Below are 125,364 nucleotides of genomic sequence, written 5' to 3'. Positions count from 1 at the left end.
ATTGCTTAAGATGTTGTACTTTGTTATTATGCTATCGCTGGATGACGGCAGCTGTTTGGTGCTGTATGTAAGGTTTGGTTCCTGCAATGGATGATGCAGCTTTTTCGGGCGATGTTGCTGTATTTTGTTCGAATCAATATTCTGCTTCGTTTTCAGAAAATTTATTTTGAAAGATAGAAATGATTTCAGCGTCCGATTTCACAACAAACTGTTTTGCTAGTTGTGCCAGATTAGGTCGTATGTTAAGGGCTGATCCGTTGTTATACAAATGGTATCGATTTTATTGGCTACATCCGATACGAATGTATGCCACTTTTAAGCTATCGGTCGTAGCGTTCTCTCTACCTCTAATCTCACGGAATTATGTCATCATCAGTATTGGCATCATGATAAAATCAAACGCAATTATTGCACCGACAAAACGACATAACCAGTCAAGCTTGTGTCTATATTTTCATAATTTACTATTTTTGTTTTGTCTTCTGGTATTCAATAACGCAAGGACGTGTTCGCTATTATTAATGTTTGTTTATTTATTGCAACTGTGTACGCGCAAAAATAAATTCCCGAAGGAAAATACCGAGAAGAAACTGTTCCGTACAAATCTGTGTTTGTATTAATACAATAAATTAATATCTATAGATTCAATACTTAATTAACATTGAATTTGAGAGCAAAAAAACGCATACGTGTTTGGAACGCATTCTAATGGATAAGTATCGATTTTACCTATGTGTACTTACTTGAAATGTGTCGTTTTCACAGGATGTTTATATTGCTTGTATACTTGGGAATTGGATTATTCTTTGTCTTTCAAATTAAGAAACCATTAGAAATACAGTCCACTCTCGTTATCTCGACATCGGATATCTCGATATTCTCGATATGTCGAAGTAAACTCAATGTCCCAAATTTTTTCCTTCTTTATCTATATAAATAAATATCGCATATCTCGATTTTCGTTATGTCGAATAATTCGATATCTCGATATAAAATTTTGTCCCTAGTCCCGATTTTACATGTATTTACTGTGGTTTATCTCGAAGTGCGAATAACTGTTCCAGTGTCGGCAAAAGGTGATACATTTTTCTTTGATACTTCACCGTCCCGCTTCGCCCGGCTGCTCCCGATACTGTGCGGTAGGAAATTGATCCGTTAATTGCATCAATGCTCACACGTGTGTTATGTCGTTAGCCATTTACAATTGAGTAAGGCCTGTCTCTTTAACTGTCACTTTGATAACATCAAATAACTGCAATTAATACACAGCCTGCCGAAAGGCCGAACTGCTAATAATCGATTGAACTTTGCATTTCAAACTACAAAATGTACATGTACTTTTCAGTATTCCGGAACGTGATTTACGCATGTTCAGATGGAAAACCCGCGTCTTGATTGGACGTCAATTGCATCATAACTTTAACTAGTAACATTACCGGATGTTTACTCGACAGTTTAGAAAAATTATAACCGCATGTGTTCATGCAATTCTGTAATGCTTAAAACGTCATTTTAAGCATTTAAATGGCAAAATTAATCGTGCCTCGTAAAAACGCGTATATATCAGGTAGAGATATTATGCCACACGGTGACGGCTTTAGTTAGACCGCTTAGCAGGTATTTAGATGTTAAAAACAAGGTAAATTTTCGTCTCATCTTTTCTTTGAAAACGCCTTATCGGATATCTCGAACTCTCGTTATCTCGATTTTTTTCTTGTTCCCGCCGACTTCGAGATAACGAGAGTGGACTGTATTATCAAAATGAGCTATCGCGATGATTATCTTTTGTTTCAGTTTGTAAATGCGTTTTTGTTGTGGTATTGAGAAGAAAAAGAGGAGGGAGATTTTCTGATAGCGATGATGTTGATAAGGACGAAGATGATAATAATTTTGATGGCGACGATTATGGCTATTGCTGCTGATCATGGAGATAGTTTTGTAATGATGTTAATAGTTATGATGGTAGCGGTGGCTGTGGTGATGCTATGTGTGGATGAGGAGGAGAGAGCATATGCTTTCGATGCAATTGCTGGTGGTGATGATAATGGTGATGATGTTGATGGTGGTGGTGGTGGTGATAATGATGATTATGATTATGATGAGATAATGATGATGATGATGCTAATGATGATGATGATAATAATAATTATAATGACGATGATGATGTTGGTGATGGTGATGAGAGTAAACATGGCTTCACGTTTTGAAATTACTAAATGTTTTCAGAGGATTTCATTTACCCGTTAGCGACCACGTGCTTTTATCTGCGTCTGGCCGCTGTAGTTCATAGTTATGAACGATGCCGTGTATGCAAGAAGTATATTGTGGTATTCCTTAACGCCAGAAATTATTTATTATGTTACCGAAGTTTCGTTATCGACCTCAATCATGGTTTGTATACATAGTATACAGTTGCGGCTCGATTCCTTATGTTTGTGTATTTGTTTTTTTTTTATTTTAAAACATTTGTTTCCATATTGTTTCTTAGGTCGTGACGTATTCGAGCTGTAGTTGAAATATACATTCACCATGCAATAAACCAGATCCTAAAACAATGTTATGTTTTGTTTCTCTTATTTTATTAAGCATATATTTCATTTTTGTGTACCTTACCTGGCGACAAATCCAGTCATTACGATAATATCTAAACGTACGCGAATCTATCTAAACAAGTATGCGGCATGCAAATCTTTTGTTCTGGTTCACATCACATCAAAGCACATAAATCATTTCAAATATGCGAACTTCCTTGCTTTGGTTTAATTACTTACATGCATTCTGATGAATATACTATTGTCTTTATCATTTTGTTTTGTAAATAAAATCAGTTTATTTTAATGTATGTTGGTAAGAATTCTTCGATTCTAACAAATGAATGTTCTTTCGTAATTCCTTAAGATGTTTCGAATGTCCGCTATGCCATCACAAGAAAATCCTGCCGGATATCGAATTAATCTTTTTTTAATTAAAGTATTATATTATAAAAAAGTATAATTGTATTTTATATTTTGAAAATAGTATATAAGTTCAGGTTCACAATATATAAAAATACCTAAATTAGAAAAAAGTAAATAAACAACGGAAAAATAGTGTACCATATGGCGCGGCTATCATCATGTAGTTGTATATGGACTTTGCTCGGTGCGAAATGTCTAATGACTTTTTTAATATTGCCGCTTCCATGGGCATGGATATTATAATAAAAAATATCAGGGATAAAATTTTCAAATTATTAAGAAGCTGGTGAATTTTACTGGAAAAATATAAGTATTACGCAAAGTTGAGAACTTTACTTATGTGTGGCACCGTTTGATAGTGGAACAGTTTCATTTCCAACATTGTTTGGAGTCATGGAACAGGAAGTGGATTTGTTGGTGGAAATGGAATTATGAAATATCTTATCATTCATTATTATCAGCATCATTTCTGCCGAACGCTTCAATATGCATAATACCAGTGTTTTTAGAGCTATTGTGCTTTTGAAATAGTTCACTAACTGATGAATCACCACCAAGATTGACATAGTATAGGCATAAAAGTAATTAAAACTAATTTTGCATATTTTTTATATTTAAATGACATGTTAAACATCGAATATTAGAAATATGTTTAATCTAAATCTATTTATTTTAGCTAAATTGCACACAAAGTCTAAAGCTTAATGAGTGTAATCAGTTCGGAAACCACATTTAATACGTGTAAAAACTAGGATCACAGCTCAGAGGTAAATCTTCAATATTGCCTTAAGTCGTATACAGATTGGTTATAATTACCGCTAAGTCACATATAAACACATCTGGGTGTTGACCAGAAAGATAGCAAGTTGGAATTAAAAAGGAGCAGGATGCAGCAACTTTCTATTCTCCTCTTGATCTTTCATTTAAATTGTACCGAAAATTTATTGTCACAAAACAGAAGAGCTTTTTTCTAAGCAGAACACCTGATTCATACAAATCATGTAGCGTAATGAAATGAGCAAAGGAGCACCAAGTATATCTCATATTGGCGGTGCTAATGTTAAGTAAGTGGCATAATGCAAGAGAAAATTATTTAAAATGATATTGTCAAAACAAGTTATTACAAGATAACTTTCTGCACCAGTAAAGTATTTAAATACACAACCTGTATATATTTAAATGCACTTCTGCAAAAAGGGTATTCAATTCACATTAAATGTAGCAGTATTGACCTTAATTTTTCTGTGTTTAATGCACATTTAAAACACGTAAACATGCAGACAAAAACCACTTTAACCCAATTTTTTAATTACCACTTAGATACGTTTCTTGACGCTTTTTAGTTCCTTTGAAAGTTTAAAAAAAAATAAAGACCTCTTTTACTAGCTTTAAGTTTTAAAGGCTTCATTTCCAACCCTTAGATACTGATGAGAAGCAAACAGAATAAAACCTGAACAGACAGTGAGTTTCTCGCAGGCTGTTCTGGGTTTATTCTGTTTGCTTGTTAGTGGGAAAGGGTTAAACAGAACAAGAATGGCCAACACTGAATGGTCGCCTGCATATGTATTTATGTCAATGTTTTGTACTTAGGACGTGGTCATTTCATTTTACTTAATAATACATCGCTAAATATATTTAATATTCGTAAACTGGCTTAATGAGGAAATATGTTGACGTGTTTGTAAACACACTGCAATAGGAATACGTATAATAAATAGTTCGTTCTGTAAACTCAATGTTAATAATACATGCGAGCACATATGTTTGTTATGCACTTAAATGCTTAACACTTTATAATGTGAAATCATACCTCCATTTGTTTTGAAGATATGCAAATGGCCACAATAAACAACAACCTCAACAACACTTAGTTGTTATAGATCACTAATAGCAGAGTTTGCATTGGAATAAAAATTAACTCCATCAAATATTGTCACTTTTATTCCATAACATACTTTCAAGCATCGTAAACTCACATTCTTTTATCGTGCAAATCTTGCAGTAAACTATTGAACTATTGAACACCATATAAGTTTTAAATCAGACGTTTGCGATTTTACACAAATATTACGGCAATACAGCTGATTGACGGCTGTATCTCGCCATTCACACCACAGTATACTCACCGCTTATATAAAACGCAAAACAATGTCATGACAACAAGAACACGCGTAAATATAATATGTTGTTCACCATAGCACATAATCCTAATAGAACAACACGTGCACGGGTTATTTTTCCCGACTCATGGCATTCTCATCAAAACTAGCTTTTGCTGATTATTAAAGTAATGTTTTGCTGCTCGCCCTTCATGGCCCTAATCAATAAAATAAATCTACACATTTAGACTCGAGTGAAACAGAAATCAGCAAATGATTAAAGTCATTTTGCATTTACATTTTCAAAATTAGGGATTGCCAAGACCGTAAAACGATTTGCACTCGTATGGAACATAAATATGCATAACGCAATACTTAAATAATTTGTCGTAATCGTCAAATTGCTAAGAATTACGATTACATATCCATTTTAAACTGAAGATTCAAATTGAAAAAAATAGCCATAAACAATGATACACTTCATCTATTTGAACAAAAATGGAAACACATTAAACTTTCCTAATAAGTCCAGTATGCTTTCTACCCACTTTATGCAACTCATCCTTATTCATAATTATTCTGTTGTTTTTCTTTCTTAAAAATCACAAACGACCAACGAAAACAATACATATAAACCTTTTTCTGTTTAATCAAAAGGAAACCATAAGGACAAAAAATTATTAGCATATCTTGTATAACATGTTTGAACATTATTGCTGCTACATGGTATCGCTCTGTTTTATGATCATATACATGTATACATTGTATGTCTTATATTGAATATAAAAAGAACTATTACATATCCGGCAATATGTTCAGACAATTATTACAACTTTTAAAAATATAAACAACATATAGTACGTTTATAAAATAATATTTGGAAGAAATATACGCATCATACATCGAGCATTAATCAAATCAACTAAAATACATATAAATACATGTTGGAACTGAACAAAATAATTTAAGGTGTCAAACTAGTACTACAATACACATTAATTCAATGAACTGACCATATTTGTGCACACGTACACAAATAAATTATGGCCTACTTCGACAACGGAAACATTGCAATAATGTTTATGGATACTTAAGCAAAAAAGGAAGAAACAATAGATAGAAAAAACAACGAAACGTATAAAACCGAAATCACCCCTGTATATTACTACAATACTGTTACATGAATAAAAATTGTATCATTTTTAGAACAACATATACTCATGCAAATTAAGCGTTAACGTGTATATCGTAAAGACATATTAAATTTTTTTACATGACAATAGCAAACACACACAAATACACACACACACACAGTTATAGCTCACATAAATTACTATACAAGACCGTTTATTCATGAACACACTTTAATAAACTCGTTAAATATGTTTCATACGGGACTTTTACTTACCACCTTAAGCACAATGACAACATGAAACAATATATAAGTGTAAAACGTTTTCATGCGAAAACCTGTTACATAGTCTACGATCAACGGATGTCAGTTAATTCTTTTACATTACAAATAATGGGGGAATACACACACATACACAAAGCAAACAGAACAATAACAATACATAGTAATAACAAATAGCAGCAAGACAGTATATATGGTCAGTTTGTTAAAATATTTTTAAAAGCCGACAGTAAAGATTACACGTTATATGTAAACTAACACATACCGTGCTATGAACATACTAAACTAATAGAGACTAGGAGTGGTAAAATTATTCATCAAATACTTTGTAATGACTTTAACTTATGTGTGTGTTTTCTTAGTTTCTGCTTTAACATCAAGGTTAAATCAATAGCAGCTATCATAATACTTAATTTATTAAAATAATGCAAAACACAATATAAACAAGAAAACAAATCACATTCAATACATTTATATATTATATATATATAAATGAATTATTGTGAAAGCAGTTATTGATTTAACCTTAATTTTAATATATAGGTATATACGCATGCATCATATAATATATATTTATTTTGATTTTGCACGTGTTAAAATTGCTCTCGATTTTATATTATGTTTTATAACTCATTAACAAAACATAAAAAACTGCGAGGTTGTAACTATACATAACCATAATAAATATGCTTATAAAACGGAATTACATTTAAAATATCGCACCTTTATGCATGATGCAACGTTGAAAGCAATACTGTACATATTACCGTTATCTGGTTTAATTGTAAAAAATACCAGGTCGACATTACAAAAAAACTATTATTAATCAAATATATATCATCACTTTAAATCGAAAATGATGTGTGTCATTATGCCATAATGATCTACTGTGTTCCTATAAAATATTATATAAAGGTTGTTTGCAAGGCGTATCATTTTTTTAGTCTTAACAACCTGTCAGTATTACCCCTGTTAGACGAAACATATAACGTGGTTGCAAACGTAGACGGGGTTTTTCATTAAAACGTCTGAAAAGTTCTCCTTTGATAAAAGTCAGAAAATACAACATTAATTGACGGCTGGGCCTATGTCAATATGCCTTTTACCAGTGAATATCAGATAATATGCAGTTGCCATGTGGCCAATAATTGTACTAAAATGAAGTAGTTTAATGAATAAAACATATACCATCAAAGTACTGATGATCATTATCACCACTTAATACACATATAAACTTTACAATTACACGTAAAAGTGGTATTTACAACTTGTTTGGTGAATTTCGTCGTTTAATATACACACGCTGTTTGTTCTATTACATCGAACAAGTGATGTTGTATAAAGGTCTCCGTTTGGCTATGGCTAGTGAAACAAATATATTGTTCTAATATTTCTTAATTCTGATTAAATTTCTTCAGCATCTCGAAGCTCTTATGAAACCAATGCATCATCAATAACATATGTATATACCAGATGTTATTCAATGTACAGTAGCTCTAAGGACTCCTTAATTGCTAATGGAATGAAAATACGTTTCACACAGAGTTGGAACAATATCAAACCCTCGAAATGGATCATTGAATAGAATAAAGAATCTAAATATGACGATAGCGACAAGTACATAAAAGTACCACCTCATAAGCCAAACACGATTTCACCGATTTTCTTATATCTCAATGCACACATATGACACAAACCTGTTTTAAACGCAAGAACCATTTGTATAAATTACATTCATATTCATACAAGTCAAGAAATTGTGCGAAAACCCAACATGCCCAAAAAGGCATATAAAAACTAATAAGCATATGACTGTTTAATGTAAAAAGGTCCTTATGGTTCAGTTAAATAAGCGTTAATTTTCTATTGCCCCGTATTTCACACATGGTGCAGGAACTACAGCGCAAATGTTTAGTTTTAGTGCCGACGTTTATTTTCTATTTTCTTTTTCAGCATTTCGTAGGCCAATACCCAGGCGTTTGCACCATGTTTGTAAAGTACTTTTGGGGGAAAGCCATCCAAAGTCGCATCATCTATCACCAGTTGCGGTTCACTCGCAGCAATATATTCCCGCAGGCCATCAAGGAAACTGAAGATAAAACGTTAAGAGATAAAGGAAACATATATACAATCGCGAACACGCTTTACTATAATGTAACTGACTGAAACATAACCAAGACATTTTCCAGGCCCAGGATTTCTATGCCCGCACACAGTGAAAGGCATATCATATTATTTATATTTTACGTATATATCTTTTTGATCTGTGTAAAATTGTAAGACATACTGTTATTTAATATCATTAATTTGTACTAATGAGATTTGTTTTTATGTATCTCATTGAACAACCCTTTTAACTGTTAGGAGATAGAAATAGTTTCTTTCTAAAATAGACGTTTTACTCGTTAAATTATTGTCTGTTCTCTTTATATTTGGTGTGTAGTCATTACTTGTTTGCGTTTGGGCTTTATATGCAATTGGATATTTACATTAGATAAGCTTGATACTTAAAAATATCAAATATACTCCAATCATTTTCTTAGCACATTCCATCCTTTACTTAAAATACGAACTAATAAATTGTTAAAGATAAGTAGAACATTAACTTCCATACATTAAATGTTAAGATGACACACGTATTTAGCGATAAGCAAACAACATAACTATAAACCTGTAAGAGCTTGTGTCAATGTAGTCCTCGTCGTAAATGTTTTGGCGAATGGACACATTGAGTAACAGGAACTCGTGCATCACATCAAGAATGATTGACAGTTTGTCAACACTGAGGGTGGTTAGGTAATCATTGAAACATTTTTTTACATCGCCATCTAAATTCGCAACCATATTATGTTGTAATGTCTCAAAAACTCCCTAAAATAAGACAGACATAAAATGTCGATTATTTTTACTGAAAATAAATATATCAGTGCATTTTTTACAATCTAAACATTACATGTACAGAATAGAAATACAAAACCATAATCCATTGTGGTTACTAGAAATTTGTAAGATTTTCACACATAGAAACTATTTCACCTCTGTTGTTTGTCTTTGTTCTATTTGCAGCTTTGATTTTTGCAGCAACAACAACAACCACAATGACCTGGTATGCTGCAGCTCACACGACTGGCGAGCCTGTATAAAAGTATAAACCATAGCAGTCACCGATAAGAAACGTCCCTGAAACAACACTCCGGCGTATTTATTGTGAAAAAGATAAGTCTAGTTTGAAAAGCAAACATTTCATTGCATTGTTCATGATGGTTGATTATTTTTCTAAACTGAAATGAGATATTTTAAGACGTGGATACACGCACCTACATCAATCTTATAATCCATTTATTTAATGCATATAATGCACACTCAAGCCAAAGCATCTTTCATTTTAAAAACTGTAAAATGACAACAACTGTGTCAATAAATAATCGGAACCAAACGCGATTTATATTTCAGGATTGAAAACTAATCGATGTATAAAAAAAATCCTTCTCACAAAATATACGAAAATGACATGTACTGTGTATGAAGATATATACGGTAGTTAAAATGTGCAAGTATTTTACTTTGTGTTCTTAAACGTAGACACAAACGATAACAACATTAATACGGGGCTTCATATAAATGTACCTTTTGACTTAGCATTGCATTTTCGAGCTTCAATTTATTTGTCATAAATGTGTCCAGTCTTTCTGTGGGATTTCCTCCACTTGTTTTTAGAAAGCTGATTGCAATGTCAAGATTATCCAATGATCTGCAGACATCAGGTTGCCTTCTTAGTTCTTCGCAAATTTGAGTTCGCACCGATCCAAGCAAGTGTACCTACAACATATATTTTCATTAAATTTCAATTTACGGCATTAAAAGAATCTTTTAAAAAAACTACAACTTTCCATCACAACAAATTGTACAATGAACGAATCCTGCAGGTCGCTTATTGGCATGGTTGCACAGTACTAGAGAATCATTTTATTAAGATTTATAAATGATAGTCATCAGTAATTAAAAACATGATACTGATAGGCTAATACTATCTATGAACAAAAAATTATAAAAATTAATATGTCATAAAAGTGTGTTTACCTGCGGTATTTTTTCTGAAAGTTCCTTTAAAACGCTATGAGTTGTCACCTCAGATCTATAGACCATTTGGTCGATCTGTAGCAAAGATGTTTTAAATGATCATCAGTATTTCGTAATTGAATGTACAATGTATCTATTCAAGTTCAATGACGAGTGTAGTTTAAGGGAAACGGTAATTCAAAATAATGCTCAATTGTGTCCAAAACAATAACTTAGCGTAGGGAACTTTAAGCATCTTTTAATGAAAATAATAGTTTTTGTACTTAAACTATGCAAAGTCCATTAATGTTAAAATGTTTAAATACTTGTTTTCATGAACATGCATGACCCGCTGTGACATGCATTTCATGAGAAAGGTAATTCATATCAAGAGATGTAGCAGAGCGTTTATTATAATCTATCTTTTTAAACAGTATCAATACAAACAAGAATTATAGAAAATAATTAAAAGCATTTCATTAACAAAAACGATAGTGATCCGATGTGCCTCTAGAGCTCTCAGATATCAGCTTATATTCGTCGTAGTTTTGATCATTAAAAATTACAAACATGTTTACAGATAGTCAAAGAAATGTAAATCTATTTACCTCTAGAAAACAGGTCAACTCAATTCTTGATTTCGAGCAGATAAACCTGTCTATGAGCTGTCTCTCAATGCCAGCAAAGTCATACTCAATCTTGGTCCCGACGCCCATCTCGACGGAGTACTGACAGTTGGCCAACACCAGGGGCATAAGGTCTTGTTCATGGTCGTAGCTGATCAGATGTGCGGAGGTGACAGACATTGGTTTGACGATAGATTGATCTATGTCCTGTCTTTTTTTTAAGATAAAAACAATTCGGAAGTCATGTTATTTATTTTAACACAAATTAATATGCCTAGTGGCTTATGTAACTGTCTTTGCAAAGCCAACTGGTACAACATTTTAATAACAGAAAGAATTTTGCACAACAAAAAGAAAAGGTTAAAGGCATACTTTCCGGATTTCAGGGCGAAGTTGTGTAGAAAATCGTTTTGTTTTCTAAAAAGACAATCCAGCATAGCATACGAACATAGCCCAGCACCACTAGTTGACGGAAGGAACAGTGCTAGTGGCGTTTCATCATGTATAGTTTGGTTGCAAAACACTTTCGGTACAAACATTAATCCAAATTGTGTAGGGCAACCTACAATAACAATAGATAAGTATAAATCAATTGCGTTAATAGCATGTTAAAAATAAGCACTGATCTATGCACCTGTAATATGTGATTTTCATCGACATTTTATAACAACAAGTGCCATGTTTTCTGTGATAGAATTACCCTTTACGTATTACCATATACATACTTAATTGAGATACAATACACTTTGAAGTAAGCTTACTGTAAACGTTAATAAAAAAGATAATTAAAAACATGAGCAGTTAACGTACAAAGCACCATAATTTAAATAACAAACAAATAAAAGAACATCAAACCGTATTGTTCCAATGATTTTCGTGTGATCTCCCATGCACATGCGAAATCGTGTATCCATCGATCAGTGTCATGCCCTGCTACGCGCTCTGTAAGATGGAACTTGTTTTTGTGCATTATTATTTACATAAATTCACAAAAATGCTTTTATACTTAAACATCAAGGATTGGCAAGATTTACTGAATACTCTATTTTATTTAATAATTATATTGCTTATTACCTTTCTTCAAATCTTTTACTTTGATCGCGTTTGCTTCAGTTTTGTCGAGTTTCTTCTGGTATTTCTGGAGTAGAGCTCGTTGAAGACGGAGAATATTTGGTATATATCTGAGGGCCTGCAGCAAGCAGTCCTGAAAGTATATTGTGACTTAACATAAACAAATGTTAACGGACACATTCGTGGATGTGTATGTGGCTGGTGCTACATGCTGTTAGTTACATGCTCTCATCATTACATGTATGACAGTACGAATACGGGAAAGTCGAGCCCAACCTTTCCCTATCCAGAGTAAGTCTATTGCAGTTAAAAAGTCATTGACGGTGAGACTTTTATACAGATTAAGGTTTTGAATAACAGAAAATACTGTGGTCGTAATTAGCTTAAGATGATGTTATTTATGTGCAGTACAAAACTGGATGTAATATAATTGTTAACATGTATTTCTTTGCTTTTCTTTTCTTCTGTTCTAGTTTAAATATATTGAATATTGTAAAACAGAAAACAATGTCACGATGTTTGTTAACTACTACCTATTGACTTGGTTATGGTACTTACTTGTAACACGTAAATGTCAAATGTAAAAAAATGCTTTGCGTTCTGGTGTACATGTACATTCGTTCTGATGTACATGTATATTCTATAAACAGCCGCTAATTGGAATCTTTCCCAAAACGTTATGGGCTATAAGTCAGATAAGACTCAAATATTTCATTATTATTTAACTTTGACCAACATTAATTAACCATAAAGAAAACAAAGCGTGAATTATTTGAATCATTTTCCTAAGTTCAAGGGAAAGTTAATGGGCAACAAATAGTGCGACACGCGCAAAACTTACTTCTTGCATCTTTACAAATAATAAACAATACTCTTGTTAAATTTCTTATTGATGCACATTAATGTGTTCGCGACACATATGTACAAGTAGGTTAGTATCCAAAATTTTCATAACTTACCGTGCACATAATTCTGAAACACTAAAACGGCATACACGAAAATAACGTTTTGCACTTCTACATAGTATAAACTTTGATTAAGCTCAAGGGCACGTGCATCTACAAAGGATATTACACTGAGAAGAACAATTGCGCGATGCATTTCCACATTGTATAAACAACGTATCTTTAAAGTTGTATGTTGCTAGACAACTTCAGAAATCAAAGTACTGACAGTATTGGTGTGACGATGCTTTTGAAAAGGATTGATATAAAAGCATCTATTTAAGTTTATCTACATCACCACACTTGTGTATGTGGGTACGAAAATTTTGGGTAGGAAAAAATGGGTACGAAAATTTTGGGTACAACAATTATGCAAAAAAAAAAGAACGTAAAAAGATTTGGTTACGAAAAAAATTTGGGTAGGAAAAAATGGGTACGAAAAAAAAATTGGTTACGAGCAAAAATTTGGGTACGAAAAAAAAATTGGGTACGAAAAATGTAGGGTACGAAAAAAAAAATGGGGGTATGGGGTAGTAGAACCCGTGGGGAACTTGATCCTTTCAGCGAAACTGGGAGGCGGGTTACATTCTCGATCAAATATAACAAGAAATATCATTAAAAAGGTACTCGACGTGTATTTTCTGTACCACTTATCTTAAAAAACTGTCGGTTACAGTAAAACGTTTGTGGGTTATAACATAACGTTTCAGCATATAAATTCAAAACTTGACATGCTCTTTAATTACACCATGCTCTTTAATTTCACATGTATATCATACCAAACTTTATATTTCGTTGTTTCCTTTCCTAAGTTAATGATGCTTTGTGTACGGACGTGTTTTCACAATCCCATGTGCGTGAACATATACCTTTTCTCTTTTGATTATTGTTCTTTTTCTCTAATTAAATAAGCTTAGGCATGTTTGTTCGTAATAATTTCATGACGATTCCAGATCGAAAGAGGGTATGAGCACAAAGTCGTAAGAGCACTTGGACACGTGAGTTCGCCCCTGAACACATGGTAAGGTCAACTAAATCTCCGCGATATGACCTAATATGTGTTTAAAACAGCAAACAATATCCAACAAACGAATGAATTGTCAAACATAGTATGTGCACTGATGTGGCTCTGTAATTTATGTTTGAAAAGTTTATTAAATATGCAAAATGGGAAAGCACACAGAAGAGCGAGTATCACAAAATTGATATGGCTATTATGCTGTTTATATACTATAGTCGCTACAATGTTTACAAATGGCAGGTTCGAAATAACTCGTTTTCTTTACACTCATGATCGCGTTGAAAGTTAATTTCACTAATTTAAAGTCACGTTTTAATTTGCAATTTATTTACTGAATAACGACAAATGTCAAATACAATACAGAAAATGCATAGTTGTTTCATTGATCTATAAACATATAATGGATTGAATATAACTGATTTAAAATTAACGTTTTCAAACTATTATTAAATCTTTTCCCTGAATAAGCTGTCCTATTTATAGCTGAGCTTCCTATACCTTTATCAATGATAATCAGCGTTGTATGCCGATTAGAAAAATCGAGCTATCTCAATCGGACTAGCTCGGTCTTTTACATAGGTTGCCATTGTGAAGAATTTTTTCATGATATGATAACTTAGACGATGCTTCGGAGCATCGTCAAAAAATACTTATGTGCTGTGGGACAAACCAACCGACCGACATGATTTCCAGTATATTCTATGTTAGACCATCTGTGCCTTACATAAACACTGCTAGCATTTCTATCCCAAATACAAATGCGTTCGTGATTGATTCGAAACAAAACAACACATGCGTGAACATTAAATAAAATACATTACGTCATTTGGGTCGAACGTTTCTTGTAAAGCACAACTCACTTATACATATGAAAACTCGACAATACGGGAAAAAACTAGGCAAATACGGTCAATTAAGAGATTCGACTAATCACATTTCACGATCAACGCGAATATTACATTTTCGGACCCAACTTTGAAAAAGCCATATAGCGTTAGATTTCGTATTTTAAGTAAAACGCTTTGTTTTGACAAAAACACAAAATACGGTTTGATTATTTGCGTGGTAGTCTACCATTACGCCTCGTAAAATCATGACGACAACCCGGTAAAGAGATCGGCAATTAAACATTGTTTCCCTGATATTTTCTTCCAGTCTGTTTATATTTTTGCTAACAGGATCTATTTGAAATTAGTCTTGAGCGTGTGATTAAAATTAGATTGGATTCACACTAGACAGGAAAGAAAACAAAAATGTTTAGTAAAATTGAAATAATACCGCAGTATCTCCCCGGAGAAAAACATGTTATGATTGTAAATCATCGTCTTATTGCAAAATATCTTGTCTGAATCATATACACATTTCAAAGCAATTGTAAAGTTGTTTTAAATTTAACCATAACACTTTTGACATCTGGAGATTTTGAGCTTTAGTAAGTCCACACTTCTCCTTATGTTTATGATTTTAAAATGAGTGTATAAATTCGACATACATGAACGATATAATTCGCATTGATTTATTAGAATATGAAATTATATAAAATCCACGGAGCGATTAATGATTTGCAAAATGAAAATTGAAGTCTTGTTGTTAATGCAAACTCTTCTTAAACAAACATTTATCATGCGTTGAGAATTGCCTCAGAAAGACCATTGTAACTCAGTTTATACCATATATACTATCAAGGTAAAGGCAAGTTTTAAAATATGCATCCACAATTGACACATTCGGATATATCAGTATTATTGTTCCTCACGTAATAAATGCGTTCTTTTTCTAGAAATTACCTCGTGCAAGAAGTTCTGAAGGATAAAATATGAATTATTGCCGTCTTGACATTTTGATTCAAGTTCTCGCGCCATGTGCTCAATGGTGATTGGTGTTCGGAACCGCCACATCCTTGGGATATCCAGCAGCTGATTGGTGTCCTCCACGTCTTGACTACGGTCAGTTTCGTATATGAGGCACATCAGTCGATCTGCGCCTACATACGCATGAAATGTACATTTAGCCAGATTCTTGCTTTACGAAACACACGTAGTATGGCCTCACGTTATTCTAAAGCTGGATATATTACAAGCAATATATTTTCATAATTTGTTACCTGAACAATGACAATTGAACAAGCGATTGGGCCATTAAAAAGAAAGTGTGCACTGACTTCTGTGACTTGCAGCTTTAATATACTAAACCCAAAAAATGTAAGAGTTTTTATTTCATAAAGACCCATCACACTTAAATAAAGAAAGCTTTGTTATAAAAAAAGCGTGACGACGGACCAGCTTACATTTGTACGGATGGATATGGCAAAACAGATAAGAAGAGAAACATTAATCGAACAAAAGCTTTTTGTTGAAAGATGTCTAGGTTACCAGAAATCATTATGCAAATTTTGAACTTAAGTGAATACTGGATAACAACTTTTTAATTAAGTAAGCGGTAACAGTTTAACATAACAATTTAGTATTGATCAAGATATATATTTCTAAGACATAAGGGGCGATTAAGCATTTACTTTTATTTGGCGAAGATTATATTATTTAAAACGAAGTTTGGATGAAAATTATTGGACTAAGAGAATGAAACGGGTTTTAAAGATTTAATTGAGTAATTCAATTTCCTCAACGAATAAACCCGTTCGGCTCAACTATACCGACCATCTTGAACCATAATATAGGACGCTTTTACACGTATCCTTAAAGCGGTATGTGTACTTAAAAATAATATTACGACTTTACCGATTGTTCGCGGTCATTCGGTATACATTGCTAAATGTATTGACTGACCTCGGAATTGAAAAGTAACACCATACACACAATTTGTGTATTACATGCATATGTCCAGCGCGTCTTTAACATCATCGAATCAAAATCATAATATATCTTACCAACAAATACCCTTTGGATCAGGTGTTGTGCGAACAATTTCCACCGTTTGTGTAACAGGGTGGTCATAATCATGCGGGTTGTTGATAACTTAGAGAATGCAGTTTCACAAACGCCATACTTTCGCGTACCAAAATCGATCCTCTACATGCATGTCATCTTTGTTACTTAATCGCTCGAACAGGTTCGTTATGCTACATTCGTACTATAATTAATTGCGCCTCCGTGGTCTTAATTGTATACTTTTTGATGTTATCTTGTCAATCGTGTAAATCGTGAAAAATGTTTGAGTGATACAGAAAAAACACGATTCACACAATTAATTACAAACACTTTTTAATCGAGGCTGCGTATTGAGTTATTTAAAGTAAGTTTGGAAATATATGAATTAAAAGTAACCGATTAGATGAAATATTGATTTTATATGATACTTTTCTATACGTCCTTTATGTCTTGTTGAGATAATAAAACAGTTCAACTTAAAAAAAATACTGATAAAAAATACCCTAAAATAGTACATGGTCAAAATCAAATTTCGTGTGATTTGTTAACATTAATCTAACAAACATTCTCATTAAATGTGATGGATATTACATTAACGCTTTGTGGACTACATTCAAATAATAATACATACAAATGTAAAATTGAGATAATTCAGTGATGTTTTGTGTAGATTCAACCAATAATCAATTTTGTCTTATACTTGACGTGCTATTTTATGACATACCTAGCAAATGTTTGCATGAAAAACAAAATTCCGTTTAGTGATTATAGCAGTTGTATGATCTAAGACGATCACTCACCAAGTCTTTTGTCAGTAGCTAACCGGGGATACCATTCCTCGAGGCATCGAGCTACATTCTGAAAGACAGCAAAGTGATATTGATAGGATTACATGTATGAGTCGTTTATATATATATATTTGAAATGTTTTTTACAAATATTTTAATATTACCCCGAGAATTGGATTCAAAATTTCCGCAAAAACGGTCTGCTCCCACGTAAATCTATCTGCTTGTGTTGACAGACGTGCTACCGAGGTTGGTACTATTGTTTCTGCAATGACATTGACTTGAATTAATCAACTCTTGACTTGAATTAAAGTTTGACATTTCAAAACTTCAATCTTGTAAACACTAGAAATGTTTAAAACTGAAATACCGTTCCGCATATTGTTTATAACCATGTGCATGAGTAGAATGACATCATCTGCACTGCGGTTCAGAGATTTCTGTAGGTCAGCTATGTTTACTTTGATGTGATCTAACAAGAAATCTGATACAGACGTGTCTTTCAGTTCAGGTTTTATAATAGCGTTGATCTGCAGAAAATACATGCATGATTCTGATTTATTTCATCAGCAACAGTTTTGTATGGTAAGTTATGTACGGAATAATAATTAAAAGCCTGTGCTGTGTACACGTGTATGTGACCAGCTTAAAAGAATCACAAACGAAAACAACATCAGAATAATCTGTATAAATATGGTTCACACAAATGAATGCATTTAACTATAACGACAAGGCCAGGTTAAGATAAAATCATTTTTATTTAAATGTTTTAAAATGTTTTTTTCCAATAAACGTTTATTTAATATTTTATTTTTATTATGTTTTTATTTTGGAGAAGACACATTTTGCACGTGTCGATTTACTGAGAAGCTTCTTTAGAATTTAAGACGTTTATTAGAAAATATTTCTGCATTACTAAGGTTTTTTATTACATATATTGTTTACAAGTATTTAACTGTTTTGTTCTAACTCCAATTATTCATTTATGCAGCACAGAGATTAAGCGCTTTTCAATGTTCAGTGTTCATAATAGCGGTTTAAACACGTTCAACAATTCTAAGCGGATATGTACCAACAAATACAGACACTAAATTGCTGATACCACCGGCAATAACGCTTTTAAACAGGTTTTTGTTTGAAGACCATGTAAGATGTCAGTCATAAGCGTTTTTGTTCGTCACACCACGTCTCAAATTGCTTGCCAAAGTCACTTATTAGTTTACCTGCGTGCCAAGTTAGTTCTGGTTCCGTCAACGGAAAAAAAAATTATTACGAAAGGTAAAACCAGATATGTATATGACAAGTGGACCGCAGTCCGGACATAACTATGGCACCATTGACTGTTTTATAGCCCCATCAACATACTGCGTTTCTTATTATTGCATTGTCGGATCTACATTCATGTATTCGGTGTAATCGAAACCGTATAAACATTAAGCACCGAACATAACATGCATTGCGTAACGCAAAAGCGGATGCTTGCGTTAATGCATTGATGTTAATATATTATGTATTATTGTATTGGCGTGTAAGCAAGAACAATAGATGTGATGTTCATTTTTAATTATTATTACGCTTATTTTAAGTATAGTATTTATACTTAATAGTATTTATACTTAATAGTATTTATACTTAACGCCATGTTGAATGCCATGTTGTTATTTTAATTCAAAACAAAAATATACCCGGTTGTTTAACATAACAATTTAGCGTTTATACTCTCAAATAAGGACGCATTGCAGTGTATTAAAGCCACACTGTTAATGTGGAGATAAGAGTGAGTATACTAACATCGGCTAAGATAAAATTATCATTATTTATTTTGAAGCCGCAAATAAAGTATTTGAAGTAAAGCGAAGCACAAAAGGGGCAGACTTTTGTTCAATTTATGTTATACAAATGGACAAAGTAAATGTACATTGTAAAACTGTACAAAATATATGAATAAACAAACCTGCCGTGTCGGACCAAATAACATGGCCATGTGGATGAAAAGTCGGACAGCTAAAAAGTAGGTAGGGCTCAAATTTCTCTCTGCCTTGATAACTCCATCTCTAATGGCTGTACCAAGTATATGACCGGTCTTTACCGATACAGTTCTACAATTAGATAAACACACTTTAAGAATCGAATTTCCCCAACCCTGATTTAATTCTTAATGTAAAAACACACTAAGGACCATATGAAAAATAGTAACCAGCCAGGCAAGTTAAAAGTATATATAAACCGTAACCGAAGGTGAGTAACCATACACAGTTTGGACTTCACGGCTGGTCACTTTTATTACATTAAGCTTGAAACATCGTTTGCTATTTCTTATAGTGTGCGGAACATTTTCATCCGGTGTATTAATCAACGAATTTATCAGCGCTGAAACACAGTGACAATAATTAGATAACTCTCAAATTAAGTTCTAATCCATTACATATTAACATTTAAAAATAGTATGTGTTTCATATAAAATGCTAGATTAAATTTGTAATTTAAAAATAATTGTTCATAACAAATAATGTTCAGTTATAAAAACTCGCTTTTATCACCATCGAAGTAAAACAACGCGCTGCCGCACAATTCAACTTGTGTGTTACCCGGGCGCTGACGCCATTCAGCAATATTTCGAAAGCTCGGTCCATACTAAGCACCCGCCCTCCATATTGGCTATATATCGAATTTTACGGACTTAGTAACGTCATGCCGGTCATATAGATGAAGGAAGAATTTATGTGAGGTACACTGTATTTAATTTCATGAATTGTTATCTTAAAATAGGATTGCTTTAATTTTAAACAAAATATTATTGAAAGGGCCCACTGCTCTATTTAAATAGTGATGTATACTCCAAAGTATGCAAAATTATTATCGCGCACATAACCCGGTTAAATAGTGACTTTCTGTTGAGAAAACACTATGAAGATATATCAGAAAGCGATAAGTTGAGCCTTGAAATGATTCTGTGTGACGCCTGTGTCGCCACATATACAATTATATATAATCAATCATTTCGCAATTTGCCGATTAAAATGATTTTGTATATTTAATGCACAATATATGATTGAGAATGATATAAATAAACACAGCACAAATAACATCCACTACGAATCTAAACAGGTCGTTAAGCAATAGATTAAGCAGAAACCACATTATTGTTCCCTTTGTCAAAAAATTACATTCGAAGATAAATGTCATTTTGTATGTGTTTTTTTTTCATAAATTAAAAGACTTTCCTCAAAATTGTATGCCTAATTTGTATTAAACAAAACTTGTAAAAAGTAATCGAACTACATACTATGTCTGAAATGACTAGCTTATTAACTACGTTCATTCTCTTAGCTCAATCGACAAATATTGTCTCTACAAATCTATAATGTTATTATTAAATAGCATTACATTAAAAACCTATCCCAACTAATAAAAGGCATTTATTTATTTATTTGTATTGTATATTTATATTGTCTTGAGATTTACTTTGTACAAATCTGTTATAAAAGCGATCTGTTTGTGTTCACACAACGCATAATATTAACTGCTCAGAAAACGGCCACGATAGCCTCTTGCCCGAGCGTCGTTTTTCGGGTAGTATCGATTAGAGACATTCTGTCCAGCTCTACCGTATGTTATCGATTTTAGTATATATCATGATATTTTGTTTCTTTATTAAAATTTGTTACATAACTAGCTTCATATATATTTATTTTTATTCAAATAATGACGTACTTTATGACGTATCTCGGATGACGTAACTTATGTGATGAAACACATCACTAAAAGCTACGCTTTCTGGATTTTTGGGAAATATTTCAGACGTGGTTGATGTTGTTTTGAGAGTAAAATATTTAAACAAATCTTTATGATCCAACGAGTTAAAAATATATGCTGGCCTGTTTTTATCAAGTTTAATTGGATACTTAAATAAGAATAAAATTAATCTCTCCGACCAATCATCCGATTGCGAGCATCGTGTTTTGGTAAAGATGGTAACGATTTGATAGTAGGGATACTAACATTTCTAAAAAACAACAGTTTTGAACCGTTTTACTTAAATTAAGATTAGTGGATGGAAGAACAAAAATCGGAAGTGAATATCTTTGTATTGTTATGGTCAATAGAATTGGATTAAAGTTGTTTTCGTTGTAAGCGTATTGATCATTACATTTTGTTGATGACTCCTTTTTAATCTTAAATAGTGTGTCTTCAATTTAATGTTGAGTACAGTTTCAGTTGTAATCAATATTTAAATTATTCAAATCGTGTGCAACCTTTATTTTTTTTTTCGATGTGTGCGTATAAGTGTGGCTTAATTTTATGTTTCACCGTTGGCTAAGCTGAGTATTGACGCTATTTTGTTCAGTTAAACTCGGCCCGTTATACTCGTATTTGCCCGGTTGGTACGAATAACAGCCCACTCGATACGTCAATTTATTATTTTAATAGTATTGATCAGTAATATTGCATATTGCCTAATTGATTTTCGATCATTCCGACTATATTGCATTTTTTAATTAATGTCGAATGCTTTTGTAATAATTATCGTTTTGAAAATTTAATATGCAGCTGTTGAATTGCTACATTATTTCTTATTGAACACAATAAGTTAACTCCAGGAGTTATAACGGACCTTCTGAGTCGTTCGTTGACCGTTTCTTTTCAATCAGCATATAGTAAGATATCCGACTAAACTAATCACGTTTTATTCTTTTTAATCAGAGCTTGATCAGTTTATGTATAACTTTAAAACCTAAATTGTTGCTTTTCTTCGACCAGTTCACAAATGAAGAATTATAATAATTTGACCCAATTCAAAACAGCCGTATCATTGTGTGCATATTCTGAACTATATTGCAAAAAAGAGAATTAATTGTTCATGCAATTTACATAAAAGTGGAATGATTAGTGTTATGAATAATGAAATATTCAACAATCATATACCGTTTGTTTTTTACCATTACATTATAAATTGAGCACAACCTTACAAATCAGACTTGAAACTCAAATGTTTATTCTATTTCATTTAAATTTATGACGTCATCGGATTTCATGCCGAGAACGGGATTTAATTACGTCACCACTGAATACATGCTACTCTACCTAACGCGTGATGGTCATTTGATGCGGATATCTGTACAGCTTTATAAGATTATTAATTTCGTTCTTTTGTTAAATAATATTATTACAATTTTAACTTGGTGTAAAAGTATTAATCCGATACAATTTAATTTGTACTGTTTTATGTTATTAAATAAAGACATACAATGCAAAGTTATTCTTTTAGTTTACAACCTTATTCCGGCTTCTTCCTTCATTGCATGACGATGATTGAAATGTTAAATTATATGATGCTATGCTTCCACAGATCTTTTGTTAATACGAGATTCGATTGATATACTTGTTTTGGTTTCATTTCATCATGCTCAAGAAAGCTACGGTTCTGTTGTTCTGGTCTGTATATATAGAGTAAGCAATTAAATTGAAATGTTTTCTTTTTAAATGCTATGTTATTTTAATCGTGATGTAAACTTAATTGATTTATGAATATGTTTGTGTATCCCCTGGAAATCGGTTTAAAATTCCAGTGTGTTTTAATTGACTGTTCCAAGGCGGTGACCGCAGTTTTACTCATGTGTATGTGTTTGTCTTGTACGGATGTGTCTTATCTACTGCATTTGCTTGTGTTATTCTAAGGTTTTATACTGCTATTGCATCTAAAGTGTGTTTTTTTAGACTTTATATGTATTTGTTTTACATGGCATAAAACAACCTTCCAGCTATTTAAATGATTTGTGTTTTTTTTATTTGTCGGAAAAATGAAAATGATGCTTTATTTGAATACATGTAAACGTTTTTTTGTTAAATATATGAATCGTTTGAATTCTTTTATTTACCGTTTTGATTTATTAGACGAAAAAAATATATTGACCTGTTTCCTGTGCCATTATGGTTAAACTTAACCATAGGCTTCAGATGGGGTAGATTTGTTCATATCTTCAACTGTTTACGAAAAAGCAGGACTCGGCCAGAATCGCTTACATGTTTTATCCAATCGTCACCAGAAGAGTACAATTATTCCATGATAACACATGTGCACGAAAATTCAATGATATGAACATTTACCAGAAGAAACATATAGTTAGTTCGCTCACTGTTGGAATGGAAAATCATCATTTAAAAAAAAATAGTCATTGACTGATTGAAAAACAAAGAAATATCCACTGCCCAAGTCGTACTAATACTCACGCTTTGTCTTCAACATTCCCTGCTATCAGCTTAAAATTTATCTCACCAATCTTCTCTCCACAAACTGGGCAAGTTTGTATTTCCATTGGTCTCCCACACTGTCAATAGAACACGAGTCAAACATATGCATTCTTAACGCGTTCGATTCAATTCAATAGTACACATACCAATATAAAAACAGGAAATATGGTACTTACATTTCCAATACTGTAGAGATGACCGTTTGGGCAACCTGTAAAAAGATGCTCAATTGAAGAATTGAAAGGCTAAGTAAATTTATCGGAAACGAATGATCAGTATTAAGATAACATATATTTCGGTATAAAACGAAAACGCGGATAACTTATTAAAATTGATCAATGATACGCAGTGCATGTATTTATGCAGGTATATTACATACGATAAAAACGAGCATTTTCAGTTCCTGACGCATTGCGCATAACAGCTTTAATATCTTCCCAGTCATCTTGTGGCATTGTAGGCAAAAACATTTTCTAAATAAAAAAGATCAGAGTGAGGATACATGCAAACATAAAACTGTATGACAAGACCAGGTCACTTAACTTAAAAAGAGGAGAGTTATAATGAACATAAAGCATTCATCGTACTTCAAGTGATTCGGTACTTGATCAGCTAATTAAGTTTTTAACATTGCCTAGATATGATCAATTCATCGTGGATATGTCTAATCGTAGGTAGATCACATATGACATTTACAGTTTTTATAAGTTTTTTTTATTAAGATAGATGACAAAATGTTGCCTTCCAAGTGTCAAAGAACTAAGCTTTGAAGACGCACAGAGCACGCTACACCATGCTCAACAACATATTTTGGAAATAGACTGATTACAATAACGGACATTGAATACTTCATTCTCAGGTAAGCTAACATATTTTGTCAGCAATCTGTTCAATCATACGTTCATATGACACACGCATATAAACAGTATCAAGAGGACCATCATGACATGACCCTAAAGGCTATGACCCGAGTTCAAGGTGCACCATTTGTCGAATCATTGACCTAGTGACATTGTTTATACCCAACACATATTCAATTATGTTTTTGGTATTGAGATATAAACATTCTGTGTGGTGCATGATTCATCAAGATTGAGTCATAAATGTGGATTTTAGTGTTGAAATGTGGGTTTCCTAAGATTTGACCTGGTTATATAATTTTTGGATTAACACGAAACAGAATCAGATTTGACCTAAAATATCAAGATAAACATTCTGACTAAGCTTCATCAAAATCAAGTACTAATAATACATTTAGAAGTTTGTTTTTCTAAGATTTGATTGGTCGACGACGTATTATTGCACTTTACGCAGATTCAAGTTCGATCTTGATAGTGTCATAATAAACAGCCGGACATATTTTCAATACTAATTATATATAAATCTGTTCACTATACTGATAATAAGCTTTTGTCTCAGATTTCACCATGTTTCCCTGTGTTTTTTATTAACGTACCAAGATTCAGACACTGCCTCGGAATTGTCAAAACATGCTGATAAATGTTAATGAAGATTGGGCTTGATATGTGGCCTCTAGAGTGCTTACAAGTTTTTCTTAAAATTTGAATTGGTAAAATAAGTCTGGACACGGGCCCTAGATTTGAACTCTGCATAGATGTTGTCATGCTAAACATTATGATTATGTTAAATGAAGATTGGATAATTATATCAGGCTTCTAGAGCGATAATGACACACGATGTATTACAACGGTCGCCGGAGAAAGACAGACAACAAAAGCTCACGATGAGTATCTCATCTCAAAAATTCTTTAAATGTGCTATATATACAATATCCTAGTCAGCTTATGGATTTTATGCCGCTGTAGTTTCAGTTTTATCCCTCATAAAAGTTGTTGACACTATATTTGAAACTTGTTTAAACATGTTCATAATACACACAAAGGTTGATTTTACGCCTTCTTCTATGAATTAGTGAAGATAATGGGATGTATGTGGTAGTACATTTTCGGCGAAATAAAGCGCTAACTTACCTGAATATAATTATTTCCATTCATCAACATTATGAGCGCATCAAGTAATGTTGAACCTATTTTAAATGTGTTCATAACAAAATAAAAATGAACCAGTAAGCATTGCAATCCTTGATGAGCGATATCACTTCCAGGGGTTATCTTCAAGAACTCATGTTGAAGTTCATTGTCCAGCAACTTGTCTAGCTGATCCTGTTTGATAAATGTGAAATGTCGAATTCTGTATATATATATATATATATATATATATATATATATATATATTCAAATAAAATGCAGAACTCACTCAATGAATATTACTTTAAAATTTCGTCTAGGCATTTAATGGCTCGATTTTTATGATAAATATTATTACCTTGTCTTGTAAAAAAATAGCAGCCTCCAGATAATCTCTTAGTTCTTTCAACCCCTGATAAGAAACACAGATAAACGCTCAAATAACGATGAAGCAATACAGTAAATATATGCGTAAAAGGCTATCAGTAATATTGCTAATCAATTTTGAAAAGAAAACCAAACGGATTATTTTGTGGATTTAAAAATTAAAATTATGGAATCAATGCCTTAAAAGGACATTTTCACATATTTTAGAATGTATTTAAGTTTGTAATTTGTTTGAAATTGATAGATGTAAACATTGGAACTAAAAAGTTCCATAACAAAATTATTACATTAAATAAAGAAAAAAGTAATCTTCAACTGCGCTCGAACCACTGACCAGTACTAGTCTAGCGTTGCAACCATTCGGCCATTCGTGCACACATAGAGTGTTGTGTATTTTATTAATCATATAAGCAATCCTCACAATGTCACACAATATAACGATAACAACAGAACACTGCAAATTATTCGATTGTTTCGCGTTTGTGATGCTTTATAATTTTCAGGTTTGTAAATCGTAAAAATATTTTTATGGATATTTTAGAGCATGGTAAATGTTCAGAATTACTGTTTCCTTGCAAATAGCGTAACTACAACGAAATTTTCAAATCTGAAACATATTGTTTTCTCAATTTTGTCATTTTACCAAAACGTGAAAAGGTCCATTTAAACATATAACACAAACTTTAATTTAGATCAAGTCCTATATATTGTTTGTTTTTTAAATTAAGACTGTGTTTACTGAAATGATATATATACCACTTACTTAGATTACTGATTAAAAACACGATTATGCTAAATGTTGAAAAAATTACTCAGTTTACTGAAAAGAACAAGAACCACGATAATTTAAGATCTTAAAAAAGTATGCATATTAAAGAGTTATTAGTGGTTTTATGCGTTAAATGTAATAGCTCATTTTGAAAATGAATCATCTGATCTATGCACACATAGCTGATGTTTGAAAAACATTTATTCCCCGCACACAACTTACATAAAATGTAAACATGTTTAGTCGCTCACAGTTAGACATCAACCTGCGATAACACTCAATGTAATAGTCATGAAGCTATCTCAAACAGTTTTTATATTAACACCGTATCAAAGTGGAATACATAGTTGAATGCATCCACTCAATGTGGTATCATATTATGTCTGATACTACAGTATACAGTGTCATATATTTAGATGGCGTTTTAAATCAAAAGTTAATTGTTCTTAAGGGATGTTATGTATGTGCATTGCAATACTCTAATTCTTTAATATTGTACCTTTTTTAATTTCATGTAAAAAACCTGTTATAATGAACATTGACCTGTTGACCTTACATTTTATACGTATGTTACCAATATTCTTAAGACATCGTGCGGTTATGAAATGGTCTTCGGATTGATCGACTGACCGACAAGTGAAAAACAAAATAAACCATGTTTCTTCGAATAAAGAAAAAATAAAGAGCGTTTTAATACATATCCGGTAACAAACAAATGATGCCGTTTAATTATAATAAGCCTGCTCAGTAAAAGTGTCAAAATCGTATCACACATCAAGCCTGGGCCAAAAGGTAATAAACAAAGCACGTAAGATAAGCAATTTGTTTTTCTCATAATGGAACTAAATTTTAAAAAATGATGCAGAATCGGAGCTGAAATGTCTGGAACAGAAGCCATCGTATTTGTTACAAAAACGACACTTTGCGATAAGATTTAAGCTAATCAAAATACTCGCGGGTTTTACAATAACGTTCCCGTTTGACATTTTCAGTTACGTACCAATACATAGTATTTGCTTATAGTATGTGAAAGATATTCTTCACAAAAACGTTTTGGAAATGAAAAGAGTAAACGACGATCTGAAAACTGAAAAAGAAAATCTAAATAATTGCTCAGCTGTGTAACATAACGACGATTATTTAACACAAACAAAATCAATATAATCACGTGTATGACTTCCTTTAAAAAATATAACAAGGGATTGCATCAATTCACTTATTTTATAGCAAATATTCTCCATACATAGACTAACGCAACGGTAAAGAATAGAACATATGGCACCCGTATCCTATCAATCGCGCCAAACCTTGCTTAATTGTATGTAAGTGAGTATTTACATGCTAATTTAATACCTACAAATTGCGATATGAGACAGACCGAAACGGTTTCATAAGACATAGAAACATTCGATTATATGTTTAAAAACAATGTACAACTTATTCATTCACAAAATTATTTATGAATCATCTCCAGGACAGTTAAGCAAAGTATATTCAATCTTGTTTTAACACTAAGCGAAACAGCAAGCCATCGTTTATCAGAATTACTATTTGATCTCACGTAAACAGATTTAAATCAATCTTACATGCATATGTTCACGTGCGGATTGCCGTACATAAGAGCATGTTATTTCTCGGTGTATGGCCAGTTTCAAGTATGTTTCCACCGGCATGTGTCGTGGATTAACATTCTGAAAACAATATAAGTAGGCTATTTTATGTTTGCATGTATTATTTAAATATAACATACTGCGAACATAAATGGTCCTAATACACATTTTTCATTCACAAGTTTGACTGGTCGTAATTTGTGTTCAAAGGATAACATAACTGCTCAAGTAATGTTGTTATTTTAAAAACAATGTAGGACTATGCTATTTACATCTTATATGTGATATTATTAAGTCTATTTTTTTGTATTTCGCTTACAGGTATTTTTTCTATTCAGATGTATTTTATAAATAATTTCGATGTGAAAATGTAGGATATTGCTTGTAAACTTTTTTTATGCCAATATATACATGATATATACAATATATGCATGTACAAAGTATTAAGTCAACCTGTAGTAACCCGTTCAATTGTTCAATATTTTTGTTTAGAACAGTGTTTGACACCGCATCTCTGATAATTGTGTAAACGTCTCCAACAACGATATATCTGTCCGCTACCTCTGTCTGAAAGAGCATCGTTTATCATAAAATGATGCATTATCTTAAGTAAAACACATAATGTCTTTAAAACATAAATACGTTGACATTAATAGTACCATGTTATACTTAAAATATACGAGGATTAATACTTCCCTCTCGGACCTCATAATTGACTATATACAATACGTATCAAAAGCGTATTCACGCCACGAAAATACATTATTAAAATATCATGTACTTCTTAAACTTCAAACAACTTTCAGGAAACAAACGATACATCATTTTTCAAAATTCTATCTTGTTGAAAAGTTGAAACAAAAGCCATAATAACTATATATAACTAATTCATAATTCTAATATGAATCAAAATTGGCATTAATGTTGAAAAAATTAAACATCTCATATTGACTCTTGGCTTTCTGTTTGATTGTTCGGTAATGGAAGCGTGTGTTTAAGCAAAACGTTACCACGTGCTATTTTATGAATGTTTAACTAATTCAACACATGGATCTACGTCTGATAGGACGTGCATTACGAGCTTTACACAAATATGTAATACAATAGTAAATAAAAGTTCCGCCAATTTTGCTATAACATGCAATATTTCGCTTATTTAAACAATTGAAAATTAAATATTAATAGCTTTTCGTAGCAAACAACTTAATAATACTGAACGGCAAGAGACAGCTCATCGTTCAAATCATGTTATAATCGGATTGAGCTTCAACATCGGGATTGATTTTGTTTCGCGTAAACAATCGTTATTCTATGATACGAACGCACATAACATGCTGAACATAACATACCTTGAGGACAAGATTGTAAAATTATATTCGATTCTGCATGGTTACAGACATCTTTATTACTTAAGTCATATCGCTCAATTTTAACAGTTGTTTAACTTTAAATTATCAACTGGTATGTATCCGTTTTTTGGTAAATCAGTAAATTAAACATTTGGAAAAAAATCAATTCAATATTCCCGCAGCATACATTACAAATTAGTCTAGTTCAAAAGTAGGTTGAAACAGCGACGACAAAAACACCAAGGCGGTAAAATGTTCAAGTTCGTAAACAACAATAAATAATTTTGAATTTGAATTATAACCTTTACCATTCACAGACAAGCATGGGTTTTGTAAGCCAAACATTGCTAGGTCATGAGAAACAATTATTCGGAGTTATACATTTAAATTATCTTATACGAATATACGTTATTAAGAAAGCAACGACGTCTGAACAGGGCAAGATTTGACAAAAAAATTGTTTTCAATGTTCATGGCCTTGTGGTTTCAGAGATTTAAGAATGTTTACGATTTATATAAGTCCACATTATAAATGCAATTGAATGGGTGCTTGATGTTTTGAGCTAACTTTTAAGAGGCAATTTTGATGACCAGGGAATACTTTGGAAAAAATGTGTAAAGGATAATAAAATATGTTATATACCAAATATAAAATTCCGGGGACTTCTGTTTTCAGAGAATATATGTTGACGGTTTAAATTATTTAACTTTTTTCACGTGTTCACCTTTCAACTTATGTTAGATTGATTGAAACACTGTCACACATAGTTTAACTGTATTTAATTCGTTCGTAGTTTCTTTGAATTTAGTCAATTCGGATTATATGGTATTCAAGTAAATAGTTGACATCATGACAACATACACAATGTGAGCTTATCTAAAACGCTGCATTAGTATCATATCAAGTTTCGTTCCAATAAGTATGTGTTTTTCGTTCGTTTTGTTTTTGCATATTTTTTATGTTTGTGATGCTTACCTGATGTTCGGTGTCGTCCAAGGCAATCCAAGTATGTGTCCTATACAATCTATTATACAAATCATTGCCATAGTGTCGACACAATACCTTAACAAGAAAAATTCTGAAACCAAATATAAAACTTTTATGTCATCATCAACAACAAAACAAATAAAAAAGTATTATATAGTATTATTAATACAACCACAAAGAATAATATATAATAACAGTTGTTTGATTTTAATAGTCTAAAATATTTGAAATATGTCAGTTGGTACATTTGTATCAAAACGACTTATATCCATGTTATCCAAATAAAGTTTCTTATAGTAAACTAGAAAAATATAAAAGAGACGAGACAGGTATCAATTTACACATATAGATATTTATTATAAATAGTGCTAAAACGGTGATTTTAGAATTGCTGTATGTTAAGTAAATTATCAACGTACTTGGGAAATAGTACGAGAATCTGTAATCAACTAATTACTAAGAGAATGAAGAGTTTTAGTTAATGTTTCAAGGTTCTGGTACATTATCCTCGATAAGGCATTATGTTTTAAATGGGATAAAATATGTCATAACCGTACATCCGTGGGCAGGCAATGTTGTGGTTTGTTAAAATTAACGGTAACAGAATGTTGATAAATATCAACCCCAAAGCTATTATATGAAAATACTTCGAAAAACAGCCAGTTGTTTATATATATTTTACATACTGTTTTGATATGAACACATATATACGGTATACGTTTTCTAATCAAATCATTATCAAATGGCCCCGCCTTAACATCTCAATTTTATTACTGGTTTGACCAATTAACCGACGGACAAAAGGGTAACTTACTTTCTGTGCTGGTTTTATAAAACAAAAAATAAATACATAAACGTACTTTGGCCATTTTGTTCCAACATTTTCGCACAGACGTCTGGCAGTTTGGAGTACTTTCTGTTCATAGATCGGAGCTACACGCGAGTCATTTTCAAGCAATCTTTGAAAACATTGCGCTGCTATTTCTAAACATGCTCGTGATGTAGCAATAGCCGACAAAAGATCACTAACGCTTGAATTGTTGTTGAATACTTCAATCACCTTGTTCATCTCATCACATACAATATCTACTTTTGATTACCAATTTTTCAACATATACTGCGATATTGCATCCTTCAAAATAAAATAATTATACATATTGGTAAGTATTTTCTTTCTTGAAACTCAAAATAAAACTTTGTTTGCATTCTAGCAGACCACAAAACATACGTTCAGTTTACAATAATGTCAAGTAGCGATCATTGATAAAGACGTTGATAATAAATATCATCTTATGATATTCGGCAATCGGCACATTTCGCTCACAAAGTTTATCCGAATGTATAAACCACGTAATCGTTGACAGCTAGATAAAAAGACATACCTACCACCACGTACCAATATATAAGTTACATATACATGAACATAATACATACATGCTGACCATTCAGTCAATATGTGCAATACACGTAAGGTTATTTTCATTATTTATCGATTGCCATGTATAGGCATACGCTATTTATTAATGATAACTCAACTGTAAGCTTGCTTAAAATTGTATTACTATAAGATGTTACCTCCCAGCAGTGCACAATGAGTATACATATATCTTTTTTTTCTTTGCTGAATGTAGAGTCGACTAATGTGTTTTTAATATACTCTTTAAGGTACGTGATAACTTTAACTTCGCTGAAATGAAATATTTCCCAACTTGAATACGCAAATATTTTAATTTAAAAAATACAAAATTAAACTATTACAAGCATCTAACATGTAAGGTGTTTTTCTACGATGTTTCATAAATAATCAAACATAATATAAATAATGTATGTTCTTTACAGTAACGTGTTTACTTACACGATGTAAAAAACTGTATGAAATGCAATACATACAACACTGTTGTTTACAAAATTACCTACATGACAAACAAAACGGTATACAGATGCATGTATGATTATTTTGTTTATATATTTTATATTTAGTTTACTTACGCTTAGGTTCATAATTTTGCAAGTGTAAATTATGTATATAGCATAATGCGTACAATATTACTATCATATCGTACATGTATATTTAATATTTAAAATATTGATTACAATATTAAGTTGCAATAGACCTTATACCTTGATCTCATCATCAACTGCAACAAGAAAGACCTGAAAACAGGAGTGGGATCCACACCGGTGTCAAATATAGTAATGGTCTTTGTGTATCGTTTTCCGTCCTTAGAAGTGCATGTAGCATAACTTAACAGCTTTTGAAGAACGTAATCCGAAGGTGGTTTTTCGTCAGCAAAGCACAGTTTGTCGATCACCTCCAGAAAGAATGTGTTGCACCTTTCTTGATACCTTGTCAGTTTTGTATTTGCATTCCTACATTAGAAATATATTCTTGTTTGGATTGCACAGTTTATGGTAGGTGACACATATTTTTTAACTTGGATAATATTATGAATATAACAAACTCATACCTTCGATTGAAATCCTCAACAGGTTTCCATTGTTCATCAAGGCCTTCTTGACATTCCGGGCACGCTTTATTGTTTTGGGCTTGCTCTTCTCGGAAACATATTTGACACAGAATGTGTCTATATTGACAGGGAACATAAATAGGCAAACTTTGAAGTTCTGCATCACAGCGACAGCACTTGTCTTGAGGCCTGGCCGAAAATCAACAAAACGTATTTAAAACATATACAGAGGAAGAATGCATTTTCGTTAAGCTTTAGTATTGCATATTCTAACCGTGGTTCATGTAATTTACTAAAGTTTTACGATTTCCGACAGTGATTTTGTGTTACTGTTTTATTAACATTTTTTAAATATGCATTAAACATATACAAATTATTTATTAATTTTGGGGAAAAAGTAATGTACTTGCATTAAAGTTTTAACCTGGTGAACACTTAATTCGCCTTGTAGTTCTTAAAAGGATCATTTCCAATAGATATGATTACACGAAAATTGAATACATACCCAATGCTTTCTTTTATTGCAACTTTGTTCCATACACATAGGAATTTTTCGAATAATTCAAATGACTTCTGCTCCTTCATGTCAATCCCCTTTTCCATTGCCTTCAACAAACTCATAGATATGGGAGAGTGATTAAATAATATGAGCTTTATTACTTGTCCTTACAGATTGAAATAACTCTCTTACAAAACGATTCCTGAATGTGTAAATAAACAAACCTTTCCGGATTAACAAGACGGTGATTTGACAATCAAATTTCGTTTATCAACATAATATTGTTGTATATACGTACCCTCCAGATTGCAAAAAAATTCTTGATGTGTATGTCTTCATACGTTTCCTTTGTTGCAACGTTTTCCAGGTACATCTTTAAAACCAATACCGAGCTCCACATCGATCTGAAGCGAATGAATTAATTAAAATAAATATCTTTAAAATTCATTAAACGTATGCTTTAACATGAATTATTATGGGTGTGGAAAAAAAGAAATTACTTAGCACTGTTTATTGCAGATTTGTCACTAGCTGTTGCTACGCTCTGACGATGCAGAACCGTTTCGACAACTGGACGATAGCGATACACTTTGTTAAGCCATTTGTTTTGTGCATGTATATCACCCATGTCTTCTTTTACAGGACTCACATCTCCAATTAAAAGGCACAGCACAGAGTTGATCTGAAATGCAAATATTTGCTCAATAACATTGAATTGTATTAATTGGAATCTGCTCGAAATAAAAAGCCAACATAGAAAACTTATTGATGCACTATAGAACATATTAACTTACAAACGCATGTTCATCAAACATATGTTCCAGATTCTCTTTTATATTTTCTCCTGTCCGGTCGCTGCAAGTAGGCCAAACCTGATTTATGCTTCGGAAGGACGCAAGAATAGCTGACAATTCTTCGTAGGCAAAACGGACGCATGCAAAGTGCCTGATGAGATCTGAGCTTTCTTTTTTCTTGGCACACATGTGACACGCTTTTATCTTAAGAATCTGGCACACAATCTAAAAATAACATGTATGTAAGTGCAAAATGGTTTGGATTTATAAGGCATTTGGACAATATTGGTGGTTTTAAATTCAACGAAATCATTACCTTCAGCTCAGATATGATTCCCGTATTGTAGATAGTTTGAACAAAGTCGTGTACGTAGTCTTCTAAAACCTCATGCAGCGACGGGCATAACGTTTTGTCGAAATCTGCAACTTTATTCTCTTGCAGTGAGAAATCTATGTTCGTAAGGATTTGACCAATGGGATGGGATTTTAATCTCCCTGCACACTTTTCGGTGTTGTCATTTTCTGTAATCAAAGCATTCATGCAATCTTGTTAGGATGGGGTAAGAGCAAAACCCAAAACATGCGTAAACGCTCATAGACGAACACACGCACTAAAATGCAGGTTTTTGTTTACAGGAGACATACTTACCATCTTTGTCAAGAACTAGACTTCTAAAAAAATCATCAACGGTTTGAATTATCAACCAGGAAAAAGGCAAACGAAGTTTAAATTCATGTCCATCAGATCCGGTAAATGGAACAATGACTTCTTCCAGAACAGAATCACGAACTTCTTCCCGATCAGACTCACGCTTTGGAGACTCAAGGTCTGAGCACTTAAAAGAAAAACATCAAAGTTTTCGTTTGTCCGAGAAAAACACTTCCTGCCATCATTCACACCTACTTTAAATTCGAAAGCTCTTTTAAAATATGTTATCAGTACATGTCTTCTTATATGTGTTCTGCTTACACATTTATTGGGCCATCACATTTTGCCAAATGCACCATGGCCATATCATATTTATTAATTAGAAGTCCGCGAACGAGAATTTAATGTTAACGAACATAGGTTTTATATCTTTATAATAATATGAGCTGATAATCAGCCTAAATTTTAAGATATGTGCAATGAAAAACAATAATGTTTCATACAAAGATATAATAAAAATTATACCAATTAAAACAAAAGTCTTTTCAAACAAGATCGCAATGGAAATCAAACTCTGGACGAAGGAAACATTCTAGACTAGAGAAAAAGAAAAGTAAGAGCTAAATACATCTTTATGCTGAGAAACATTATCCTGTCCAAACTAATAATGAATTATGCCGCGACAAATTTTGAAGACGTTTGTCATCGAAAACCAATAGTCAATATAAAAATAAATAAAAATTTACACTACATGTGCTTTCGGCTATATGAATACAAAATACGCAAATTAAATAATTACGCATATTAAGAACATTATCAATAATCCCTTTGAGTACCTTCATAAGTTGAAGATAACTGTTGTTTAAACAGGTAATCCAAAATTTGCGTTTCCATTGAAGTTTGCTTTCTAACAGGTCAAAGTTGCTGTTAGTATCCAGAAATGCAAAGATTCTAGCCAAAACAGGCTTGACCTTGGATACTATTGTGTTATAGCATGACCGCCTAGAGTAGAAATAAGTACGTATAAACAATAGCAACATGTTTCATATTGATATACAAACAAAATAGTTTCAAATGATAAATACAGTGAAATTATCAATATATTTCCGTCAAAATCCATTTACAAGCACAGGACACACCTAAATGTTCCGTTCTTGTTGATGGATTCCATACTTGCAGTATCTTCAGACATCCACTGTTTTGCGATACAAGTTGTATGTTCCTTTTCGTTGAGCAATTTTCCAAGCCATACGAATATTCCAGTTAATAATGTATTTGTTTCTGATTCTTAGTACAATATAAATAATACAAGTGTTAACTACACCATGAAATGCATCATTTGTAAATTTAAAGCAAAAACACCTTTGCAATTATTTCAATAACGCCTTATTTTCACGCTTAAAAGAAAATGAGGGTCGATAAATAGCAATTTATTTTATACACAAGGGTGTACGTAAATTGAAAACAAAGGATATTCATGCATCGATTAAGCGTTGAAAAAACGTTTCAGTTAAAATGCAAGTAGAAGTTTCGTTGTAAAATATGTGTTGTTGGTTTTTGCTTTGTAAGGCGCAAGTGATAAGACGTCACAAAGTTCCCAAGCAATTTTAACCTTTGTCCAAAGCCTTATCACGTATCTCCATAATGCAATAACTCTACATTCGGATATATATAGCCAAGTATGTTTGCTTGTAGTAAACCACATATGTGATGCTATAACATTGTAAATATAGAATTATTGAATTAATGACGGAAAATCGCAGAAATACCTTCATGTTTGTCATAGATGGTTTGTGAGCAGCTCAGAATGATATCCACTCGTTTGGTCTCCCGTTGTTCAAAGTCTTTTCTGTCTTTCACTATTGACAGGGCTGGTTGAACACATTGCCGAAACATTCCAAATATGTTGCTTGAATGTATTTTGGGATGGCAATGGTTAGTTTTTAATACCATTTTAAAAGTTTCGGATTTCGCTGGGTCATTTGTGATTGGCCTGTCATCTTCAGGGCTTCCATTTCTTTCATTTTCCCTGCCATTGTTCAACAAAACAGGCGTAAATGATACAGCTAATGTCGAATGGACCATGTTAATATCAATACGAAAAATTTGAAGTCAACAAATGCCACATGTGTTTGTCTCGTACAATCATGAATATGTCAAGTTTATTATTTCTAAACACACTGGTGTAAATTGTAGGCATAGACATGTAACAATCCTCAACAACCACGAACTTAACGAGTCTTAATTTCGAATATTTATCAACATATATAAATTGAGATTGTAAGAAATCATTATGATTCTATTATATGGTTGAAACTCGATCACACATTTTTTAATATTTCAGAAGATTTTTATATCTGTGCAACTTATATATGGCCTAATGAGTCCCCAGCATATAACACATTTAATATTGACCTGTTTGAAATTTTAGAAAACGATATTACTTATTTTTCTGAATTTGGTAAGATTTTTATAACTGGTGATCTCAATAGTAGAGTTGGAAATAAATGCGATTTTATTGTACAAGATAGTAGTAATACTGAAAATGACGACCCTGATTACTCTCCAGATAACACCTCTGTCAGGGCCTCTGTTGATTGTTTATTAAATAGTCACGGTGTAAAATTATTAGACCTATGTAAAGCAACGTGTTTACGCATTGTTAATGGTAGAGTTGGAAATAGCTGTAAACATACTTTTTATTGCTATAACGGTTCGTCTGTAATTGACTATTTGTTAGCAAACGAATACAGCTTTCCAATTATATCGGATTTTACCGTGCATGATTTTAACGAATTTAGCGATCACGCCCCGTTACACTTTTCACTACTATGTAATAATGTCCCCTCTGATTACCAATCATACACCGATGTCAAGTATAAATGGGACGATGCATTACGTGGGCAATTTCGCTCAGGAATTATTTCTTTGTTACCTGTATTTAATTCCATTGTACAACATATAGATTATTCAAGTAGATCATCAATTAATAACATGTTAAATAGTTTTACTGAAACCATTCGCAGTGTTGCTGATCCGTTATTTTCCAAAACATGTGTTTATAAAACAAACCCTAGTTTCAATGTAAATAGTTGCATAAAGAATGCACAATGGTTTGATAACGAGTGCAATAACGCACGAAATTTATATCACGAAGCTCTACGTACTTTTAACTCGTGCAAAACAGATATTAACAGAGAACGTTTATGTACAAGTAAAAAGCATTATAAGGACTTAATCCGTAAGAAGAAAGCATATTGTTATAGGCAAAAATGTTAAGAGATTGAAAATTTAAGAAAACACAAACCAAGGGACTTCTGGCGATTTTTCAAATCGAAAAATAACGTTATTAAAAACAAAATTCCCTTAGAAGAATTTACAAAGTTTTTCGAAAACATTAGTAACAATATGTCTGATTTTTGCAATACTGAAGCAGAAGATTTTTGTTTAAACAATGACTTTAATTTAGAAAATTCTGCATTTCCAGAACTTGATGTACCTATATCTGTTGAGGAAGTTAATTCTGCAATTAAACATTTAAAACGACATACATCATCGGGAAGTGATTGTATTTTGAACGAATATTATATTGAATGCAGTGATATTTTATCAACTCATTTGTGTGATGTGTTTAACGGTATTTTTGTATCGGGATTTTTCCCCGATAAGTGGACAGAAGGGGTAATAATCCCTTTGCATAAAAAGGGTGCTATTAGTGATGTTAATAATTATAGAGGGATTACTTTAGTTAGTTGCTTTTCAAAATTATTTACCACGATTTTAAACAAGCGCATTGAAACGTTCTGCAATGAAAACACTATTATTTCGGATGCGCAGTTCGGATTTAGGAAAGGTTATTCAACTGTTGATGCCATTTATATATTGATGTCGATTGTACAAAATTATTTAAATGAAAATAAACGCCTGTATGTTGTATATGTCGATATGTTTAAATGTTTTGATAGTATATACCGCAATGCATTATATTTGAAAATGTTTAAGTCTGGTATACAAGGAAAATTGCTTAGAATAGTTAAGGATATGTATGCAAATGTTAAGTCACGTGTTAAATCATGTTCTTCTTATTCAGATTATTTTAGTTATGCGGTTGGACTGAGGCAAGGGGAGGTAATATCGCCAATTTTGTTTTCTTTATTTGTTAAGGATCTTGAACTTAGCCTACAAGACAACATTAACTCTGGTTTGAATATAGATGATATTGTGTTGATGTTACTATTATTTGCTGATGACATGGCTATTTTAGGCAAGTCGCCGGCTGAAGTCCAATCACATTTAGACAACTTATATGTATATTGCAATTCTTGGGGGCTAAATGTTAACACTGAAAAAACGAAGATTATGGTATTTCGGAAGAGGGGAGGGTTAAAAGATAACGAAAAATGGACATACAATGGTAATGAAATTGAAGTGGTTGATAACTTTAACTACTTAGGAACGGTTTTGAATTACACAGGAAATTTTAAATTAAACCAGGAACATTTGGTTGGTAAGGCCCTTAAGGCAATGAATGCATTATTGTTTAAATGCCATGATTATGACATAAAACCGGAAATATTTTGTCAGCTGTTTGACTCTTTTGTTGGCTCCATATTAAGTTATGCTTCAGAAGTATGGGGATTCACAAAGTCAGATGACATTGAACGCATACATTTAAAATTTTGTAAACGATTGTTACAGGTTAAAATAAATACATGTAATGTAGCTGTTTATGGAGAATTAGGGAGATATCCATTGTATGTAAACAGGTTCGTTAAAATTACCAAATACTGGTTTAAAATTATTTACAATGAAAATATCATAATGCAAACTGTTTACAAACAAGCTATAAATGATTGTAATAAAGGTTATACAAATTGGGTCTCAAATGTCAAGAACATGTTAAATAATTTTGGATTTGGTTATGTATTTGAAAATCCAAACGTTGTTAACGTTAATAGTTTTATTAGCGAGTTCAAATGTAGACTTGTTGATAATTTTAAACAGGAGTGGTATGGTAAAATGAATAACAGTTCTGTATTAGATATGTATAAAGTCTTTAAAACCTCATTTGAATATGATGAATATTTGGACTTACTTCCTAGACGTTTGCGCCTATTTTTTGTTATATTAAGAGTGTCTGCACACCCGTTGCGAATTCAAACTGGCAGATACGCTCAGAATAACATACCACGAAATGAACGTTATTGTTTATGTTGTAATGAATCTGATTTAGAAGATGAATACCATTTTATATGTATATGCCGCTGCTTCGCTGATTTAAGAAAAAGATATATAAGCCGTATATTTTATATCAACCCATCTGTGTATAAATTCCACAGTTTATTAGTTTCATGTGACAAAACAGTTATTTCTAATGTATGTAAATATATCAAAGAAGCTTTTGTTTTAAGAAATACCTTGCTTAATAATGTTGTTTAATAAATTTCAGTACCGCCTTGACAGAACCTTAGTGTTCTTTCGATTGATTGTGTTTATTTGTATTTGTATTCTTACATGACTATTTCTATGTTATGTAATGTTATGTTGTTACACCTATTTACGTGACAGAAAGTATGTGTATATATATGTATGAAGACGATGTACTTTTGTATAAGTCTGAATAAACTGTCTGTCTGTCTGTCTGTCATATATAAATCTATAACATGAAGTGTTAAATACGGCAGTAACTATTAATTACGCCGTGTAATTTTGCCTTTATTCATCCATGTAATAAAATAACACAGCAAACCAACACGTCTTACCCTAAGTTTTCATGTTGCATATTGAACCCGAACAGTTCACTGAGCGTTTTGCCCTGAATGTCGCCGATACAAGGAAAACATGAATCTTCTGCGTACAAATCGTCTATATGCACTGAATGCCACATACCACACTGAATAGAAAACACGTATATATTCGAATGATGAATGCATTATATAAGTACACACCAGTATGACATATTGATAATTGTAAGGAGAAATATATCATAAAAAGAGATAATAAATATGTACATGTAAACATAATGTTGAACAATTAGCTTTCATATACTGTTCACAAAACGTATAAATTACATTCATAAACAGGATGATATTGTGTTTGACTGAATACCTTTAACATTGGTTGTTGTCAAATAGGCCGCTGTCGGTAATATAGATACTTCAATTATAGATGAATTGAAATACAAATTCGAAGCACACGTTATTTATCAAAACGTATATTTTGTTATTGGCGAGGGTTATTAAAAACAAATAAACACATCAGATATAAATTAAAATTCAATTAAATGAAGATTCGCGATATTTATTTAAATAACATTGAAGTTTGAGCTTTATGTGTATTGTAAGCAATGTCTGCATGCTACGCGAATTAATATTTATAAATAACATGGATACCTTTTGACGTATTATTTCTTTCATCACATTTATTAATATACAGAATAAAAACATTATAGAATATTTTTAAGCATAACAGTCCTTGCTTGTCGTACTTAGTCAGAAAAAGTGTAAGTTATTAAACAACGTTGTGTAAAATAAGTCACGTATTTTGACCAGAAAATGGATGACATAACTTGCCTCCGTCTCAGGTTGACAGCATTATACATATTAACAAGTCTTATATAGTAAATTTAACATTTACCTGAAAGCCGTTAAAACATCCACCAGCTTTTCTTGGAAGTTGCACAACGATCGTGACATATGAATAACCAGCGCGAGACGGTCCTATTTTCTCGAACTCTTCCATAACACAATATCTCGCGCAAGCTATCAGACTAGAGTTGATGTCACCAGACTCGCATTGTATGACTAACAGACCACGTCGACTAACGTTTGCTTTGAAATAGTTCCTATAAATAATAATCATATAACTGTACGTCTTGTTGAAAAATAACTTTCTGTTATTATAACTGTGTGATTAAACATTTGCATCCCACAATTAAAAAACAAATGGAACACACATTTCAGCTTGAAATGTTCTTCACATGTTTGGAATGGGTTGATTGTTTAACCATTTTCGGGTGCCTTTGTTCGACCATACATTCCAGACAATGCTATTGCCGTTGAAAATGTATACAGCTTTTAATTAAGTCAGTTATTTCTGTTTTATATGCTTTTAAAAATGTGTTTGTATAGAGTTTTGTTTCAGACATCTTGTATTGAACAATAATAGGTTCAAAGCTCTGTTTGCTGCTTGCTGCAGAAAATACAATATATTTTTTACAGAGCTCGGCCGATGGGTTTAGAGCATCTACCTCTTCCGTTAAATTGTAAACGATGCTTCGACAAAAACATATCCAGTCGCTAACTTAGTTGGTTTTGTGTATTTTAAATTAAGAAAACACTAACTTCAACCAAGTTCTAAATTAGAAAGCAATGTCAAACATTTCTAGCATGTTCTCTTATTCTTAGTACTTACTGCACACGATTGCTGAATTGTTGTTCCGTATCGAACGAAGATAACGATATCATATCAAACAACTGAAGCGATTTGATAGCCTTGACGATTTCTTTTCCATAAATTGCATCCATAAGTTTAGAATGACAAGTTATCTGAAAAGTTGTATTATTGATTATTAATTGATTAACGTGCAAATATTTATTCGAATCTAACTGGGAATACAAACGAAGTCATAATTGTTTGTCTGGTTTGAATAACTTATTAAAAATAACGTAATGTTTTTTAGACTGAGTAAAATATAAATAGTCGCTAGCCTTAAAGCCTCCTCACACATAGACGAATCCATATGACGAAGCCTGACGAAAGGGGTAAATTTATGAATTCTAGCGAATTCTTACCGAAATTGTTTGAAAATGTGTTGCATTGTGTAATATTATAAGTAATACGAAAGTTGAACGTAGAGGAACTATTTGGTACGAATGATTTACGAAGTTTGACGAACCGTTACTGCAATTCGCTAGAAAGCGTTAGGTCGCGCAAATAATATTCGTCCTTTCGGTAAGCGATTAGGAGCTATTAAGACCGTAAAGATACGAATGTAAGCGCAACCTTGCGCATACCGCCAAATAATTCCGAAACGGTGTTTCTGCATCCGGGCGTTTTGATATAGACTAACTTATTTCCGACTCGACTATGCATGTTGATTATGCATGAAGTCTTTTTCATTAAAGATTTTGCGTAAATTTCGTGTCTTACTTTTACTATTACTTCCCTTTATTAGGCCAATACAGAAATTACAATACTCTTTATTAATTTATTCCACTAATATGTTACACTTTATTTCAATCTCTAATGTGGCACCATCCTGTTTTGCTATGGCACACATCCCGCTGGAGAGTTGACCCAGTGCTTCAGAGTGTTTCTCACAATCTTGCCGTTTTTAATTGTTGTGTTGTGGCCCTGATATTGACATTCCTGGTATCCTCCAAGTTGCGACCTCTTTTCTCCATTCCCCAGGAACCAGATCGCCTCTTCTATCATCATGGTCAACCATTGCATTCTGCATGGTGGGGTACCTGATCCTCATCAAGTTGTGGAGAATGCAGCATGTCTTTACAATCAGTCTTACTGTGGATGGGCTGTGGTTCATCTTTGTGAGAAGTATCTGAAATTACAGATGACCAGTATTGTTATGTGTTAAAAGTTAACGTGAACATTTCTTTTATAAATGAAATTGTTTTTTCAAATAGGGTATTGCAGTAAAGTTCCGCTATTAAGACCACTTCGAAGATTAAAAAAGTATGCGTTTTTTGACAATATTCAAGTCCCAAATGGTTAATTTATGAAGAAAAATGGTCCGATATTAAGACCAGTTCGATATTGAGACCACTATTTTGCCTGGTCTTAAAGCGGAACTTTACTGTACCTGGAATCGGTTGGCCAAAATCCCAAATGCATTTTCTGATACTCTCTTAGCCCTGGATAACCGGTAGTTCAGGATGCTTTCTTCTCTTGTCAGTACTCTAAGTCCATAGGGTTTCTGCATGTTCTCGCTAAGGCTGAAAGCGTCATCTCCAACCAAGAAATAGGGCATGTCGACGGTGTCATTTGGAAAGGGCTGTGGGTCTGGAAATCCAATGGAACCATCCTGCAACATCTAAAGGAATTCTGATTCATTATAAATCTTGGCTTCTCCACTTGAACCGTATCCTGAAAATACAAAAGAATAAGAAATTGTCAGTATACAACTGTACATTTAAAACAGCAATAAATGTATATAATTTATGTAATTACAAAATAATGCAGTTAAATTTATGTAGATTAAAGGGATCTTTTCACGCTTTGGTAAATTGACAAAATTGAAAAAAGTTGTTTCAGATTGGCGAATTTTCGTTTTAGTTATGATATTTGTGAGGAAACAGTAATACTGAACATTTACAATGCTCTAATATAGCTAGTATACCCCTCTTTTGACGATTTTAAAACCTAAAAATTATAAAGCGTTGCAACGCGAAACGATTGAATAATTTGGAGAGTTCTGTTTTTGTCGTTAAATTTTGTGAAACTACGAAGATTGCTTATATAAGTTATAAAATACGTCAAGAATGTGTACTCGGCGGAATAGCTCAGTAGGCTAAAGAGTTTTTACTTCAGGACTCTGGCAGGACTCCAGGGGTCACTGGTTCGAAACCTGCTCCGGGCAATGTTCTTTTCCTTTTTTAAATTTTATTCTTGATTTTTTACTGGAGCTTTTACGATCCAATGTTTACATTTATCAATATAAAGCATTTAATGAATAAGTTTAAAAATGCCAAAATCTGTGAAAAGGCCCCTTTAATACTCACAGCCCAGATCACAACATACGAACATTTAGTCCGAGTCGAAAATGGCCAGTAAGATGATGCTGAAGAATCCCTTATAATTATAATATAAGGAACCAGCGCTTGCAGGCTTTCTGATAGCTATGTGCGTATCATCAATAGCATCAATGCAATTTGGAAAGTTCCAATTCTTGAGTAAAACCATCAGCCAGTTGTCTCCATTCTTCAGGTGTGGAGGGGGCTCTCATAACCTCATCAACATATTCTTCACATATAGCATGACACACGTCTCTGACCACTACAAAGAGGGCATTCTCAGCGACCCGCCAGGAACACTGCATGTCTGAGTACTTGACACAAGAAACCAGGTGACGTAGTGTGACAGCAAACTTTAGCCCTGGATCCAAGGGCTCCCTGTACCGAGTGTGTTGCTTCACGAGGCGATGACGAACCTTCCCAAAATTGTATCGTACATTTCCGTAAGCATTCGGAGGAATTTCATAAATGTTCCAGGATCTTCACTTCTGAGCTCAACCATGAGCTGATCATAGATGCCAAATTGACGCCGTCTCCCGGAATGCAGCCATGGTCTTCTCCAGATATTACGTGCTCTGGCTCCTTCTTCTCCACCCTAGTCGGCCTCTGAGAAAGCGGTGTATGCTTAGTTGTTGCTGGACTACTTCCTGATTGGCCATAGCAGCAACATGCTGCAGTTTCAGGCGTTGTATATCTTCCATTTGACGAAGAAATAATGATTCCTTCAACATTATATATATATATGAAATAAAGGCATATGTCTGCAACAAACTACTAAAACAATCAGGAGCGCTATTATTCGGATGGATTCGCATAGATTTGCCTATCGTAGTTACCCTTCGGATTGATTCGTATACGAGCGTATACCGTTCGTTTTCTGAACGTTAACTTATCGTTATAAATCGCTTAAATGCGTCGGATTAAATGCGCTACAATACGCAAATCCTCGCTATAGTTCGCAAAAGTTCGCAAGCTATCGCAAAGATTTGTTTTCGGATCGTCCTCTTTCGCTTGATATGCAAATCAAGTAATCGTGATATGCAAATTAGCTGAGAGCTGCGACCTGTTACGCCAGTTAACGAACGCTTTCCGATCGGCTAACGTATTGAAACGAATTTTAACGAACGATAGACGAAACTTTTATTCGCCAACAATTTTTGAACATGTTTAAAATTTTCCGACGAACAGAACTAATCGCAACGGACGCAAAAGCTCACAAACGCATGCATACGAACATCACCAACGATGTGCAACGTACATATACTAATGAGAACGAATTTTGCTGAAGTCTTATTCGCCAGTACACGCAAGTTGACGTCGGGAGACTTTCGCCTATGTGTGAGGAGGCCTTTAAACTAGAATCGACAGTTAAGGGGTATTTTTGGCTAAACAAAGCTATTACGGTTTGAAAATGACGCGAGGTCAGCATAATAATCTAAACAGTTACAAACTACTTGTGTGGTTTGTACCTTTAACATATTTTATTAAACGTGTGAACCAATTCCTTAAGAAGGACGAAATTATTCCCTAATGACAACGTGAGCTTTTTTCTAATGCTAAAAAAATCTTTGCGTAGTGCAGTTATGCCACTTGCTGTAGTAGCAGGTAAACCAAACCACAGTGTAAATAAATCTAAATACATATTAATTAACTCATTCTTCGGTCTGGTATACATATGCTACTTATACTGCAAGTCAGTATATATATATATATATATATATATATATATATAGAGAGAGAGAGAGAGAGAGAGAGAGAGAGAGAGAGAGAGAGAGAGAGGAGGGAGGGAGGGAGGGAGGGAGGGAGGGAGGGAGGGAGGGAGGGAGGGAGGGAGGGAGGGAGGGAGGGAGGGAGGGAGGGAGGGAGGGAGGGAGGGAGGGAGGGAGGGAGGGAGGGAGGGAGGGAGGGAGGGAGGGAGGGAGGGAGAGAGAGAGAGAGAGAGAGAGAGAGAGAGAGAGAGAGAGAGAGAGAGAGAGAGAGATTGGAGAAATATGCTGTTCAAACAGTGCTAATTACATATTTTATACATATGCCCTAGCACTTTCGACTTTTCGTCTTCATCAGGGGCTTGTCAACACAGATATGGTTGTACATGCGTTATTGGACATGACAGCGGAAAGTTCTAAAAATAGATAATTCAAAATTGATTGATCGTAACTCACCGATAAAAACGTGCACTCGCCTAGAGCCGTGTCCGTATTGTTACAGGCTAATTGAATGTTCGTAGTGGTTTACAATAGACTGGCTCCAGACTCATTTTAGCAATGAATCACGCAGAAAACATTTGACATCTGCCAAAACACAACCCTCTAAAATATGATGTATGTGTTTTGAAGACTCCATTATGTGTCATTTTTGTTTATTCCATATGGAGCAAGGGTGTTCAGTCGCCTTATCCAATATGTCTCCCGCGACTTGCGTTGCTCGTCGGACCACTGTGTATTTGCTTCTATACAATTCAGAATGATATTGTCAAACGAGTAGCCCGATTCGCTGAAATGTGCGGCAACGGGAGACCCATTGAATTTGCGAGTTTTCCAGTCACAGTGCAAATACACAGTGGTCCTGAAATGTAATAACTTTGAGTTCAATGGGGTGCATTACCTCCAAATACAAGGTACAGCAATGGGAACTAAAATGGCACCATCATATGCAGACATTTTCATGGGACATCTCGAAGGACAGCTCCTGAAGGCGGTACCATTGACACCTTATCGCTGGTTACGTTTCATAGACGATATAGACATGCAGTGGTCTCATGGACAAGAAAACCTCAAAATATTCCTTGAACTTGCCAACAACTTCCATAAATCAATTAAGTTCACCAGCGAAATATCTAATACACAACACGTTTTCTTAGATACTGTCTCACGAATTGAGGGCAACAGTCTTATAACCGACCTTTATTCAAAACCCACAGATAGCCACCAGTACCTTCTACCTACAAGCTGCCATCCACCACACTGCTGTAGGAATATACCATTTAGCTTAGCCCTTCGAATACGGCGGATTTGTACCTAAAAATCAGATTTTGAAATCCGAACAAAGGAGCTATCCGACCAATTATGCAGACGTGGGTACAATGACACGAAAGTATCCCAATCCATAACCAAAGCCGGCAATTTACATAGGGAGGACCTACTCCAATACAAAAGCAAAACGCCAAACACTCGCATACCGTTTGTGGTCACTTACCATCCAGGACTACCAAAAATAAAAAACATCATTGACCGCCACTGGACCACAATCGAAAAATCAAACAAGCTTAAACGTATATTTCATGAACAGCCCATTTTGGCATACAGAAGACCCAAAAGTATCAGGGACATTCTTGCACGTGCCAAAATAACACCAAAATCCGAAGAAGCTGTTCTTGGAGAATCAAAACCATGCGGCACCAGTCGGTGCCAAACATGCAAAATGATGCGCCCATCAAATACATTCAAAGCCACATCTGGTGCCATTTCATCCATTAAAGGTAAACACAACTGCAAAACTGCAAATGCCGTATACCTGATGACGTGCAGTATATGTAACAAGCAATATGTTGGCGAAACAAAAATGGCATTGAACATACGCATGAATCTGCATAGGTCCGACTGGAAAACTCGCAAATTCAATAGGTCTCCCGTTCAACTTTGAATTATCTATTTTTAGAACTTTCCGCTGTCATGTCCAATATTGCATGTACAACCATATCTGTGTTGACAAGCTCCTGATGAAGACGAAAAGTCGAAAGCGCTAGGGCATATGTATAAAATATGTAATTAGCACTGTTTGAACAGCATATTTCTCCAATCTATTATTACTGCTTTCTGTTCTTGCATCCGTTTTTGGATCCAGTGTTTTAGAAAGATTCATTCGTTGGTGTTTAATATTTTTTCTCAACCATATATTGAGAAAGAAATTGTTCAAACAGTGTGAAAAAATGAGTATCTTATACCCTAGCGCTTTCGACTATACGTCTTGTTCAGGGATGTATACATATATATATATAAATTGCGCGATCATGGTCTTACAAAAATAAAGAATCATGAAGTAGTGTGTCATCCAAAGCATTAGTGAATTATGGATGCCTATTTGCGCTCGACTATGAAAATGCATAAAAGATCGAGTTTGGAAACGAAAGCTTGTTGAAGATGTAACAAGAAATTGAGTATACCATAATACAATATTTGTCTCACAAAAATACACTACCTGTTTTCGATAACAAATGTCTTTACCTGTGCGAACAAATGAGGAAACTGTTTGTCTGCAAGCATGTACTTCAAATAGTCAATGAAACTAGAATGCGCTTGTTTTGTCGTGTAGTTCATTTTTATTGTTGCTTGTTCTGACCTGTCCAGCTGGTTTTCCCGAAAAATTGCTTCAGGTGTGGCACACCAAAGCAGGATCTGTTTTGCTTCTTCAAGAATCTTGAACAGTATTGAAACATTTTTGATCTTTCAAAATTTATAGATTCAATTGTTAAATCTACACATTTATCAACAGGGTTTGGAAACAAAAAATGCATTATTGTGTTTTCAACACGAAAGCCAGCATAGCCCTAGATCGTGCACCTGTGTAATGGGGTAAGGCCTGTTTCGAATATATGAACATGACTTGCGCAATCTTTGTAGAGGTTTAATACCAAATATTAATATTGAGTATGTTATGCTTTCAGAGATTATTTCAATTCTATTAAAGTCAATATGCCATTTCTTACGCACACTTCTGGGTTTGGCCAAATTTGACACAAAAAAAATCGATTAAAACAAAATCACCGAAGGAACGCCATATGTTTCACATGCCAAAATTAAATGTCTTTGCTTTGATGTTTTAGAGATGTTATAAAATTATTAAACTATGCATGTATATATAAGTTGGTTGTCCCTGGGACAAGGCCAGATTTAATCCCAAGGGCAGGCTTAAAACAAACGTTTAAGCGGACCACTATCTGATCAAATACCAAATATTAAAATGGTGGTCCTTGAGGTTTCGAAGAAGAAGAGTTTAAAAGTAAGCATGCTACAATTACCTATAATCATTCAACCCGTGGGTGTGAGTATTTCGAAGTTTATTAGGTCCTTTCCGATCCAGAGGCTGCATTATGTGTGAACCTGTAGAGTGTCCCAGCACTCCTGCCTAATTAACTTTCTATACTCACGAAAACTAGGACACATTTCGAAATTTGTAATTGCCAGCTATTTCCTTGTTACTGATTTTTTTTTAATTATGTATGTGGTCTTGTGTTGTGTGTGTGTGTGGAACTGGAAGTGAACCCGGGTCGCCTTGGTGAGAAGCGAGTGTACAAACCACTGGGCTAGGGAACTTGACTGTTATTACCACATGCACATGATCTGAACAAACATTGAACGCAATCATTTTGGAGGTGTACCAAATATTAATGTTCTGGTACCTTCCGTTTCAGATGAAAATATTATTTACTATAAGCACACGTTATAGAAAAATACCATAAGAAATGAATACCCAAACATTAAACACATGCTAATTGCGGGTTCAGGGGTGAGATTATAAAAATATAATTTTACTTTAGTCGTCAGTTTTCGCTCAAAATGTATGAACAAACTTTGTAGAGGATCACTTAACGATATTACAAACCAACTTTGACCCTTACGGTTTTAGAGGAGATTTTGCGTTTGCGTGTGTGACCCAAGGGCGTGATTTAAGCACCAATTATAGTGAACTAATATACGAAGTTGCTCCTCAAATATAAAACCTCTGACAAGTTCGGAATTTGTCTGTCCAGATAATCAAATGTGTATATCGGTTTGAGTGTTTTGTTCAGATATATTCGTTTGAAAAAATGTAAGGTAAATAATGTGGTACATCCAATACGTAATTAATATACAAATACAAAATGTATTCAAGTATAAGTGTTACCTCTTTTTTAAACGACCGAATGTCGCGGTGTTTATACAGTAACTTCGTTTCACACACATGCATGATAATTGCTGAACATGCGTCTTTGTGATATCCAATAAAGACGTCTCCAATTTCTAATTTCTGACGGTGTTTTTTTCTGCAAAATAATATTATCAGGTGTCATTTGCTACTAACACATTTCGCTACCATGCGATTTTAAATATGCTTACCACAGATATAAAAACTGAAAAGGGCACAATCGTATTTTATCCGATTGTCCGTTATTTGAGGCAAATACATATTGTATAAACAATACAACTCAACACTAACTATGAAGAAATGGTCAAACGTCCTACACAGCCAACAAGTTGAATTATCTTATTTATTCGTCACAGTTAGCTAAAACGTTTATGTAAATGTCAAGGCATTTTCTCCAAATAATCTATTTTTCCTAAAATGGTCTCTATATAGGGACAGATTAGTTAAGGTCTCTGACTAATCGTATCAATATTGTTTAAAAAAGAATATGCCCATGTTTACATGACAGGAATTCTTCATCAGGAGACGCTCCGTATAGCCGAACGACATCAGACGTAACAATTTGTTGCAAATATATATTCGACCACGTTCGATTTTTAGTTGCTGTGAAAACATGTCATTTTTCAATAATAGCGGATGTTAGATAAAAAACGAGTCTTTGCAAAATGATATCATTATATTAGTAGGGCATAATGAAATGCGAGTGTTCATCAACGATGTAGAATGTGATACAAACAATACATATTTATAAGACATTTATACATTGGATGTCTGTCATGGCAAAGAGTGTTTGTAAATTTAAGTTAACTCTACTCGCAAATAATTTTTTTTTAAGTATTCCTTGAAAATGGTAAAAACAACATGGTTTGTTTTGTTTCTTAGTGGATCTGTGTTAAATCTTATTCATATGCATATTCTACTTTATTATGTTTGAAACAAAAATTAATCCGAAAAGCCCTCTGCTCGGCTTCATGACTTTTGTGGTCGGTAAATGTTTTCCCCTGCCATATGCCCCTACCTCAGTTTCAGGTCAGGCAGGTGTCAATTATGGTAACATGTATGCACTTGGAACAGATAAACCGGGTAGCTCAGGAAGAAAAATGTAAATCGTTTATCATGATATCATCGGTTCATGATATCATCGGTTCGTGATATCATTAAAATATTATAAAAAAACGCCCAACAATCTTATTAAACAAAATAAACAAATGAATACAAATTACTAGTTCAAAAATTGTGTTAGAAAGCGATCCTTTGGCGACTTATACTAGAAAGCATGCTCAGAAAATACAAAACAATTATTATCCACTATTTATAAGTTACGTTTACGCTGTCCTGACAGCAAAGCTACATCAAGTTGGTAATAAGAACACATGACCGAGTTCATGATGGTGCATACATTTTTAAAACATTCAATATATTTTGGTTTAAGTTTAGGCAATAGATAAAACAAAATGTACTGTTTGTGTGCATAGACATGCACAGCTGTGCTGAAATTGCATCGTACATATGGTTAACTCATATTTTTAAACGGTTGTACATATATTATTATTGGAAAACCTGATTGTATAATAACATAAGTGCTTATGACTTCTCAACTTCTGATATGAACTTTTTTGCGTGTAGAATGTAAAGTTGTTAGATGGGTATTGATTTATTACTGACAGAATGCGATTTGAAGAAATGTATCTAGTTATTCAATTTATAAAAACAAAGAAGTAGTTATGTTCAGAACATGGTATTGTTTTAAATTCTATTTAAATATAACCGAACGTATTCATTTGAAATATTTGCACGGTCGTTTCCTGATCTAACAAGCCCCGGGTTTAAAGACTTCCGCATTCTCAACTAGCGTAAGAATACCGCTATTGTGTATATACAGAACACGATCTAACCATAATCAGTATACTTAATTGTCAAATACTAGAGGCCTAGAGGCTACCACTACCATTGACGTTTATTTCAATATTTTAAAATTAGAAAATATAACTAAATATCGCAAGTGGATTTATGTCGGACTGTTTGACAAATTGCTATTAGTAGTATATAATGGGTATTGTGATATGAAATGTTTCGCACTTTCAGATCAGATGAGGTCGTTTATGTTAATGTCTGACATTACAAACTTTTAAGTTGCAGATCTTAATTATATTAAGGATTCATATAATAAGTTCTTTTTTGTATTGTACAATTATTTGATTGATTTAAAAATAGAAATAAAGATTAAATACAACTAAAATAAATTCCATTCAGATGGAGAAACAAATCATGTCTTTTTCTTTTTGACATTGTGTGTCTTTCTTCACGATTGATTTTTATGAAATATGTTCCCTTTGACAATGTTTATTGTTTACATACTTTTAAGTGTTTAAGTGTATTCAACCACTTGATATGATACACGTTGCCATGATGATTTTAATTTTTATATCAGGGGTTTAGTTCGTGCTATCGAGGAATAAATGTCAAATTATACTTTGAACGTTTTAACAAATTTTGTACTATTTTCAATGATATTCATAACATTTATGACGTCTTTTATGGGCCATATCAATGAATATGCCTTAATATTTGAAAAACTACTGTGTACAACCTAACCACACTGTTATAATAGAAAAATGCGAATTATGTCTGAACATTTCTAGTTTACAAAATAGTTGACGAATGTACTTAGCGTAACTCAAAACGATTCATTAGTTTCCTACGAATTGGTGCAATTAAATGCAAATGTAGACCTTCACAGAAATGTGCTTCAGACACAAAGACAAGCGAATACAATTCACCAAAATAATTCACGTCAGTCACCAACTACGTTCGTAAATATTATTATAAGTTATTCTTGTAAAAACGTTTGTTAGTTAATAAAAACATGCTACACACCTTTTGTGTAACGGTACAGTTTGCGATGTAAAGTCACTTGCCCATTTCTGCAATTCTCCCGCCAGGTAAATCTGTTCCTCATCCAGAATGGTATTTACTGACAGTAAATGCTTCTCCAATCGATTAATCAAAGGAATCGGAAATTGTGTGTACACTGTCTGTTTCAAAGCCACAACAATCAACCTATATGAAAAACAGATGAAAACATGTGTTTGACAGAATAAGTATGTTACAGGAATATGTTTGTGAATCATAAAAAAATGTGTAAAATATATGTTTTACACATATGTTTAAGATAAAACATTATTGTATAAACATTACAGGTAGGCTATTATAGAATATATTTTTTTAATTAAGGGTTGTTAAGATACGTTGTATTTGTAAAGTGTTCATTGTGTATGAATGGTCATCTTACAACATTTGAATACAACACGTTTTACACTCATATATTTAAAAGATGAAAATCTCAGTAACGTCCCGCTAGCCAGTTGCAAACAATGTGTAATGAGACTTAGGAGATATAGAGTATTAAACAAATAGGGTATACGAAATTCTCCCGGGGGGGGGGGGCAAAAGTGCTCTTGGCTCACGGCCTCAAAGAGATGCGACGGGTAAGCGAAAATAGCCGTTTTCTATGTTCCATTAACATTCATTCGAGTTATGTTCTTCCGTTGAAAATTCGGGTCGGGAGGATACTTGGAAATACTGCTCATGTTGTATTTTAAATTGCAACAGTATTATGATTGTTATTAAGATCTTTAAAAATAATCGATACAATGAAAGTTCTAATCGAATAATTGTGAACTGCGTTCATTATTTTACCTATGTGCGTGTGGTTATGAAAAATCAAAAATAATCTTTACGAGCGAAAACAGTCATGAATGTTTTCCTTTCAACTGTGATTTCATAACACGTGGTAATGATTTAAGATTTAATTCATTTTAAGGAAAGCAAGAGATAAACTTTTTTTGAAAATCGACAAAATGGCATACGCATCGTGCAATTCTATTTAGGGCCAACTATAATGGAGTTATCATCTCTTAAAACGATAACAATTGTAAATCACAGCATATCTTATGCTTATAATATATGTCTATATTTATCCCAATCATCGAACTATTTTGAAATGCGGTTTAAATACTAAATGTGATAAAGATATTCACATGTCCATGTATTTTTCATTTTCCTTGAAAGTCTGTAATACAGTTCTCTTGAACTTAGTTGTTTTGTTTACATTTTTTAAATTACAGTCTATACGATTTAATATTCTACACGTATATGCTGCATTTTGTTGTACTTCGTAGATCACCGATATATTTTAAAGATGTTATAATATTGTGAGATCCCATAATTAACAGCTGCAGTCATACATGAGCATTCGCATTTTCTTTTCTTTATGAATGCATGTTTTCATAATGACTAGAAGTGCGTGTTATATTGACAAAATTTATGTATACGTATCATTTTAAAATGAACTTGATTCATACTTTGATTTCTATACCCGATACGGACGTTTCATCACTTCCGTTTATTCCACACGGTTAAAAGAATGCCTTAAGATCAAAATTAAGTCGCTAAAAACTATTACAAAACTATCATTGTTAGCAACACTCTCGCATATACAACAAAATAGCATAAGTATATACCTGAAGTTCTTGTGAACAGGACACTTTACTCTGTGTGTTCCAAGGCCAAGGTCAACATATCTGTTTCCACCGAAGTACACGTAGTACTGGTTCAACGCGTCGTACAGACTTTCGTATAGATTCTCCAAGTTCAACAACAGAACTGTCTTTCCCGTCTCCATACAGACCTTGATCTTATTTATGTTGCGGCAAATCTATTTTTAACAGTATATATTTCTGTATTATTTTATCTGTTCCGGTTTTCGTTGGTATTGCACTTCCATAATTTTCATATACATTACTCACCCAGAATTTAGTAGCGCTTTTAATTACAGCTCAATGAAAAATGACCTCATGTTTCACAATATACTATTGTCTCTTTCTGATTATTCCTCTGTGTAATGCGCATTTAACCATATATTTAGTAGACAGGATAAACATAAAATTTTACATGTGTATGCTTTAATCGTTAATTTTCCAAAAAAGCTCCAGTTGTAGGGGTCGCCGACGAAATAGCCAATAGGTCCTTTATACAGAATACCATTCCACAAGAAGCTGTCTAATAAATACTTTGTAATATGATGATCAAGTTCCGTATTTTTTTATATGAGAAACCTATTTTTTAAATAAACATTAAATTCTCCTCAGGGGGTAACTATGATTGCATTAATATTCACTGCGAAATTGTGGCAAATACAGGTATTTCTGCTACAAATAAGAAAACAAGTAAATTTTTTAACAATAATATAATATAAGAAAACACTTGTTATTTATTGTTTGGTAATTTACAAATTCATTTCGTTAAATAGTGTGAGTGTTGATTTAACATCACTTATTGTATTGCCCTTCATTGTATAAACGAGTTTTCCAGAAAAACATTTTTCCAGGTGTTTTGATTACTTCGATATCCGATGTTTTTTATTCCAATGTTAAACCGATAGTACATTTATTCAAGATACAAACATAAACCCATATAATTTTAATAACAAGTTATTTAGCCTTTTGAAGCACGAATAACCCAACAGTAAGTTATAATGGCCCTGGTCGTCCATTTCTTACATCAACACACTAATTTTACTTATCAAACTGTTTATACATAGGGTTCGGTGGATGTCAACAAAGTTTGGCTGGAATGATCATGTATTAAGTCTCTTAAGAGAAATCTCCACATTTATTGTTCAAAAGCATGAACAGAAACAAATCCATATAAAGATAAGGGAAACCTGTTTAAACTATTTTTCGGAAACAACAAATAATTTCAGAGAAATGTGTCGGAACTTTTTAGAAATGTATTCATTGTTTATAACCTAAGTTTTGAACGTTTTCTGATCAGATGTGCTATATAAATATGGTCTGGACCTTTCAGAGTGTGGATGTTGGATGATAACTATATATGCAGTAAGCACCTAAGTCTACATCAAAGCAAGAATAGCCTGAATACATTGATGAATCTTGGTTCTTCGAAAACCGCTTTTACGAATGGACAAAGTGGGCCTTTGCAGTAAATCACGCTGGGAGACTTAGTGCTAGCTACACGACATGATTGCTCTCCTACATACGATTTTGTTCTTACAAATGAACACAACGTATTTCGTGTTACATTGAATCGCGTTTTAGTTATTGAAAATAATTATGAGATGTAAAACGTCAATCATTAAATTAAATGTGCAAAGTTAAGAGACAGTAAGTACACCAGTACATAATATGGTCTGAGTTAGGTGTTCATGTCGTACCACTTAACATCTTCACACTATTTAAAAATGTCTTATAAAATCGTGGTTGTTTTTCATTAAAATTCGCGATTAAAATATAGGTAGGACATATGCGCAAATCGATCACACAATACACAATGACTCATGCATAACACCTGTGTGTATTCCTGGTCTCTCGGGAAACTGCTGCCAAAAATGATGATTGGCCGAATTTCGCTTCGATTGGAGAAAAGCTGCTGCTGAATTATGGTCAGAGCCCCATAGTTGTCGGTTAGTAACAGTAGGTATCGACTTTCACTAGAAAGACAATAGTCGAATTAGTATCGACAAGATTATCAGTAAAGAAACCACTCAATCTCAGAAAAGTATTGTTTCCTTTAGAGAAGCCTCAATTTCATTCAATCTTGATGAACATTTTTATGAATTTTTATATTTATATTTTTTGCGAACATGTGTCATTTGTAGTGAAAAACAAAGTCACTATAAACAGTTCTTAGAAAAACACATCGTTACCTTTCTAAAAACCACGTTTACTACTTCATTTTGATTAGAATATACTTGGTCAAGTTGTGGTTAGACGAAACCTATTTATTTTAACTCGGTTGCATCGAAGCCTTAGGTTTTTATTTGAACGCTCTAGAGTCCGTTTCCTGGGATATTTTGATTCTTTTGGGGAGTTCAAAAGAACTCTCCCAATAACTTTTGTATATACTAAACGCTAAGGCTTTGTCATTTTTTTTTTCTATTTAAGTAATTCTGTTTAGGGGTATATATACTGTAACATACTCAATATCAACGATCAGTGCATTGTTGTTTCATACAATATTTTTAAATGTATTTTGCTATATAAGGTTTCATGTTAATTGTTCGTACAAGAGGTATATTTTAACAAACATTGAAGAGATCCTCAAAACGAAGTAGTGTATCACGAAACATGTGAAACATGTGAATTATATGGGTTTAGCTGACGCTATTTTAATTTTTTAGTTGAAATACAAATGCAGCTGACCGATAAGTTTTGAGAAACCAAAAATGATGGTAACCGCAACGCTAGACGCAGGACTGCCACCGGTCACAATAGTTCAATTTGTGCACAATATAATCTTGTTAGATGACTCACATCTTCGAGTCTTTTATTAACCGTACCATTTTGTTTCCAATGTATCAAATAGACACCCTTCGAGCAGCTTTTTTTCGCTACAGTCAGGACCTTCCTGGTATCGCTACAATTACGAAATGTAGTCATTGAATCTCACACAAACATCTTTTAAGAGGCGCAACAAAGAAAAACACGGCAAAAAACAGATGTTATTATTATTATTATTATTATTATTGTTATTATTGTTATTATTATTATTATTATTATTATTATTATTATTATTATTATTATTATTATTATTATTATTATTATTATTATGTGTCTGCTTATTACAAGGGCAAAATGTTCAACATGGGACAAAATTAGAATCATCTCATGCCTGAATGTCACATACATAGGAAAACATATGCAGTTAAACTGATTTTTCAGACAAAATATTTCCCTTATATAATATGTTTCAATTGGAAATAGCAGCTGAGCTAAGTAATAGTTCCAAGCCCCAAAACACAACCCCGGCTGCCGTTTCAATATCAAGGAGTACCGTTAAAAGCGATCGCAAGATCAGCGGTCTGGACGAGGGTATAATGATCGTTTGTCAAATATTTCGCGTCAGTTTATAGGTAAAGTAAAAGTAAATATGTTGTTAAAATAATTATGCATTATATTAAATAGTTTCAGTTTGTTTTGCAATTCATCCTCTAGAAATAGACGTTGGGGCTTTAGCTGCTCATTGTAGTAAAAAACTAAAATAACTGAATAAATTATTAAGATGTCTTTCTGGCAATCCAAATTATATTGTGAACTAGCCAACACAAAACAATTTATAAGAAGCAAAAATCATAAGAACGTAGAAAACTAACCATGGGTTAATGTCCTTGTGTTTCGTTTACATATATAAAAAAATGAAGTGAACGGCATTTCCAAACAATACATGTTGTCCTGAATGCAGAAACTAATTACATATTTATGACTTGTACTTATAAGCTTCAGCAAATATGTAAAACACAAACATTTGAATAAAAAGTAATAAAAATGGATAAATATTAAACATGTTTACAGTCCAAAAAAGGAGTTTTGATATCGTTAATTCAACTTACACTAGGCTCACAATCCATGACACTTGAAAGGTGGTGTTTGAAGCATTGCTCAGTGTCCACAAGATCCAGCCCTCCAAAATTCCTCTTGATTGCATAAAACATTTCCAACCATGTCGGTTGCCGTTTGTTTTTTGCCACAAAGCCATACACCATTTTCACCAAACTTGAAATGTACGTGCTTGTTTAAAGCATTTACCGCAGAAGACATTTATCAACTCCAATAAAACGGATTACATGTAAAATGAATATTATTGGACATTGTGATAAATTACGAAAAATATACAGGCAATATAAGCGTAAATACAAATATGCATATGCCGATCTGTAATCAACAAATTTTGATAAAATAAACACGCATGTTAACCTGTAGAAGTCTCGAAGACCATAAAATTCGCGCATTGCATCTGATGCAATTTTGAACACTTCTATGTATGCTTTTGACAATGGACCAATGAACGGTTCTATGAACGGTTCTATGAAAGAATCAACTTCTTTCTTTGTTTCGCATATTCCTCTGTAAACAAAGATCATCAGAGATAGTAAGAAACGCAGAGTTACGTTTTAATCAATTTCGATACAATGTTAAGTCGTATGTCTGTGAGTTAAGACATAGATGAAAACTGCATACTAAAATACTCATTGAGTTGCAACGTGACTTACTTTGCGCTTATTGTCAGTTCATTTAGGTCTGGAACTTCTCTTTGTACCAGGATACCTCTGTTCATCTTAGCAGGATCCAAAGCCCAGTTGGAGATACCGATAAAGGCAACCTATATTTCCGAATAGGGTCAGTTAACACGAACGGTCATCATGTACAAGTAAACCCAAATGGTTCAACGTATCGAACATATAGAAGAAGGGTTTTGTTTTTAAAAAAACACATTCATAATACAATAGAAATGTCAAAAGAAAACTAACTTTCTTATACGCTTCCGGACTATCATCGCCTTCGCAGCCGTCCTCCAACAGTGGATGCAATGTCTACATATATGTTAGAACAAATATTAAATTCTAAGGCAGAACAAGCTAAACTATTATTACAAAGGCGCCAGTCTTGTCCGATTTCTAAATTACTACAACTTGTAAAATAGAGTTTAATCTAATTTTCTCAATAGGCAGGTGTGTCTCAAAAAGTACAATAATTTATCACACACACACACACACACACGCACGCACGCACGCACGCACGCACGCACACACACACACACACACACACACACACACACACACACACACACACACACATATATATATTAGGGATTTCACAGTGTGTCTGCTTCATTCTTCATCGTAGCTAGGCGCACACGCCTAAGACACCAATAGGAATATGTATGTCTGTCTGTGTATCTGGTTGTTCACACATATCCTCTCTCCCTCTCTCTCTCTCTCTCTCTCTCTCTCTCTCTCTCTCTCTCTATATATATATATATATATATATATATATATATATATATATGTATATACTAATACATAATGCCAGTTACGCGGTCTCGGTAGTTTTCAGACTATACTTAAGTGGTCAATATTACAAACGGGGTCTGTATACAACCCCGCGTTCTAGGCACCTTTAATTACTATGAGGTGGGGTGTAGGGCAGGTAATGCAATCAAATGTCACAATAAGGTCTTATATCGAAAACCACAATCACGTCTGCAATTCACATTTTGTATACCTCGCAATTAATGTTGCTATATATTTCCTTGTTTGAGACGTAAAATAAATGACGTGTTTATATATAATACTTTATTAGGTACCCCTATATACCTTAATTCATGTTAATATCGGATAAAAAGGGTATTGAGATACATATATGTAAAGTGGGAAACCCATGACCTATTTCTAAATCAGAGACCCCGTAACTGGCGATATGTGTGAATATATATATATATCCGATATATATACGATATATATATCGTTTAAGGCTACGTTAGAACATGCCCATATTCGAAAAGTGTATGGTATACATTAAAATACGTTTTAAAATAGTGTATTTCTTTTTTTACAAATACAAATTATACATGTTATAGAAATGTGTGACGCAATTCAGCTATTTGATAGGACATTGAATATTTCGGGAGGTGTAAATTAGTTTACCTTTATTTCAATATAAAGAGTATACACATATTTGATTTCGCTCATTTGTGAAATTATTTATAACACATTTGGCAAACATACTTTTAGTGGCATACGTGGACTGTCTTCTGCTAATCCCACTTCATCAAGAACAACAACAGACACAAATTTATCGAGATTTTTGTCTTTCTGCAATTGCGCACACTGTCGGAAAGTACCAACAATTCCATTAGGCGTTGATAAGTGACTACATTGAAATGATACCATCTGCACCTGTAAGATTTAACAAAGGCTACAACAGACTGAAATTATATGTAAAAAGGGGAACGCGATTAGCCTAACGCAAACACCTTACGGCCTTACGGTTAACATTCATGAAGACGCATGGCAGAAAGAGATATATATTATTATTATTAGTTTATAATAAATGAATGGTTCTTATCAAAATGAACACTTAGATTTATTTATTCGTAGCTGTAACTATTAAATACCTGTTTAAGATGTTTAAATAACATGTTTCGCGCGCTGTTACCCTGCATGGCATCAGCGACAACAGTTTTTGCAAGAGACTTTGAACTCCCGGGTTTTCCAACAAGAAACAGTGGTATCCGCAACTCAATGCACACAACCATCATAAAGACATTTTCTTTTAACGCCGTATTTCGTGCAATATTTAGATCCAAATCCACTTTGTCAAGAAACACTTCTTGGCAGCTAAGACGAGATTTCGAATACAAATGTAAACATATAACTTATTATATATTTTTACGTTAATGTAATTTGCATAATACTACCTCTGAAATCTGCTTCTACGTTCGACAGTCTAATTGAATGTTTAAGTAATTCTTTTATCCATGTATGAGTTTTTAATTCTTAAAAATAATTAGATACGCAAAATTATTGTGTTTTATCTTTAAGTTTACATCCTCATCCTATTATGACGACCCTCTCTGCAATGTGTTTAGCAAGACAATATAACACTCTAACTTTCAAATATTATATTCAAATTTGATTATGCTGTAGCAAATCATGATAGACATTATTGATACCGACGTCTTTTAAAAATATCTTTGGGTGCTTTTATATATTGAACACATATATACACTCGTGTATAATGTTAGCGATATACCTTTTCATTTATTCTAATCATCATGCTCAGTAAGGTATTTAAAACAACTATTTTCCTATTTGTAGTCTCTGAATATTACTTGGAGCTGGTTATGAAATGATATATTGTCAATTAATGCTCTACATTTGTCAATAAACTATTACCATTCAATTTCGTGCTTCATCTGTTCTGCACCACCTGCCATCTGGCATGGTTGTGATATGCTTGGTTGTGAAAGTACTAATGCCACTCGCTTTCTGAATCCATCGCGACTCTTCAAACAAGCATGGTAACACACCCCCAAAGCGAGAACCAGGCTTCTTGTTAAATCATCAAGGCCCTTCTGTAGGAACATACACAATTGTTAAAGTAAATTCCTAATATAACATAAATAGTAAACGGAATAAGAGACATCAAAATATTAAGAAATACAGAACAGTTTTAGAATTTGCAATACTTTAATATATTTGATAATTAACGTTATTTGAAGATAAAATAAAACATGCATACATGTTCGACACCCTTAACCTGACGACCTGGTGACTTTATGTCCATGGCATCAAACAATAGCCTGTTATCCTTCGCCATTCCATAAAACCAAGCCATCACCATCAGCGCACGCTCAACATCTCGCAGTGATACGAAACTACATTCATCCTTTTCATAAACAAATTGAAGTTGTACTATATTTTGTTCAACCAAAATACATTTATCTTTTTTTCAAACAAGCATTATTAAAATGTGTATTTGTTAAAGATTAAACAATCTTTGTGCAAGAATACATCTTATTCAACAAATTAAATGGTTTTAATATGAATCCTTGCTCCCCTTTTTCGCCAACTTGTTTCTTAATCAGGAATCGTTCTTTCTCTAGCCAGATGTAAGACCGAGTAGGTTTTAAACAAATCTTTTTTTTAAACACGTAGTTGCATTGTTTCATTTAAAGCTGCCATTTTCGAAGAAAAGTAAATTGATTATATAATGTTTTTGCTGGTTAGTTGAATGTACAATCAAAACTATAGATAACATATGTTTCGGAATGATGTTAAAAATAGTTTGCTTTTGTAAAGTAAAATAGACAGACCACGCACATTAAAAGTGAGTATCGTGCGTGAATAGCTGTTGTTTGTAGGAAAGAGCACTTCCTGAGGCCGTGGTGGTAATGGTAGAAAAACATAATGTACTGAAATGTCCACTGATCTCGCTGAAATCTTCTTCAATAAAGTGGTAAAAGCATGGGCATTTATATCCCCGACGTTTAAGAAAATAACTTTGATACTAAAACGTTTCCATTGTTTGTCGCTGAACAATATATGCTCATACAAACCTTTTGATCGCGCATGTAGTTCTGTGATTCCACAAGAACAGTGCTTACGACATCAACAAGTCCTGGCAAGAAAGGTATTCGCTCTTCTTTTACCTACACCAATGTTTACCAGATTGGGTATGTACGTTTATACACATTTTAAATTCGAAAATTGTCCCTTATAACCTTCAGTTAACCGTTAAGAGAGTTATGCAAATTTAACTTCTAATACAGAAATCTTTTGAAACAAAAGTAGTTATATGCGTGTTAAAATTATTTAAAATATCAAGTCCAAACGGATGGCATTGAACGCGCTTACTAAGAATTCTCTTTAAATCGCACATTTTTTTCGAAATTTAAATATATGTATGTAAAAAAACGTACATATTTTGCGACCATTTGTTTAATGTACAATTTTTCAACATCAGCGTTGAGCTGTCCGAAATCCCACACTATGGCCAGTAAACTTTGTGGAAGCGGTTGAACCCTGTATACCTACAACGCAAAGCTTATCTATACATATTACATAAACAGATTACGCATCTATTTTAAAAAATACTCTTACATTTTCAATACATTTTCTGGAATTAAACAAACATGTACAGCTAAAAATAGACATGTGTGATCTGTACTGTACATTGAGATCTAATAAGTTCGACAGATTACAATATGTGGTATAAGCTTTTACTTTCAGACTACAGCGGAAATTTGATTGTGTATGTTTGTATGTTCTTTCAAATTTCTAGATGAATAGTGTACACTCTAGAATCGCATACACGAATAAACACTTGTGTTGTTTTATATCTTAAACATGTATGTGAACGTTTGATATTACAATTTTAAGAGAAAGGATTTGTCATTTTTCATGTTTTAAAACAACTTCCATTTATCTAACAAGCAAAGTAGTACTTTTTCGAATTCAACCACTTACCAGACGCCTCATAGCGATTCTCCCAAGTTTATCTGTTGTGTCGTCAGCATTTACGTGGTACCCCAAACCAGCCTGCTCCAGTCTCCTTATGAGAGCATCATCGTGCCTATATATTGCATTGTGAAAATAACTAATGTCAAGTAATAATATAACATAACAATTATTTTTGGGTTACGATAGGTGGATGTTAAAAAAATAAACAGGGACTTAATTTAAAATGTACCCAAACCTAAACCGGATGCTTCACATGTGTATCAAAATATATCTTAAACGCTTGAATTCATAATTAAGTTGTCAAGCCAGAACATTCGATTGAAAAAAAGGTTTTAAGAGGGGACGTTTCTCATTTTACTAATAAACACAAGTTTATTTCCTGATATGTATTAAATAAATGTATGCTAGTGTTCTGAGACCTAAACTTACAAGAATAAGTAGATCATACTTGCACTAGCCGCAAACCATGACTTCAAATATTTAACATAATTTAAAAATTGGATATATCTTTATTTATTGTTTTAAAACAAAATAAGGGCTTAAACAATTATTAAAACATGTTTAATTATTGTCTAAAACGATTTAAGAGATGATAAAAATAGAGTTAAATGGGAACAAATCAAAAATAATTCGAACAGGATGTGTTTGTGTCTGGCAACCATACAAAACAAAACGACCGACTGACCGAATGATCATTAAAATGTAACCTCGCTATATATTCAACCTAAATTTGTGTTCAAGAGTTTCGAGAACCATTTATACAACACAACACAGTAGTCTTATGTGCTCTACTACGTATCAATATTCATCATACTTTCTGTACGGATTGCATGCAGCAACTATTTTCAAATTCTGGTATAATTTAATCGGTTCGCCGCAAATGGATCTGTCGCACATGATTTCCTTGATTATTCCAATTGCTTCAGTGGCGTTTGCCTCATCAAAGAACAATACCGTGTACATGTGACGCCCATATTTCTCAACATTTTTATTTGCAATTTTTTCTGCTTCGTTAACTTTTCTTTTGATTAAATCTTTTGTCGTTCCACCGTGTACCTGCAGAGGAAATGAGATAAGACTGTATGGGTAAAGATAAAATCAGATTGAAATTCTTATGTCACACAATTTGGATGTATCAACATGCAAATTACATTTGTATTACCTTCATAAGGATCATGTTTTGGACTTCAACACCACGTGGACACTGTAAGGCACACATAAACTTCACCAACCTTGTTTTACCACAGCCGGTTTCACCCATTATGACGACAGGAATGTCGCACCTACAACACACTCTCATACGATTTTAATTATGGAATTAAGACGTGAAAATTAGTGAATGCATTTTAAACACAAACACCGGTACATGTATACCACTGGAAATATTATGTAAACATGAACACATACCTAAATCTCATATATATTGCCATGATTTTCTTTACATTGTCGGTTGTAAGTTCATATGTGTTGTCTGGATCATGTGGGAATTCTATCCCCATTACGTTGCACATTTTTTGAATCTTCAGTTCCCTGCGGAACAGGAACACATAATATATATAATGTCTGCGCACTCGTGAGTTAGTGTGGGATAACTTTGAATTAAAAAGGGTTGTACTATTATATGTGGTTAATATACAGACGATAGTTATGTTTTTCTTTGGATTTAAAGATATATTAAAGTTTGTTTAAGCAAGTGATTCAATCGATATATCATATTTACCAAATGTAACATTGAACGTCACAGATGGCGAAACAATTCAAAATGAGAATAAAACAGCTTTTTGCAGTCTCAATAATACGATACTCATAAAATGCAAACAATAAAGCATCGTATATTTGTATAATAATAATAATAATAATAATATTATTATTATTATTATTATTATTATTATTAAAACTATATTAATAATACAAGCTTATAAAAGCGTTCTAAAGTATTGTGTGGTGGGTATAGTGCGTCTAAACAAAAACTAGGATTACAGGGTATGTGATAAATAAATGCTGCCTTCGGTTGTTAAAAACACATTTTATTTTAATAGCTTCTTTAACGTAAGGGTATTATGATGTTATAATCATATATTTTTTATAATTTATACTTAATTATTTATTGATATATTTATAGATGTATTGATACATATTGTGCAAATATGTAAAAACCGTTGTGAAATTATGATAGCCGTTTAGGATGAAACCTAGTTCAACTGCGTAAAATATGCATGTTCATATCGCGACTGTAAAGAGATATTTACACTCGAAATAATGTTTGGCTCTATAATAATATTACAACAATTAACTAGTTACACAGAAGCTATATCTTTAAAAATTGCCCACATTTCCAGGGTATGTTAATTGTCTTTTTTTATTTTATCTTGTCACATAGCAAATGGCCGTTTTTATTTTATAGCTGCGGATGAAAAGTTAAATAGATCATTGCATGAAAATGGTATTTGATTATACAAGCAGTCAGAGGCTTATTCATTCTTTAAGCTTTTAAGAAAAATAATGCTCTTTACTGTATGAACAAAAAACGTGCAGACTTCTTTTTATTACGTTAATAGATAGGGCGCGTGTATAATTGCGTCCGAAATCAAAGATCAACACATCTGAACCAAGAGAAGCGGATACTTGGTAATACACTGACGTGTTCATACAGGAGTTTCTTGTAAACGGTATGTACTGATAAACAAGTTTCCCACTCTCTGTAAACAATCTTTTTAAACACTATGTTATAATACATTTGTAGCTCAGCTTAAAATTCGAAAAACGGTCCGTTAGATAAGAGTGATTTGCGAAGAATATTATGAAATTAACAAACCTAGACAGTTCATCAAAATTTTCGTTCAAATGTGCCCAGTTTGTCTTAAGTGCAGCAAAATGCATCGAATCCATTATGCCTTTCTCCAATACTTTGCCATTATGTTGATCTTTAATGTTGCCCGTTGTTTCATCAATGAAAAACCCCATAACGGCGAATGTTGCCCGATCGGAGTTGAAGAAAAGGTACGGATGCGAGCTAATAACGTACACAAAGAAGAATAACATGCAATAATTGTGTTAAGTTTCGGAAAAAAATAACATACATAGTATATTAACTGTATATATGGTTTGTTGTATAAGAAATTGGATATTATTTATAATAGTCAACGGGTATGCGAATAGTGAAAAGTTTAGCCTTAGCTACTAAATATCTTAGGAGAACAAAATGTATTGAGCACAACGCTGTAAAATAATCTATAAACTTTTTAATTGCAGCACTAATAAATGCTTTAATTAATATTTAAAACGCATAGCTATGAACGAGTTACCTCGCTTACGTGCTCCACGCTTATGACAAAGTGTAAAAGACAAAATGCAAACGACTTTTGAAACGTCTCATATTTGAATTAAAAGCAGAGAAGATAAAATGTCAATTTTGAGAGATCTTTAGAGAACTGATTTTTTTTTTTCAAAATGGTACCACTTATCAATTATCATTTAAACGACTTTTGAAACTACCTCATATTTGTAATAAAAGCAGGAAATATAAAATGGCAATTTTGCGATGTCTTTAGAGAACTGAGTTTTCGAAATGTTTACCACTTAATCATTATCATTATAAAACTCTTGCTACTCGTAAAAACTGCAAAAGAGTCTGAAACCTTAATACAACATTAACGAAATAGTTCACATGTTAAATGCACCCAAATATATATATTAATGTATAATAAACATACATGTATAACTTCTACACAGGACACAGAATCGAGCGTCCAATTGAGCCTTAGGATATCTAATTAATCGGGCCTAAATAACCTAAAGTCTAAGATACGTTTAAACTAATTTTTATAAAATAAAACGCGTTATTTCCCAGCAAGTCTTAAGAATTAAAATCCACACAAGAATACTTACGTTGGTCAATAAAGTATTCATTATAATCTGTTAGTTTCATTTCACTACGGATAACTAAATGGAAATACCTGCTTTCCCAGGTCCGCCTAAATGAAAAATGTTTCAAGATATCATCATCTGTGTCATCCTTCTTTTTCGCACCAGCAGGTAAACATGCTTCCGACTCCTCGCTTATGTTCAGCGATCGTGTAGAAAAATCCTGCAATTCATGTCCGAGGAACTCGTACCATTTATAATTGTTTATAAAATGCGTAAATGATAATGTTCATGAGCAATATAGTGCTGTATTGTATAGTTAATGGGTTCCTTAAATAAAAGACTTTCTGGTGTAAATAAGAATGTTTCTGCAGTTGCATTATAACTGTATACTGGTTAAAAGTGTAATTTCATTAATTTGATAGCACCACATATTTATAATGTTTTAAACGTACCTACCTATGACATAAGAATGAGAAATCGAAATCCATTAAATAAAAGGCTTGCGATTGCAAATACGAATTTCTCTCTTGATATTGTTTCTAGAGTTGTATTATTCTTATGTACTGGTTCAAAGTGTAATATCACTAATGTGGTAAAAACAGATACTTATAAAGTCTTTCACGTGCCTACCTTTGACATCTGAATGAGAAATAGCAGGACAAACTTCGTAAATCCAGGAAGGTATTTTGCTGCAGCAATGGTGACAAATTGATTCTGCTCAAAGTCCACAAGTTGGGTATTGAGGAACCAAACAAAGTGATTCAGCTCCGACCAAGATGGATTCTTCACACCACAGTGTCTAAAAATAACACAATTGTGTTATTGTACATGAGAAAACATGCTGTTTTATTCATTTCAATGTTAAAATATGTAACGTAGTAATTCTAACAGACGCAGCAATACCTTAACAGCACAGTTAAACATGATTTAGGATCTCCTTCAATACGGTCTGGTTTTATATCGTTGAACATTCTACCAGTGTCCAGCCGTTGAAGATATTGATATGCACGCTGGAAGACCGAACTCCTGAATTGTTTTTCGTCGAAGACCTGGTATATTGATTTGTTGACTAGAGAAATAATTAAAAAAAATATGTGTATTTGTCATGAGGAACGAATGTTTTAGTTTTCGGTTTGTTGTTTCGTTAAACATGTGTAGTGTAGTTTAAATTTGTTATATTACGTTTTTTGTATATCATCATTCTTGACGTATGTCATTTGTGTATTAATAGAAATAAATACCAAAAGTATGAATTGTTAGAGCGTTAGCTTATTTTTAGCATGCGTGTTAGCCGTTCGTATGCTAGGTTGCTGTTAGCTTTGTGTTAGAATGCTAGTTAGCATCAGCACGATAAGCAGTCGTTAATTGGTGTTAACATGCCCGTAAGCTTAATTTGATATTCTACTTAGCCGTTAGCACCATAATAAGCCGTTAGCATGTAAGTTAGCTCCAAGTATCGTCATACGCCGTTAGCATGCAAGTTAGCAGTAAGCATGCTAATTAGCCGTAAGCATTCAAGTTAGCCGTAAGCAATTAGTTAGCCGTTAGAACGCAAGGTAGCTGGTTGGCAATTAGCGATTTAGTTAGCCTTTGGCGTGGTAACTAACCGTAAGCTTGTATTAGCAATAGTGAAGTCGTAAGCACGCTAGTAAGCCATAAGCATCTTCATTAGCCGTTAACTAGTTAGTCAGTTACCATACTTATGTTAGTTGTGGGTAAAAATATGAGTCAAAGTGTGAGAGAAGGAGGTTAGTGAGAAAAAACAGAAAGTCTGCTTATGTCTGTTCGAAAACAACTGAGAACTGATACAAAATTTGTAAAATGTGTAAATACTTTATTTTCGCATGAAAGTATATGGGCAAAAGACTGTATTCGTGTCATGAAAGGAGCCACCTACCTCTATAACAGACCTTGTTAACGCGTATGGAAAATTATAATGGTCGTGTTTAAAGATTTAAAGATTTAAATTGTGTATGTCTAGCTTATTACTTTTATCGGATTGTGTTGACATTTGTAACGAGCTCTACATTTTTATTCAACTAAGTGAGTAATTGTTGTATATATGGATTTCAAAAATGCTTTTTAATTTTCACTTTCGCCCATCCAATACGAAAAACACGATATTTAAGTTGTTATTAAAGAGAAACGTTGTAAGCATGAGATTATATGTGCATATTGATATGTAAGAACCACATATGTTCATGCCTGCGGCAGAGAATACAAGCTTATGTCTATACAAATTGTGTATGATCCTTCAACAATTAAACCACGTTACATTGGCATGCGTTGTTACATGTTTGTAAATGTGAGTGATTACTGTGCGTTATTTCTTGTAAACGGTAATACTTTTCATCGAACTTGTAAATGTGATCATTTGAAAGAGCTATTACTTTTTAAAGTTTATTTGTACGTTTTAAATATTACGTGAAAACTGCATAATAAGGAAAACGGGCTTTCGAATTCATGCTCAAATGAATGATTTCATTTATAAATTGAGATATTTTATAACATTTTAGTCTTTTGGATTCGGTGTTTCTTTACCCCGAAGCTTTTGAAATAATGGGTAAATGATACTTCAAAAGATTTGCTATTACGTGTATGTGCTACCTGGTTCCAAAGAGTGTCGACATGTCTGCATTGTCAGAATAAGTTTCTATAATTGAACGTGTTCACAGCAGCAATCGCAAAAAGGTTCGTATCGGATAATAGCATGTGTTGATGTGTCTGTTTGTCGCTTTGATTATATTTATGTATTTATATTGAAAGTTTCTAAGTTAAGCACCAATGGTAAAATTGCATGATATGGCAAACATTGATTTCAAAGTAAAATTATTATTTTCTGAATACTTGTCCCAATTTCATTTGCGCTTTAGTTGGCTCCTGTGGCTTTGGAATGTTTAAGGTAATTAGTAATGTATTCATGTGTTTTTTCGTAGCAAGTGCTTTTGCTTGGAATACATATTGCATGTTGTTTTTCTCAGTTAATCTTAGATTTTATAGTGGATTTTGTAATTTCTATCATTGAGTAGTAATGGGATAAAGTTGTGAACTTGAATGTCATATAGATAACACATATTTTCAAACGAATTTAAATTATTAGATATGTAGTCGTAGACTTAGTCTACACATTTGATACCTCTTTCGAACCACTCTTTGTAAAAGAAGGTCATGATTTTTGTTTCAATATCTTAATTGCTCAAAATTATAATTGTGTTACTGTTGTTCTTTATTAGCTTATTTGTTATCTTCCAATTAATATGAAGGTCTTCCTATCTCAATCTTTAAGTCCAATACAATAACAAGCAAAGCCAGAATTCAAGCCCTTTCACAATGACTTAACGTCGCCTTTATATATTGTAAGTGCTCCGCAAAAGTCTACCTTTAGCACACACACACGTGGTCACATATAATATGATCATGATGTGGCATTATTTTTATGCAGACATATTTTTTCACTGACTTAAACATTCGTTTGACGTACGCAGTAACTACCATGGTCTTAACGAGCATCTTACGTGATCTTGGACATTTGCAAGTACAGCCAATATGAAATATCACTTTGTTCTGAAATCAATAACAAGAACACTAATGCACGCTCATTTACCACGCAGGTTTAGGTGACCATCTTAATTCGTTTCGAAAAAAAACCCAGCTTAGGCGTTAAATCACACTGCCTCTGTCATTCTGTCACTATGTAACTAGATATTTTATCGTATAACATTTGCATCATAATATCTATTCGATACTTTAAATATTGAAGTGATATTTCTAACATTTAATAATCAATTGTCGATCAATCTTGCGGTAAGCTCGATGTAGTAGTTGCTCATGTCAAGTGAATGTGCATCAGTGCTTACTGTGCATGCAAGAGCGGGTAAGAACGTCCAGTATTTTCCGAACTGTAACTTCCTCATGTTTTATCAAATTTTAAGAAAATGTCCTTAAATGTTCAACGCCCGTGTGTATGTACTATGGTGTCCGATATTCACTTTACTAAACAGTAGTGAAGACATCAGCCGAATCTCTTACGGTAACATCGATTTCACAGTACGGCGACATAACGTAATGGTCTTTAGGGATGACTTAAACAAATACGTGTCCTTGTGTTCAGGGCACTGTTTTGTATTTGGCTAACGCTTAATTTGTTACGTTAATTGATTTGCTTGTTATTATTTAAAAACAAACAGAGAATATAAAACGTGAAAAATGACCGGGCGTTTCAGATACGAACTAATTATATTGCATGTGTGGTTAAGTTGTTGCGTACTCGGTTTGTTCATAAGACGTTCCGGATTTGAAACACCAGACAGGTACATTTTTTATTGTTATTATAATTATAAAAAAACTTTTCCAAATGTTATAGTTTTGCTTTTAAATTCATTTAATGAATGTTTTGAAAAACAAAATACGAAAATCTGTGGAAGAATTCCCTTTAAATAACCATTTAAGATTCAATGAAAAGTGGTTGTTGACTACAAAAACAATGGGATATTATCAAACGCGAGCACACGAAAATGGTACAAGGGGTATATACTGGAATCATGTTTTCTGTCTGACCTTCGGGTCGCTCTTCCAGGGCATAAATCGAAATCTACCCGAGGTATTCACATGAAACTTCATAGCTTAGCAGATTTCTTTAAAAGGAAGTGTAGTGTACAAGGGCCATAAGCATAATTGAATATGCAGTGCCCTTCTTTTGATGTTACATGCGTAACTGCTGTCTGCGGCTTTACTCCTTTTTCACACACACGTAATGATTTATGATTAAATCTTTTGTTTTTGACACCTACCAAAGCCTTTATAGCAGCTGTGTGTTATTGGGGTGAGACTTGTTTTGGCGGTTTCAAAAGTATTTTATTCATATCGAGGCAGTCTGTATTAGCCTACTCAAACGTTTCCTGATCTAATATATTTACCAGTATTAAACACTCATGTACGATATTCATGACAACTGCCCGTTTTGCATCAAAGGTAACGGCTAAATGGCCGTAATTATTTAATGATAAATCACCACACAGGTTATGTTGACGGTTCGGGAATGTAAACACCCGATTATTAGATTGGTAATCAAGCCATCTACCAAAGGAACTAGCCAACCCGTATCTTAATATCGTTAACGGTGCTTTTCTGTGTAGGGTATATCTGCTTAACGAAATAACTTGACTTAAGAGTTTAAAACTTACGGAGTTAAAACGAGTATGAACGTATTATAAAAAAATGTTGCATTGTAAATTTTAATCGAGCTGAAATTCGCATAAGTGAGATACATCAAACGACGCTACGCACATGTAAGTTAACATGACTCGTAAGCTATACTGATTTACCTTACAAGGTTTTCCGCAACAACACAAAAGAAAAACCAAAACACGCGTTTTTCATGGAATATGAAAGACTTCGGGCACATTTTGCTTACAAAGAGAGATTTTTCAAAACCTAGCAGTCTCAATAAATGTAACTTTTATCATTATATTATGTATTACTCAATACCTTAAATATAATGTTATTCAAATCAGATTGATTAATTTTAACACGATTTTTCGAAGAAAATGATAATACATATGAAATCGAATTGTGCGCGTGCGTTAGGTGTCATGAATTCGATACATGATGAATAAGAATATCCAATATCAAATGCAGTTGTCGGTCAGTTTAAATGAGCTACATCTTTCAATTCTGAGTGGTTATTTTACCAATGGCGAAGTATGCAGTTTGATTGAAGCAAATACTACTACATTTTGACTGTTAACAGATATAATAATAAAGAAAATATAACAGTAATATCTATTCGTAACAAGTAGTAAATCTTGTTAAAATTGTACTTTCTCATCTGTTGGTTATCTTAAAGAAGTTCTAATGACCATACACTTTATATTTACTTATTTTGAAAAAAGTTCAGGAATTAGTATATATGTTTAACTTTATTCTTTATTAAATAAACATGTATTTTAAAAATTACATTGAAAAGCCCTACTAGGTTTCGCGTGATACATTTAAAAAAGTATGTTAATAAAAACCATTTAATATACTAACCATGGGCATTCCACAATTGAGTGGCTGACGCCACACTTGTATTGATAAGGCTATTAACATTTCATGCCGTTGTCTCTAGCTCGAAGTCAATGTATCATTTAGAGGTTAAATGTCAGTTTTTGGCAAAGTACTGGTCTTCGTGACTGTACTCAACCTGCACTTTCAGAATTTCTTATCGCAAGTGTTCACCAAGTGAAGACAATGTGTCGCGTGTTATGTGTTATGCGTATGATGTTAAAACGGTATTAAGTGTATGATAGGAACTATAATAATGACGTTTTATTTTCATGTAATATTGTATTGACTGGCATTTGAGACATATGATGTTTACTTTTCATGCAATTTTGTATTTGGTTGGCATTTGAAAATCTTATGCACTATTATTTAAACCTAATCACTCAGTGCAAAATAATATATTCATATTTTCCGTTATGTGAACATGTATAGTGTGCTAATCTTCTTTATTGTTTTTGGAACCGGATTCTTAATACACTACAGTGTTATAATGATATTGATTTCATAATTTACTTTAAAAATTTAATATACACAAAGCGCACCAGATGATGCAATCATGGACAGTGCCAAACAGTGAGCCACAAAAACGCACTTGACAAAACACAAGAGGCATGTTGCAATATATATCGGTAAAGGTACTCTCCAGGTTCATATTTTGCTTAGTATGCGTTATTGCTTTTGCCTATATTAATATTTAACCGTAAAGCAGTTTTACATGTCCTTTATAGAACCACATTGAAATCGTACACATCTTTGTTTGAATTTGTTCGAGACTCGACGATAATCTTTCAGCGCTGTCAGCGCTTTAATAATTGCAACAGTCAGAAAAATAGACGAAATCCATATAAAATATACTTTGGTTTTCTCTTTGACTGACTAGAAATCTACGAACATACCTGATAGTCTCATGCTATCGTCGCCATCATAAGCGCTAACGCTTTCTTCCGGTGATCGGCACATTACAACTGGCAGTAGATTTAATATTGGATGGGAATATTGCATCCCCTGAATGTACCCATAAATTGTTAAAATGCAAAATTGAACAACACATTTGTTTACTTTTTCATCTACACTATCATTTTAATGCAACTATAAAAGAGATAAGGCAAATATATTCTTATTGATTGACATACTGATAATTAAAAAGCGTTGCTATGCTTATCTTAAGTGGATCAGCTCAACGAAAATTATTTTATCATACCACCGCATTGATATCTGCCTGATATAACGTTGCCTGATATATTCTTCTGAGTGTAGGAAGAATAGAGAATAATAGGTTAGTGTTGATTACAGATCAGGTTTATCATGCGAGGCTTAGAAAAAAAAAGCACGAGCCTTGGCGAGTGCTTTTTCGTTTTCGTGCCGAGCATGATAAACCTGATCTATAATCAACACTAATCTATTATTCTATTTATCCATCTTTTTATTCAGTAAACCTTTTTATTTAAACAAAATTAGTTGAACTGGATAATTTCGCTGGATTTATGACGTCATTTTGTCGAAAACATGACGTCATTTCGTGCCGTTGTTTATAGCAGAAATTAAATCAACGGGGCTTTAATCAACCGAATTCGCTGTAAAAGTGGGATAAATAATGATAGGACACATGACGGTGGATTTTTACAGAGTATATTACCCCGTTGAGAGGGAATATACTTAAATAGTCATTTAACGGAGTTATTCAGATAAAGTCTTAACTAATCGACACATTCGTATTCAGAAAAAGTACATACCTATATTATATATTACTTTTGTGGCCAGTATGAAACCTATAACTTACATTTTTTATGATAGGCATGGTTTCTATCAGATACAGATCATCAGTGCTGCGTCGCCACACGTATCCATTTCTATCCATCAAACAGTCGAGGATAAGAAGGTTGAAGAGGAGAAAGTCGATGCCTTCTTGAACCTCAAAACAAACAATGAAACCACGTAATTACATCATAAATCCTACGAACTTTGTTCTGACGAGTACTTTTCATAATGGGCATGGTTTCTACCAGATAAATTCCATCTGAACTCCGTCGCCACACGAATTCAGATTTATCCATAAAACAGTCATAGATAAGAAGATTGAAGAGGAAGAAATCGTCCCCTAGTTGAACATAAGAACATAAATAAAGCGTATAGTGTTGCTAGTGCGCATTTTCCTATAGTGGATTTGCGGACTAATTCGCGATATTTGATATTCGCACTTGCTCCATATTCACAGTTGCCTTTGAATATCGATATCAGTGCTTGCTCCGATCAACCTTTATTCGATATTTACAGTTCACGTGTGAATTTCATCGTGAGAGCTGAAACGACATTTGCGCTAGCTCGATATTCGCGGTTTGCCGTTCAATATTGATAACAGTGCTTGCTCGAAATTAAGCCGCACTTGACATTCAATGTTCGTGTTTGAGTGTCGATGTCAGAGCTTGTACGATATTCGCACTAGCTTGATAATCGCGTTTCTGCTTTGAATGGCGATGTAAGTACCGATTCGAAAGTGAATCCAGATCGATGTTCGCGGTTCGTGTTTGAATTTTGTTTCCGGAACTTCAGCTCAATATTCATGTTTCACCTTTGCATGTCGATGTCAGTGTGGCTCGTATTTCAATCTAGCTAGATATTCGCAATTCGTGTTTGAATTTTGATCTCAGAGCTAGCACGATATCGCGGTTTGCCTTTGAATATCGATGACAGTGCTTCTAAATTCAACATAGCTCGAACTGTACAGTTCATGTTTGGATTGCGATTTTAGAGATAGCACGTTATACGATCCAGCTCGATGTTTGAATTTGATTTCTTTGATTTTTTATGTCAGATAGATGTTTGAATGTTCAACGCTTGCCAACCAGCCTCACTTCTAACTGTTGCTTTACTATTATCTTTCTTTAAAGGCAGCAAATAAAAAGTATCAACGACGGTTCAGCCATTGGAAACATTATTAATATAACAAATTGTTGCATTCCTGACACTAACTTTTAACGCGGCGTGTTAACTGTTTGGAAAAACGTCAATTTAAAAAAATTCAAAAATAACGTTAGCATTACATTCAAACAACCCAGATGCCACTTCTGACTACGAAAACATGTTCGTTTTTCTGAAAATCATCAACCGAAATCGGAATACCAATAAAACGTTTGTAACGATTTACATAAGTAATTTATAAATAGAAACTTGTACTAACGAGATAGATACCATGACAATTCAAAAGCCGGGTGGTTTAGTGGTAAAGTGTTAGCTATTGCTTCTAGATGATCCGGCTTTCGACCCCAGACCCTGTATTTGTTTCATTTTATCTATTTGCTACTTATAATAATTGTTTAAAAACATTCCGAGTATTATAGTGTTGTTTGTAAATTAATTTAGTGACATTTTTCTAACATACGAACCTCGGTTAACAAGTTCACTTCGATAAATCATGCTGACAATAAGCAACTGCTTCTGGTGAATATAGAACAATTTTTAAGTTGTGTTGACAAATAACAGTATCCAGATTAAGTTTGCAAATCCAGATTATTTGCAAACTTATTTTTTTTATTTATTGAACAATTGTTATGAAATTTTGCATATTTGTAGGGGGCATTGAGTACATACATATAATTGAAAAAAAGAGTTAAAATGTTTTTGGAAAGTAGAGTTATTTGATGATAAAGTTGCCATCCCCCGTTGGATCCCAACGGAGTTTTGGCTCCCCCGTTAAGAATTGCAATTCTCCAACGGGAGTTTTTTCCAGACGGGAGAATTTTACCTATATTTTACAAAAAATGTAATTTAAATGTTATGCTTTTTTTATGTTTAAATGTTTACAAATACACATGCTGAAGTCATTATTGTAAGAAATAAGTACTTAAATAAGAAAATAAAGTGTTTGTAGATTTTCTTCCCCCGTTGGAGTTTAACGGGAGCTCCCGTGAAACTCCCATTTCCATTAAACACCCGTGGGAGGTTTGACGGGGGACCCCGTCAATCCCCCATTTTCAATAAACCCAACGGGCGTTTGACGGGGGATCCCCGTCTAACTCCCATTTAAAAAGAACTCCAATGGGACTTTTACGGGGGGGAGTAGGAATCACAATTCATTTAACAGTTAATACACATAGCAATATATTACATTGTATAAAGACACCAAACTTTATTAAATAATTGATGTTTTCTTTTTAAGGTGTCGGAATCAAATAATAATTTTTGAGTTTTCTTAAATAAGTACCAAAATTTACGTTGAATATAATGTCTTTTTGGTAAAAGATTAGACCCACATTTCGATATTTCTGTAAAGATGAATATAAAAGGTTCCGACCATAATTTTGCAACACTCACTGTATATATAAAGTGACTTGTCTCGAAAATATATTGCATTTACCTTTTGATAATCCAAACGTTGCTTTTATCCATTACTGTGATGATAAATACAATCCAGAAAGACAATAACATTGGAAGCATAATTATTGTCATTCGGAATTGTATTTCTTTTGCTGTTTATTCCCGTGTAACAGTTTTGGAGGTTTTTTTCCTAGAAATTTAGCTTGCAAACATTTTCGGTGCAATGTCGTACCTTAGTGTACCGGTAACATTCCACAAGTTTTTTTTTTACACAAAATGCCTGAATAGGGCAGTGTGTTAGGTTCATTGTTTTGTTATTGTTGTTGTTTGTTTTTTATCTTTAACAACACCGTGCACTGGTAGCGTTATTAGCAGAGACATGCGGGAGTCTTCTTGAAACATACTGTACTGGTTAGTTTCAATTATGGGACACACCACTTCTCCAATAGAATCGATGATGTTTAAATACATTTGAGTTATATTTGCAGTTTCAGTTATTAACTGTTTTGTTTTCTGATAAGGATATGATATCCCAGACGTTAGTTCCTGTGCTGTCTTTTTCCCTCTAAACAAACAGACATATAACACCAAGGACTTATATCACTTTTCATTATTGTGTATAAAATACAAAATACCACACACAATTGAAATATTTGATATAACCCATATAAGCAGTATGATTTCCTTTCTAAATGTAATAAAAACTTAATTTTCAATCATGAACTAGTAGTTTCAGGAAAACAGGAAACCAAGAAAAAATGTGAAACCAACAAAGGCATAGAATTGTGAAATATGCAAGCCAGAGTTCTCGACTTATGATTGTTGAACGCTGCACTTCTATACACCACAACCTACCTTTGTTCGAAGTTTGATGTAAATGGGTCTTATTGTAATTACGTTATGACCCGGACAATAAAAAAGTGAGATAAATAAAGTAACGAAGGGGCTATAGCTATAGTTCTTGTGCACTGAACTTCTCATCAGTGAGATCTATCCATATATGCATATATGAAGTTTCATGTGAATAGGTGATATAGTTAAAGACTAATACTCCGGACAAAGTACTGGAAGCTGCCCGACCCCAGGCATGACATAATTAATTCCTTAATATGGACTCCATTGGTCATTGTCGACTCGTGTACTACTTACGTGTACCCCGGGTACTCTTAAGTATACTTACATGTACCCCGGGTACGGTAAATATACTAAATCGTACCCGGTCGATATTAGACTGTACTCGAGTTGTATTCCCGCCTAAAATCCTATGTCGTAAAACGCGCTACCGATTATCTTAAACAAACTTCTATTTAAAAAAAAAAGCCTCAACATGCTTTGTGAGTATGAGTTTCGATAATATAGAGGCCATTTTACAGAAAATTGACATAAATGTGAATATATATAATTAAAAACAAGATGTGTTTGTGAAACACAATGTCCCCCTATATGACGTTTGACCTTGAAGGATGACATTGACCTTGTGAAGGATGACCTTGACCTTTCACCACTCAAAATGTGCAGCTCCATGAGATACACATGCATGCCAAATATCAAGTTGCTATCTTCGTGAAACACAATGTCCCCCTATATGACGTTTGACCTTGAAGGATGACCTTGACCTTGTGAAGGATGACCTTGACCTTTCACCACTCAAAATGTGCAGCTCCATGAGATACACATGCATGCCAAATATCAAGTTGCTATCTTCAATATTGCAAAAGTATACATAAAATAAGCGATTTGGGCCACATATATTTGACTTCTGACCTTGAAGGATGACCTTGACCTTGACCTTTCACCACTCAAAATGTGCAGCTCCATGAGATACACATGCATGCCAAATATCAAATTGCTATCTTCAATATTGCAAAAGTATTTATAAAATAAGCGATTTGGGCCTCATATATTTGACCTCTGACCTTGAAGGATGACCTTGACCTTTCACCACTCAAAATGTGCAGCTCTATGAGATACACATGCATGCCAAATATCAAGTTGCTATCTTCAATAATGCAAAAGTATTCATAAAATGAGCGATTTTGGCCACATATATTTGACCTCTGACCTTAAAGGATGACCTTGACCTTTCACCACTCAAAATGTGCAGCTTCATAAGATACACAAGCATATGAAGTTGCTATCTTCAATATAGCAAAAGTTATTGCAAAATGTTAAAGTTGGCGCAAACAGACAGACCAACAGACAGACCAACAGACAGGGCAAAAACAATATGTCCCCCACTACTATAGTGGGGGACATAAAAATAGCCGAAAACGACCGATTAAGCTTTAAATTTCCCGGGTACGTTTATGTATATTTACCGTACCCGGGGTACATGTAAGTATACTTATTTTTTAAGCTTACGCTTACACGTCGATTATTTCGATTCTTACACGATTGTATGAATACGTTATCCTCGATTTTAAGGTTATATATGAGATTTATATTTACCGAACGTCCGCTACTTTTCCGCGAAAACGTGACGTAACCACAACAATGCAAATCAAATAACGTCGTCTTTATTATTAACAGTGCGCTGGCAATCAAAGTGACGTCATACTTATCTCTAAACACAAAATCATATTTTGCTTATTGAGTCAAATAAAAGGGAAATATCCATAAACCAAGTACATTAAATGAACGAAGCATGATATTTTAGTACTATTGTGATTGAAGTGAAATGCAGTTAGCGGATATTTATTTCTTTCTCGAATCGCGCGTTAGCGCACGTGCATTTTACTAAACTATTTCTTGGAATTTCCAGAACATTTTTTAAAAAATGTAGTGCCGTAACACATATATCATTCTTTGAAATCCACTTATCACATTGAGAATACATAGTACGTTTACGCAACAATTGAGCAGGCACTTTAGCGAGATCATAGTCAAAACATTTTTATTCCATAACTTTCTTTTAGTTTTTACAGTTGCTCTTCTTTCCAGTGTCATATACCACACTGAATACATAATTTCATTCAAGTCGTAAGTAATGTTATTAGCATCCTGATAATAATTATGTCGCAAGGTGTAAATCTACGTTTGTTTCTATAGACGAAAAAGCTTTTCTGAAATCAACCAGTGTCATATTTTTCACTTTCCATTAGCACGACGTATCTACAAGATGAGTTTCAAGTTTACTAGTTTTTAACCTAATTTGTTATTAATATGCTGTAAATATAGTTACTTGATTACTGTATGAACAACAACAATTACAATCAAAGCAAAGTAAAGTGTAATGAAATATTCGTGATGGTTGTAACAGCGAGTTGCTGCTGAGTTTCTTCTGATATCTTTTTTTTTTTAAAGAACATGGTCGATTTCTAAATCGTCCATTGAGAATTGATATTATCCGGAATGTGCACAAACAGTTTATTGTTATGTGCAAATATGTGCCACATAAATATTTATCAATAAAACAATATGTGGAGTCACTTTAGTTTGACTGGTAGAAAATACCCTATGTCTAAAGGTCAAATTTATTTGTAAAGCATGTAAGTTAGCACACATACAAGTTCACACTAAGTTCGAGTAGCAAATATTGCAGTACACTGCATCGACAGGACTCCGTTTAATCAAATACATTATTCTTATTTATCGACCGAGGGATATTTACCGTTATTTGTAGGTTTCTGTCAGATTCACAGTTGCCCGATTCTAATCATTGTTGCTTTCCACACTTAATTTTTAGAGTATTTGAAATTGAAGTGAAAGTGGGCATTACTTCCCTTGTCAATATTTATGAATAAAGTGAAACTTCAGCTGCACCAGCAAGAGAGAACCCCTGTTATAGCAAGTGGGCCTTTATATTTGAAAGGTACCAATGGCCAAGGGCAACATATACATTTGTCGTCATAGCGTAATATATACATGATTTCGAAAGTAAAGGTTAAAGTTAATACTGCAAAATTGGCAACAAAGCACGTGAGCTGTATTGTTACTTTACATGTATTAGTTGCTTGAAATTCTTTAAGAACTGTTTTGTGGTAATAGGTCTAGCAGAACAAATTAACATACCTCATGGGAAATGTCAATATGAAATATACGTGGGGTGGTCTTTTCTGGAATTGGTGTGAATTTAGATAATGTCTGTATCACTTCATTAACGTCAATTTGTTTTTCTTGCAGAGGTATTGTCACAAGAACGGTTTCCAGTTGTTCTGATTTAGGGCCAAATCGAGCTTTAAATTTTTCAGCATTTCGTTTGACATACAAACTCTTTCCATTGCCTGCTCGTCGTGACGTGATCAAAAGGACCGAAGACCTATTAAAATAATGATAGTTATATGGTTTTTAATGAATATTCTATACAGAGGTAAACGCTAACGTGTATGTTCACTCAAGAATCACAAATTAAGTTTTAAAAGTTCAATATGTTATGAATAATCACTTTACCTTTTAAAGTCAACCTGAGCTGCAGACTTTTCTTTTGTTTCGGGCGTAATAAGTTTTTCTTCAACGTATCCACACACCAATGATTGATTGATCGTTGGAATAGGTCGTATATACTTGTCAAGGGATGACACGAATGGAGAACGATATTCATTTCCCGAGCCACATATTATCAATAGTCGGTATTTACCGTCTAAAACATTATATTGATATGTTGCACTTATATAGACGTATGTATGTTACACATGTTGTCATCTTCTTTATGAGATTCTAACTATTTTTCATTGATATTGATATTGCATCGATATTGAGCTATTATTAAGTGTATGAAAAGAGCAAAACATTGTTAAATACAACCTTGGAAACTGTACAGTTTATCTATAAGTGAGTTATAATTATAGATGAACGTACAAGTATTGTACAGTTTTGTTCCTAATACAATCGACAACGATATACTTCATAACATAACATTGTGTTGATATAAGAAATGAAAAAAAGTTCAGTTTATTCAAATGGGACTTTTCCTATACTGCATACTTTTCCTTTGCTTTGCCTCTAGAATGTATTCCTCTAATTTGTGTACTGCTGCCTCACTGACATCGTAGTCCAATAAATCTGCGTGTATGAGACAATGTATCTTTCCGCAAGCTCCAAATATGGCCCGGCGCAAAAATATGTCAACCTGTACAGTTGAAGTATTCAGCGCAATTGAACAAGGTTTCGTGAAATATCTTCTTTTTTATAGTATTTGCGGACGGACGGACGCAATATAGAAAGGAATTGATAAGACAAAACTAACATAGTACATTTGGTTTAGCGATCACATCTTAGGAATTGTTTGAGCAGTTGCAATATAAATGTGTGTTGTACTTTAAGTAATACTACTGGACCGGTGAAACACGGAATAGTAAACATAATCCTTAGATTTCCTTTTATAAGCGTATATAGTTCAATTCAAAAATTTTGAGTATTTTCTGAGAAATCTCAGACTAAAGGTGTTTCTCTTCAATTTTGGAGATTCATTTTTTACACAGACAGACGGATGGACTGAGTAAAAGTTTGTCAGACAAACATATGGCAAACGAATGTCTAAATGTGTAAACCAGGTTTCATGAAAATATATCACCTACGTTTGTGTGTATTACTATAAAATATCTTTTCTTGTATTTAGAAACAGTCAACTAACCTTTGTAGAAAACTTTCACTGCGAAATATTCAATTTCCACTTAATTATCTTACGAATGTTTTATTAAATATCTCCGGTATTTGTTTTAAGAAATTGCAGGAATGGTGCTTTTTTCCGCGAGTGTGGTTTTTATTGGAACTGTAGATAGACCGAAACATGGCATTCAGTGTGTAACATATTGTTCATGTTGTAAGCGACTGTTTATTAATAGTGTATTGTAACCCACATTCATTAAACATGTCAACCTCCATATTGGTTATTATTCTTACATGGTGTCAGAAAAATCGCTATTCATCGAGCTAATCTGGCAGCAGTGAAGGAAATTATCCAGCGAGATTAAAAATTAGACATTGATGAATAAGTATTACAAGGGATTTGTGCTCGCCACATAATCTAATCGGATATTTCACATTCGGAATTTTCGTGAAAAAACAACAGCAAAACATGGCATCAAACTTCGAACAACCAATCCTGCAGTGGGACTCGAAAGACATGTACCCGGAGTTCCAACGTTTCAAACAACACGTGGAATTCACATTCAGAGGACCGCTAGCATCCATAAATGCTAAACAAAAGGCTGGGTGGCTTGGAAAGTGGATAAACCAGCAGGGCCGTGAACTATACAAAACATTCACGTTTCTGGAAGGAGAAGCAGACGACACTACGATTGTGCTAAAAAAGATAGAGGATTACGTGAGACCGCGACAAAATAAAAGGGTTTCACGGTTAAGGGCCCATCAAAGAAAACAACTAGACGGTGAGTCATTTGACAATTTTACGAAGGATCTCAGACTTCTTGTCATGGACTGCGAATATGAGAATTCCGATGACATGTTGGTGGACTTAATCATAAGCGGTGTCAAACATCCAGAATTTCAAGAAAGGCTACTAGACCATGGACAAAAGTTAACCATAAACAAAGCTATCGAGATAGGCCAACAGTATGAACTGTCCCTACAACAAATGAAGATGATGAGAGGCGAAGAAGTTCTTTCCCTCAAAAGTAAATCATCAGAGAGAAATAATAAAAATGATGACAGAGGCTACAAAAAGCACAAAGAAAAGAGAAATGAAAAAGGTCATGGGAAAAAAGATTATAATTACAAGAAACGGGACACGCACTGTGGGAAATGCGGAAAACAACATGAAATTGGAAATTGTCCAGCTTTCAGTGCAACTTGTAACTTTTGCAAAAAGAAAAATCATTGGATCAACATGTGCCGGAATAAAAACAAGAATATCAACACGGTTGAGAACGAATCGGACATTGATACCAGCGATGACGACCTCTTACACATAAATACAACAACAGTTTTCAATACTGTTGACTCATCTGATGACAAATGGTTGGTCGAAATGAGACTATGCAAAGAACGGACAACATTCCGCATTGACACCGGTGCAAAATGCATCATTCTTGTAAAATCAACATTTGGGAAAGTAAAAAAATTCGTTAAATTGAATCACTCAACAAAAACACTAAACTCATTCACAAACCATCGAATTAAATCAATCGGTACGATTATTGCGCCACTGAAGTACAAAGATAAGAAAATCAACGTACAATTTAAAATAGTTAACTTGCTACAGGAGAACATCATCAGTGGTGAAACGGCTGAAAAACTTGGATTGCTTCAGCGTATAATCAAAATGGACCTGTCCCCAAAAGAGGAATTATTGCGGGACTTCCCTGACTTAGTAAAAACTACTGAAATATTACCAGCGGAATACCGCATTAAACTTATTGAAAATGCGGAAGGGGTCATACATGCACCACGCAGAATCGCTGCATCCTTAAAGCCTCGAGTGGTAGAGAAACTTCACGAAATGAAAGAAAACGGTTACATTACACCAGTTCACCAACCTACCGAATGGGTCAGTTCAATGGTCGTATCACTGAAAAAAGATAACATTAGAATCTGCATCGACCCTAAAGACCTAAACAAGGCGATAAAGCGCGAACATCATCCAATGAAAAATGTCGATGACGTTGTGTCAAACATACCAAATGCGAAACTATTTTCAGTACTCGATGCAAAATCTGATTTCCTACAAATTCGACTTGACGAGAGCTCATCTTACTTAACTACGTTCAACACACCTCTTGGCAGGTACCGCTGGCTCAGGCTACCGTTCGGAATCAAGTCGGCTCCAGAAATATACCAGCGCATCATGGATGAAATGTTAAAAGACGTCGAAGGAGCGTTCGCAATCATAGATGACATTCTTATCGCAGGTGACGACATAGAGCATCATGACAAAATATTTAAAACCGTTATAAAATGCGCAACAGAGTATAACTTGAAACTTAACTATGATAAATGTATGATCAGACAAACAAGTGTACCATATATGGGACATATCCTCAGTGAAAGTGGTTTGAAGGCAGATCCTGCCAAATTGAAGTCGATTTTAGAAATGCCAACTCCAAAGGACAAAGAAGGTGTTCGACGATTCTTGGGGTTCATACAGTACCTAGCAAAGTTCATACCAAATCTCAGTCAGGTAGACGGACCAATCAGAATCCTCCTCAAGTTCGACATTGAGTTTGCGTGGAACAGCGAACAAGAATTTTTTTTTAATGAACTTAAACGCCTTTGAAGTACCCCACCAGTTCTTGCGTTTTACGAAGTTCACAAAAAAGTTGAAATAGAATGCGACGCGATCAAAGACGGTTTGGGAGCTGTATTACTAAAGGATGGCAGAGTTGTCGCATATGCATCCCGCGCATTAACGGAAGCTGAAAAACACTATGCGCAAATTGAACAGGAGATGCTGTCCATCGCTTACAGCGTAAACAAGTTCCATTTCTATGTGTTTGGCAAAGATGTCACAATCTATAATGATCACAGGCGGTTAGAGCAGATCTATAACAAACCATTACTCTCAGAACCCATGAGATTACAGAAAATGATGATGAAACTTCAATGGTATGATGTGAAAATTCAATACCGGAAGGGCAAAGAAATGCACATCTCTGACGCCCTATCGCGAGCATACCTACCATATAGATCAGAATCAGACGACTTCGAGGAAGATTCCATAAAAATCATTTCTGTGAGCCAAACGAAATACGCAGAAATTCAAAGTTATACAAAATTGGAACTTTCGACATTACATGAGATCATAATGAGTGGCTAGCCGGACACTAAAAGGGAATCTCCGGTTGAAGTCCGATCATATTGGGACTCGCGTGACCAGCAGCCCATCTCAGACGGCGTCATTTACAAAGGAATGAGAATTGTGATGCAACCAAGCTTACGCGCGCACATGCTAAAACTAGTACATGCGTTACATTTGGGCAAAATTAAGTGTAAACAGAGAGTCCGTGAAGTAATGTTTTGGCCTGGCCTAAACTCTGATATAGAAACAACAGTAAAAGATTGTTGAAAATGTGCTGAGTTCCAAAATCAACAACCACGTGAACCATTGAAACCAACGAAAACGCCAGACCTTCCATACAGTATGGTTGGATGTGACCTATTTGAATTCGAACAAAGCAAATATGTTCTGGTCGTGGACTATTATTCAAAATACATCGATGTCGTAAAAATCGCGCAAGAAACAACAACTTCCATTATAAGTTCATTAAAGAGCGTATTTGCCTGCCATGGGATACCCCAGATTCTTCGGTCAGACAATGGGCCACAGTTCAGTTCCCGGGAATTTCGACAATTTTGCGAAATGTACCAAATCAACCATGAGACTTCAAGCCCTCACTTCCAAAGTTCTAATGGTGAGGCCTAACGGGCTATACAAACAGTGAAAAAACTTTGGAAAAAGGCTGATGACAAACAACTGGTGATATTGGACTATCGCACCACTCCACTAACCGATATAAACTTATCACCTGCACAGTTACTAATGGGCAGGCGACCTAGGAACATTCTGCCAGCACACAAAGAACTATTAAAACCAAATACTACAAATCCAAAGGTTGTGAAAAATCACTTTGACGTACAAAAACAAAAGCAGAAATCTTACTATGACCACAAAAAGGGTGTTAAAGACTTAAAACCGTTACCTAATGGGGCCAACATCCGAATGACAGATGGGACCAATAACTGGAAGCCAGGAGTTGTCGTTTCAAAACATGATAAACCACGTTCTTATGTAGTACGCTGCGGTGAACAAATGTATAGGCGGAATCGTGTGCATCTTCAACCAGCAACTGAACGAGCGAATGCTGAACACATCTTTCCGGATGACATTCCAGAAACTGCCGTTCCAGAAACAACCAACCATGAAGACTTGTTGTCGCCGACATTTGACAAGCCAGTTTCCCCTCTTATTGACAATAACACAGGAGACAAAAACAATGGTGCCTACATTACACGATCTGGTAGAACTGTGAAGAAACCTAAAAAACTTGACTATTAGTTCCTACATTATATGATCTGGTAGAACTGTGAAGAAACCTAAAAAACTTGAGTTTTAAACAATTTCAATATTGTGCAATTTAAGTTTAGTTTTGTTACAAACCAGCACTCAATCACATAATGTTAAGGGGCACAATAATCCCCATTGTGGTGCTATTAATGAACAAGTAGTTTAGTTTTGTTTCAAACCAGTATTACACCACATAGTGTTAAGGGGCACAATAATCCCCATTGTGGTGCTTCTGAACAAGTAGTTCATTTCTATTACATTACATGTTTAAGTTTATAGAAAGAGGGATGTAACATATTGTTCATGTTGTTAGCGACTGTTTGTTAATAGTGTATTGTAATCCACATTCATTAAACATGTCAACCTCCATATTGGTTATTATTCTTACACAGTGTTTATAATATTGATGTTCAAATATCCCATCATTATGTATTTTCCTGTGGGTATAAATTGTGAAAAATCTATGCGACTTAATATTCGGATAAGTATTAAGCAAAAACATAATTCTTACGGAAGAGCAATTAAACTGCATGTCTGAAATGTAAAAAGTTAATATACAAATACTGAACCTTATCTATCGATGTATTTGAAGAAGACACCAACACTTCGTCAGACATTGGGAGTGGCTGGTCTTTTTTATGCATATAGACAGACAGAGTCATCTTCAAGATCTCGTCTACAACAAGTATTTTCAATTTTTTTTAGTTGAAAATAAATAAAGTACTATACAAAACAGTTATCCTACAACAAAAAGTGGTTAAAAGTTACAAAGATATCTATAGCATAGTACAAAAATGATATCACTTTAAAAACATGGGAAATTAACTTGCTGTTGGAGAATAACAAAACATAACATAATTAAGTATAATGCTATGTTAATATTCATAAACATTTTTAAAACATTACCTTTTGTTAGAGAAATTAGATGAGCAACTTACGAACTAAAGAATTATTTATAATAAAATTTTCTAAATTTAATCAAATCGTAACAAGAGCAGTGTAACAGGTTTAAGAGCTCACATTTATCTGGTTAATGTTGTCGGAGTAAGAACAGGTAACCCAATATATTCGTCGATCTAGCTTTAAGTTATTTTTAGTTATTGCATGATTTAAGTTTCCAATTAAGTATTTAGTCATATCAAGCAGACATGTTGTCCGACAAAGAAACTTAAATAATGTTCATATTTCCCACATGAACCTCCATCGGCAACCCCAGTGTAATTAGCTTAACTAACGTTCTTTTTAAGTAATCGAAGGATCCATCTTTATTTCGGACGGAAGGACGTGCGGACACGGCAAACGAAAAGACGGATGGACGAGTTGTAAATCTATTTCCCCCCACCCGGTGAAACCGGTAAAAGACTATATAGGTACTGAAGTTCAGTTCACAAGTTTTCATAACATGTTAGAAACAATTGTTTTCTGAGGCCAGGATAGAAGCTGAAAAGCATTAGCCCCCATGAATGCAAAAAATAACATTATAACTTACACACCTGGTGCACATATCAACAGATTGGGCTCTCCCTCTATATATGTTTTTGCCAGCGGTCGGTCAATTTTGTCAGCCTCTGAAAAAAACATACTTATGGTAATGAATACTATTCGAATGATACCATTCAAAGGCTGTATAATTATTTTGAGAAATTGCTCTATGACTCTTACGTTAGACGACGAATGACTACACGAAATATATATTCAGACACGTTTTCTTGTGCCTTATTACATGATAAAAAATACCAGCAACACCTCAAAAATGTGATGATACATAGCACGTTGAACAATATAACTATATATTGCTTAGAGCACGAAGATTTCTACGTAATATATGTTGCCGTTATCACAAACTTTTACAGATCTAATAGTATAAATGCAGACCCACCCAGCAGTCCCATTAAACGAATGTCATTTTATGGTTAAATGAATTGTTTTGGTATATTGCGTGATGATAACCATGATACAATTTGATACTGCTATGCATTTGTGTTTCAAGAAAACGATCTAGACAACGAATGATCTGTCAGTTTGTCAATAAACGCGGACTATCAACTGTCATAAAATGTGCCTTTACTTCTGAACGCACCTTTATGACATGTTAATAAAGTATTCAAATGTTTTATTTGTTTTCATAACTAGACTTGTCTGTGTGATTCCATATTATTTGAAATACTTAAATTATTGTGAAAAGAGAATTCCTTAACATTAAGAAACACCCATCGTAGTTATGCGGTTAGAATTGAATGTGTGAAATGCATACACACACGCGCAGCGAGTGCACACACAGACAATACATAATATTAGTTTAGTATATGTACACTTACCTGCAAGATGCTGCAGGACTATGCCCAGGTGTTCTAGACTCATGTAGCCTCTTATATTTGATGAGATGGAACTAAGAAACGTTTTCCAATAACCGTGTAGCTTTTGAACCGCTAGTTTCAATGGCTTAACATCTTCGCTAAATTACAAAACTAAAATGCTTATTGAACTACAACTACATACGTTCTTCATGAAACATGCAATCAAATGTTAAAACATATCAACACGTATTTTGAATTTTTTTTTCAATAATATTAAGTCTCCTATTGTAGAGCATAATTGATAAACACTTTGCTAAATGTATAACTGTTTTAACGAACTTATATATGCCACGTGGAACTGACAAAGAAAAATGAATATAATACAAAACTACTTCATAATGTGTACTTTAAGTGACTGATTTATCGTTGATTTAATAAATGTTTCATGATATACTTAACCAGAATAGCCATAACAGCACCAAGCGAATCTTTACATAATAAACCTTATAGCATAAACAATGTTGATGCATATGTTATCAAGGCATAGGCTAAATAGATTATTAAGTAGACAATATACCTGACATTACATGTTTCCATTGTGGATGCCAACGTTGAGTCTAAATTGTTCTCATCCGTCAATTCTTGTTCTTTTTCAGTCGTTTGCATTTGGTCGTTATTGGCAATATCAGTTTCATTTGACGTACACCACAATATAGCTATGGAAAAATAACAGCCATTAATTTATATAACATTGATTTTGGCATAGGTCTTTTTTAATTAACAAATATAGAAATTATAAAATTCCAGAAACATAATTAGGAGAGAATTTTTTTAACCGTCAGACAGTACTACGAACATTTAAAACAAAATGTTATCAAGCAAATTCTTAGACAAATATTACATTATAACGTACCGATAACATACCGATTACAATTTGAAAAAACAACAACATGGTATTATGTTGATTTTAACATTGCTTATACTTTTAATGCATGGCAGACTAAACACACACCATAAGTAAGAAAGGATTAAATCCTTACAATGTGCTCTCAAATGCATTTTGTTCTGAAGTACACATGCCATTTAATTCCCACGTCCTTTAAAAAGGGCCAGTGCTACTAAGAGCGTTGAGGCATATTTTGCCATGCCTGGTAGACTTTTTAAAAGGCAAAGCTTCATCTAATCAGGAATAGTGAATTGTACATAATCGCAAAGTGATTTGCATACATATGCCATCGATAATAATTCAATAATGCATTATTATTAGTACCATCTTCGATGTTTAATGATGCAATATCTTCGAATTGTTGAACGTATGCTTGTGCAGTGGTTTTACTGAACCCAGATGATACAATTTCCTGTAAAAATGCTTCTGTTTGGTCTTTTTCATCAGCATCAACATTGTTTACTGCAGCGTATTCATTTGTCGAATCTCTTGATCTATTTTCTACATCTTTCTTTGCAAACTCGAGAGCAGCACTCAAGTCATCTGGTAATATGCATTTCAAAATAAAATCACCAGTTTCAACAAAAATCATGACGGATTAGGTATTGTGGTTAAAAAAATTAATACAATATTATTAATAAGAACTAATTCCATAAATAGGCTTATTAACCTGGTGTACAGTGCTTTTTTATTGCTGACAACATAGGGTAAATCAAATGTGACGGCTCCACACTTTTTTCTTTTTTCATTAGCTCGTGTTGCAGGATCACAAGCTGGTCAATCGTGAAGAAGTTAAGCTGATAATACTTGGCTCGTTCTTTTTTTATATAGTCTAACCATTCATCATGGCATTCCTCCATAAATTTTGCCAATTCAAGAATAAGTTTATTCAAGCTTTCCGATTTGGCTTTTCCACCCTGTGAAGAAAAACATATTTAAAGAATGTTTTGACAACTGAATAAAGTTAATTTTTGTATTTTGCTAAATTGTAGTACGTAATGAAGTTATCGTTTCCTACCTTTATTTTTGTTACTTCTGGCCCGTCTCCGAACGTAATTATGACACAAACAGGTCTTGTTGTGTTGCACATAAATTCTGCTTTCCAGTTATTGAAAAAAATGCATCCAGACAAACGCAGTTTTCTTAAAACGTCTCCAAGTTGTGTAATGGCATCAAAAACCTTAAAATAGACGCAATTATTTCAAGAAATAAATGCATTGCTAACACCTCTACCATTTTCTAATTGACTTGTATTATCTAAATAATGAAATTTAGTAACACATTGTATTTAAACAAACATGTGTATTTAAGTGTGGAATAAATTCAACAAGTTTATACTTTTCTGATAAAATCATATTGTAATAAATACATCCACAAAAATTTAAAACAAAATATTGATATTATCAGTGGTGATTACTGTTAAAGTTATACACGTATTTAAACGACATGCAAAATACTATATATTTATATGGTTGTCATTGCCTGCGCCAATAAGACAAGTCTCACCATAGTAAACAATGTAACATCAACTTTAGCTTTTTGGTTATCGTTTGCATAATTTCCAGCAACCAGCATCAAGCGACTCTGTAAATCTTGCAACTGCGAGTAACTGTACTGTCTTCGAGGATGTTTACCTTCTTTTTCCGGTACTGTTAAATCAATTATTTCCCGATCGACCTATTAGCTCATAAAAATGCACAAATTGACAAGAGATTGTTATTAAACATGTAAGCCCCCGACTTGCAATGTAGTCGTCATTATGACATTTTTCTCTTATCCTTGATTTGAAAATAATGTGTCGCTTTTCTTATTCAAAACTAAACAGCATACGAATAAATATGAAAATACGACTTCTTGATATTGTGCGAAAACGACATCATACATATTTGCATGGTTGTAGATATCGCGCAGAAACGGATGGTTTCCGGAACGTTCCAGCTACCAACCGAGCTACCAAACTACCGACCAATCGACAAGCTCAAAGCAACATACCTCTGCTTCTTCGAAGGGGGCATAATAAGTAAGATCAGCTGTGTCATTAGCTGTTGTAGCAACACTTTATTTGAGTAATGGCTTCTTTATTGCCATAATTTATTGTTTTATCGAACGTCATTAATGCATTACGTTTAGTTTTATGTTTAGTTATTAAGTCACATACATATATTGAACAATAATAGTTCAAAATCTTACAAAATCCCGGCTGTATTTTGATATTCTTCCAACAGCATAAACACCATCACAGTTTATAGTTTGGGTCTGCATCAGTGAGTTCACTTCCATTGATCCGTGTGCCTTTTGTATTTCCTTCCACCATTCCAGTTCATGATTAGTGTCAACCTAAATTACAATTGTATGTTTTGACCATGGACAAAAATGCAAATTATATATATTCAAGTTATTATGTTAAAATATTTGCCGTTTGCATGCAGAACAACAAAGGCACATAGTATTTCGTGCACAATAAAGGACAAGTAATCAATATGTATGAACTAGCCTTTTAAATAATGATCTCCAAAACAACCTCATATCAAAGCTATATATACTTACTAATTGTCGTGGCATATTTGGATTGGTAGCCAGCTCTTTCCATACAACACTGCATTGTTCCAGAAGAAAACTGTATTCACAATCAGCGTCAATGCCAAAAATCAAAGCTGAATATCCTTGTACTGCTGAATGCAGACACTGAACCTTTTGTATGTTTATAGGTGCCTCCCCTGCTGACATCATAGCTAGGTCCACAAACACCTTCAACTCATTTTTGCCAGCTGGACATTTCCAAAAGATATGTATTAAGTAAGTATTTATCATTTAATATAAAAATATCATCAAGGGTCCACACTCAGTAAAAATCAATTTACTAATGCTTACTTCATTTTATATTCTTACTATACTATGTTGAGATAAAATAATATGTATGTTTCCAACGCCATCGGTGACTATTGAGACATTTTCGACAACCAGCTGAATTTTACTGTTTCTATCCTCCGTATTTGGGGTGGTACGCAAACTTTATCAAAAATTTATCAATAATATGCATATTCTAAGTGGAAAAAGGGCCATTTTTATCACAAAATGCTTGATAGAGATGTCTGCTTTTGTTTATAGGTTGGGGGCATGTTGGTAAATAAGTATGCAAAATATGAAAGTAATATGCCAAGGGACATTGAAAGTATTTGGGGTGGTACACAAACTTTAACATAGATTTATCAATAATATGCATATTCTAAGTGGAAAAGGCCATAATTATCACAAAATGCTTGATAGAGTTGTCTGCTCTTGTTTATAGGTTGGGGTCATGTTGGTAAGCAAGTACGCAAAATATGAAAGCAATATGTCAAGAAACTTTGAACATATTTGGGGTGGTACACAAACTTTAACATAGATTTATCAATAATATGCATATTCTAAGTGGAAAAAGGGCCATAATTATTACAAAATGCTTGATAGAGATGTCTGCTCTTGTTTATAGATTGGGGTCATGTTGGTAAAGAAGTTTGCAAAATATGAAAGCAATATGTCAAGGGACAATGAAAATACTTGGGTTGGTTCGCAAACTTTAACATAGATTTATGTAAATATGCATATTCTTAGTGGAAAAAGGGCCATCATTATTACAAAATGCTTGATAGAGATGTCTGCTCTTGTTTAAAGGTTGGAGTCATGTTGGTAAAGAAGTATGCAAAATATGAAAGCAATATGTCAAGGGACATTGAAAATATTTGGGGTGGTACGCAAACTTTAACATAGATATATCAATAATATGCATATAAGTATAAAAGGGGCAATAATTCTGTCAAAATGCTTGATACACTTGTCTGCTCTGGTTGGGATGATGTTGGTAAACAAGTATGCAAAATATGAAAGCAATATGTCAAGGGACATAGGAAACAATTGGGGTAGTATGCAAACTTTAACATTTGCATGCTAACGCTAACACTAACAGGAACGGTAACGCCGACGCCGGGGTGAGTAGGATAGCTCTACTATATATATAATACTTATTTCTGTTGAGTTGCACTGGCTGAACCACAAGAATTATGTAGTCGTTTCTAAATAATCACGAAACAACCTACTTATGCATATGTTTGCCAGTAACAGAGTTTGTGCATTTCCATTCATACAAGCTATATTGTTAAATGCCTGCAATTTCGTACGCTGAAGATTTCCATATCCACGGGTGTTAATTATGTCAAATATTAGTTTTTTTTCAATGGATCGTATACTTATCTACAAAACAGCTAAGTAGCGTTTACTTATCATCATTTTTGATGATGTTATTTCGTAAATACTTTCTTAGCGTTCTTCCTGACGCTGTCAGCCATTTTAATGGGTGTGAAGAAATACCGATTTTCCCGTAATTACCGAAATCTCCCGAAATTCCCAGGAATCCCCCGATATCCCCTGAAATCCCCATTAATTTTGATTATTTATCGAAATACTGCATATATTAATATAGAATATTGCGAAATACACTGAAATCACTGATGAAACATTGTTTTTATCCAAGTTTGTTTGATTTCGGTAATAACGGGGATTTCGGTATTTCTACATACCGCATTTTGTAACTCCGGTTTTGTCTAACTTGCGGAATTATGTATTTTAATGATAAAACGGGTTCAGCTACGTATGTTAAACGCAATATGAACTTATTTTGAATTAAGGGATAAAATCGCGTATTATTTAAAATCAAATTTGAATTGTCTAGCGCCTGAATTGTCTCCAGGGTGTGAACTGTTTTGGTCTTGAGATTAACGCTTCCGGACATGTAGCGATTGCGCAATTAAAAACACCGCTTTTTCGTGATTTAATCAAAAACTAGATTTTTCCCAGATATGACGAATACGCCAACAGGTAGATCGCGTTCTGGTCCATATATATGTCAAATTTCAGCAGAAGTGTTGGGCCAGTTTCCAAGAGACTCAAATCGCAGTGGTACACTGGAGCTTAACGAATTTTAGTCGCCATTATCATACGTTCAATCGAACGTCATCAAAAGTTGACGTCAATATAGCACTCATTCCATATGTAACTAGGTGGAAGGCACAGTCGGTATATTTCACAGTAAACAGTCATTAATATATATATATATATATATTTATTTATTTAAACTAAAAGAAATAGAGAAGTTTCGTAAGATTATGTGCAATTAAAAACATATGTTCGTTTTACTTGTGATAAATATTTTCAGAACAGGTTTTTTTTTTCATATCACCTTTGCATTAAACCTGTAATATGACGTCACCACTGAAAGACCAGATCATGCATGGCATAATTTCGTACATGGGTTTTTGTGTTGGATGATTCTATTTAAGTCTTGTTGATGATTATTATTTCAATGAACAAGAAGCTCAATTATTACCTTAATTATGTTTTATCTTAAGTTTCAAAATAAATTAAATGTATAAACATCGAATCACGAATGAAACAAAATGTGAACCATCGTGAAAACTTTAATGTTTCAAAATGATACAGTTTCACGGTGGTTTAAGTAGAAAAATCTTAACTGGCAACACTTATTTAAAAGGCAATCATTATGATTTATACACTGGCAAGTTACTTACATGTTTTCATCGACTCTTTAAGCCACTTTACCAAGTTGTCGCATTGAAGAAATGCGTCCAAGCAACGAATCTTTTCGTTCGTAATACCTCTCAGAATATGACACGTTGCCATTAATCTCTCATCAAAGGACTTCATCTGGAACTTGTTACCATTGTGCTAGGTAGAAAAAAAACAACAGAACTTGTCAGAGAAGTGACGAATACCCCCCCCCCCCTCCCCCCACATAATGACGCGGCATGAACATATAGTTATAAGCAGCAAACTGTAACAATAAAAACATGAAGTGTAAATAAACTATTTCACCCATTGATGTGGCATGTTAAGGGTCATGGGTCATGATATAATAAAAGGAAGTGGATAGCTACTTCACGATGTCACTTAGTGATCTGATCTGTTCACTGACATATGTAATTGTATGTAATTTAAAGTCAATAATAGTTATTTTAGTTATGCAACACACATTTTAAGTTAAAAAGCAGCATAACTTTTTTACACACATGTACAAATTCATTTCATATGCAACAATTTATATAAGTTTAAATGATGAGCGTTGACAACAGTAGGATAACGTTGCCGGAAAAATGCATCTACATACAGACAGGCGGATAGGACAGACAAATACACGTACAGACGGCCGTGTTGATTTAAGAATAACTCCTGTCGGTGGATATATACAAACAAAGACATTTAACGATACCAAACGATAACTAATAAGCGTTTTTGCTTAATGTATCTACGCATACTGGGCCCGTTTCATATACAGTTCTTAAGTTTTTCGTAAGAATTCTGCGATTCGTACGAACGAACGTTCTTACGCCAATTCCTACGAACGTTTCACAAACACGTTCGCAAACTTAAGAATTTGAACTTCATACCAGTCTTCGCTCTTCAAATGAAGGTTTTAAAAGACGTTCACTTATACTTTGGCGCCAGTCAAGTTTAAAAACGCGTAACACTATGAAAACTAGGGGCAATAAAGACTAATGATTACGCAAATAATTGTTTTCCTCTTTTTAAATAAATGTAAAGTCGTCAGAAGAAATCCTTTCAAATAAGGTCGATGTTGTTTGGAAGCAGGCTGATTTGGCCTAACTGAGGTTTAACATATGCATAACACTTGTGATCTTGGTAACTTTTTCAGACGAAAATGCACTGGCCCCTTGCAAATTTATTGTTAAAAATGTTAAGTGTTTAAAGTTGTTGAGTGTATCAATTGCTTTGTTGTTAAAATTGAATTATCCTTTTTGAGTTACAATGGCGAAGAGTAAAATGTTGAAAGTTACTGTCAAAGTACTATTCATCCGGATTTAGAACGGAGGAAATGCTATTGATTTACATGATGAATTATTTCATTAAGGAAAGTGTATTTCACATCGGGCTAGATAATGAATCTACATGACACCAGTTAATATTGACAGCAAATGTTTTGTTTTGGAAGGTATGTTAGTTTTAATACTGGCCAAATTTATAAGTGTGTTATAGTTCTTCTTGAATGCTCTGAGCTTTTATGAGTACATACGTACAGCTCAGAGTTATTCCTGTGAACAGATTTTTTCATGTAAATAAGTATGTCTCACGTCTATTAAATCGATTTAATCAACCTAATACATCGTTACAAACACAATACCTGTAACCATTTGTGGAGAAATACTTAAAACTAAATTTTACAATAAAAAACGTTATCAACACGAAAGCCAAAGTTTTTAATTGACGATTCGATCTTTATTATGGAGGTTCCGGAGAAAGTCGAAGTATTACGATTGGTTGATAAGATACGAGATCTATCTTGCAGAGGATTCCAGAGATAATCGATAGAGTATTTTCCAAATTGGAATGCTCGGCTTAATCCATAGCAAAATCTTACACATTTTATGAAACTTGACGTGTTTGAAACTTTGGATTAATACCATTATTACGCGTGCACACCATATCACGTAAATTATTTTAATTTGCGCAATAAATAGTTGCAACTACAATCGACCCGGAATGTCAATATCTAAGAGATGGATTATTGCAGCTAAGGTGTTTTATTGTTTTAAAATTGGATGTTATGGCATTAAAGTTTTAATACTTAGTTTATTTACAAGTCAGATTGTAATAGTATTTAAAAATATGTGTAAGTTTGATCATTTTTTGTCAAAATTTAACATATAAATAAAACATTTATAAATTAAAATCAGTAACGTCTGTTATCATATATGTTTAAATTTATATTTATTATTTTCCAATCCCTTCCGTTAAGATTACTTAAAATAAACACCTGACATGTGTGTGATTGACCTATCTAATACCTAAGTTTTTTTCTGTTGGTTGTAAAGATAATCAAAATAACAATATGCTGACATCTTAAAGATTTTAACATTTAAGAGACTTGTTCACAGATTGAGGCATTTTAAGTATGTCCTAATAGCATTAAGTTGCTTGATGTTAACATCGGAATACAATTTTAGAAGGAAAAAAACTAACAAAAAAATGTTAGTACCCATTGGGGTCCTTAAATTAAAATTTGTATTGCCTTTACCACTCGGCCATCATGAATATAATATTTAAGCATTCATTATGTACTTGATTTATGTGATCCGTGTGATTTAACAAATTTTAACGGAAAGAACACTAATTCAAAATTATTAAATCTTTACTGTTTATAATTTTATCCATTGCACATGATGATAACCTATAAGAAACGCTGTATTTTCAGTTGAGTCTTCATCATTAATTACTTTTCGCTCCCTGATTTACAGTATTCCTGCATATTTTGTATCTGTTGCTAAAATTTGGAAAATGGTAATTTGTACATGTGCACAATTCCCGTTGAATTGTATGCTTAGTTTTTTTAATTAATGGAAAGCCTATAACCAGTTCAAAAGAAAGAAAAAAGAAATAAAAGGAAGAAGAAGAGGAGGAAGAAGAAGATAGAAAGAAAACGAAAGTACAGGACAGTTCTTGGATGCATTACCTAGGAACTATAGCTCCCCTAGGTATGAATTCTAAAGTTCTTTTCTAAGTTTCTAGTTTTTAAGGTAGTCTTTACTGGTTCATTTAACATATTCGCATTCAAACTGCATTTCTCCAGTAATTTTGTATCATAACTGATCCTAATTTAATAATTTAGTGAATTAGATAACATATACATAAATCAACTATATGCTTTTTATAATGATGGTATATATAATTTTGGTTATATGTTAATTTTAACGCCAAATAGTATGTAACACTTTGACGTTGTTGCCATTGCCGTCATGTGATTGTGACGTCATTTCCTTTACTTTATTACAAATGTTTTACTCCTGATGAAGGTTTTTGACCGAAACGTTGAGTAAATTGATTTTGAAAAAGAATGAAGTTGTTTCTCTGTTTTCTATAATTATTTATAACCAGTTCAATAATTTATGAGATAACCGGTTAGTACTTGTTAAACAATAAGGCCGTAAAACTTGCACAGCCCTCTTTATTGTATCTCAAATTGTGAGAAGCAATTCTGTGATTTTTATCATGTTTTCTGCCATTTGCTCACGTCTTTTGTCTGGAAATATTCTAATGATTTATAATGCCTTACTTATTATAAGTAAATGTAATTTGTGTAAGTTTTAAATGCATTTACTTGTATACATAAATAAAAAACAGGGAAATATACATTATGTGTGTTGTGTAGTTCATTTGCTACCATGGTAACCAAATTATTTCAATGACACCATTGTTATGTTTCTAAATTTTGAATACCAGATTACATAAAAAATATCCACATGAATGTACTTTTTCGATTATATCATAAATTATAAAACAAGATAAATACGCAAGTCCTACGTAAAGAGATTGTTGCAATTGATTTTTCATATTCTGAATGTATAGATGTTTATTTTCGGCAAATTATGGCAACAGTGTTTGTCACTTGTGTTAAAACGACAATTCAATGGAAAAAAGTTCAAGATTTGAAAGTAATCAGTTACATTCTCATATGCATCTTTCATTAAAAATCAAAACATTTGAAAAAAATAACTCATGTACTGATTAGTGATGACCTTACAACAAATATTTAAATTCTAATTGATATCATTCCAATATTTACCACTACAGCTTTAATAGCAGACAATATAATATTAGTCAATGATAAAATTACCTTTCGTTAGGAATCCCAATGTGAACATTTAAGCATAAAACAATTACAAGGACATAGTTACTTATCTTTGAAAATTTTCAACTTATGGGAGTAATGATAGATCTATACGGTCTGTTGGTTATTCATCATATGTCTTGAAACTGCGCTTTGGATCAATCAAATGAACAATACCATTAACACATACCCTTAAAATATGTATACAAAGCAAGATATTGACTTAAATAATTATTTGGATTATTCATTTTATAGTGAATATATCTTGACCAAGGATTCAGTTATGATGCAGATATTCTAAATTAATATAGACAAAAACAACAATAAATAATTTGAGCTAAAAACTTTAAAAGTAAAAACACTTTTACGCAATGTATCAAATATATCACGATACTAAAATAAAGTATTATATGTGTGATTTGAAAGAGAAAATGTTCTTACCATTTATACTTAGTTTTTAAATTGAACACATCAAGAGTTTTACAGTGTGGAGTTCGGCTCTCAATCACAAATCTACTAAAAAAACAACACTCAAGTACAATTGTTACTTAAATTTGATGATTTAAATTAAATTATATGCGAACATATATAAAAGAGGATAACTATGAGGAAACATGCAAGAACAAATTGTGGCTTTATTGAAACGTATGTAATCTATGATTAAGTATACTATTTTGTCCTTAAGCTATGAAAATTTAAAAATGGTTAAATGCCTCTTTTAGTTTTGTTCATATTTAACTTACGCCAGGTTGGAAAAACTGCTCCACAAAATTAAATTGCCAAAAAAATTCAGTTGGTTCAGTAATCTATGCATGTTAACTAAAGGTCCATTTTAATAGGGAACAAAATCTATATATTTACATTCTATAAAATACTTGCATATGGCAAAAAGTAGAGCTGGATCAAACGCCACTTTCATGGAACAATGAAAACTATCACATATAATAAAAAGTGTTTATTTTCGCTTAGATATCAACTTATAACTAAAAATATGTTATTGTTGTTTATTTGAAACATGATAATTGTCATGCCTTTATAAGTATTGTATAAACATGTTGAGTTGTGATATCATAATCTGGATCTACCACCACTGAATAAAATCTGCAGATACTTTTTTTAATCAAGAACTGGTTCTACCCAGGAAACGGACTCAAGAGCCGACAACCTTCGAGTAAATACCAGATTTGGTATATTCGATGTATCTATCCAGATCCAAACATTAAATTTTTCCCAAATCATTATGTACTATACAAATGTGTTAATGAAATGTAAAAAAAACGTATTTTCAAAAGGCAAATCTCTATATGTACACGAATTAACCGACATTTTCATTTTCACGAGAAAAGTCCTTATTTTTAAATTGTTTTTAAAAATCGTTTTTTTATTTTATTTTATTGGGGGGGGGGCGGGTGTTTTTCAATTGTGTGGAGGCTTTCACTCGCTTAGGCGGTCATATTTGCGAACGCTTCGACAGAACTTGACCATTCGTAACTTTAACATTGGAACTTACGCATTAGTAGCAGATGGTTGTGTAAGATTCTTTTATGACATTCTCGGATTTTCTTACAAAGTTCGTAAGTATTCTTACGTATGAAACCGTGCGTACGAACTGTTATGAAACAGGCCCAGTATGCATAGAGAATAAATCGATATTTAAATTTACCTGGTAAGCACTAAAATTCAGTTGCATTCAAAATGTAACTCACAACAACGTTATTAACTATTCAATCAGATCAGTTATATGGGTTTAGACAAAACATAGAAGGGTTTGTGTTTATTTAAAAAATATCCCCCTTCATACCTCTGCAATCTCTTTCACGGGTTCGAAGTCTCCAGTCAGGTTATACTGATGTTGGATCTTTAACAAAACTTTAGCACCATTTACACATGATTGTAACTGTCTGTATTCCTGTAGTTGCGTTATTCGTGTTTGTGCAATGGTATCGGATATACCCAGCTTTTTAAGTTCGGGCTCAAGATCTTCAGGATTGGTGAAAGTTTTGAACATTTGTTCGAAGTCTTCAATCACAATCTCTCCATCTTTAATTCTTCGTCCGAAATCAAACCAACTGCAAATGTAATTTATACAAGCTAATGATAATAAAATTAAACATAATTTGAGGCTGATCTGATCGTCCCAAGTGGGGTACTGGTAACTTAAAACCGGTTTGCATTGACTGTAATTAGAATGTGACATCAGTGTCATGCATATGTGTTGATCGTGAGATTTTGTCACGTCATATTGTGTGCTGCATCCTGTAAGTGCATTTTAAGACTACTACGCGATTTAGAGTACGACCAATGCAACAAATTGTCAATATAAACTTAAATGACAATCACTACCAATACGATTTCCATACATTTTAACATTTAATCCAAAACTATAAAAAACAATGTTAAAGTGTATTACCGTTCTTTAACTGGTTTCCAGATACTTTCAACAACCTCTTCACAAGTAGTACAACTCTTTCCTTTATCGCCACGTGTCTGCGTCCACATCTTCAAAAATACATGACTGCCATGAATCTCTTCTAATCTCGGCAAAATATCAAGCACTTTTTTAGGTACATTGAATACGCGTAAGCTTGACTCAACTGGATGTTCTTCTATCAGAGAGATTGCAGCAGTGGAACAATACTCTGTTAACTCACCAGAAAATTGAGATAACTTTCTCAAAACCCTTTGAATATCATCCGTGTTTACTGCAACAGACAATGATTGAATCGACGAGTTCTTTAAAATAAACTTTCTTACAGGTTATTTATTATTAAGTATTACAAACGTTTTCACGTTATATATTTCAAGATATGAAATTTACGCAAATGTTATCAATAATGCGCATTGGGGACACAAGGATCTTAAATTCAAGGCATCAAAGTATTTTTCGAAACCAAGAAATTACGCAATTAACACAAAATGAATAATTCGTATATATTGAGCATAAATATTCGAGTTCTCAGCTTAATTGAAAAGTGTTAAAGCTTACATGCATATTGACAACATTAACAATCTTGTTCGTCTCGAATTAAACAGTAAAACACAGCTGTTTAGGGTTTTAATGAATTTCAATTCGTAAGTATATATATATATATATATATATATATATATATATATATATATATATATATATATATATATATATATATATATATATATATATATATATATATTATGTTTATCAAATGAATACCGCTTAGAATGTTGTTGAGCAAATCATGTCACTTATTAAAATGTACGGATGAGAGTTATGTTTTAATAGAAAATTGCTTTCCCAAGCCCGATTAAAAAATTGATATATAGAGAGAAACAAGAGATGTGTTTGTCAGAAACACAATGCCCCCTAATGCGCCGCTTTTTTTACCTTTGATCTTGAAGGATGACCTTGACCTTTCACCACTCAAAATGTGCAGCTCCATGAGATACACATGCATGCCAAATATCAAGTTGCTATGTTTAATATTTCAAAAGTTATTGCAAAACTTTATTGTAAGGTTAACGTTTTGGGACAGAATGACAGAATGACGGAATGACAGACAGACAGGCCAAAAACAATATGCCCCCGATCATTCGATCCGAGGGCATAAAAAGTTATGAAAATGTATGGGTTTTTTTTTACCTTTGACCTTGAAGGTTGACCTTAACCTTGACCTTTCACCAATCAAAATGTGCAGCTTCACGAGAAGTAAGTAGGAGATTGAATGGAGAAATGATAAAAAAAATTGATCTTTGTCCTTGAAGGATGACCTTGACCTTGAACTTTCACCACTCAAAATGTGCAGCATCATGAGATACACATGCATGCCAAATATTAAGTTGCTGTGTTCAATATTAAAAAAGTTAAGAAAAATTATGTTTTTTATATTTTGACCTTTGACCTTGAAGGTTGACCTTGACCTTTCATCACTCAAAATGTGCAGCTCCACGAGAAGTAAGTGAGAGATTGAATGAAGAAATGAAAATTATTATTTTTGTAATTTTTGACCTTTGACCTTGAAGGATGACCTTGACCTTCCACCACTCAAAATGTGCAGCTCCACGAGTTACACATGCATGTTAAATATGAAGTTGCTGAGTTCAATATTAAAAAAAGTTATGATAAAACTTTTACGAAGGTTAAAGTTTTATGAAAGAAAAATATAATGATATTTGACTTTTGACCTTGAAAAATGACCTTGACCTTGACTTTTCACCACTGAAAATGAGCAGCTCTATGAGATACACATGCATGGTAAATATCAAGTTTGTAGGTTCAATATTGCAAAAGTGATCAAACTTTAACCAAGGTTAAAGTTTTGGACAGAATGACAGACAGACAGACAGACAGACAGGACAAAAATAATATACCCCTGATCTATCGATCCGAGGGCATAAACAAGAAACTCGAGAAACTATATCAGAAGGGCAATTCATTCTCCCATTAACTTCTGTCACAACAAAACATTTGAGGATTTAAAAACGATGTTTAAAACTTTGATCATCGAAATGGAATGGCAATTTGAGGATTAAATCAGTTTAACGGCTAGAAGAACCTGACACTTACCAAAGAGGTTTGCCTTATGAATGAAAAAAATAGTATGTGGAGAAGTGAAATCAAAAAACAACATCAAAGACCAAATACAAAAAGTATTGAGTCACTGGGTAGTCTGCGTCATATGTAAGCCAATAAACAAACACTGCAATTTATAAAAAAAATCTTGCCACTGGAGTACATGAACTTCACAATTTATAAAACAAAATGTAATCAACACATTATATCCCGGTACTCTTGCTGGAATGCAAATTAGGTGTATATAATAGTTCGAACAAAGCAAAGTTATAGTCTCACCACTGGTTCCAGAACAGCACTTTACCAAACCAGTCATCTGTTTGGATTGGGACTTTATTGCACTAAGCTGACTCACACGAGTCTTTATGGTTTTTAATACCATATCCTTATTATTTGGTAGTTGACGTGTCATTATTTCTTCAAACACTTCTAAATGGTTTGCAATCATTTCCAACATTCTTATTTCAACATTTCCCTGTACAAGAGTGTCCCAGATGTTTGCACATGTATTTATGATTGTTTCCAGTTTTTCTGTACAGTCATCATGCAACAGCAGACTCTCACATCCAACACCTGCATGAACACGCATACTACAACATGAGTATTCCTTATAGTACTGTTAAATGCTATTTCTTTCTTGATCTTAAGTTTTATTTAATTAATAGACACATATTTTTTTCGTTTACAACATTGCTTGAAAAAAAAGTAAATTGAGTATATCATGTCTATGAGAAAATGTACAAACCTTTTGTTCGAATAAACAACATAATTGGGGGCCAATTTAAGGCCGTTTTTAAAATTTGAAACCGCTGTTGATCTCCATGAACACTGGCCAACTGTGATTCCCAATAATCTTTGAACAGTTTTGTCATCAAGCCCCGAAAGATTTCCGTTTCACTTTTACTCCATTGGACATAATTCACAGTGTAACCTTCATCTATAGCCTTAAAGGTAAATTACAGTACATGATGGTTTGAGTGAAGATATGTAAACATGAATACGATATATTATCATTTGATTACTCAAATATCACTTTCAAAGTCTCCCTTTTTTCTGACTGCTTTAATTATTATATATCATTGATGACGTCTTGTCAAAGCTTGAGGGACATCAACATTTAAAAACGGCGTTTGAAATACATTTTAACATGTCATAACGTACCGATGGACAGGAAAAAACTGTACCTTTGATAGCAAAATGTAAAACTACTCAAATAAATTTTGCGCAGCGTGTCAGTATTAGAACCTTGTACAGCACAGCAAAACCAAATTTACAAAATTGTATAGTATATTCAGAAAATTTTCAGAACAAACTTAGGAATCTTAAAAAGGGCGCTACAAAGTACAAATACATTATAGAATGTCATTCCGTACCGTTGGTCGGGAAAAAGACATGCGAACCTTTTACAGCACAGCATAAACAAATTTACAGAATTGTAAAGTCTCTTAAGAAGATGTTCAGAACAAAATAAGAAACTTAAATAGGGCGCTACAGTACATGTCTTAGGGCGGAAAAACATACAATCGACATAAAATGTAACACTAAGTAAGTTATATGATGCGTATCGTTATCAAACCTTCACTGCACATAATAATAATAAAATGTTTCATATCTGCATATTTGAGTTGCTTCGTTTGTGTGCGTGCAGACCACTTTGAATGAAGCACATTTTGCACCGAACAAAACGTTTACAACGTTAAAGATTGTACAAAAACAACTTACCACCCATGCTGCAATCTGCAGGCATGTTTGCATTGGCTTTTTGAATGTGTGGACATTTTTGCAGTACATTTGAACAAATGTTGGTTTCATCCCCGGATGTTCCGAAAGCTGGTGTCAACATCGATGTAAATTACCTCAATATTATAAGTGTTAATGTCTCATGTGCATAAACTGTCAAACATGAATACTTGTATAGTGTAGTGTTGTTGCTTTTTTTCATTTTTTACTATTTACAATATTTTCTCATTGTGTTATATAGAAATATTTCAAACTGTTACTATAAAATTTAACAAAATGACGTCGCAAGCGGGGCGTTATTTGTATTTTGCGGTCCAATAATATTTTTTTTTTTTTCATATATCAAAAGAATCGGATCGCTCTGCTTCAACTGATCAATATGGCGTCCACATTGAGTGTTATCTAACGGTGATAAAAAAAGCAAAACATCAAAGAAGTAATATAAAATAATGAGATTTAAACGTAGCACACAATTGGGATAGTCAGAGAATTGATTGCCACTGGACCTGTACTGTAGATTGCATTGATTACACTATTTGAACTAACACCACATCTATTTATTTGAAGCTTGGTTCCCTTTGCTTACACATTGGGCAAAGCCATAGCAAACAATGAAATATAAAACAAGTTTAAGGCAAAGGTCACATCACTCTAACGCACATAATGTGTCCGGAAAATTATTTCAAATATAATAGAAGTGCTAATTTGTTTGTAATTATTAGTCCCATGGCGATTTCAACGTTTATAATGAATGGGAATTGAAGTAATCTCCTCCGTAATGTATATCAGTCCGTAAGTACATATGTCTACCTGGCATTTTGTAGGTTAATCTGTTCAAACCTGGATACTGCAATTTCTAGCAAATAACGAGGAAACGTGGTTGAAATAAGGTATACTCTTTAGAATCAATGTAAGAATTATGTACCATCTTTGTGTCATAATCGGTCAAACATCAGGATGATACAACTTATATAGAGCTAAACATGGTAATAAATTCTTAAAAAAACACGATAAAGTCACGAAAATGTGTTAACACATTGGTCCTTCTGTTTGCCATTTGATTGCCCCCAAATTGCATTCTCCTATTATAAGTCCTTTAATATGGCCGAAAGCCGTGGGTATCTCACCGATGGTCAATAGTGAAATAAGTCAATAAATAAACACTTATTTAAAAATAACCAGCCCTTAGCTTGTACATGTCAGTAAATCGATTATTGTTTCACGTCATGTGGGGAATGTAATCTTAAATCAAAACAGACAATTGAATAGTATACTGTTTTATGGTAAAGACAATTGTGTGAACGTCTTTGTGTGTGTGTGCGTATGTCTGTCAAGTAGTGTGCGAGTAAAGGCAAAACTATTACAGTGTAGTCCATTATCACATTTGGTTTGATCTTTATTATGGGTTAATTGAAAGAATGTGTGTTTCCATAAGACTTCACATATTATAAGAAAAGAAGGACACGATTACCCTTGATCGCTGACCTGTGTAATGGGGCTTGGTCAGATATTAACCCGTGGCATGATTTGAATAATCGCTGTTAATGACAACAATCTGAAGTTAACTGTCAACTATGAATGATGTGCTCTGTTTAATTACCGCGCAGATAATTAAAAACATAACTCATTTTCAACCGACACTCCCAGGAAGAGCCAATTTTAACCCCAGGGATTCGATTTTAACTTTGTTAGAAGGGGACCTCGATATGATGTTACATTTCAAATAGCATACCTTTCGGATTTTTTAAGAGGTTGTTTAATTAATGTCAACATAAAATTCTATGTAAATCAGGTCACCTCTGGGACGAGATGTTACATGCCATACATGAAACCTTTGAGCTTTGCGTTTCCAGATGATAATGCTTTCAAATTTCACTGTATACATAAAGTACATCCGCGGCGTGACCAGTTTAAACCCAGGGACATGACGTGGTAACAAAACTTGGTAAAGGACCATCATACAGTGCTTCAAGCTTTATGGCAAACCTCTGGGAGTTGATTTTTAAAACTTTCACTATACTTATGCCAAATGCAATATATATTGGCTTTGCTGTTTCAGAGTTTTGTTTTAATTCAATGTCACAACATCTCAGGACCGACAAACGGACGGGGCCAATTTTACCCCAAGTGGATGACTTTAACAAACTTGGTAGATGACCATCAGACTATGTTGCACAAAATATAAACCCACTGACCCTTGCCGTTACATAGAAGACTATTGTTAAAGTTATTTACAAAAGAAACGTATATATGGATCATAAGCCCTTGGAGAGTGGTCGGTTTTGAACAAATTTAGTTAAAGTGATATTTTGGGCATTTTTCACTGTTGAATTGAGCTGAAAAGAATTAACAGGTCAAAAGAATTAGTTAAAATGTGGCAACTGACCAATTATCTACAACTCATCTTGCTACCAGTTGTTAATAAAAAAATATATATCATTTTCGATATTTTACATGACTCATCCAGTCCTCTAAGCCGAAATGATCCGTAAAACAAAATTGTGTCTTTGTGTCGTATGAACGAAACTGCATGAAAACTACATTTAGACTATTTTTATTTTTAAAATCAATTATTGTAACTCTTGTTGTGTACATGTGCGGCAGACCTGAACGAGTTGAACACATTAAAATGAATTTCTCCCAAGGATCATTCCTGTGATATTTCGTTAATATTTTTCTGGAAATTTCTCAGCTGTTTGAATAAAATTTACGCACGACTCATTTCCAAAAGCTCACGTTGTGCACGTGTGAGGAAAACCAAAGAAAAATGGTTAAGAAGGACTTATTGAAATTTATTCAATAACGTCACCAGTACATCAGAATATATGGACCGAGCATTAGTAGAGTATGCTTAAGACTTTTTGAAATTATTGTGAACACTGACAAAAGTCTGCTCGCACATAACGAATTTGCTGACTACTTAAATGGCCACATTCGTTTACATTGGATAGAACGTGTTCATAAACATTAAAGAGATTCTTTAGATTCGGTTTTAGATGCGTAAATTTGCTTTTAAAATGGGATGTTAAAGCGAAATTTCATTAGACATCTTACCTTGTTTTGTAACTGTTTACTCAGCGAGTTGATTAAAAGAGCATGCCACTTTTTGAAATATCCGAATTTGTGTGACTTTTCGAAAAACGCGAGGTTCCAAGTCTACAATAATAAAATGCATTGTTAAACCACTGCTAATAACACATGTGATATGCTAAAATTTAAATATAACATACTTGAAGAGGGTAAAGAATTGGATTGTATTTTACGCTTTATTGTAAACCTATTGACATATAAATGTTTTTACTTGTAAGTATGACATCATGCTGGATGAGGAGATTGTTGATTTGTGTACGATCCAGTCGATTACAAGTTGTGCGATTGCCTTAACCTCATCTTCATCACTTGTTTGGAACTTTTTTGGAGAATGCCAGGAAATGTAATACATGAACAATTTGACCCACGGCATGAATATGTGTACATTGTTAAATGGATACAATAAAACAACGGCGTCACGACTAGTTGAATAGATAATCCACATCGTGTTCAAAGACCTAAAACATAGGATGTATTATTCATGTATTAGACAATATACACAAAATATAATACAAATTCGTCCCGTCCACATTCACAAATACTGTGAGCGATTAAATTTTAAAGGGCAATGTTATGAATTCCGTTATAACGATGTAACATTTGAGTTTGGGTCGGTAAATAAGAAATTATTGGAATTACTAGAGATTTGCTTATGTGTGAAATGTTTGGAATTTTGTTACGCTGACATAATATTTTTAGTTAGTTTCTATAATAAGGAATAAGAAATTTAAGAGCAATTCACTTTCTATTTAAATGTTATGCCGGAGTAACATTTGAGTCTGGGTCTGTAAAAAAGAAGTTATTGGAAATGCAAGCGATTCACATATGAGTTGAATTGTTAGGATTTTATCTACTCCGGCGTAACATTTGAGTTTGGGTCTGTAAATAAGAAATTATTCAAAATGCGAGCGATTCGCTCTCTCAGTTTAAATGTTTGGAATTTGTTAAGCTTGTATAACATTTTGTGTCTTTCTTCAGTAAAAAATCATGTCAATTTTGTGCTTTTTTATAAGTTACAAAAAATATTTACAAAAAATGAGTTTTTTTATTTTACAAAAAAAAGTAACATACCCCATATAATTGGAATTCATGACAAATTATGTATACCCAATCGTTTCAACAGTGACAACTGGTTACCATTCAGCAAATTAGAAAGTTATTACATAACAAACATATCCAATTTAGTGGCTAACACGAGAAATGTTTTTCAACTAACTATCTGTTGCATTCACCTGGATGTTAATGGACAAATTCATTATTAGGGCGGAGTAAATATTTTCTTTTATAATTGTTTAAACATGGTTCTATCTTAAAAAGGAATAAAAGGGACACGCGTTAATATTGAGCCGCATGTGTAGGGTTCGGAAGTTTGTAGGCTCTTGAAAAACATAATGATCATCAATTTCAATAGGGCTGGCTAATGAATAACCGGATGACACAGTGTTTAAACACATTTGACCTAAATTTAATTCCGGTGCAAGAATTGTCAAGATAAACATTCTAGCAAAGTTTCATCAACATCGAGTTATGAATGTGGCCTTAAGAGAATAAAAGCGTTGTTTAAAAGACTTCACTCGATGCACAAATTTACATTCATTTTCGGCCTATGTTCTGTGAAGGTAAGCATTCTTACATAGTTTTACCAAGATTTAATTGTAAATTGTGCATGTTGAGTGCTAAACGCGTTTTTATACGAGTTGATCTGACACCTTTGTTTTGTAAACTCGGGCTAGATTCAAAGTCGGTCATTTTATTGTCAATATAAGCATCCTCACTACGTTTCATCAAGATTTAGTCATTAATGTAGCATTAAGAGGAATATCAAGGGTTTTCTAAGATTTCACGTATTTACCTTCGTTTTTGTAAGCACGCGGCCCAAAGTCTTAAAAAGGCCTTGATATTGTAAAGATTAACATTTCGATGTATTATAGGTTCTGCTAGTGTCAACATTAATTTCCTTGAATTACAAAGAACGCAAGCATTTTTCAGGCAATGAATAGCGGTGCATCAGATCTATAATTCTTGATAACAAACCAGTACTTACATTTTTGGTTCTATCCCAGCATTGTGCTGGCGTTCTAGCAATTTCCTCAAACATTCACTTATTGCCTTCAAATAAATTAAAACAACGCAAAGTTTTATAATTTTTCAAAACTTTAGAAACAATAAATTAATAACTAGGACTGTTGGCAGTAGTTTTTTTTTGTAATGACGACATTTTAAACCTATCATCGCGTATTATTCTATTAAATGGATAATGTAGTGTTTCACAACGTTATTTATAATGAAACGTTCACATATATCTCAAGCAATTGATTTTTCTTCAAGTGTTTTAAAACTTGACTTTTTTGGTTGTCGTGAAAGTACCAAGGAGATGAAAGTAACAAATCAATTTCATTTCCGGAGCCCCCATGCACTGACCTCATTTCTGTAAGAGTATTCAGTTATTTGAAATATGCATTCCAGAATATACGAGCTACAGATAATATAACTAATACGAGTTATTCAACTCAAAGCAAATAAATACAAATAATAATACCACTATGCTTAATGAGGTCTCAGAATTAAACTTTGCCAAAAACGACAAAAAGTACAATTGACATAGAACACATAAAAGTATACTGTTATAAGAGCTTTCATCAAAAAATCATTTCGTCCGATATTAAATGTATTTATTATTATACTTTGAAACAATGTTTAATCAAGCGCATTGGATGAGTGCAAACAAATTATTTTGAATGTAATAACCGTTCATGATGCAGCAGCTTTAATATGTATATCATTCTTAATCATTGCAACTATACCTTTACTGTTAAATGCGGGATATATCCAAAAGTATTGCTATGCTTATAATGGGGCATAAACTCTTTTGACATCGGAATGACATGCACCAAGATATTTAGATGTGCAAGTTCAAATGTATATGTGATGTTTCAACAATCATCAATAAGTCGTGTATAGTTTCAACAGACGGAATTTCAATTCAATGTATCCATTATTTTGCTGTAAAGGGACCATAGCTTCACTGTTTCGAGACTAAATCTCAATAATACATAGGTATTGACATGCAAGTAAACATAAGTGTTGCGTTTCACCCTACTAGTAGCACTGCTGTTCAACAAACCTATGCGAAAAAGAAAAGATGAATGGATTGGACGGAAGAAATTGGAAACAAAATACCCGGGTACACGAGTCTGCATGCTGATTTATATAAAGTATCATCATTCTAGTTGACATATTTTGGCGAATTACACACAACGCAATATTATTCTAACTGATATGTAAACCCCGCTATTATACCAAAAAATAAGAGAAATGACGAGTTACAATATTTCACATGGTGATGAATACATTCCCGTGGTATCGTTATTTCAGCAAGTACACTATTTCGCGTATCATTCGATTAAAACATCTGACAAACGGACGGAATTAAGGACTGTACTAAGATATGATGGAAACACGGACATTGGCAACTCTACGAAAGTTAGATTCATACAAAATGTTAATTATAAGTTCGTCTTAAAAGTGTAGTTTTCAGATACATGAAAACTGGATTATTATCTTACCTTCTCTGTTTTGTTTGAAACTTTTCTTGACCAGAACAACAACCTAGCGACCAAGACGTCAACTGGACACTGATCAATTATTTCCAACAATTCGTGTGGCTTCAACGCAGCTATAATACTTCTTGGGAGGTAGAAGTCCATATCAAATAAATGAAACATCTCCTGCACAACACTGGTAAGTGTTCTGAAATTATATATTATACATTTAAAATGTCAAATACAAATTTAATGATTAAAATGTATATACAACAATGTGTAAACGTTTTAACTAAACTAGGGTTAACCTGTTTTATACTAATTACATTGCATTTTATATGAAATCAAGGACTAAATGTTTCTGTTTTAACTTTAACGTAAAACACTCTTACCCATTCCATGTGCATTCATCTTTTAATAAAGCATCTAACATATTTTCAAACGGACAAATTCCCCACCATTTGGACGGTTCTTCTGCTCGTTCACGGTTTTGTTCAGGCTGGGCGTAAGGTTGACATAAACCCGTAGTGAAATGAAATATTGGCAAGCAGAACATCCAAGACAGATCCTTGTTGGAATACTTTGTTGTACACCGGATCATGTACAACAAGGCTTTTGCCATGAAGCTACAATTAGAAATGTACATTTATGATGAACAATAATTAATTACACATGCAATATGTGCATATTTTCCTTCTGGCCGAAACTTTCTAAAAACAACGTACTCATCTTTGAAATGTTTTCTCAACTCCAAAAGTCCCGTGCATGTCTTTCTTTCCGGGTCAGGAACTACTAGCAAACATCTACAAATCAGCTTCCAATTGTCATAAGACAGTATCACCTTCTCTTTTTCGCAGAACATTGCTATGCCCATTGCTCTTGTCATTTGTTCTATTTCAAAGTTGTGTTTCTTTTGGTTTATTTCCATTTTTTTAAACAATGGAACAAACACTATATTGGAAATCTGCAATATAAAACATCGTTAAATTGCTTAACATTTTAAATTTTTATTGAAAACATTATTGTATAGTACATAATGTATAAATATGTACGTTCACGTTTGAAGACAAATGCCGTCTGTTTACTTAGTCTAATTAATCTTTTAGTTTGATAGTACCCCCAATAAAAGGCGAAAACATGTTTTTTCGATTTAAATCAATATATTAAGAGCTTTGAGGTCCCTGGTATGCTCGATAAAGACCTTATATTTTTATTTGAATTTGTACATGTATCTAGGATATTTCGCTGTGTTTATGATATGCAAATCTTTGTTTTTCAAACAATTGTTTTCGTTCAATTCATGGGATGAAAGCTATTTCTCGCAAATGCTAAAGATGTTGTAAGTCACCCTATCGAATGCTATATTTGCCGGCAATCTGTATGACCGTTTTTTCGTAGCATCTTGTGATCATAAAATAAACTGATAGTATTGTTATAACTTAAATTATCTTAATAATTATACCGTCAGGATGATGCACGACCGTTTGTTTTCCACCTTATATCAAAAGTCACTGTTGCTTAAAATTAAACAAACACTTATCACTCAAAAACATGCTTAAAACTTGAAATGTTAAATTTGTAATTTTGTATTGACCATCGTCCGTCTGTATTAACATAATCTGTCTTTCAATCCACAAAATAAATATTACAGAGAGAGAGTAGACCAATTATTTCGAATTGCATTTGGATGCCGTTTGTATATTAAAAGCCACTTTTTGAACGACACTGAAAAAACTATTTTTGCTAATTTACATGATTGTAACTTCAGCGCTTTGTTTTGTTATTATTGATTATTTAGTTCTGTTAATCATATTTTCTAACCAGGTATATATATTTTATAAGCACATAACATACATTTTGCTAGTCAATGGGTTTTGCGTCAGTTTAAGTGATTGTTTCCCAACAATAGATCTTATTTTATAGTTAACCTACAAAACCCAAGCATACAAAACCATTGTAAATATGAAATACATACGCTTATACATAATGATGCTCGTTTTTATACAACTGCATACGATTATGACACTTGATATAACTATTTTGAAATATTTTCCAATTGTTTGTCTGTCAATCCTCTTTGTCGATCCGTCGGCAAATGTGGATGTCCACAAAAAATGGAATTACTCAAATTATACATTATCAGTAGTGTTCATGAGAGAAAAACACACAGACAAGAACACAAGTCACTGACTAAACATGGTCTGCGAACGTGTCAGTACAACGGACACAAAATATCAGATTAAGGTTCATGTAGAGGCTTCAGTTTGAAAAATGTGGGACCCCTAGCATTGAACTCAAATTTGACTTAACGAAGAGTGCCACGTTGAAAATGTTTACATATTTGCTTAAAAGGATGGTTTTCCTTCAAACTGCTACCAATTTTGTGCAGCAAAGTCTCATACCATCGACAAAATCAATCAAAATCAAAGCGATTTTAACACAAAAATAGACATTATTTTCAAAAATCTGAATGATGTTTATTCAACATATTTCGGCGGAAAATTATATAACTAGTTAATAATATCGACATTGATGAGGGAAAGTTACGCTTAAATAGTAAAAAAAATTACATATCTAGAAAAATCAAAACTCGAATACATGTCATTTCATGACGATGGGGGCAGCCATTTTTAAATTAATAAAATTAAAAGAAACATGCTAAAAACTCACTCATCGCCTAATTGACATTCAAAACGGTTGACGATGACAAATGCATTGGATTGTAATCTTTCCGTTGATGTGTGCAAACTGCATGACCAGACCTCATAAATTTTCAAAAAAATTAACTTTGTAAGAAGCATTTCACCAATGTTTACAATTGTTGTCGAATCACATGTACTTGTATTATTGCGCACAAAATAGTACGCATACAGACTGACAGAAAGATCGATACGAAACTCCGTTCAATTCATCACGGTATACTATTTTATTGATAATATATAATAATAATTCGCTTCAACAACCTAAATGCAAAAATAATTCTTTTAAACGGAGTTTTTAATAACGAAAGTGAAAACAACGGAAGTCGGATGGATATTATGTGAGATGCACTTCGGCTATAGAAAAACAATACAAATACACTAAAAAAAGACGTCTGGGTGAAAATTTTTGGCTAAAAAATATTTGAAATGGGGAAAGTGATTATATCTCTGTGTGATCGTTTCTGTTATTAAGCGCGATATCTTCCTGATTAATGTTAACAGTTGTTTTACTAGTCGCGACCCAACTGTCAAAATAATGATGTGTTTTCTCAGGTATGTGTATACACATACCAGGTTTTCTTACTACTTCACGCGATTTCGACCGATTTGTAATGCACGTTTTTTCTACGGAGCACAGCGAGTGCCACGCTTTCAAAATGAGTGGAAGGAATCGATATACAAATGTATAAAAGATTCGGTTTGCCAAAAGGAACACATTATTCAAAACGGTACAAGGACAGTAGTTGTTCAGGAAGGAAGAAAGAAAAAGCCATGATACCTAGCTGTGTTTTTCTATGTAAAACTATGATTTCTAGAGTCGTCTGCACAAAACTCATAAAATCTTGTTATTGATGAGCAATATCTCCTTTTATCACAATGATTTCTATCCAGCCAAACCTATTTCTTTATATTTATTTACAATGTTATCTGCAATTTCTTTCAATTTGAGATGGTTTAAAATTTTCCATTTGGTTATAGCAAAATTGTTAAGCCCTTGAAATAGAATGGTGACTCTTATTATCCACCATACCTGGATTTTTAAAAAGTAGTTCAGTTTAGTTATTTTTAGAACTTTGTTTAGGAAAATTATCCAAAAAATGCAGTTGAATAATAACTCATTTGTTGTTTTCTGACAATAATTTTCTGTGAAATGTTGCTAACTTGACCTTGTATATGTATATAGCTTTGTATTTATTCAACTTACGGTAGTGCATATCCTTCCTAACTTTAGATTGAGATTTTGTAAATTAGTGTAATAATGTATTGGTTTTAAACAAAAAAATGAATAAAGCAAAAAAATATTGAATGTCAAAATGTGTTTATGTTATTCTATCAATCTTTATCTTTAAAATGATATATAGTTTGACCATATTGTACCACATTGAATTAAGAAAAAACAAATCAAAGTTTTAATGAATTTTATCCCTCCCATGAACCTTAAGTCAATATCAAAAATTGTGTGCGAAATGTTAGATGGCAAAGACAACATCCGTGGGCGACCGACGATACACAGGTGAAGTCATATATACCAAAGGCTCCGTCGACGTTTTGTCCTTGGGGGAGTTTAAACTGTGTAAAATACTGTCATTGTATTTACTTATGTCTTACCTGTTTTACAATTGGATAACTATCGAAAAGCTTTGCGTCTTGTGCGTAAACATCTGCTAACCCACGAATAATATCATGAAGGCAGTCTAATGATTCTTCGAATCTTTCATGAATCATATTCATTGCTTCGTCAGCTTTGAACCAGCTCGGTGTGAATGCAAGAACATAATGTTTCACATGTTTCTCCCAGGTTTTCTGTACTTTTGTATGAATCGAGTCGGTAAACAGAGACTTTATTGTTTTTCGTGTTGTTGCCTTGATTATAATTCCGTCGTATTTGTGCAAATCTTGTCCTAATTATATACAAATATAAAAGTAGGATTCGAAGAAACACATACGTCTACTGTTATGTAACACACAAACTATACACACAAACATCAACACACGAACATATACAATCACAAACACGCGCGCATATTTACACTTCTAATCCGTTACACACGTCCAACAATATATTTTTAAGAAATAAAAGAATAAACATTATAAGCATTTCATATTCATAATTCTATAATAGATTGATATGTACAAAAGAATGATAATATTATTCATTCCGAACCTTCACTTGATAACTAGTTTATTTCAATGGTTTAAACGCCTTATCAGTTCATTATTGCAAGCTAATTGACGTTAAAAGAACAAAAATATACAATGTCGTGTCCATTTAAAGAAAATTGTAAACAATACATTTCAAGAATTTAAAGATACATAAAAGAAATATTGATGAAGATTAAAACATTTTAAATTAAAAGAGCATTTTGGAGCATACAAATAAGCACTTCGACAACCTTACTCATATTGTATAGACGTTACCGTTTAAAAGACATATACATCTATTATAAAGCTTCAAACAAACGGAAATCGCACGCTGCTTTTATCATTGAGTAAATTCTAATAACTAACAAAAAGGACCCTTTAAAATTTGCGACGACGTACATTTAAATTTGACAACAAATGGCAAATATTCTTTCAGATCTATTTATTAAAACATAAATGCGAATATGTTTAATTGCAACCGTCGTGACGGTTATACCCAAATCAAAGCGCCCTGTTTTGGAAGTAGTAAAGCCACAGTAAAAAGTTAAGTATTAAAATAAATTAACGTGCATATACTGAATCAATGGATATGGATATTGTGTCCTAACATAGCCCTCATTAAGAACATCTTAGGATTTTGCGCTAGGCATGTATGTTCAATGACATTGATCTATGTACGATGTTTCCGGTCGATACCTCGTCCACCCCAGGATATGCACCGGACAAGAATTAAGCGCAAAACTTATCAATTGAAAGACAATTACTATATAAACATAAAAATTAGGCTTGTGGCATTTATGTATCAAACTTTTCTTTTTAAGGATGAACTCAAGACGTTTCAAGTTCATACTTCTTATAGTTAAGGCCTTTGCGTACTTCACGTATAAGAAATGAGATCTATTTACCAAGGAGGTTTCAAGATTTTACATCTTATAGTTTCGAGAGGATTGCCCCGAAAAGAACCAATGGACTGCTAAAATATGCCTTTCTTTGCCACTGCCGTTATTCCGAGGAAAGGGTTAAAATTGCAAGCAGTAAAATGTTAGTCTTAAAATTTTATCTTCATGATATGTTCGTATGTATTGCACGTAATAATTTTTTTTTAATTTATTGCCCGTCAACAATTTAAAGTAAATTAATAAACGTATTTAAAAAAAAATAATTAAGCTGATATTTTACACCAATCGCCGGAGACATGGTCATAAACACGGTCAAAATAAGAATTAACAAATTACACAACAAATAGTCATAGTCAATCTTAACAATGGCTTACCCTTTAGAGTCGTTTATTCCAATAGTATTTCTAGTGTTATTATTCTTTAAGTGATGTTTAACTGACAGCTTTTGATAAGTAGTTTTTTCTACAGGCCGAAAATTATAATTGTGAACTCATAAACTCATTTATATCTATCTCGCTATTTGTAACGTAACGTAGCCGACTTTTCATTTGTTAATACTACCGCATTGGTTATAAATACTTACTTTATTTATCCGTGAAATGTGCATCAAATGCTTTGTTTATTTCCAAAAGACCGTAACGAATATTATTGTTAATAACAAACGGTTTTTGTATATAGCCGGAGTCAATATTTGTAAAAAAATAATAGTTTGTTGGCTCATCATCCTGATGATCAACAATATCTAACAATACCAGGTGTATTTGCTGATATTTTCCAAAGAATTAAAGTACTTTCAGTTTGTTGTAATGATGTTTTCGAAGATATTAAGTAGTAAAATTTAAAACATTATAGGCTTTAAAGTAACATTACTATTCAAAATCAACGAAAATTTCGTACAATTGTTCGTAAAATGAACTTAACCAATTAAAAATAGGTGTTCCTTATGGCAATTGCCGAAAATTCAACGTCAGATGTGGTCTGGTAAAATAGATGTTTGTAGATACAAAATGCACGTTTTTATTATTGTTTTGCATATCTGTTCATTCGACACACGAACACTAAAATGGTGTTCGTGTGTCGTATGAATAGATATATTCGCGGGAATTTCGTGGCCACAAATAAATAAACACGAGCATTTTGTATCTACAAAAATCTATGTTATCATACCACATCTAGCGTTGAAATTTTGGCTATTGCTATAAGAAAAACTGATTGTTAAGGTGTTGCCTTTATTTTACAAAATACTTAAAAAAAATTTCGTTGATTTTGAGCGTTATAGAGACTTTAATTTCTATATGAAACTTAAATCCCTAGTCCACTGAAATATTTTAATGAATTAAAAATTGCCATTAGTTCTAATGAAAGCAAGTGGTGTTCGCTGCCAATAAATTCATTTTAAGAAATGCAATAAGTAAAGCTTATGTTCAAAGGAACGGAAAATACTTACTATTTACACTAACCATAACAATTATTATAGCTTGGAAAGGTCAATAAAAGCTTTTGGACGTTTATTCGGGCTAAAAGCTAGCTTAAAAATACACGCGTCGTCGAAATCTTCGTACGAGGCCGTAATAAATTAATGTTAAAGCTCCCCTTACAAACAGCTTCAAAACGATACAACTGTTTCTACTGTTAGGTGAGGTTAGCCATTAAACAAGACTAAAGAAAATATTTTAATGCTGAAATTCATTACCTTCTTTTCCTTCCGGTTTCTTTACTGTTCTGTAACGGTTAGTTTGTTTACTCCCTTGAATGTAATAGTCTTCAAACATCGTTTCTCCTTCAGTAACTATACCATATCGATAGTGGACTTCTTTATTCAAATCGTTTTCTAAAAAAATCAGTCTGCAGGAATACTCGATAAACTTATCAATCGTTCTGTAAAAATATAATAGTTTGATACGTATACATTTTTTTCAAAATAAGATGCAGTATCCACGGTTTAAAGAGGGTAGACTACACAGTTTACAAATGTGAATACACACAAATATTACATGATTGCAGGAATGACATTTAGTGAAAAGTATATCAGAATAATAATTTTAGACGAAGCGTGCATGTTATAAATTAAATCTTAACCTGATCTCACAAAAAAAACAGACAATATGAAATATAATTGGTTGTTGGTTTCTGAATTGCATATATTCCGCTTTCTATGTGTAACTGAAATATTTATTTTGAGCAGTACTTGTTAAATTGGTCTTGTCCAGTATCGCTTTTAAATATATGTGGACTAAAATCGGCTATTCCAGCCGTGTTTTTACACAATATAATCACTGATCAGATTTAAAAAGATGCTCTTGAGTATCAGCGTTAAGTGTAAATGGCACAAATGTTGAAACATAATTATTCAACAAGAGGAACATGATCGCTCTAGTTCGCTTCCTGTTGAATATGTCAACAAATATAAAAATGTAAAGAAGTGTATTTTATAAATACCATAGGAAGTTTCGGGCTACAATTTATATAGCCGCTGCGAAGAGCAATGTCTGAATCAGCCGAACATGCTGTACTTTAAATAACAAGCAGGTCGAACGTGAAGATTGTATTTGTAAAAACAAAGGCTCACCAAAATAAAGTTATTATATACATTTTAAGCGCGCTTACTGATTATTAGCTGAAACGGAATTTTCTGAAAACCCGTGTAATTACATGTAAAATTATAGCCCGATCGGTATGTATTACGAGCCAACGTCTACAAAAAGTATACTGGGAAAGACAAATAGGATTTTGCGATGGGGAAACACAATAGAATATAAGCAATTTGAACGGTTAATACGACCAATTTGTACATGTAGAGATCATAATCCAATGACAATCACAAAAATTACACGTCTTGAGCGAGTGGTTTAAGCCATTGAGCACACACACACACTAAATTTTAACCCAAAAGGCATGGATTTAACAAACTTATTTAAGGTCCAAATAACAATTGTGCATGCGAAATATTGCAGCTTTTGGTCTTGTCATTAATGGGGAAAAAACATGTTTAAGTTATCTTGCAACATTTTTAGATGTAAATCATCTTAACCCTGTGGCGTTCCCATTTTGAAAACCAGGGCAGGATTTTATCAAATTATGTACATTTTAACAGTGATGTACAGTCCAAATATCACACCTCTATGCCTCGTGGTTTCAGGGAAACGTTTGAAATAAATATCAAACATTTAAACTACCGTTGATAATTCTGTCTCAGTGGCATGATCGGAACAAACTTATAAGAGGTCATAACACGATCTTGCATGGCATAACAACACATCTGGGACAACTATTGTTTTCCGTTATATTCGTTTTAATGTTATTGTAATATTAACGATAATATTAATCTTAAGATCAATGGGGCGTGGCCAGTTTTGACCGCAGGGTTGGGATTAGAATAAACTTAGAAATTGTTAAGTATACGATTTTACATGTCAAATATTACACTACTGGGACCTGATGTTATAGAGATTTTTAACAGTATTGTGCTATTTAAGTCCATATGAATGTGTGGTCCCTTTGCCTAACTAGTTGTGACCACAGGGACATTATGTAAACACGATTTGTAGAGGACCAATAATCTACTTATAAAATGGTGTTGTTTTTATATCTGATAATCTGCAAAAACATCAGATCATAACGGTCTCAACAGTTTTGAAAAGAGCTTCCATCAAGGATCCTTTCCTTTGACGTTTCGTAATAATCAGCCAGCCACCACAAAAGCAAAAGTAAAAATAATAATTCTACTCTCAATGTATCGTTCCGTACCTCTCCTTGTTAGCTTCTTGTCTTGTAATCTCTCGACCATCTTTTTCAAAAATCAGAAAAACTTTCCCACCATTAGCCAACTTTTTCTTGGACACAAAAGCATGGAAAACAACTGTCGCAATGCTGCTGTAAAATGTTTAAGTACATTCATGTTCATTAAACAAGTTTAGTATGCCAGTTTCTTAAGCTAATCATTTGGTTGAGGTCTTTTTATGATGTATTTATCAAATGAACTGTCAAACTTCAATATAAGCATTTTTAATAAACATATAAAAAATACCAAATTACTGTAAAACAACAATACCTTGAAGTATCTTCCATCTCGGGATGTCGAGATTCCTGGAACGAAGTAAAACTAGTTGTGTAGTGTTTATGCTAAGCAAGCGGTTAGTATGCCAAAACATAAACGTAATGTATTGTTTATATTTAATAAATAAAAATACTAAATAATTCCATATACCAACAAGTGAACAAGAGGGCATGAAAGGCCCAAAGTCGCTCACTTGAGATATTAAGGAACTGATCTGTTCTGTGCAGCCCAAGATGTCAACTTTCATGAAGAGTGAACAATAAATTTAACTTCTAGATTTCTAATAAGGATAAATTCCTCGCTCTCTGGCGGCAACGTTTTTCAACAGACCGGAACCATTTTCGAAATAATTCAAGATATCATTAGAACAAATGTTCTGACCAAGGTTCATGAAGATTGGACAATGAATGTGACTTTTAGAGTGCTAAAAAGTTTTAACCAT

General features: G+C 33.3%; 5 protein-coding genes and 1 long non-coding RNA gene across 6 annotated transcripts; 1 reads left to right on the top strand and 5 right to left on the bottom strand.

The window, feature by feature from the left end:
- Positions 1-4,882: 4,882 nt before the first annotated feature.
- Positions 4,883-19,960, bottom strand: LOC127853609 (E3 ubiquitin-protein ligase RNF213-like). Its single transcript, XM_052388277.1, has 14 exons — positions 19,822-19,960; positions 18,238-18,397; positions 18,032-18,132; positions 17,880-17,937; positions 15,979-16,175; positions 12,230-12,359; positions 12,011-12,097; positions 11,528-11,717; positions 11,138-11,366; positions 10,551-10,625; positions 10,098-10,289; positions 9,507-9,605; positions 9,142-9,341; positions 4,883-8,559 (listed from the first exon to the last, which is right to left on the bottom strand). Exons 1-14 carry the CDS (start codon positions 19,849-19,851, stop codon positions 8,388-8,390), a joined length of 1,920 nt encoding a protein of 639 aa, XP_052244237.1. The 5' UTR covers positions 19,852-19,960; the 3' UTR covers positions 4,883-8,387.
- A 4,125-nt stretch (positions 19,961-24,085) lies between these two features.
- Positions 24,086-32,137, bottom strand: LOC127853610 (E3 ubiquitin-protein ligase rnf213-alpha-like). Its single transcript, XM_052388278.1, has 9 exons — positions 32,071-32,137; positions 31,199-31,301; positions 29,327-29,440; positions 28,850-28,954; positions 26,466-26,519; positions 26,111-26,302; positions 24,499-24,592; positions 24,296-24,330; positions 24,086-24,196 (listed from the first exon to the last, which is right to left on the bottom strand). Exons 4-9 carry the CDS (start codon positions 28,934-28,936, stop codon positions 24,095-24,097), a joined length of 564 nt encoding a protein of 187 aa, XP_052244238.1. The 5' UTR covers positions 28,937-28,954; positions 29,327-29,440; positions 31,199-31,301; positions 32,071-32,137; the 3' UTR covers positions 24,086-24,094.
- A 2,536-nt stretch (positions 32,138-34,673) lies between these two features.
- On the bottom strand, positions 34,674-42,440 carry LOC127852578 (E3 ubiquitin-protein ligase rnf213-alpha-like). Its single transcript, XM_052386529.1, has 9 exons — positions 42,257-42,440; positions 41,383-41,513; positions 37,390-37,649; positions 36,760-36,907; positions 36,457-36,622; positions 35,621-35,807; positions 35,288-35,493; positions 35,050-35,196; positions 34,674-34,859 (listed from the first exon to the last, which is right to left on the bottom strand). Exons 1-9 carry the CDS (start codon positions 42,359-42,361, stop codon positions 34,674-34,676), a joined length of 1,536 nt encoding a protein of 511 aa, XP_052242489.1. The 5' UTR covers positions 42,362-42,440.
- Positions 42,441-43,032: 592 nt separating this feature from the next.
- On the bottom strand, positions 43,033-51,396 carry LOC127853611 (uncharacterized). The gene is made up of 3 exons (XR_008036694.1): positions 51,256-51,396; positions 49,596-49,787; positions 43,033-43,167 (listed from the first exon to the last, which is right to left on the bottom strand). It is a non-coding gene; the product is annotated as an uncharacterized LOC127853611 (long non-coding RNA).
- Positions 51,397-52,601: 1,205 nt separating this feature from the next.
- Positions 52,602-83,584, bottom strand: LOC127852576 (E3 ubiquitin-protein ligase rnf213-alpha-like; the record flags this gene model as incomplete). The annotated part of the gene is made up of 26 exons (XM_052386528.1): positions 52,602-52,611; positions 54,154-54,336; positions 55,800-55,993; positions 57,646-57,787; positions 58,637-58,713; positions 59,687-59,849; positions 60,051-60,200; positions 60,347-60,456; positions 60,605-60,667; positions 61,862-62,032; positions 62,251-62,473; positions 63,032-63,210; positions 63,378-63,524; positions 64,195-64,287; positions 64,558-64,668; positions 65,105-65,210; positions 65,913-66,154; positions 66,261-66,381; positions 66,506-66,628; positions 67,914-68,111; positions 69,055-69,185; positions 69,596-69,764; positions 69,869-70,034; positions 75,907-76,015; positions 76,791-76,922; positions 83,336-83,584. Coding segments are annotated over 26 exons (3,762 nt in total), but the record flags the coding sequence as incomplete, so codon positions are not given.
- Positions 83,585-85,340: 1,756 nt separating this feature from the next.
- Positions 85,341-87,497, top strand: LOC127852575 (uncharacterized protein K02A2.6-like). Its single transcript, XM_052386527.1, has one exon. It carries the CDS (start codon positions 85,341-85,343, stop codon positions 87,495-87,497), a length of 2,157 nt encoding a protein of 718 aa, XP_052242487.1.
- The last annotated feature ends 37,867 nt before the right edge of the window (positions 87,498-125,364 follow it).

The sequence above is a fragment of the Dreissena polymorpha genome, chromosome 12 (genome assembly GCF_020536995.1).
Source record: "Dreissena polymorpha isolate Duluth1 chromosome 12, UMN_Dpol_1.0, whole genome shotgun sequence".
NCBI classification, from domain to species: Eukaryota; Metazoa; Mollusca; class Bivalvia; order Myida; family Dreissenidae; genus Dreissena; species Dreissena polymorpha.
This window is presented reverse-complemented; position numbering and strand designations above follow the sequence as displayed.

Bases quoted from the DNA above. Each gene is read 5' to 3' on its own strand.
- LOC127853609 (XM_052388277.1), bottom strand. From the start codon at position 19,851: ATGGCCATGTTATTTGGTCCGACACGGCAG. The intron at 16,176-17,879 runs GTGAGTGATCGT...ATGCGTATGTAG, and splicing joins AGCTACTGACAAAAGACTTG to GCGCAGATCGACTGATGTGC. The intron at 12,360-15,978 runs GTAATTTCTAGA...ATATACTTTCAG, and splicing joins TTCAGAACTTCTTGCACGAG to GACTGCTTGCTGCAGGCCCT.
- LOC127853610 (XM_052388278.1), bottom strand. From the start codon at position 28,936: ATGCCGGTGGAAACATACTTGAAACTGGCCATACACCGAGAAATAACA. The intron at 26,520-28,849 runs GTAAGATTGATT...GTTTCTTATCAG, and splicing joins CCGCACGTGAACATATGCAT to GGGTTGAAAGAACTAAGAGA. The intron at 24,331-24,498 runs GTATGTAATATA...ATCTTTTTACAG, and splicing joins TGAAAATGCTCGTTTTTATC to GTTGCCCAAACGGTCATCTC.
- LOC127852575 (XM_052386527.1), top strand. From the start codon at position 85,341: ATGGCATCAAACTTCGAACAACCAATCCTGCAGTGGGACTCGAAAGAC.
- LOC127852578 (XM_052386529.1), bottom strand. From the start codon at position 42,361: ATGGAAGAGTTCGAGAAAATAGGACCGTCTCGCGCTGGTTATTCATAT. The intron at 41,514-42,256 runs GTAAATGTTAAA...TTTTCTATTCAG, and splicing joins GATGTTTTAACGGCTTTCAG to TGTGGTATGTGGCATTCAGT. The intron at 35,197-35,287 runs GTAATGATTTCG...TGTTATTTTTAG, and splicing joins GAATCATATCTGAGCTGAAG to ATTGTGTGCCAGATTCTTAA.